The 144,179-nt window shown below is 46.0% G+C and overlaps 1 protein-coding gene across 1 annotated transcript; it reads left to right on the forward strand.

The window, feature by feature from the left end:
• The first annotated feature begins 7,272 nt into the window (after nt 1–7,272).
• LOC122943779 (influenza virus NS1A binding protein) lies at nt 7,273–76,957 on the forward strand. Its single transcript, XM_044301807.1, has 15 exons — nt 7,273–7,430; nt 10,948–11,072; nt 22,228–22,354; nt 25,852–26,021; nt 26,377–26,452; nt 44,583–44,756; nt 55,665–55,790; nt 58,347–58,454; nt 66,385–66,511; nt 72,849–73,073; nt 73,166–73,287; nt 73,567–73,693; nt 73,782–73,913; nt 74,602–74,775; nt 75,949–76,957. The coding sequence occupies exons 3-15, from the start codon at nt 22,244–22,246 to the stop codon at nt 76,200–76,202; spliced, it is 1,926 nt and encodes a 641-aa protein (XP_044157742.1). The 5' UTR covers nt 7,273–7,430; nt 10,948–11,072; nt 22,228–22,243; the 3' UTR covers nt 76,203–76,957.
• The last annotated feature ends 67,222 nt before the right edge of the window (nt 76,958–144,179 follow it).

Genomic DNA, 144,179 nt, shown 5'->3' on the forward strand with positions numbered 1-144,179 from the left:
CACAGCGGGGCGTAGAGTGAAAGGTGCGCCGTTTGGTTTTTGGAAGGCAGATTTTGCTGGACTGGTTTATTTACACCATGTCCCATTTGAAGCCCCCCTGATACACCCCTAGAGTAGAAACAGCTGTGCTGTGGACCCCAGCCACCCTAACTTAGGGTGATGCAATCAAAGCTAAAACTAACTTTCCCTTTTTTTTCCCTGCCTAACCCAAACTTTCCCTAAGAACCTGCTGGATAGATGGGGGTGCTGGGGCACAGATGGGGTGATGCTGGCACCGACGGACGACACGTGCAGGCAGCTCCTCTCTCCTCCGGAACACAAAAGGAAGAGGAGAGGAGCGCCTGCCTCTTTTGAATCTGCCACCGGATCGCCCACAGACCAGTCAGAGGCGATCCTGAAAGGTGATGGGGGGGGGGGGCGCATTTACCCTAGGTGCCTGCTCAATGATCTGAGCAGGCACCGGGTTCCGATCACCGCCCGCCGGTAATCGGAACCATACATGATGTACCGGTACGTCATGTATCCTTAAGAGGTTACGTTAGCCCCTTATGCTTGGTAATTGTACGAACCGGATTCCAAAAAAGTTGGGACACTAAACAAATTGTGACTAAAAACTGAATGCAATGATGTGGAGATGGCAAATGTCAATATTTTATTTGTAATAGAACGTAGATGACAGATCAAACGTTTAATCCGAGTAAATGAATCATTTTAAAGGAAAAATACGTTGATTCCAATTTTCACGGTGTGAACAAATCCCCCAAAAATGTCTGGCGATACGCGTTGAGCTTTTTTGCTGACCACCACGCTTGCCCCCCATCATGCCATTTTTCTGATAAGTATTTGAGCCTTATTCATTGTTGATGGATTACATGCACTTTATAATGTCATATGCTTATGGATGTGGGGGTTTGTCTATGTATTTGTGGTGAGTCAGGATGGTGCTGATACATGGTTCACATGGCCTTGATTTGTTGTATACAACGATTTTAATTCTTTTGTGTTGTGCCTGTTTCAGTATTCTTTTTCTTTTTTCTGTTTCATTATGTATTGCATACCGTGAGCCGGCACTCTTCCTTTTTTATTGTTGGATGTGCCCCCATTCTTTGAACTGTGTGTTCAATAAAGAGTTGCTGTTTTACATTCAACATAGAGCCTCGTCTCATGTGTGTGGGGATTGCTATACGTGTATACTCCCCTGGCTATTACTTCTAGCTCTTGTAAGAGCTGTTCCTGGTTCCTGTGATGGTATCGGTGTCAAGCGAAGTGCTTGGAGTCCTCGGGAGGCACTGGGAGCATCCATCAACGGAGGTGCACAGTCAGGGTGTCAGGAGATCCTTTACACCCACAAAAAGTGACGTTCTATTTTTTGCGGTGCAGAGGCATAGACCAAAATCATGTATGGAAGGGGTTAACAGAGGGAGAGAGCCACCTCCCTTTCCCATCAGGCCGCTGCGATGCTGTGGCAGCATTCCGATGGTTACTATGGCAACCGGACGCCTTCTCAGGCATCCCGGCTTGTCATGGTATTTAAGCCTAAGAAGTTCCTGCTAAAGGCAGGGACCTGATCAGGCTTAGGGCTCGTTCACACGAAAGTTTTTTGCGTTCCGTATACGGACCGTATTTTGATTCTGTATACGGAACCATTCATTTGAATGGGTCCGCAAATGATGCGGACAGCACTCTATGTGCTGTCCGTATCCGTTGCGTGACCCTGCAAACATTTTGATACATGTCCTATTCTTGTCTGTTTTGCGTACAAGAATAGGCATCTCTATAATGGGCCTCCTGTTCTGTTCCGCATATTGTGGAAGGCACAAGGACGGCATCCATTTTTTTCAGACCCGCAACAAAAAATGGCATGTTCGTGTGCATGAGCCCTTAAAGTGACAATGCACTGCAGTGCATTGTAGAGCCAAAAGACCCACTGTATCTTCAGGAACCAAGTAGGTCTGGGTCCAAAAGGTGCTTACAAAAAAAAAGGAAAAAAAGTTAAAACAAATTCAACTTTTTTTTCCTATCTCCACACATTTATAAATGGTTAAAAATGAAAAAAAAAAAAAAAAATACACTAAACACGTTTGGTATCGCCAAGCCCGTACGACCTGATCTATAAAAAGATCATGTTACTTATACCGCACGGTGAACACCATAAAAAAAAGAAAAAAGAAAACTATGATGGAATTGCAATTTTGCCCACCTCAGTTCCCCAAACAATGGTAAAAAAATAAATGATAAAAAAATAAAAATAAAATGATACGTACCCAAAATGAGTACCGATCAAACAGTCACCTCATCCTGCAAAAAATGAGACCTTACATGAGACAATCGCCCAAAAAAGTGTGTAGAACAGAAATTTAATAAAAAAATAAACATATTCGGTATCGCCGCGTCTTTAACAACCTGCTCTATAAAAATATCACATAATCTACCCCCTAAAGTGAATGCCGTAAAAAAAAAAAAAAAAAAAAAAGTGCCTCATGCACACGACCATTGTGTGTTTTGCGGTCTGCAAACCTCGGATCCACATAGCCTGGCTATGAGCTGAGCGCTGCGATTGGCCAGCGCTACAGCATGGGAGAAAGAGACCGCGGCAGGTTCCCCTGGGTGGAGCCTAACTAGGAACATACTGGAGGCTATAACCGGAGAACGGAGCGGCGCCCGGGGATAACAGTAGGTGCAGGGGGATCCCTGGGCGCCGCTCTACACGTCGGTATAGTCAGTTTATATACTTTTTCCTGTTGAAAGGTCCTCTTTAACCGCCTCCGGACCGCCTAAAGCAGATGTGCGGTCCGGAGGCGGCAGCCCTGCGCAGAGTCACGCATATATGCGTCATCTCGCGAGGGCCGGGATTTCCTGTGAACGCGCGCACACAAGCGCGCGCGCTCACAGGAACGGAAGGTAAGCGAGTGGATCTCCAGCCTGCCAGCGGCGATCGCTCGCTGGCAGGCTGGAGATCTGATTTTTTTAACCCCTAACAGGTATATTAGACGCTGTTTTGATAACAGCGTCTAATATACCTGCTACCTGGTCCTCTGGTGGTCCCTTTTGTTAGGATCGACCACCAGAGGACACAGGTAGGTCAGTAAAGTCGCACCAAACACCACACTACTCTACACCCCCCCCGTCACTTATTAACCCCTTATGAACCCCTGATCACCCCCCTGTCAGGCTCCGTTCAGACGTCCGTATGATTTTTACGGATCCATGGATCGGATCCGCAAAACACATGCGGACGTCTGAATGGAGCCTTACAGGGGGGTGAGCAATGACAGGCGGGTGATCACCCATATACACTTCCTGATCACCCCCTGTCATTGATCACCCCCCTGTAAGGCTCCATTCAGACGTCCGCATGTGTTTTGCGGATCCGATCCATGTATCCCTAAAAATCATACGGACGTCTGAATGGAGCCTTACAGGGGGGGTGATCAATGACAGGGGGGTGATCACCCTGATCACCCCCTGTCATTGATCACCCCCCTGTAAGGCTCCATTCAGACGTCCGCATGTGTTTTGCGGATCCGATCCAAGTATCCATGGATCCCTAAAAATCATACGGACGTCTGAATGGAGCCTTACAGGGGGGTGATCAATGACAGGGGGGTGATCACCCGTATACACTCCCTGATCACCCCCTGTCATTGATCACCCCCCTGTAAGGCTCCATTCAGACGTCCGCATGTGTTTTGCGGATCCGATCCATGCATCCATGGATCCGTAAAAATCATACGGACGTCTGAATGGAGCCTTACCAGGGGGGTGATCAATGACAGGGGGGTGATCAGGGAGTCTATATGGGTGATCACCCCCCTGTCATTGATCACCCCCCTGTAAGGCTCCATTCAGACATTTTTTTGGCCCAAGTTAGCGGAAATATATATATTTTTTTGTTTGTTTTTTCTTACAAAGTCTCGTATTCCACTAACTTGTGTCAAAAAATAAAATCTCACATGAACTCACCATACCCCTCACGGAATCCAAATGCATTTTTAGACATTTATATTCCAGACTTCTTCTCACGCTTTAGGGCCCCTAAAAAGACAGGGCAGTATAAACACCCCACATGTGACCCCATTTCGGAAAGAAGACACCCCAAGGTATTCCGTGAGGGGCATATTGAGTCCATGAAAGATTGAAATTTTTGTCCTAAGTTAGCGGAAAGTGAGACTTTGTGAGAAAAAAAACAAAAAAAAAATCAATTTCCGCTAACTTATGCAAAAAAATAAATATTTCTAGGAACTCGCCAGGCCCCTCATTGAATACCTTGGGGTGTCTTCTTTCCAAAGTGGGGTCACATGTGGGGTATTTAAACTGCCCTGGCTTTTTAGGGGCCCGAAAGTGTGAGAAGAAGTCTGGGATCCAAATGTCTAAAAATGCCCTCCTAAAAGGAATTTGGGCACCTTTGCGCATCTAGGCTGCAAAAAAGTGTCACACATCTGGTATCGCCGTACTCAGGAGAAGTTGGGCAATGTGTTTTGGGGTGTCATTTTACATATACCCATGCTGGGTGAGAAAAATATCTTGGTCAAATGCCAACTTTGTATAAAAAAATTGGAAAAGTTGTCTTTTGCCAAGATATTTCTCTCACCCAGCATGGGTATATGTAAAATGACACCCCAAAACACATTCCCCAACTTCTCCTGAGTATGGCGATACCAGATGTGTGACACTTTTTTGCAGCCAAGGTGGGCAAAGGGGCACATATTCCATACACCTTTCGGATTTCGAAGGCCATTTTTTACACATTTTGATTGCAAGGTACTTCTCACACATTTGGGCCCCTAAATTGCCAGGGCAGTATAACTACCCCACAAGTGACCCCATTTTGGAAAGAAGACACCCCAAGGTATTCCGTGAGGGGCATGGCGAGTTCCTAGAATTTTTTCTTTTTTGTCGCAAGTTAGTGGAATATGAGACTTTGTATAAAAATCATCATTTTCCGCTAACTTGTGACAAAAAATAAAAAGTTCTATGAACTCACTATGCCCATCAGCGAATACCTTAGGGTGTCTACTTTCCGAAATGGGGTCATTTGTGGGGTTTTTCTAATGTCTGGGCATTGTAGAACCTCAGGAAACATGACAGGTGCTCAGAAAGTCAGAGCTGCTTCAAAAAGCGGAAATTCACATTTTTGTACCATAGTTTGTAAACGCTATAACTTTTACCCAAACCATTTTTTTTTTTTTGCCCAAACATTTTTTTTTTATCAAAGACATGTAGAACAATAAATTTGGTGAAAAATGTATATATGGATGTCGTTTTTTTGCTAAATTTTACAGCTGAAAGTGAAAAATGTCATTTTTTTGCAAAAAAATCGTTACATTTCGATTAATAACAAAAAAAGTAAAAATGTCAGCAGCAATGAAATACCACCAAATGAAAGCTCTATTAGTGAGAAGAAAAGGAGGTAAAATTCATTTGTATGGTAAGTTGCATGACCGAGCGATAAACGGTGAAAGGAGTGTAGTGCCGAAGTGTAAAAAGTGGCCTGGTCATGAAGGGGGTTTTAGCTAGCGGGGTTGAAGTGGTTAAATAGTCGCAATAGTAAATATGTGTAGAGATCAATTTACATAAGAAAACACGCCCACTTTCAGAAAACTGGCGAGCATAGTGCAGAGCAGAAAAAAGTCGCAAATTTTTGCGCAGTTTAAGCGATTGCGCAAAAATTTGCGACTTTTTCACTCCATTATTCTGACTTGAGCTAATGATAAATCTGTCCCTTTGTTTATAAAATTTTATTTTTGTCTCAATATGGAACTTAAACTTTTGGGGTCTGATCCCTATACAGTACTGCATAGGAACTATCAGAATTAGGAATCATGCACACGGCTGGGTCCGCAATCTGGAGCTGCGATGCGAAACGGAGGCACAGAACTCCACTCTATTTTTTTGCGGTGCGGACGGATCACAGACCCATTCAAGTTGAATGGGTCTCGATCTGTCCCAGCCGCCGCACTGACTTTGCCCATACTTTGGGGACTGCCGGCCGTGTGCATGAGGCCTTACACTGAAAGTTGCCTATAAGGGTCCATTCACACGTCCGCAAAATGGGTCCGCATCCGTTCCGCAATTTTTAGGAACAGGTGCGGACCCATTAATTTTCAACGGGACCGGAATTTTCTGTCCACACAAAAAATAGAACATGTCCTATTCTTGTCCGCAAGACTGTACACTTTGCAAGGTCTGCTGCCGCATCTTTTGAGGCCCCTCTGAAATTAATGGATCCACATCCGTTACACAAAAACTACCGCTTTGATGTGGACTGAACATACAGTTGTGTGCATGAGGTCTTATAGCGACAGAGCCGTGCCCGATCGGGCAAGCTAGTCCCAACTCCCCGTCAGCTGCGCTGTACCTAGTCCAGAAGGGGTTAGAACATAATAGAAACTACATGCACTTGGTATGGTCGTAATCGCACTTTCACACTAGCGCTGTGCGGACCCGGCAGGCAGTATGGTACATGGTACCGGATCCGGCATTAATACATCTCATTAATACGGCAAGTGCGCTAACCCCACAAAGATTTTGTTTCCAGCGTTCCAATACATAAAATTGTTAATTAAATGGTGACGTTAAAAATACTTTTACTGTAAAAAAAAATAAAAAATAATGTGAACGGAAAATATAAAAAGCTATGGTTCTTAGGAAGGGGAGGAGAAAAGGGAAAGTCAGTGGACAGGCGATGTCACCAGAGCTGCCATATGTTATTCATTTGCAAAACAAAAACCTTGAGGCAAACTAGAGCTGAACCGCTCGGTGTGCACTGTGCCTTGCAGGGGTGAAGGCGGAGAGAACATTCCAGACGGAGGTCCGTCACGCGCCAGCCCTTTGTTTCCGTCACTTCACTAGTGATTTTCCATCGGCCGCTAATCCTCCCGACCCTGCTCGGCCAATGGAAGGACGGAGTAGGAGCGCTGCCCGTCCCTTATTGGCGGCGGCGGGAGAGAACAGGTGCGTCATTCTCACAACCAACTACCGCACTAGTCCGAGAACATGCCACAGCGAGCAGCGCGCCGATGACAGTGACGGTACAGGGATGCGAGCGCTAGAGCGAGCCTGTGTCATCACCGTGGACTCCGGGCAAGTTCCACTAGATGCAATGGTTCAGGCATTTTCCCGGAGCACGAATCCCTGTAAACACAGCGAACGTCTCCAGCAAAATGATTCCAGGATTTTCCGCCCCTGACGACGTTAAGGTGATTTGCATCCCATCCTCTGTCTCAAGCTCTCCCTCAGACTCCGCCCCCTTCTTCCAATCAGAGCGGCTGACTGGAGGCGTCATTCGTTGCTGGGCTGTCCTGCTGCTTGGTGTGCGCGGTCGCTGGCGCCATATCTATTAGTCTCACGTCTTAGGCCGGGTTATAATGAAGCAGAGCTGACTTTGTATCTTATTGCCTCCTGGTAACAGCTGGCGGCTCAGGCCGAAGGTAGGTCTTGTGTGGGTTACTGTAAGTGGCGCAGTCACCGTGTGACGATGGAGACCAGTCCGCCGGATCCTTTACTTCTCCATTGGTTGCTGTACGTTTAGTGCCGGACGCGCGGCATCCGTTACGTCGTCCTGTGTGACCGGTGACATACCTGTCAGGGCCGGCATCGTGTGTTAGCATGGCTCGTTAACGGCCCGGTTCCTGCTGTCCTCCATTACAGGCTAGAGGCTCCTCTGCTGTAACCGCCTCCCCTGATGTTTGTGCATTTCGCTTGGTTCCTATGGTCCTTCTCTGGGGGATACAGGGAATCGTATGTGGATATTTCTATGGCCTTGTGCACATGGAGGGGTTTCTGCTACTTGGATGTTGGTGGGGGACTGACAAGCCCCTGGAATCTCTATGGTGGAGAGGCAGAAGGTACCCTCCAAGTGAATGCCAGCATCAGTGGCACAGTGAGCAAAACCTTCTAGTGGCTGCCCATAGCAGCTGATGGGTGGGGGTCCTGGGGGCCATCCACCCGCTGCTCTAAAATTGATTACCTGGCCTGAAGACAGGCCAATAAAGGGCTTCTTTGGGCTTTTACTATTGATGACCTGTCCTCGATATCAGCTGTATAAGGAGACCTGATTGGTCGGACCCCCGCCGATCTGATATTGATGACCTACTGTGAGGTACTGGATAACCCCTTTAAGCAGAAACTGGCCTGCATGTTCAGTGACACCAGGCAATGAAGGTAACATATTTTTGGGAACGTTCTTAAGGCTACATGCACACGACCGTATGTGTTTTGCAGATCCGCAAAAAAAAAAAAAAAAACGGATGCCCCCCATGCTTAACGGACAAGAATAGGACATGTTCTAATTTAATTTTTTTTTTATTTTTTTGCGGGGCTACGGAACGGACGTACTGATGCGGACACCATGGAAGCACTCTGTTCCGCATCTCCGGTGATGCGGGGTGCACACGGCCGGCGGTTGTGGATTGCCGACCCGCTGTTTGTGGGCCGCAATATGGCCACAGCCGCACAACAGCCGTGTGCATGAGGCCTTAGGCCACATTCACACAACTGTGGGATGACCATGCCGCAAAACCGTGGATCTGCTAAACAAGGGCACTGACCATTCTACATCGCTGTGGACACATTGACTACGGTGGGTCTGTGATCCATAAGATAGGACTTGTCCTATCCCATGCAGTGCAGAGGCACGGGCCAGGAATCACACAGAAGCCCCCAAAAAGGCCATGGCTGTCCCACCGTAATGGGAACGTGGTCTAATGTGTATGGCCTCCTGTAGGGAGGGTTCTCACCACAAGCATTGATAGCAGATCAATAGAAAACCTGTTTGGAATATTTACTCTGGGACCCCGGTAATGCCTAGATTCCACCAGATTACCGTGATCTACCAGGTTGAGTTTCTTCTGAAGTTTCTGGTCCTTCCAGTATTGGTTCCAGGACGACCATTGTAAATTGAGTAATCTGTTCCAAATCCCAAAATGTCATCCAAGATGAGATAAAATGAAGTCTTATAGGGAACCCGTCACCTTCAAAACACATATTTAAACCGACATCATTACCTTACAGTGGCCCCCAGTGTGTTCCCAATCATGTTTTTCATTCCTCCGCTGGTTGTTGTATACTTTATAAAAACGCTGTTTTAATCTGTGTTTTCGCTATCCTCAGTCAGCTTGGAGTCAAGGGGGCAGCGGCCTCCTTGCCTCAAGTCAAGCTAAGCCCGCCCCTTACCCGTCCTCCCTTCACTGTGATTGACATCCTGCTGTGAGGCTGGGATTGTGCAAGTCTCGCGCATGCGCAGTGTCGGCATAGTTTTCCTTCCCTGTGTTGGCATCAGCCTCAGGGAAGAAACTGCGCTTGAGCATCGCAAGATCACCGCAATCTAACTTTGTGAACAAGCAGGAGATTCGGAGGACGCAGGCGGTACAGGGCTCCTTCACAGGGGGGCATGGCTGGGCTCCAAGAAGGTTAGTACAGCCCCTTGGGCTCCTCCTTAGGGTCATTTACATATCTATAAAATCATTTTTTAAACACCATAATACCACACACAGATATGGGACAGGTATATTGCGGTAATGCTAGCGGTGATCTAGCCGTGCATGTCCGCAGCTCTAGGCTAAGACGAGGTGACAGAATCCCTTTAACATGATTGACAATGCTCTTTGCCCCTCTGATCGTTTTACTACAAACTCATGGCATGACAACGTCATCTCACCGTGATTATGTAGTAAACATAGAAGCACGGAGCACTGTCAGTCATGTTACTGCTGCGTGTCTCTGCTGTCAGTCACGCTGAGGATGACACGCAGGGCATCCGCTCCTGTGAAACAGGCCTAACATTCAGGAATAGCTGCTAACTGGAAACTAATACAACTGTCACCAGAGAAGGGGCCTTCATTGGTTGGATGTGAGACATTGTTTATTGAGTCTACTTTCTGAACAGACCATTGTATGTTGAAATATTGTATCCTCAAGGGGCACTGTATACAGTGTTGCAGATAAACGGCCGTGTTGGCAGACCAGGTTTGGTATGGGCACAGTCGTAGATTCTGGACTCTGGTTCAGCTTCTCCTGCATGTCGGAGAGGATACCCTGTGGATTCAGGTGCAGACCTGGAAGTCTGAGTTCCCTGAGAGGGCAGGACATGAGTGGTATCTAGGAGCTTCCTAGTAGGTTGTTAGGGCCCTATATAGCGGCATGATTTCATGCCAATTAATGGGAATATGAACGCTCACTCGTTCATTGGCTGATTGACATGAAAGGTGCCTGATTATCAGCAGCACATAGCTGTGTAAATGTTCCTCCCACATTCGGTTTGCATCTGCCTGTTATTTCCATCAGCGCTCACACTGCCGACTATCGGCCAGTGTAATACCACCCTTAAAGGGGTTGTCTCACTTCAGTAAGTGGCATTTATCATGTAGATGCAGTTGGGGTCCATTCACACGTCCGCACCCTTTAAGGCCATGTGTGGTAGCGCACGTCTGCAGTTGGCCTCTGGGGTTTATCACCTTTGCTATTGTGTGTTTTGGCCTTTGCTTAGTTCTCAAGGTCACAAACTGAATACATCTAGTTGTTAATGCCAAGTCGGAGATCTAATCTTCACTGGAGACAGCTAGTCTGCTCTAGGCCATACTCGTAGCTGGTCTGAGCGGCCCCAGCCGACCTGCTCCCTCCTGATGTCACGCTTCTGCTTTATTATGTGTGTACCGAGACTGATGTCAAGAAAAACTGGCTTAGTTTTCCATGGCAACTAATCAGATTCCACCTTTCAGTTTTCGGAGCCCGAATCTGATTGCTATGGGCAACCGAGCCAGTTTTCTGTGGCTGTGTCCAATGTTGGTAGGGCGTTCTGACCCAGGCATGGCGACCTTGCAGAACAGGAAATGCTGCCAGTCGGCCAAGTCATGTATGAGGTTGCCTGTAATTACTGTGTGTGAAATTAACCCTTTATATTAATCTAATTATAACAAGTCCACTGATGTAAAAATTCTTTCCTTCCAGATTCCAACTTTTCTATGACATTTGAGACGTTTTAGAGTGGATAACCTGAAGATGATCAGCTTATAATTTCATGTGCCCAATTTGAATTTAGTTTTTGTCCACTTACTTTCAGCTATACTTTAAAGGTATGTACATGTTAATAAATATATATATATATATATTTTTTTACTTCCTATGGTCTCTCGTTGATGGCCTAGCTTCTATGTGTTCTCATACAAGTAAGGGCCCTTGCACATGGCCATATGTCCCGGAGCTGCAATGATCGGGAGCACACAGCATTGTGACTAATACCGTACCCCGACTGACGTCGGACGTCAAATACGTAGAGCCAGCGAGATGCGGTATGGTCATTGCTTACCAAGGCGTGACGTTACGCCGTCCCTGAGGAGCAGGTAAGGTCAGTTTGATAGTTTATACAGACGCTTCCTGTCCATGCGGGCACAGAGAGGCAACAAGCTGAGATCCTTTTCGCTGCCCCAGTGAAACAGTGCTGTCTCAACCCGGGTATACTGCCACCAGCTTCTCGTTTGCTATAAGCCCGGTCCGCTAATGGGATTATATAGGGTGAGAAACCAACCCGCAGTAGCAGATAACTAGGCCGAAACACAGATGTCGGGATTCATGATCAAGATACCAGAACAGCAGATAAAATATATACAGTGGTCTGAGTGGTAAATACAGATGGCATGGTACAAACAGGGTTAAGCAGAACAATAAGGTCAGTTTACCGGGTATGAGTCCTTTGGGTTGTGATGAGTTCTTAGCTGTATTCACATGAGAAGCTGTGATGTCAGCCGGCTGCAAGTCCCTCTAAACACATGCCATGATGTGATCTCCCTTCAGAGAAAAGAGACGCCCACTTGCTGGCAGAAGCCTTTTAACCTGTAGCAGGCCCCTGGCATCTGGGAGAGGTCCACTCCCTCTCTGCTGGGCCTGGCAGCAAATGAGCCCCAAAACCGATTTAGGGCTCATGGCTCCAGACCAGAATGTTGCAGGGGGCTGGTTCTGGGACTAATGGATCGGCCTGGATTCCGGCTACCAGTAGAGTCCAAGCATGGTACTGTTATTTGGTTTCTGTCGGGAGATATGCATATCACCCCTCCCTGGCATCCCACCACCAAACTATGACATGGGCCTGTTCATCGTGGCCACAGGGACACAAATATGTATATGTTTTATGTCTGTGATGGACGGGTGATTCATAATGCCTTATAATTCGCCGGTTCCATGATATCTGATAATTTTCATTGAACTTCGGTATAACCTAGAGAGACTTGGCTGGGCTTTGAAGCAGCCCCCCCCCCCCCCCCCCCCCGTGGAGTTTACTACCTCTGCTATCTGACAGCAGATGGCTGGTGTGGGAACATGGCTGACATTGAAGCATAATGCATATTCCTCACAAGCATAATAGATTACAATGATGCTTTGCACACTGGGCTGCCCGCGGGACAATAACGCGGCCCAACGTGCACAGCATCACTGTAATCTGATGCTGTGTGCTCCTGTGCTCACGATCAATGCCGCTCTGGGACATATGTTTCATGTGCAAGGGCCCTAGGAGTGAGATCACTCCATATTTATTAAAGTGCAGCTCCAAGACCACCGATGTGCCAGAGATGCAAACAAAAAAGGGGGGGGGGGGGGGGTCAGCAAATCCCAATGCGTAGGGGCACGTCGCTATGGCTGCAAATACATATAGAACAATACATAGTGCAACAGCACTCTACAAACTAAATAAAGTACAAAGGTATATTATGCTATGCTAATAATTTAGAGATGCTTAGCAAATACATTTTGTACAAAATAATTACCCCACTCTGTGGCACCCGCATCGCTCTTGAAGTACACACAGCCACCGCTGCATCTCCCCATCGTGTGGATCAAAACTTCCTGTAACAGGAGGAGCAGCCAATAGCAGACTGTGATGGGAAGAAGCCTGCCTAGCGTCATCCCCGATGCTAGGGAGGCTTGTTCCCATCGCGGCCTGCTATTGGCTTCCACCCACAATCACCCTGTTGCTGGATCTTTTGTTCTGCGTAATAGAGAGATGCAGGGGTCGTGCGGGCATCAGGAGCAACTCAGGTTTTGGGAAGTGGGGTAAGTATAACCTGTATGTGCTGCCTTTGGGTTGCATTATAGGGGTTGGATAACCCCTTTTAATTGCTCTATGGGTCTCATCTCTTCTGTCCCATATAGTGAGTTACCCAATCTCATTTTCTGTGTCTACTAATTATTTGTCCGAATTTTCCCAAATTCTGGTGTAATTTGTACCCCAAAAACTTTGCGTACATGCTTTGCACCAGTTGTGTGTTTTTTTTAGTTTTTTTATTTGTGTGTGTGTGCGTGTGCGTGCGTGCGCGCGCGCGCGCGCGCACTCCAACAAGGTTTTATCACTTGGAAGGAAATGGTATCCTACCAGAATGGGGTGTTGCTTAAAGGGGTTTTACAAGCCTTGTTAACCGGTGTCCTATCCTCTCGATGGTGACCAGTAACTGATTGGTGGGGGTCCTACATCTGGGACCCCTTCCGATCAGCTATTTGAGAAGGCCTCAACTCTTCTTTAAGTGCTGTGGCTACCTCTCAGTATTCAAGTCACAGTGCTGTACATTGTATCGCAGCTCAGCCCTATTAACTTGAATGGGGCTGTGTGACCATTTTGGGGCTGCAGAGCCTCCCTTCTCTGTAACCCCAACCGTGATGAAGGTTACCTGTAGGCATAAGTCTCCACTACAGCTGTTTAGGCTGGGGTCCTTCCCTCTGACCTGCAGTGTATAGTTGCTAGAAAGAAGGCGTTCATAGGGTAAGTATGTAAGACTTCTCAATCCCTAAAGTAGTGTATGCTCACTCACCTGTACTATGGAGGTGAGTGCGTTGGAAATGTAGGATTTGTTGGTAGAGATGATGAGGTTGTTGCAGCCAGTGTGTTTGGATAAAATCCTCTGGACACAGGTCACCACCCAGCCAGAGGAATATCAAGAACAGGAGGGTGAGGTGTACCCAGTGGGTTCCAACCAACTTAACCGCGTCCGGACCACCTAACGCAGGATCGCGTTCCGGAGTCGGCTCACTCAGGCACAGTCACGCATCTATGCGTCCTCTCGCGAGCCTGATTGGTCGCTCACACGTGCGTTCACCCACGCACCCAGTGACAAAAAATTATTTTTTGATCACTGCACAATCACTTTGCAAGCGCTGCAGCGATAAAAAAAATATCAAAACTTTTTTTTTTTTTTTTTTTTTAATCAATCGCAGCGGCCTCCGGTACTTCGCTAGCCTCCCATTTGTAAGATAGGCTTGCTTTTTTTCTTGGGTAGTCTCAGGGAATACCCCCTAAATTTAGTTGACCAAATGGCAAATAAGGGGTATTCTTCTGAAGAGGCCTACAGGATTCTGACCCAGTCGGATGAGGAATGGGAACCCTCATCTGACGAATCCAGCGGGTCAGAATATGAACATGTAGAAAGCAGTGGCAGTCTGACCCAAAGTTCGGACGAGGAGGTTGAGGTCCCTGATGCCACCAGGCGTACCCGGCCCGTGTTGCTAGACCACAGGTTGCACAGGATCCGCTTCAAGGGTAGCAGAGTGGGGCTGGCGCTGTCGGATTACGTGGTGAGGCATACACCAGCAGCGCAGCCCATCCTGGACCTAGTACCAGCACTGCCATAGAACATTGTGAAGTGGCGAGCACCAGAAGGGCAGTTGAAGCTGGTACGGTGGCACGTGCAGTAGTTCCCCGTCGCAGCCACCGCAGCAGACGGGCCCGTAGAGTCCCTGAGGTGCTGGCAAACCCTGATTGGCAGCCTCCAACTTCAGCCGCACCAGTAGTTCCCCCTTTCACCGCCCAGTCTGGAGTTCGGGTTGAGACGGCTCAGATCGGTTCGGCACTGGGATTTTTTGAGCTGTTCTTGACTGCGGAGCTCTTGGACTTAGTCATGGCAGAAACAAATCGGTATGCCACTCAATTTATAGCCGCCAACCCGGGAAGCTATTATGCCCACCAAGTTTCCAAATTAAACATTTTTCTGGGCCTTCTCCTCAACATGGGCCTAACCAAAAAGCATGAATTGCGGTCATATTGGTCCACAAACCCAATTCATCATATGCCCATGTTCTGCTGCCAGGGCACGATTTGAGGCCATCCTGCGTTTCCTGCAATTTAGCGACAACAGCACCTCTCGTCCCAGAGGCCACCCAGCTTTTGACTGGCTCCACAAAATTCGGCCCCTCATAGACCACCTTAGCACCAAATTTGCGTAGACGAGTCCCTTCTACATTTTACCGGGCGCCTTGGCTTCAAACAATACATCCCAAGCAAGCGCGTTCGGTATGGGTTCAAATTGTATAAGCTCTGTGAAAGGGCCACAGTCTATACCCACAAATTTTGGATCTATAAGGGTAAAGATCAGACCCCGGAGCCGGTCGGTTGCCCTGAGTGCCTGGGGAGCAGTGGGAAGACAGTCTGGGACTTGGTGTCACCCTTATTTGGCAAGGGGTACCATCTTTATGTGGACAATTTTTACACAAGTGTGCCCCTCTTCAGGCACTTGTTCCTAGAAAAGATTGGCTGCTGTGGCACCACGCGACCTAGTCGCCGGGGCTTCCCCCAGCGGCTCGTTACCATCCATCTTGCAAGGGGGAGGGCTGCCTTGTGTAACGAAGAACTGCTTGCGGTGAAATGGAGAGACAAGCGTGATGTTTACATGCTCTCATCCATTCACGCAGACACGACAATACAAATAGAATGAGCAACCAGTGTCATTGAAAAGCCCCTTTCTGTACACAACTATAATTCGCTCATGGCAGGGGTGGACTTCAATGACCAGATGTTGGCTCCTTATTTAGTGTCCCGCCGCACCAGACGCTGGTATAAGAAGGTGTCTGTATATTTTGGCTGTATATAATAGTTTTGTTCTCTACAGTAAGGCTGGGAGAACAAGATCCTTCCTCAAATTTCAGGAAGAGATCATCGAGAACCTCCTGTATCCAGGAGGTTCCATGGCCCCATCCACCAGTGTAGTGAGCTGTCTACACGAGCGACATTTCCCCAATGTCGTTGCTGGTACCTCAACCCAAGCGTCACCCCGAAAAAGATGTTGTGTCTGTAGCAGGAGTGGAATAAGGTATGACACCCGCTATTTCTGCCCTGACCACCCTGCCCTATGCTTAGGGGAGTGTTTCTGGAAGTACCACACACAGGTACACTTAGCATAGGGATCGCATCTCACAGGACAGGCACACATGGCTCTTGGGGCCCTTTCACAAACAGCTGCTGCAAACCTCTCCTTTTAAAGTGCATAATGTACTTCGCCACATCTCTGGGCGATTTGCGCTTTGCACATTGTCCCATGGGGAAGGAGAGGTTTGTCCTATTAAAAAAAAAAAAAAGGTTAAAAAATAAAATAAAAAAATCACCGGTAAGCAAAAAAAGTTAATGTTCCGTTCAAATGTTACTATGTTAATAAATGTATTGCGTTGCGCCCTTTTTTTTTTTTTTTTTCTATTTAACCTTCTAGGTGGACCAACCGATCGAGCAGCTGCTGCAGCTGGTCGATCGGTTGGTCCACCTAGAAGGTAAAAAAAACCAGGCGCAACGCAATACATTTATTAACATTATAGTAACTGTAACGGAACGTTTCAGCAGACAAGGGGTTAAAATCCGTTTAGGCGATATGCCCCTTTCCGAGAGACAGGCTACTGCAGAACACCAACCTCCCGAACTGGATACAACATAGCACTCCAAACTGGAACCTCACAAGTAGCTGCCGGCAGACGAACAGGAAAAGCGTATCAGTCAGCTTACACTCCTGGCAATCAGTCTCCAACAGCATACAGGGAATCCCCCCAATAACGAGACAAGGCTCCGTCTTGAGGGTCAGCAGTGATCTGACTGTACTTCAAGTACAGCCTCTTTTATTGATAAAAACCAAACATAGTACTGCCCACAGGGTTTTGAAATCCAACCAATCAGTAATTCACAACACACACAATGTAAATACAGCAACCAATCGTTCCCGCCCCCTAGAGGACCAGAAGGGAGACTGCGACACAGAACAGATACAACATATCCCCACAATGCATCATGGTTTCCTCCTCTCTGCCTGGGAGACGACCGAAGACAATCCAATTATCTCTCAGGACAAAGGGGAGATCACCAATACACATGTGGAGACAACAGGACAGACATCACCATTTAAACACACAATGGGACAATAGAACCACACCCAGCATATTCCTCCCAAGCTGACAAGTTACACTTATTATAAGTTGTTATAACTTTGTGAGGTTACATTGTCCATACATATAACTTACATCAATTTAAACAGTATAACTTGGGGGACAAACCTATCCAAAATTCCCTGGAATAGGTTCAGGGGTTTAAAAGTTACTATGGGCCATAATCCTGAGGCAAGAGGCTTTTAAACAGCCCCCTCCAAAACCCAGTGACGAGGTTGGTTTCGCCACAGTAACATTTGAACGGAACATTAACTTTTTGCTTACCGGTTATTTTTTTTTTTTTTATTATTTTTTTTTTTTAACCTTTTACTGCAGAGGAGAAATCTCGTCTTGCAGCGCCGCATACACCGACTTTTGTGTAATCTGACAGCAGCGCAATGCTTCTGTCAGAATGCACATCAGTGCTGCGCTGATGTGCATTCTGACAGAAGCATTGCGCTGCTGTCAGATTACACAAGTCGGTGTATGCGGCGCTGCAAGACGAGATTTCTCCTCTGCAGTAAAAGGTACGTTTGTCAATGATTTATTCATCCACATCGATTGATGTGAATGGAGAAATCGGGTTTCCCAGGGCATACGAGCTAAGTGGGTTTGGATGTTGGCCGGAGCTCCTATGTCCTGGCAGACCTTTCTTTCTTTCCTTCCTTCTTTCTTTCTTTCTTTCTTTCTTTCCTTCCTTCTTTCCTTCTTCTTCTTTCTTTCTTTCTTTCTTTCTTAAGAAATCTGTGCCGTTCATTTTTTCTTTCAGCCCAGAGGCTGAACGGAAAAAAAAAAATCTCATTACCTGTATGCTCAATATAAGGAGAATAGCAGAAACTCCTAATGCTGGCCATACATGTAATGATTGCGGAGACCCTCAAATGCTAGGGCAGTACAAACACCCCACAAATGACCCCATTTTGGAAAGAAGACACCCCAAGGTATTCGCTGAGGGGCATATTGAGTCCATGAAAGATTGAAATTTTTGTCCCAAGTTAGCGGAAAGGGAGACTTTGTGAGGAAAAAAAAAAATCCATTTCCGCTAACTTGTGCCAAAAAATATAATCTTTTATGAACTCTCCATGCCCCTCACGGAATAACTTGGGGTGTCTTCTTTCCAAAATGGGGTCACATGTGGGGTATTTATACTGCCCTGGCATTTTAGGGGCCCTAAAGCGTGAGAAGAAGTCTGGAATCCAAATGTCTAAAAATGCCCTCCTAAAGGGAATTTGTGCCCCTTTGCCCACCTAGGCTCCAAAAAAGTGTCACACGTGGTATCACCGTACTCAGGAGAAGTTGGGCAATGTGTTTTGGGGTGTATTTTTACATATACCCATCCAGATAAATATCTGTCAAATGCCAACTTTGTATAAAAAAAAAAAAATGAAAAAAGTTGTCTTTTAGAGATATTTTTCTCTCACCCAGCATGGGTATATGTAAAATGACACCCCAAAACACATTGCCCAACTTCTCCTGAGTACGGCGATACCACATGTGACACTTTTTTGCAGCCTAGGTGGGCAAAGGGGCACAAATTCCAAAGAGCACCTTTAGGATTTCACAGGCATTAGGGCCCCTAAAATGCCAGGGCAGTATAACTGCCCCACAAGTGACCCCATTTTGGAAAGACACCCTAAGGTTTTTCGTGATGGGCATAGCGAGTTCATGGAAGTTATTTTTTGTCACAGGTTAGGCTCCTTTCACACTAGCGTTCGCTGGTCCGCTCGTGAGCTCCGTTTGAAGGAGCTCACGAGCGGACCCGAACGCAGCCGTCCAGCCCTGATGCAGTCTGAATGGAGCGGATCCGCTCAGACTGCATCAGTCTGGCGGCGTTCAGCCTCCGCTCCGCTCGCCTCCGCACGGACAGGCGGACAGCTGAACGCTGCTTGCAGCGTTCGGGTGTCCGCCTGGCCGTGCGGATCCGTGCGGATCCGTCCAGACTTACAATGTAAGTCAATGGGGACGGATCCGTTTGAAGATGCCACAATGTGGCTCAATCTTCATGCGGATCCGTCCCCCATTGACTTTACATTGAAAGTCTGGACGGATCCGTCCGAGGCTATTTTCACACTTAGCTTTTTTTTTGCCATTTTAATGCAGACGGATCCGTTCTGAACGGAGCCTCCGTCTGCATTGATATGATCGGATCCGTTCAGAACGGATCCGCCCGAACGCTAGTGTGAAAGTAGCCTTAGTGGAATATGAGACTTTGTAAGAAAATAAATAATCATCATTTTCCGCTAAAGTGACAAAAAATAAAAAGTTTGAACTCACTATGCCCATCTGCGAATACCTTAGGGTGTCTACTTTCCGAAATTGGGTCATTTGTGGGGTTTTTCTACTGTCTGGGCATTGTAGAACCTCAGGAAACAGGTGCTCAGAAAGTCAGAGCCGCTTCAAAATGCGGAAATTCACATTTTTGTTCCATAGTTTGTAAACGCTATAACTTTTACCCACACCATTTTTTTTTTTTATCAAAGACATGTAGAACAATGAATTTAGAGAAACGTTTATATATAAATGTAGTTTTATTTGAAGACTTTTACAACTGAAAGTGTAAGTGTAAAAAGCTCTATTAGTGAGAAGAAAAGGAGGTAAAATTAATTTGGGTGGTAAGTTGTATGACCAAGCAATAAACCGTGAAAGTAGTGTAGTGCAGAATTGTAAAAAGTGGTCTGGTCATTAAGGGGGTTTAAGCTAGGGGATTAACTAGTTGAGGCAGGTGCAGGAAATGACAAGCAAATGGATAAATTGTGCTTTTATTGGTGGCTAATATTCAACAGACAACTTTTTTTTTTTTTTTTTTTTTTTTTTTTCCCCCTCACAGCCAGCATCTGCACTGCCATCCATCATGCCACTGTGCAGCATGTATAGAAGCCCTTACCACCGGCCACCTCGCAATAGGAACAGTGCAAATATTGCTGAGTGCAATACCAGCACCTATCATATCCATCCAAAATACTTAATGAAGGGTCCCCAGAACCCCAAACCACGTCTTCTGTTTTATCCATTAGTTGAGTTGGTTGAAACCCATCCGGTACACCTCCCCATACTCTCCCTCCTGGTCCTCTGGCCTGTAGGCAATTTCTGGGGCCTCTACTTCTCATGCTGCCCACTAAACTAAATGCTGGGTGGAACTTGATTTGGCAATGTGCTTCTTCCTGTTGGAAGAAACCTCTGATTCCGTTAGAGCAATGGGAGTTCCATTGTGACTTGTGGGCCTGTGCTGGGTGTGACTGATTAGAAGTGGGCCTGTGACCATCCATAGGTAAAGAGATTCATTAGGGAGGCAGGCAGGTTAGGACCTTCCCTGATGTTCAGGGCCCCTCCATGGGATTTGAAGTTAATCCTCTCAGGTCTTTCTCAAGCCTCCTTTAACTCTCTGGAATCTATTCCGATTAAATTCCTTTCTTATAAGGCTACTTTCACACTAGCGTTCGGGTTTCCGTTCGTGAGCTCCGTTTGAAGGAGCTCACGAGCGGACCCGAACGCAGCCGTCCAGCCCTGATGCAGTCTGAATGGAGGCGGATCCGCTCAGACTGCATCAGTCTGGCGGCGTTCAGCCTCCGCTCCGCTCGCCTCCGCACGGACAGGCGGACAGCTGAACGCTGCTTGCAGCGTTCGGGTGTCCGCCTGGCCGTGCGGAGGCGTGCGGATCCGTGCGGATCCGTCCAGACTTCCAATGTAAGTCAATGGGGACGGATCCGTTTGAAGATGCCACAATGTGGCTCAATCTTCAAGCGGATCCGTCCCCCATTGACTTTACATTGAAAGTCTGGACGGATCCGTACTAGGCTATTTTCACACTTAGCTTTTTTTTGCTAAAATAATGCAGACGGATCCGTACTGAACGGAGCCTCCGTCTGCATTATTATGATCGGATCCGTTCAGAACGGATCCGATCGAACGCTAGCCGAACGCTAGTGTGAAAGTAGCCTAAAACAGCCTTTTTTGGTGATGGTCACATCAGCTAGCAAAGGCAGGGGAATGTCATTCTTGTCTGCCTTCCCTCCCTATACTTTGGTTCTGGATGATGGGATTATTTTCAAAACTAACCTTGCATTACTGAAAGTGGTTTCATTTCCATAATTCACAAGAAATTGTCCTGCTTTATTTTTGCCAGAACCCAAGGTTACAGAGGAGTTCTCAGCCCATTCCATCCATGTGATTTCTACCTTCTGGGTGGAGGAAACATGCATATTGACCAAATTTCTAGAGCGGTTACCAATAGTTCCTTTTGTACTTTCTATGAGCACTATAGGCTTGATCTGTTTCATTGAAGAGTTATCCTCTTGGTAGGAAGGTTCCTCAGGTACTCTCACAGATGCTGTCATAGGGAATGATGGTAATATTTAGATTACTTTACCAGTAACCTCGTTTATTTCCACCAATTAAAAAAAGGAAAGGGAAAAAGGCAGAGGAATATATATCTCTTCATTTTCCAGGGGAGGGGGGGCCTTTTTTTGTTTTTTGTAAAATTGGATCTTTATTTTTTTTTGTGTATATTGGGCTCATGGAAAACTGATTACCAGCAACGGTTTTCTGAATATTATTTCAGAGAGACGGTTTACAAAAGGAAGTGTAGGAAACGGCTGAATACTCTAGAATAAAGATCTGATGAGTTATGAAGAACTATTCGCCTGTATTATTAATTTATGCAAAGTTGTGTGAAAGCGCAGTGACCATTTACCACCGCAGTGACCATTTTTGTGTGCCAAACAATGCACCAGTGTAATCTGTTTACACTGTTTAAATATATATCTATTAATCTGCCCCATGTGTCCATACTCCAGTGGCAAACATGCAGCTGGTTAGTCCACAATAAACATGCAATAATGTTTTTTGGGGTTTTTTGGCAGCCAAAAAATAAATAAAAAAAAATCTAAATTTTTAGGCTCCTTGCCCCAGGGACCTGTGCTAGGGACCTGTCCAGAGTTCAGCGGTTTCTTGTGTTCTTTTTCGTGTTGACATCTTGTGCCGCGTACAGTGAATTGTGAGGTCTAAACAATATTTGCGTTCACCTTTTTATTTTCTGTACAAAGTAACCGTAAGACATCTATTTTACAGCCTCATACTGAAGACAATGGTTCCAAACGGTTATCTTAGTTTCGAGGACGAGCAGTTTATAGAGTCTTCTGTAGCCAAATTAAATGCCTTGCGGAAAAGTGGCCAGTTCTGCGACGTGAAGCTCCAGGTATTCCTCTATACAATATTATAAGAAGCAGTTGTGTGCTTGTCAATCTGGCATTAGAATAATACTAGCAGAAGGACCCGGCTTCACACGGGTATATTTCATTTAATGTTTGTGTGTGTGTGTGTGTCTTTAAAAGATATCGACAGTATCCCTCATAACGGTGACCTGTCACTCTAAAGGCAGTCTATCACCACTATGTGACAATATACAGGGAGTGCAGAATTATTAGGCAAATGAGTATTTTGACCACATCATCCTCTTTATGCATGTTGTCTTACTCCAAGCTGTATAGGCTCGAAAGCCTACTACCAATTAAGCATATTAGGTGATGTGCATCTCTGTAATGAGAAGGGGTGTGGTCTAATGGCATCAACACCCTATATCAGGTGTGCATAATTATTAGGCAACTTCCTTTCCTTTGGCAAAATGGGTCAAAAGAAGGACTTGACTTAGGCTCAGAAAAGGCAAAAATAGTGATATATCTTGCAGAGGGATGCAGCACTCTTAAAATTGCAAAGCTTCTGAAGCGTGATCATCGAACAATCAAGCGTTTCATTCAAAATAGTCAACAGGGTCGCAAGAAGCGTGTTGAAAAACCAAGGCGCAAAATAATTGCCCATGAACTGAGAAAAGTCAAGCGTGCAGCTGCCAAGATGCCACTTGCCACCAGTTTGGCCATATTTCAGAGCTGCAACATCACTGGAGTGCCCAAAAGCACAAGGTGTGCAATACTCAGAAACATGGCCAAGGTAAGAAAGGCTGAAAGACGACCACCACTGAACAAGACACACAAGCTGAAACGTCAAGACTGGGCCAAGAAATATCTCAAGACTGATTTTTCAAAGGTTTTATGGACTGATAAAATGAGTGAGTCTTGATGGGCCAGATGGATGGGCCCGTGGCTGGATTGGTAAAGGGCAGAGAGCTCCAGTCCGACTCAGACGCCAGCGAGGTGGAGTACTGGTTTGGGCTGGTATCATCAAAGATGAGCTTGTGGGGCCTTTTCGGGTTGAGGATGGAGTTAAGCTCAACTCCCAGTCCTACTGCCAGTTCCTGGAAGACACCTTCTTCAAGCAGTGGTACAGGAAGAAGTCTGCATCCTTCAAGAAAAACATGATTTTCATGCAGGCCAATGCTCCATCACACGCGTCCAAGTACTCCACAGCGTGGCTGGCAAGAAAGGGTATAAAAGAAGAAAATCTAATGACATGGCCTCCTTGTTCACCTGATCTGAACCCCATTGAGAACCTGTGGTCCATCATCAAATGTGAGATTTACAAGGAGGGAAAACAGTACACCTCTCTGAACAGTGTCTGGGAGGCTGTGGTTGCTGCTGCACGCAATGTTGATGGTGAACAGATCAAAACACTGACAGAATCCATGGATGGCAGGCTTTTGAGTGTCCTTGCAAAGAAAGGTGGCTATATTGGTCACTGATTTTGTTTTGTTTTTGAATGTCAGAAATGTATATTTGTGAATGTTGAGATGTTATATTGGTTTCACTGGTAAAAATAATTGAAATGGGTATATATTTGTTTTTTGTTAAGTTGCCTAATAATTATGCACAGTAATAGTCACCACACAGATATCCCCCTAAAATAGCTAAAACTAAAAACTACTTCCAAAAATATTCAGCTTTGATATTAATGAGTTTTTTGGGTTCAGTGAGAACATGGTTGTTGTTCAATAATAAAATTAATCCTCAAAAATACAACTTGCCTAATAATTCTGCACTCCCTGTACAGAGCTTGCATGGCTCTGCAGCACACCTATACATGAATGTAATGGTACCTTTTGTTCTTTTCTTTAGACTTGCAGAAGCAGGAAAAACTAGGTTTACTTCATATGCAAATGAGCACTCGCAAGTTCCCAGGGGCGGCGTGTGTTGGAGCCCAGGCTGCTCTGCCTTTTTTTTTTTTCATTGTTTCCCTGCCCCAGCCTCGGCCTGTCCTCCTATTCCCTTGTGTCATCCTTCGGTCCAGCTGAGATCCCCCGGCACTGCCTCACCAGGCTGGAGCCCATTGTGGGCATGGCATCACTTTAACTACTGTGCATGCGCTGGCAAATGCCACATTACAACTGGTTTTGCACAGTTCGCTCGCGCATGCGCAGTAGTTAAAGCAATGCTGTTCCCATAATGGCTGGCGAGGCAGTGCACAGGCGCAGGATCACGGCCGGACCGAAGGATGACGCAGATGCTGGGGCGGGGAAACAATGGAAAAATAAGTCAGAGCACAGTGAACGCCGCCCCTGGGCACTTGAGTGCTCATTTGCATATGAATTTAACTCTTTTCCAGCTTCTGCAAGTCTAAAGAAAGACAAAGGTACTGTTACATTCATGTATAGGTGTGCTATAGGACAATGTAAGCACTGTATATGGCCATATGGAGGTGACAAGACTCCCTTTAAATGGGACCTCCACAGCAGCCCATCCCCTTCACTTTGACCTTCACAGCACCCTACTCACTTGACAGTGACCTCCACAGTGCCCTGCCCCTTTAATGCTAGGGCTACACGACGACCTGTATCGCGCAACATTTTGTCTTAACAATTTTTATAATGAAGACCACCATCATCCAGTGCAAGTGAATACGGTTTTTGTATCACATGCTGTTGCACAATAAGCAGCCCTGACGATTCGTTCTGCATTTACAAATTCCCATGGGCTTCCAATTAACAAAGTGGGGGAGGTGGAAAAGCCTAAAAAACTAAGCACCCCACATTTTATTATCTTTTTCAAATTGCAGCTTGCTCTGGGTGGTGTATTTTGTGACTGTGTGCTGTCCATCAGCGCTGCCATGCCACAAATGATAGACCATGTCGTATTGTCCCTTTTGTGGACAAGAATGAGTGTTTTTAAAGTGGGGACCGCAAAAGATTTGGGATGCACGCTGCTGACAACAGCCATGTAATTCTAGCCTTTTTATTTTTAACACTCTTGTAGTAAGTATGGTAAACTTTTCAACTTTGCCCAGTTCTTTCTTTGCCAGTGCGAGGAGCTGCTTTGTCAGAACAAGGACAGTGGAGTACATGATGATGGTGCTTGTTACTGTCCCTCATTAATACCCATTTGCAGCACACGCCTACTTTGCCCTCTGCAGCACTTTGCTAGCCATTGAATTGTTTAGTCATCAGTTTTAACCACTTGCTAGTTTAGGCCTCGTGCAAACGACCGTTGTTTTGGTCCATATGTGGACCCATTCACTTCAATGGGGCCTCAAAAGATGCGGACAGCACTCCGTGTGCTGTCCGCATCCATTGCTCCGTTCCGTGGTCTGCAAAACAAAATATAACCTGTCCTAATCTTGTCCGCCTTTTGCGGACAAGAATAGGCAGTTATATTAATGGCTATCCGTGCCGTTCCGCCAATTACGGCACGCACATGGACGCGGACCGCAAAACGCACAACGGTCGTGTTCATGAGGCCTTAGGCTGTAGGCTGATTTAGTATGCTCTGCTTCTGATCATGCTTTATTTTAATTTTCTTTGATTTCCAGGTTTGTGGGCATGAAATGCTGGCACACAGAGCAGTCCTTGCCTGCTGTAGTCCCTTCTTGTTTGAAATCTTCAATAATGATAATGAGACTCATGGAATGTCTCATGTGAAATTTGATGACTTGAACCCAGAGGCGGTTGAGGTCTTGTTAAATTATGCATATACTTCACAGTGAGTATGACGGTAACGATGTCTAAATATAGAATTAAAGCTTAATGGGGTGGTACAGCCGGTACATGTTGATGACCTATTCTGAGGATAGGCTATCAATATCTTATTGGTGGGGTCTGACTCTTGGCACACCCATCGATCAGCTGTTTAAACAGGAGGCGATGCTTGTACAAGATTACACTACCCGTCCCGCTTGCAGCAGTGTTGCAGTGAATGGAACAAGCATATGTAATTGCGCTTCGCTGCAGAGACAACGCACAGTGTATTAAAGAAGTGCTCGCACAATCATAAAACTGATCAGAGAGGTTGTTGGGAGTCTGAGCTTGGAATAACCATTGACTTAATGTTTTTTCAGGCTTAAAGCTGAAACAGAACTGGTGAAAGATGTTTACTCTGCTGCCAAAAAACTTAAGATTGAGCGTGTGAAACAGGTAATGTTTGTGCTGAGGCTTCCGAATCACTTCCAATTTATTGATTCTGCAGTTTTGAATTTCAAAATTGTAATGAACTGTGAAAATAATGAATAATGTTGGTTTCCTTCCACCCTCATGCTTTCAGTATAATCTTTTAAAGGGTTCTCCCAATGTTACTGCAAACTGGACTCATGCTAGACGCTTAGCTCTTACAGCTGGAACTGTTGTGTAGGAGAGTCAATAGTACTGTCTGTATCGCCTGATGTCTGCTAATGCTTGTATTCCCCGTAAAATAACAGTACTGGAGCGTCTTTTCTTATATCTCTATTACGCTGTTCCTGTGTTATTCCTCTTAGGGCAACTGCGCATGATGCATAACAAAAAAATGCATCAAAACCCCGATAAATAGTGCAGATTTATGCGTTTTTGTCTTTCTGGATTCTATGCAGACATTCTGCATACAAATACGCATCGCATTCAGATAGCTTTAGGGTAGACACTGATAGATGTTTTCTGTCTAAAAAAAATCTGCAGTGGTATTGATTTCTCATGCCTTGGATCACATTTTATTATATATTTATTTTCTGGGGGTAAGATAAGCAATGAAAAAATGGCAAATTGGCAATTTTTACCCTTTTATTCCGTTACGCCAATGGCCGTATTGGAAAAATATTAATATTTCTTAATAGTACAGGCATTTTTGGTCGTGGTGATACCCATGATGTTTATATTGTTTGTTATTTGGGTATTTTTTTTTATTACACGGAAAGGGGTGATTTAACCACCTCAGGACCGCCGTACGCAGGATTGCGTCCTGCCGGCGGTCCTGCTCTTCTGGGTGGACGCATATACGCGTCCTCCCGCGAGAGCCGAGATTTCCTGTGAACGCGCGCACACAGGCGCGCGCGCTCACAGGAACGGAAGGTAAGCGAGTGGATCTCCAGCCTGCCAGCGGCGATCGCTCGCTGGCAGGCTGGAGATCCGAATTTTTTAACCCCTAACAGGTATATTAGACGCTGTTTTCATAACAGCGTCTAATATACCTCCTACCTGGTCCTCTGGTGGTCTCTTTTGTTAGGATCGACCACCAGAGGACACAGGTAGGTCAGTAAAGTCGCACCAAACACTACACTACACCCCCCCCCCCCCGTCACTTATTAACCCCTTATAAACCCCTGATCACCCATGATCACCCCATATAAACTCCCTGATCACCCCCCTGTCATTGATCACCCCCCTGTCAGGCTCCGTTCAGACGTCCGTATGATTTTTACAGATCCACGGATACATGGATCGGATCCGCAAAAAGCATACGGACGTCTGAATGGAGCCTTACAGGGGGGTGATCAATGACAGGCGGGTGATCACCCATATACACTCCCTGATCACCCCCTGTCATTGATCACCCCCCTGTCATTGATCACCCCCCTGTAAGGCTCCATTCAGACGTCCGCATGATTTTTACGGATACATGGATCGGATCCGCAAAACACATGCGGACGTCTGAATGGAGCCTTACAGGGGGTGATCAATGACAGGCGGGTGATCACCCATATACACTCCCTGATCACCCCCCTGTCATTGATAACCCCCCTGTAAGGCTCCATTCAGACGTCCGCATGTGTTTTGCGGATCCTATCCATGGATCCGTAAAAATCATGCGGATGTCTGAATGGAGCCTTACAGGGGGGGTGATCATGTCATTGATAACCCCCCTGTAAGGCTCCATTCAGACGTCCGCATGTGTTTTGCGGATCCGATCCATGGATCCGTAAAAATTATACGGACGTCTGAATGGAGCCTTACAGGGGGGTGATCAGGGAGTCTATATGGGTGATCACCCCCTTCCTGGTAAGGCTCCATTCAGACATTTTTTTTGGCACAAGTTAGCGGAAATTTTTTGTTTGTTTTTGTTTTTTCTTACAAAGTCTCATATTCTACTAACTTGCGTCAAAAAATAAAATCTCACATGGACGCACCATACCCCTCACGGAATCCAAATGCGTAAACATTTTTAGACATTTATATTCCAGACTTCTTCTCACGCTTTAGGGCCCCTAAAAAGCCAGGGCAGTATAAATACCCCACATGTGACCCCATTTCGGAAAGAAGACACCCCAAGGTATTCCGTGAGGGGCATATTGAGTCCATGAAAGATTGAAATTTCTCGTGCATGGCATTGGGGGACACAGCACCATGGGTATATGTCCAACTACCACTAGGAGGCACTAGACACAAAAAGTGTTGGCTCCTCCCAGGTGGGCTATACCCTCTCCACAGGCACGAGGCTATTCAGTTTTAGTCTAGTGTCCGTAGGAGGCAGACCTGTCCTGCTTTTTTGCAGGTTCTGCTGTTTTTTATTTTTATTCTTTTCTTTTTTCTCTCTTCCGCAGGTCTCGGTGTTCTCCACCGTTACACCTGCTGCAGGCTGGGGCTCCATCGTGTTCCACTTTAGTTGCCCCCCTGCGGGCGCGTACTTCGGTACCATCGCCGGTCACCCAGTCCCCACGGACTGCATCCGCAGTGGCTTGCCGGCATTCCCACGGTTTCCGTGTTGAGTCTGCCGAAGGGGTGACCCTGCTGCGCCCGAAGACATCGGATGGTGAGTATATCTGATGGTGAGTATACTCCCCTGTGTCCCTGCCCCAGGGTTAGGTTCCCTCCTGTGGCCAGGGGGATGGGATCCACCTTAGCTGGGGGTCCTGGGGAGCCTCCATCTTCCCCCTAGCCAACCCCCCCTTTTTTCTGGGGGGGGTTATATTCTTGTTTCCCCTCCCTTCTCTTCCCCCTTGGTTGGTCTTTTCTCTCCTCCCTGGCCACACAGTCTTCTCCCTGGCTTCTCCGCTACTTTAGTCCCCGGCTTCTGCCGGGACTAGGCCTCATCTTCTGTGGCCCGTTCCCGGCTCCCAGGTGCTCCGTTTGCCCTGATCCACCTGTCCCTAGGTGTCGCTTCTCCCCCCCTACCCTCCTCACCTATTTTTATGATTCGGTGGGCCCTCTGTCGGCCGCGGTTCGCCCCGCCCCCCTCGCTCCATTCCCGGCCGCCTTAATAAATCGAGGCCCCGGCTTTTGGGCCTGCTAGGCCGCAATCTTCCCGGCCCCTCCTCCTTGCTTCCCGGGCTTTTCTGAGCCCCGCCCGGCCCTTGGGAGGGGCTATCTCTTCACCCTTTCCTGGGCTAACGTGTTTTTTCTGCTGAAGGGGGTGGTTAACCCCTTCCCTCCCCTCAATTGCTTTATGTCCCCTGCAGCCCTACTGACCACCTCTTTTGGGGGGACAAGCTGCTGCAGCGCCTCTTTGGGGGAACAGGGCGTCCGGGTCAGGATAGACAGCCTCTGCTGGCTGCTTTTTGAGCATCTCCTCTCCCAGCCTCTCCTCGGTCGCCACGTGTTTTCACGTGCGTCCGCTGTCTGCACCTCTCTGGGTCTAACAATGGCTGCCGTGCGGTCAGCCTGTCCCTGCTGGGTGCAGTACCTCTTCCCAGATCCTTTCCCCGAACAATCCCTTTGTGTCGGTCCCCCATGAATGGGCTCCCTCCGTGTCAATGCCATGGGAACCTTGACCGCCTCTCCCTGGCGGTGTCGCTGGCCGCTACCAATCCAAATTGCGGCCACCTCTGCCCTCCCAGGGTCCTCCCTGCAGATGGGGCACGCTCAGTTAGGGGTACCTGCACCCGGGTTCGGCTAGGGGTAGCTCACGGTACTCCCTCGGGTGGTCTCAACGGGGTACCACCCCTCCTCGGCATCCTCGGATCCCCCCCAGGACAGGCCTGAGGCTGGTGACGAATCCTTCCTGTCACCCCATCCGTTGCCTCTGGGGACACCTCTGCGCCGATTCCCTCGGAACAGAGCATCAGGCGGTCTTCCTCCATACAGAAGCCCTCTGGGAGGTCAAGACGAATGTGGACGGAGGAACCTTTCCTACCCAGGGTTGGTATCCCCTCTAGTGGATTTTCGGATGGTGCTCCCCTGACCACACAGGTATTCAACCGCACAGGTAAGGCAGCCGTCCCCGTGTTTAGCATACTGAGTCACCTACGCGGTGTCTCTGATACGTACGCCTTCTCCTTAACAGGGGGATGCCTGCACCACTGCCATAGGCTGTCCCTGACAAGCCTTCCTGGTTCCCCTATACCAGGGGCTATCCTCTACATATTTGAGAGTGTTTCCACAGGGTCCCCATCCTGGTGGTGGTGTTCGCCACTCTACCTCATTACAGGGGGTTCCTGTTCTGGGCAAGCGGTTAGCTCGGCTATCGCCTCCTGTAGGTTGGGGAGTTAAGAGCAATTGTACAGCTGCCTTGCCCCTTTTCATAGGTAGTGTACCTACACCTACTCCAGATGCTGAAGCCATTACTCCTGGCTGGCTCTGGGGTGTTCCATACAGCACTATTTCTCCCTTCCGGGCGAGATGTACAGGCCGCTTCGATTGCCGTTGCAATTGCACCTGTCTGTTCCCAGCCACTTTGCTCCCGTCATAGGTAGAGTATCTACGCCATCTCCTGATGCTGTAGCCAATTCCCCTGGCTGGCGCTATGGTGTTCCGTGCGGCACTATTTCTCCCTTTCTGGCGAGATTTACAGGCCGCCTTTAATTGCCGTTGAAATTGCACCTGTCTATTCCCAGCCATTTTGCTCCCTTCATAGGTAGAGTACCTACGCCATCTCCGGTGCTGTGGTCGATACCCCTGGCGGGCTCTATTGTCTTCCAGGCGGCAACATTTCTCCCTACGGGCGAGATATAGAGGCCACTTTCTATTGCCATAGAGTTGCCCCTGTCCGGTTCAGTTACACCTGTCTGTTCCCTGCCACCTTGATCCCTTAACAGGTAGAGTACCTGCACCATCTCCGGATGTGGTAGCCGTTCCTCCTGTCCGGCTTTATGGTGTACCATGTGGCATTTTCTCTCCCTTACAGGACGAGATTTTGAGGCCTCCTCCAGTTGCCGTGGCCATTGCACCTACCTCATCATAGTGTGCACCAAACAGCCATCTTACTTCCTTCATAGGTAGAGTTCCTGAACCGTCTTTGATGCTGCAGCCGTTACACCTGTCTGGCTTCTATGGTGTACTATGCGGCCCTGTTTCTGTTGCCATTGCACCTACCTGATTGTAGTGTGCACCTGTCTTGTTCTTTGTGGTACCGTGCGGCCCTATGGGTTCCATTGTTAACGCAGTTGCTGTTGCACCTCTCTGGGTCTGGGGTGCACCATGCGGCCACATTGCTTCGATCTTAAATGAAGTTCCTCTTCACAGCCATATTTCTACTTTACAGGTTGTGTACCTGTACCCTTCGGATGCTGTCGCATCCCCAGATGCTGTGGCTATGTTTCCACTCTCCTTGGTCGGCAACATGCAGCCACTTTACCTTTATTTTAGGCGTGTGTTTGTAGTACCCCAAGTGCTGGGCCCTGTGGTGCGATCTGTGGCCCAGACAGTTTCTTTCTTACTAGGTGTTTTCTGCCCACGGGTTCTAATCTGTGCTGCAGATGTTGGTTCCATCCGTTTGGTTCTTCCGTACGTCTGCCACTCCGTTACTGTCGTCCTCATTGGTCTCCTTGTGCCGCTCAAGGCACTGTCAGCACCAGGTCACCCTTGTTCAGCATGTGCATGGTTACCATATCTGGCAGGGGTGGGTCAGCCCATCCCCCACCTTATCGGTCTAGTGCTGCTTCTGGTAGCTCCAGTATATGACTGATCTGTCTGGTCCGGCGGGTGGTCCTCATTCAACCTCCTACTCCATGGCCAGGTGGTTGTTGGCCTTTGTGCTAGAGTTGCTCTTGCTTTCTCTTTAAGGTCCTACGGTATGCTGTGCTCCGCGTTACCCCATGTTATAGGGGAGTACTCACATTGTTTCCTATTGCTGAGCGGGCCATTCCTGGTGTAGTACAAGGATCTCCACTGGATCTTCTACCTTGTTTGGACATGTAGCTGGTGAGCATCGGCCGCGGCAGTGGTTTTCGGTCATCGCTGGATGTCCGCCTCACGGTATCCTTCTGGGTCCACGGCTTTTATCATTGCTGGACGTCCTCCCTGACGGGTCAAGGACAGGACCTCTGAGCGCCACACACACCTGTCTGAATTTTCAGCTGATTGCTCTGGTATCGGACAGGGCCCCGTAGTTCCTTCTGGGTCCAGGTGTTTTCGGTATTCCCTTGTATTTTCTGCTTAGTTGTGCTACATGGCGAAGGGGCAGTCCTCTTGGACCTTGCTGTCGTCTGCACCTGTCTGGTACTTTCTCCCCCCTGGAAGTTTTCTGTATGCCGGTCGCAGCTGGTTTCTACATTTCTATGTAGGCTACCCCGGTTTTTTCATGGCGACTTCTGCATTCCTTATGCATATCGATGTCTGTCGTTTTGTGGTACCTCCGAGCTGCTGTACTTGCCCTCTCTGGGACAATGTTTACGGTTTGCTGGTCAATGTTTTTGGTGCGGCTAGTTGTCCATGGCCAATGTCCCTTCCCCTATGGCGGTTTCTTTTCGCCTTTCCTGGATATGCTGGCTTGCGTTGTCTTCCGGTGGTTCAGCTCCTGGTTCCTTGTGACCCCATCTGGGTACTCCTTTCTGGAGTCCCTGTCCCTGTTCATTTGAGGTCCTCTTGGGATTTGTCTTTTTTTTTTCCATCCTCCCACGTAAAGTACCTGGTATTGAGTGGTTTGGTGCTACGGTTTGCAATTCCACCGTATGGTCTCCTTCGGGAGGGACCTCCTCCTGTTGTAGACCCCTTCCTCCTTAGGCTGTTTGGAGTGCTCTTCTTCTACTCCCATGTCTGTCAGTCCAGTGTGTTCCTGCCAAGGTTGCCTGGGCCTGTCTCTGGTTCCTTTTTTCCATGATACTTCACATGCCCAGAGTTTCCTCTGGTCTTGCGCTTTACAGTGCTATCTTGTTTTCGGAGGCTTGTGCCTCGTTTCCTGTTTTTGGGGACGCAGGAGCGATCGTTCTTTGTTCCTGGCTTTTACCTACAACCCCCTCCTTCTCCAAGGGTTGGCAGTTTCCTCTAGCAGCCTTGGGTTTTCGCCTTTACATGGGGCGCTTGGCTTCTTCACCTGGCCTTGCGGTGAGGGGAGTCCCTCTCCCTTCACATGTGAGCCTTGCTATGGCTTCCCTCACTCGTTTGGTTTCCAGTGCTTCCCTGTTTCTTTTCTCCCCTGGCCTTTCAGGGGATGGCCACAGGTTTATGGGTCTGAGACAATGTAGGGCGTTGGGTCGATCCAACACGCAGTGCTGTCCTAATTTTTTTCTCCAGCCCTTGGCTGCGCTTGGTGTTCCCTTTTGCCACCTTCTTGCATTTGGGATTTTCTTCCAGACATTTGTCCTGGGGTGCTGGCAGTCTTCCCTGCTTCTTCTGAGGTTTCTTCCTTGTTATGAGACCTCTTGCCCATTCCGTGTTTTTTCCTGTTGGGTCACATGGTCACATTCTCCTGCACCTGTATGCCCAGCCGGTGGCACGTCTCTTCTTTTCCCACCCTCAGGGACTGCTTTGGGACGTCCCATGGTGCTGTGTCCCCCAATGCCATGCACGAGAAAATTGGATTTTTTGTACTCACCGTAAAATCCTTTTCTCGTAGTAGGCATTGGGGGACACAGATCCCACCCTATGTTTTTACTTCCGCTTCTCCGGGCTGGTCTCTTGATCTTTCCCGGTACGGGAGTTGTTGGTTCCTTGCTTTTCTTCTCTCTCCTACTGCTTTTGGTACAAACTGAATAGCCTCGTGCCTGTGGAGAGGGTATAGCCCACCTGGGAGGAGCCAACACTTTTTGTGTCTAGTGCCTCCTAGTGGTAGTTGGACATATACCCATGGTGCTGTGTCCCCCAATGCCTACTACGAGAAAAGGATTTTACGGTGAGTACAAAAAATCCAATTTTTTGTCCTAAGTTAGCGGAAAGTGAGACTTTGTGAGAAAAAAACAAAAAAAAAATCAATATCCGCTAACTTATGCAAAAAAAATAAAAAATTCTAGGAAATCGCCATGCCCCTCATTGAATACCTTGGGGTGTCTTCTTTCCAAAGTGGGGTCACATGTGGGGTATTTATACTGCCCTGGCTTTTTAGGGGCCCGAAACCATGAGAAGAAGTCTGGGATCCAAATGTCTAAAAATGCCCTCCTAAAAGGAATTTGGGCCCCTTTGCGCATCTAGGCTGCAAAAAAGTGTCACACATCTGGTATCGCCGTACTCGGGAGAAGTTGGGGAATGTGTTTTGGGGTGTCATTTTACATATACCCATGCTGGGTGAGAAAAATATCTTGGTCAAATGCCAACTTTGTATAAAAAAATGGGAAAAGTTGTCTTTTGCCAAGATATTTCTCTTACCCAGCATGGGTATATGTAAAATGACACCCCAAAACACATTCCCCAACTTCTCCTGAGTACGGCGATACCAGATGTGACACTTTTTTGATGCCAAGGTGGGCAAAGGGGCACATATTCCAAAGTGCACCTTTCGGATTTTGCAGGGCATTTTTTACACATTTTGATTGCAAAGTTCTTCTCACACATTTGGGCCCCTAAATTGCCAGGGCAGTATAACTACGCCACAAGTGACCCCATTTTGGAAAGAAGACACCCCAAGGTATTCCGTGAGGGGCATGGCGAGTTCCTAGAATTTTTTATTTTTTGTCGCAAGTTAGTGGAATATGAGACTTTGTAAGGAAAAAAGAGAAAAAAAAAAAATCATCATTTTCCGCTAACTTGTGACAAAAGAAAAAATTCTAGGAACTCGCAGTGCCCCTCACAGAACACCTTGGGGTGTCTTCTTTCCAAAATGGGGTCACTTGTGGCGTAGTTATACTGCCCTGGCAATTTAGGGGCCCAAATGTGTGAGAAGTACCTTGCAATCAAAATGTGTAAAAAATGGCCTGCAAAATCTGAAAGGTGCACTTTGGAATATGTGCCCCTTTGCCCACCTTGGCAGCAAAAAAGTGTGACACATCTGGTATCGCCGTACTCAGGAGAAGTTGGGGAATGTGTTTTGGGGTGTCATTTTACATATACCCATGCTGGATGAGAGAAATATCTTGGCAAAAGACAACTTTTCCCATTTTTTTTTTTTTATACAAAGTTGGCATTTGACCAAGATATTTTCTCGCCCAGTTTCCTTGGGGGACACAGAAGACCTTGGGTATAGCTCATCTCCCTAGGAGGCGTGACACTAAGAAAAAACTGTTAAGCCCCTCCTCCACAGCTATACCCTCAGCCTGGAGAGAAAGGCTGCCAGTTTTTGCTTAGTGTCCAAGGAGGCAAGACACTCCCTGCTCTGCAGGGCTGTTTTTCTCCTTGTTTAAATTTTGATTTTTACTTTTTTCTTTTCTTTTTTTGTTCCAGACAATCAGGGACAACAGAGTCGCACTAGACCTCTCTGTTTCTCCCGGGGTCGAGCTGCGCCAGTGCCGGTCATCCGCACTGCTGCCTCCCCCACAGAAGGCAAGGTGGACCAGGGCAGCCCAGCTCCCCTGCATCCCGCCAGCGCAAGGGTCGCCCGCACGCCAAGCCCCTCTTCCAGCGTCCTGCCACTACGGTGCCAGTAGCTGAAGGGGCGACCCTGCTGGAACGGACCGAGGGTGAAGACGGCTATGGTGAGAGAGTGGCTTCTCCAGCCCTACGACCCCCTCCCCCCACCCCGGTCTCCTGCGTGACTGACCCCCATACTGGTAGCCTATCAAGCAGAGTGGCTATTGGGTGGCCCTGCTGGACCTAGGCTGGTCCCTGGGGTGTCGCAAGGCGGCAATCTGCTACAGCACTCACCCATTCCTCCATAGATCATAAGCTGGCTGCAGGATGGAGGTCCGCGCAAAGAGGGGGCGCTTGCCGGTGCGCTGCTCAGGGCGCCGCAAAAAATTTAGTCCTTCGCGGCCCGCTGGGCCGCACCATCCGGTGCTCCTTCCCGGGCACCTGACTCTTCCTGGCCGCGGGGTGGGCTCCCGCGGCCGGCGTTACATGTGCGAGCTATGCTCCAACTAGGCCCGGCCGACCATCGGTCCGGTCGGCCGGACGCCGCAAATTTCGGCCCAGGCATCGCGCCTGCTGGGCCGCACCTCACGCTCCTCTCGGGTCCCTGATTCTTCCGGCCGCGGGGTGGGCTCCCGCGGCCGGCATTGACTAGAGCTGTGCTCCAACAGGCCCCGGCCGGCCGTCGGTGCATTCCGGCCGGCCGGGCGCTGCATAGTTTGTTTAGGCTTCGCGGCCTGCTGGCCGCAATTCCGGCGCTCGGGGTGGGCACCCGCGACCGGTATGGGGGCTCCGGCGGCCGGTATGTGGGCACCCGCGGCTGGCTTAGGCCCGGCCGGTACTTTAAATGCTTGCGGCCCCGGTCGTCCGGGCGCCGCTAAAATTTAGGCCCCGGCTTTACGGCCTACTAGGCCGCAAATTCAGGCCTCTGTGGGGGGGGCGGGAACTCTCCAGGCGCGAATTCTTCCCGCCTGGAGGTTCCCCCGCCCCCAAGAGTTCGCAGCGCGCCCCCCAGCCCAGGTGCCTGTTAACCCTTTGGGTACTGGCCGGCTCCTGATGGGCCTGTACGGCCTGTGCCCCTGTATGGTGGCCCCCCTTTCTGCCTCAGGGAGGCTGTAATATTAATAAAAATAAATTAAATAAATAATAATAATAATAAAAAAAAAAAAAAAAAAAAATGAAAAAATTATAATTTTGTTTTAAATAACTGGGCTTGTGGGCTGCGCAGGATGCGGCAGCCTCATCATTCGGTATGCTGTCTGTAGGCATGCCCCCCTCTCTTAGGCGGTGTGTCGCGCTCCCCGGCTGCGGCGCTGGCCAGGGCATGTTCCCCCTCCCAGGCGTTTTCTTGCCCTCTCCCGGGATACGGCACTGGCCAAGTGCATGCAAAATTTCTGCCCAGAATTCGTCACCCAGTTCTGGTGGCTGCAGGTGCATGGCCCTCCTTCCTAGGCGGAATACTGCACTCTCTCTGGCTGCAGCCTGGCCGTGTGCATGACCCCCCTTTTCTAGGCGGACTGCTGCACTCTCACCGGCTGCGGTGCTGGCCATGTGCACGACCCCCTTCCACAGGCGGGACGTTGCACTCACTGGATTCGCTGCCGGCCATGTGCATGAACCCCTTCATAGGCGGAATACTGCACTCTCACCGGTTACGGTGCTGGCCATGTGCATGAACCCCTTCCATAGGAGGTATACTGCACTCTCCCCGGATACGGTGCCGGCCATGTGCACGTTCCCCTTCCTAGGCGGAACACTGGACTCTCACTGGATTCGCTGCCGGCCATGTGCATGAACCCTTCCATAGGCGGAATACTGCACTCTCACCGGATACGGTGCCGGCCATGTGCGTGTACCCCTCCCATGGGAGGTACACTGCACTCTCCACGGATACGGTGCCGGCCATGTGCACGTTCCCCTTCCATAGGCGGAACACTGAACCTCACTGGATCTGTTGCCGGCCATATGCATGACCCCCCCCCCCTTCCGTGGGCGGTGTGCCGCACTCTCACTGGTTTCGCTGCTGGCCTTGGACATGTCTCCTTTCCTCAGGCGACATACGTACACTCTCACTGACTGTGTTTGTTCTCTCGCCAGTGCGTTGCTGGCCATGTGCATGGCCCCATCCATGGCGGGGTGCTCGCACGCTCACTGGATGCGATGATGGCCATGTGCATGACCCCCATTTCTGGGCGGGATACTGCACTCGCTGGGTGCGTTGCCGCCCTCTACCTTGGGTGGAATGCTTGCACTCCCATTGGAAGCTGTGCTGGTTATGTGTATGGCCGCCCCTTATTCCATGGGCGGCATTTTGCACGCTCACGCGATCCACAGCTGTCCGTGTTTATGCGGTGCTGGACTGGTACACGTCCCCCTTCATTGGCGGAGTGGTGCACTCTCACGAAATTCGGTGTTGGGTGGATTTTTGCACAATCACTTAATGATAGAATAACCCTGTGCATGCCCCCTTTCCCTAAGTGTACCTTCCTGCGTTCTGCTGGACATGTGCGGCCATAGGCATGGCCCCCTTCTGGGCGGAATATGGTATGTCCTACTTTTCCGAAGTAGGTACTGGCCTTGGTATCCCCCCTTTTTGGGGCGGGCTTCTGCACTCTTGCCGACTGCAGTGTTGGCCAGGTACATTCCCCCCTTTTCTGGGCGGACTGCTTGCGTTCCATTGCATGCCGTGCTGGTCTTGTGCATGACTGCCTTTCAGGTTGCACTTTGCACTTCCGTTAGTACGGTTGGACTCTGGCTGACTCTTCGCTGAGTGACTATTTTTTTGCAGTGAGCGGACTTTCTTGTGCGCTCTGTCCGTTGTTTGGGCCGGGTGTGCCTTCTCCTCCCATGGGTGGGTTGGCCTTCTCACTGCTTACGGGGCTACTCGTACGTATGCCTCCCGTTCTCCTGCGACATACTTTTTTTCTCTTGAGATACGATGCTTGCAGCAAGCCTTGCGCTATTTCTCTAAAGAGCTCGTTCTGTCCACCTGTGTGAGCCTAAGGTGGTGTTCAACAAACAGCGAATGACTGCCCAATGTGTTCAAAGGTATATACCTTATGTATAAGTAGACGAGCTCTACTTGTTCGCTACTGCACCGAGCTGGGTGGTACTCATTCCTTTCGTTGGCCCTTCCGCCCGGGGTGTGTTCGTGGTCCCTAGATACGTACCCATTCGTCCTCCCGCGGCATTGTTTCCCTGCGTTAGTGGTCACATGGTCGAGAGTGCTGCACCTTCATCTGCCAAGCGCACATGTAACAGAGCTGCGTCCCTCGAATTCTGCGTTTTCTCTGGCGGGACTACGGTTCCCTCGCCTACTACCATTTCCTCCTCTTCAGATGCGGTGTGGTATGAGTCCTTCCGGCTGGCGCCCTCAGCGCTTCAGTCTGATCTGTTACCAGGTTCGGGCCGCTCTTCTCGGGAAGGTCACCCAACTTCTCTTGGGTGCTCGCGTACCCAGGTCCGGAGGACCTCCATCTTGGGTTCTTCAGGGTATTCGCCTTCTGCGAGGCGGTGAACCGGGCGTCTCGGTGTAGCGGGGTTCTGCTCTCGAGCTGTCCTATGGCTTCCTTGTTGCCCACCCCTCCTTTCGGTTGGAGGGTGTTATGCCGGCCTCTGTCTCGACTGTCTTTTCTCGCCGGCTCTGTTTGGCTCCCGCTCGGTACAGATCACTCCGATGTGGCTTCTGTCCCGGCCACGCTTCGGAGGCTGTTCCTTCACTGCCCTCCCCTCTGGGGAGAGCATGGTTGTTCATGTGGATGGTTCCGGTGTTCCTTTTGGCCTCGTACTGTCTCCCTTGTTCACACTGGCTGTACTAGCTGTGTGCCTATTTACCGGGTCTGCCGCGTTTTGTCCTCCAGCTGGGTGCAGATTACGTTTTTTCCATTCTCGGCAATGGTTCTGCTATGGACTTACCTTCTCGGTAACTTGGGAGGACTACCATTCGGTCAGGATTGCCCTTGGATCTCCCACACCGGGACTGTAGAACGTCTTCGGTTCTGCCCGTGTTACTGGTCTGCGCCTGATCTCGTTGGGTTTTCGCCCGCTTGCCCAGGCGACTCTAGCGGACTCGTTAGTGTTCGCTCCTGGCCGTGTTTCGTCCAGGATCTGTTGTAGGACTTAGGGTTGTTACCTGGGGTTCTATGGGAGGCTGGGCGTTTTCCCCTCTCTGCCTTTCTTTCTCCATGGTTCTGTCTTTCTCCAGTCCAGCCTGGACCTGGGAATGGGACCCTGTTGCTTCGTGTCGGCGCTGTCCCTCCTCTTTCAGCGTTCCACGGCCCTCTGGGTCTGTCAAGACCTTCTTCCATGGAGCGGCTCTTGGGTTCCTTTTTGTACTGCCCTCCGGTACCGCCCTGGGATCTACATACTGGGTTCTTGGCGCTCCTATCTTTCCTTTGGAGCCGTTACAGTAGTTTTCTCTACTCCTTCTGTCCTGTGCGGTTGTGTTTCCGTAGCCATCGGGTCTCTGACGGGTGCCTGAGTGGCGGTCCTTCTCGTTCCGAGCCTTCTGTCTTTCCCTAGGACTGGGCTGTTCTCCATCCCGTCTCTTCCTTCCTTCTGAAGGTGGTGTTTGTCTTTCAGTTCCGCGAGGCATTCGTCCTCCCCTTCCCGCCCCCGGGAACGGACACTTCACCGTTTGGACGTTGTTTGGGCCTTGCGTTTTTACTTGGAGATCTCCGGCTCTTGTCGACGTTTGGCCTCTTGTGTTTCTAGGAGGTCCGTGCAAGGTTTGCGGCCTCCAGGGTGGCTTTCCTCCGCTTTCTCAGAGTGGCTATTGCTGTGGTTACCGCACCAGGTGTCACTGTTCATTTTCCAGAGCGGTTGGTGTCCCCTGGGCTGGAGGCATTGGGCTTCGGCCATGCATTTGTGCAAGGCGGTCACTGGTCTTCCTTGCACACCTTACCGTGTTCTACAGGGTGCATACTCGGGCTTCAGCGGATGCTGTCTTGGGCTGCCTGGTCTGCAGGCGGCGGTTTCTTGATGCCTTCGGGTGCTTCGCCTTGGTGTTGTAGTCCCTCCCCTCTTGGACTGCTATTGAACGTCCCAAGGTCTTCTGTGTCCCCCAAGGAAACTGGGCGAGAAAACGAGATTTTTGTATAACTTACCAGTAAAATCTCTTTCTCGCTCTTTCCTTGGGGGACACAGCACCCACCCATTCTTTGTTTTTTCTCTACACGAGTTTCCGAGTTTGTTTTACCCGTTGGGTAGTTGGCTTGTTGGTTCCACTTCTTGGGCTTTGCCTTTTCTCACTACTTGGACACGCAACTGGCAGCCTTTCTCTCCAGGCTGAGGGTATAGCTGTGGAGGAGGGGCTTAACAGTTTTTTCTTAGTGTCACGCCTCCTAGGGAGATGAGCTATACCCAAGGTCTTCTGTGTCCCCCAAGGAAAGAGCGAGAAAGAGATTTTACTGGTAAGTTATACAAAAATCTCGTTTTTCTCACCCAGCATGGGTATATGTAAAATGACACCCCAAAACACATTCCCCAACTTCTCCTGAGTACGGCGATACCAGATGTCACACTTTTTTGCTGCCAAGGTGGGCAAAGGGGCACATATTCCAAAGTGCACCTTTTGGATTTCACCGGTCATTTTTTACACATTTTGATTGCAAAGTTCTTCTCACACATTAGGGCCCCTAAATTGCCAGGGCAGTATAACTACGCCACAAGTGACCCCATTTTGGAAAGAAGACACCCCAAGGTATTCCGTGAGGGGCATGGCGAGTTCCTAGAATTTTTTATTTTTTGTCGCAAGTTAGTGGAATATGAGACTTTGTAAGGAAAAAAGAGAAAAAAAAAAAATCATCATTTTCCGCTAACTTGTGACAAAAGAAAAAATTCTAGGAACTCGCAGTGCCCCTCACAGAACACCTTGGGGTGTCTTCTTTCCAAAATGGGGTCACTTGTGGCGTAGTTATACTGCCCTGGCAATTTAGGGGCCCAAATGTGTGAGAAGTACCTTGCAATCAAAATGTGTAAAAAATGGCCTGCAAAATCTGAAAGGTGCACTTTGGAATATGTGCCCCTTTGCCCACCTTGGCAGCAAAAAAGTGTGACACATCTGGTATCGCCGTACTCAGGAGAAGTTGGGGAATGTGTTTTGGGGTGTCATTTTACATATACCCATGCTGGATGAGAGAAATATCTTGGCAAAAGACAACTTTTCCCATTTTTTTTTTTATACAAAGTTGGCATTTGACCAAGATATTTTTCTCACCCAGCATGGGTATATGTAAAATGACACCCCAAAACACATTCCCCAACTTCTCCTGAGTACGGCGATACCAGATGTCACACTTTTTTGCTGCCAAGGTGGGCAAAGGGGCACATATTCCAAAGTGCACCTTTTGGATTTCACCGGTCATTTTTTACACATTTTGATTGCAAAGTTCTTCTCACACATTAGGGCCCCTAAATTGCCAGGGCAGTATAACTACGCCACAAGTGACCCCATTTTGGAAAGAAGACACCCCAAGGTATTCCGTGAGGGGCATGGCGAGTTCCTAGAATTTTTTATTTTTTGTCGCAAGTTAGTGGAATATGAGACTTTGTAAGGAAAAAAGAGAAAAAAAAAAAATCATCATTTTCCGCTAACTTGTGACAAAAGAAAAAATTCTAGGAACTCGCAGTGCCCCTCACAGAACACCTTGGGGTGTCTTCTTTCCAAAATGGGGTCACTTGTGGCGTAGTTATACTGCCCTGGCAATTTAGGGGCCCAAATGTGTGAGAAGTACCTTGCAATCAAAATGTGTAAAAAATGGCCTGCAAAATCTGAAAGGTGCACTTTGGAATATGTGCCCCTTTGCCCACCTTGGCAGCAAAAAAGTGTGACACATCTGGTATCGCCGTACTCAGGAGAAGTTGGGGAATGTGTTTTGGGGTGTCATTTTACATATACCCATGCTGGATGAGAGAAATATCTTGGCAAAAGACAACTTTTCCCATTTTTTTTTTTATACAAAGTTGGCATTTGACCAAGATATTTTTCTCACCCAGCATGGGTATATGTAAAATGACACCCCAAAACACATTCCCCAACTTCTCCTGAGTACGGCGATACCAGATGTCACACTTTTTTGCTGCCAAGGTGGGCAAAGGGGCACATATTCCAAAGTGCACCTTTTGGATTTCACCGGTCATTTTTTACACATTTTGATTGCAAAGTTCTTCTCACACATTAGGGCCCCTAAATTGCCAGGGCAGTATAACTACGCCACAAGTGACCCCATTTTGGAAAGAAGACACCCCAAGGTATTCTGTGAGGGGCATGGTGAGTTCCTAGAATTTTTTATTTTTTGTCGCAAGTTAGTGGAATATGAGACTTTGTAAGAAAAAAAAATAAAAAATCATCATCATTTTCCGCTAACTTGTGACAAAAAATAAAAAGTTCTATGAACTCACTCTGCCCATCAGCGAATACCTTAGGGTGTCTACTTTCCGAAATGGGGTCATTTGTGGGGGTTTTCTACTGTTTGGGCATTGTAGAACCTCAGGAAACATGACAGGTGCTCAGAAAGTCAGAGCTGTTTTAAAAAGCGGAAATTCATATTTTTGTACCATAGTTTGTAAACGCTATAACTTTTACCCAAACCATTTTTTTTTTTTTGCCCAAACATTTTTTTTTTTATCAAAGACCTGTAGAACAATAAATTTGGCGAAAAATTTATTTATGGATGTCGTTTTTTTTGCAAAATTTTACAGCTGAAAGTGAAAAATGTCATTTTTTTTGCAAAAAAATCGTTACATTTTGATTAATAACAAAAAAAGTAAAAATGTCAGCAGCAATAAAATACCACCCAATGAAAGCTCCATTAGTGAGAAGAAAAGGAGGTAAAATTCATTTGGGTGGTAAGTTGCATGACCGAGCGATAAACGGTGAAAGGAGTGTAGTGCCGAAGTGTAAAAAGTGCTCTGGTCATGAAGGGGGTTTCACCTAGCGGGGCTGAAGTGGTTAAAATAACTTTTTTTTGGAATGATTTTTGAAGCTCATAGATAAGCCTATAAAATCGTTTATTTTTTATTTTTATGTTGGCCTGCCATCTGGTGGCCAAAATAAGAATTGCTGCATGAATGCTGTGTCTCCCCTCAGCGAGCCTCTGACCATTCAAAGTTAGTGCGAGCCTCTGGGTTTTTGGCACATTAGATGCTGTGATAAAGTGAGATCACGGCATGTAAACCCGTTATTTACCACAATCGGCATTACTGCCGGTAATTAGCCCCGGGTCTCTGCTGTTTGAAACAGCAGACACCTGCTGGCCATGACGCCTGCTGCACGTGCGAGCACCATGTTTACACATTGCTGTACCTGGTGGTGAAAGAGTTAAATGGGTTCTCTGGGTCTGAACTGCTGATAACATAACATATATCTTTAGAGCAGGTTATCAATATCAGATTGGTCAGATTCACAGGACCCTTCTGATTTTGCTCTAGCTCCAGCTTTGTAGTCCCATTGCCTGTTTCTGGTGCAAAAGCTTCTACGAATCGGCCGATTAGCAGGGGGTGTCAGGAGTCTGACCCCTGCCAATCTTATATAGATGACCTATCCTAAGAATAGGTCATTTATACAGTAGTTCAGTCCTGGAGAAGCCCCTCTTGTCCTAGTGGTCTTGTAAAAGGAAATTCTCTCCACAGTTTGTACCTGCTCTGAACATTAGTCACTAAATTCTTAACCACATTACACTTTTATTTTTTATTTTTTTCCCTAAAGGTTTGTGGAGATTATTTATTGTCCAAAATGGATGTGCAAAGCTGTATCTCTCACCGTAATTTTGTGGACTCCATGGGGGACTGGCGCTTATTAAGTATGATTGACGGCTATATTCAGGAGCATCTTCTTGAGATATCTGAACAAGATGATTTCCTCAAACTTCCACGACTTAAGGTGAGTTCAGACTTGCATGTTCATGGATGCTGTATTAAGTTTGAAGAGAAGCCTGCTGAGCTTGTGTCACACTTTTTACGTTCCCAGTCATTTTGAAGCACTGAAAACGCCATAGCTAATGATTATCGCTGGTAGCGTGGCCTACTTGGGAAGGGATTGTCTTCTGCTGCAGACCATTAACACAATTGGCAGTACAGTCACTACTAGTTCCTCTGATCATGAGAATGAAGACAGCATTGGTTTATACAGACGTGGACAAAATTGTTGGTACCCTTTGGTCAATGAAAGAAAAAGTCACAATGGTCACAGAAATAACTTTAATCTGACAAAAGTAATAATAAATTAAAATTCTATAAATGTTAACCAATGAAAGTCAGACATTGTTTTTCAACCATGCTTCAACAGAATTATGTAAAAAAATAAACTCATGAAACAGGCATGGACAAAAATGATGGTACCCCTAACTTAATATTTTGTTGCGCAACCTTTTGAGGCAATCACTGCAATCAAACGCTTCCTGTAACTGTCAATGAGACATCTGCACCTCTCAGCAGGTATTTTGGCCCACTCCTCATGAGCAAACTGCTCCAGTTGTGTCCGGTTTGAAGGGTGCCTTTTCCAGACTGCATGTTTCAGCTCCTTCCAAAGATGCTCAATAGGATTGAGGTCAGGGCTCATAGAAGGCCACTTTAGAATAGTCCAATTTTTTCCTCTTAGCCATTCTTGGGTGTTTTTAGCGGTGTGTTTTGGGTCATTGTCCTGTTGCAAGACCCATGACCTGCGACTGAGACCAAGCTTTCTGACACTGGCTAGTACATTTCTCTCTAGAATTCCTTGATAGTCTTGAGATTTCATTGTACCCTGCACAGATTCAAGACACCCTGTGCCAGACGCAGCAAAGCAGCCCCAGAACATAACAGAGCCTCCTCCATGTTTCACAGTAGGGACAGTGTTCTTTTCTTGATATGCTTCATTTTTTCGTCTGTGAACATACAGCTGATGTGCCTTGGCAAAAACTTCGATTTTTGTCTCATCTGTCCACAGGACATTCTCCCAGAAGCTTTGTGGCTTGTCAACATGTAGTTTGGCATATTCCAGTCTTGCTTTTTTATGATTCGTTTTCAACAATGGTGTCCTCCTTGGTCGTCTCCCATGTAGTCCACTTTGGCTCAAACAACGACGGATGGTGCGATCTGACACTGATGTTCCTTGAGCATGAAGTTCACCTTGAATCTCTTTAGAAGTCTTTCTAGGCTCTTTTGTTACCATTCGGATTATCCGTCTCTTAGATTTGTCATCAATTTTCCTCCTGCGGCCACGTCCAGGGAGGTTGGCTACAGTCCCATGGATCTTAAACTTATGAATAATATGTGCAACTGTACTCACAGGAACATCTAGTTGCTTGGAGATGGTCTTATAGCCTTTACCTTTAACATGCTTGTCTATAATTTTCTTTCTGATCTCTTGAGACAGCTCTTTCCTTTGCTTCCTCTGGTCCATGTCGAGTGTGGTACACACCATATCACCAAACAACACAGTGATTACCTGGAGCCATATATATAGGCCCAATGGCTGATTACAAGGTTGTAGACACCTGTGATGCTAATTAGTGGACACACCTTGAATTAACATGTCCCTTTGGTCACATTATGTTCTGTGTTTTCTAGGGGTACCATCATTTTTGTCCATGCCTGTTTCATGAGTTTATTTTTTTACATAATTCTGTTGAAGCATGGTTGAAAAACAATGTCTGACTTTCATTGGTTAACATTTATAGAATTTTAATTTATTATTACTTTTGTCAGATTAAAGTTATTTCTGTGACCATTGTGACTTTTTCTTTCATTGACCAAAGGGTACCAACAATTTTGTCCACGTCTGTAGCTGCTTCTCCTGCCCTTTCCTGGTGACTGTGGTGCTGCTGTGTTTGTGAAATTTAGAGGGGGACACATGCCATCCTGCACACAATCATACTGCTTATCCGTCAGGGTCCCAGGGATCAGACCAATTACCAATCCTAATGTGCTGTCATATTCTGATGGCCCAATACTTTACACAATGTGGAAACCCCTTTGATGTATAGTGACCCTGTGCTCTACAGTGCAGTGGAGGTGTGTGCTCATTTCTCCTGGTGTTTTGGGCTATCAATAACCATATTCTACATGCAAGTATTTTCCCACTTGGTGCAATCGCCCCTATTGGGGGGGGCTTGGTGGCATGCAACGAAGACGTGCCCTCCTCTTTGTATACATCTGATCCATTGGCTATTTCTAACATCATCATTGATCTGTATATGAGACCAGCAGGGAACACAGATAATACATATAGTAGAAAGAAATAGTAAATTATAAAATAAAACCTACTCTAACAGCCAGAAAAAAACACACACCTTCGCTTTACTAAAGAAAAAATACTAATCTGTATTTGGACACTTTTTGTCTACACACAGAGGCTGTGTCTAAAGCTAAGGGAGAGAGATCCAGATAAAGCTACAATAGGTTTTTGTTTGGCACTACAGTGACGACATACATTACACAAAGTGCACATTTGTGACACAGCTGTGGAAGATTGTCTGGGTAAATATTTATTGACTAAACTACGGTAAAAGGTAGCAAGAAGATATCTACCTAATTTAAGACAATAAAAAGCTCCGTGTTCTTGAAAAAAATTGGATTATGTGGGCTGAGAAACAATAATCCCCTTTAGGGCTCATGCACACGACCTTATGGCTTTTTTTTTTTTACTGTTTTGCAGGCCGTATTTAACGGTTCGTTTTTTGTTTCAGTAGTGTTTCCGGTTGTGTTCCGTTTTTCTGTATGGCATATACAGTAATAGTAATTACATAGAAAAAATTGGACTGAGCATAAAATTTCCAATAGATGGCTTCGCAAAAAAACAGAACTGATACGGAAGACATACGGAGTCCGTTTTTTTTTTGCAGACCAATTGATTTGAATGGAGCCATGCAATGCGATTTGCGGGCAATAGGACATGTTCTATCTTTGGATAGAGACGGAAGGCACACGGAGACACTTAGACTGCAGCTTTTCTGGTCCCAAAACAGATACGTATATATGTGAGGTCCTGTTCTGGCCTTTGCTCCTCTGACAGGATTGCACAGCATTAGGCCTCATGCACACGACCGTGCCGTTTTTGCAAAAAACGGAAGCCGCCCGTGTTGCCTTCTGTAATTAACGGAACGGGTGCCGGCAATATAAATGCCTATTCTTGTCCGCAAAGCGCGGACTAGAATAGGACATGTTATATTTTTTTAGCGGGGCCGCGGAGCAACGGCTGAGGATAGCACACTGAGTTTTTGCGGCCCCATTGAAGTGAATGGGTCCACATCCAAGCCGCCAAAATGGCGGCTCGGATGCGGACCCAAAAAACGGTCATGTGCATGAGGCCTTATACTGATTTATAAGTATGTGTGACCCTGAGAGTTCTGAAATCTACTGAATTAGGGCTCATGCACACAAATGTATTTTCTTTGTGTCCGTTCGTGTTTTTTTTTTTTTTTTTTTTTTTTTTTTTTTTTTTTTTGCAGACTGTATGCGGAACCGTACATTTAATTGGATCTGCAAAAAAAGCTAGTTACTCAGTGTGCATTCCGCTTCCATTTGTCCGTTCCGCAAAAAAATATATAGAACATGTCCTATTCTTATTGTCAGCATTATGGAAAAGGATAGGATTCTTCTTATAGGGACCAGCTGTTCCGTTCTTCAAAATACAGAGTGCACACAGACGTCATCTGTATTTTTTTGCTAATTTGTGTTTTGCGCATCGTAAAATACATACGGTTGTGAGCATGAGCCCTTACAAATATATCATTCTGTCAGTGTGATACCGTAGATTTCAGGACTCTCGTGGTCACACAGCATTGTAAACCAGTATAATGCTGTGCGATCCTGTCAGGAACAGGACCTCGCATTCAGCTCCCTCGTGTGTGTCTGGCCTTAGCGGAACCGGTCACCCAGAATAGCTCCGCTGAATGGAATAGCTTTCACATAGCGATTGCTTCATTCAGCCCTTGTGTAAATGAGCTGCTGCGTGAATAACCAATCTGCCATTTTTGGGTGCTTTTACGTATAGTTTTAAAAATGCAGCATGCTGTAACTCGGCTTTTATTTTTATTCCTTCCGGACTTTTTTTTTTTTTTTTTTTTATGTCTTTCACTTCACATTGCCATCTAGAAAAAAAAAAGCTGCAAAAATGTTTTTGTATAAAAAAAAAAAAAAAGAAAAACTGTGCCAAATTCATGTGTGTAAAGGCCCTTTCACAGTTCTTCCCTTGGCAATCTGTATTGGTCAGTTTTCTTTCTGAGCCATTGGGCAGAGAATGTCTGTTCTACATACACAGGGGATCCTGAAGCAGATCTAAGCCGTTTGGATGTAAACCCAGCAGTAAAACACAATTTCTCGCCCAGTTTCCTTGGGGGACACAGAAGACCTTGGGTATAGCTCATCTCCCTAGGAGGCGTGACACTAAGAAAAAACTGTTAAGCCCCTCCTCCACAGCTATACCCTCAGCCTGGAGAGAAAGGCTGCCAGTTTTAGCTTAGTGTCCAAGGAGGCAAGACACTCCCTGCTACTGCAGGGCTGTTTTCTCCTTGTTTAAATTTTGATTTTTACTTTTTTCTTTTCTTTTGTTCCAGACAATCAGGGACAACAGAGTCGCACTAGACCTCTCTGTTTCTCCCGGGGTCGAGCTGCGCCAGTGCCGGTCATCCGCACTGCTGCCTCCCCCACAGAAGGCAAGGTGGACCAGGGCAGCCCAGCTCCCCTGCATCCCGCCAGCGCAAGGGTCGCCCGCACGCCAAGCCCCTCTTCCAGCGTCCTGCCACTACGGTGCCAGTAGCTGAAGGGGCAACCCTGCTGGAACGGACCGAGGGTGAAGACGGCTATGGTGAGAGATTGGCTTCTCCAGCCCTACGACCCCCTCCCCCCACCCCGGTCTCCTGCGTGACTGACCCCCATACTTTAGCCTATCCAAGCAGAGTGGCTATTGGGTGGCTGGACCTAGGCTGGTCCCTGGGGTGTCGCAAGGCGGACAGCACTCACCCATTCCCTTTCTCCCCTCCATAGATCATAAGGGACGCGGCAGCCTCACTACAGGATGGAGGTCCGCGCAAAGAGGGGGCGCTTGCCGGTGCGTGCTCAGGGCAGCCGCAAAACTTTAGTCCACGGGCTGCGGCCTGGCCTTTTCGCGGCCCGCTGGGCCGCACCATCCGGTGCTCCTTCCCAGGCCCCTGACTCTTCCTGGCCGCGGGGTGGCTCCCGCGGCCGGCGTTACAGTGCGAGCTATGCTCCAACTAGGCCCGGCCGACCTTCGGTCCGGACGCCGCACATTTTGGCCCAGGCGTCGCGGCCTGCTGGGCCGCACCTCACGCTCCTCTCGGGTCCCTGATTCTTCCGGCCGCGGGGTGGGCTCCCGCGGCCGGCGTTGGCTAGAGCTGTGCTCCAACAGGCCCCGGCCGGCCGTCGGTGCATTCCGGCCGGCCGGGCGCTGCATAGTTTGTCAGGCTTCGCGGCCTGCCGACCGCAATTCCGGCACTCGGGGTGGGCTCCCGCGGCCGGTATGTGGGCACCCGCGGCCGGCTTAGGCCGGCCGGTACTTTAAATGCTTGCGGCCCCGGTCTCCGGTAAAATTTAGGCCCCGGCTTCACGGTCTGCTAGGCCGCAAATTCAGGCCTCTGGGGGGGGGGGGGGGGGGGGGGGCGGGAACTCTCCAAGCGCGAATTCTTCCCGCCTGGAGGTTCCTCCGCCCCCAAGAGTTCGCAGCGCCGCCCCCCCCCACACAGGCCAGATGCCTGTTAACCCTTTGGGTACTGGCCGGCTCCTGATGGGCCCGTACGGCCTGTGCCCCTGTATGGTTGCCCCCCTTTCTGCCTCAGGGAGGCTGTAATATTAATAAATAATAATGTAATAATAATATAAAAAAAAAAAATATATAATTTTGTTTTAAATAACTGGTCTTGTGGGGCTGCGCAGGACGCGGCAGCCTCATCATTCGGTATGCTGTCTGTAGGCATGCCCCCCTCTCTTAGGCGGTATGTCGCGCTCCCCGGCTGCGGCGCTGGCCAGGGCATGTTCCCCCTCCCAGGCGTTTTCTTGCCCTCTCCCGGGATACGGCGCTGGCCAAGTGCATGCATAAAAGTTTTCTGGCCAGTATGCGTCACCCAGTTCTGGTGGCTGCAGGTGCATGGCCCTCCTTCCTAGGCGGAATACTGCACTCTTTGGCTGCGGCCTGGCCTTGTGCATGACCCCCCTTTTTTCTAGGCGGACTGCTGCACTCTCACCGGATGCGGTGCTGGCCATGTGCACGACCCCCTTCCACAGGCGGGACGTTGCACTCACTGGATTCGCTGCCGGCCATGTGCATGAACCCCTTCATAGGCGGAATACTGCACTCTCACCGGTTACGGTGCTGGCCATGTGCATGAACCCCTTCCATAGGAGGTATACTGCACTCTCCCCGGATACGGTGCCGGCCATGTGCACGTTCCCCTTCCAATAGGCGGAACACTGGACTCTCACTGGATTCGTTGCCGGCCATGTGCATGAACCCTTCCATAGGCGGAATGCTGCACTCTCACCGGATACGGTGCCGGCCATGTGCGTGTACCCCTCCCATAAGAGGTACACTGCACTCTCCACGGGTACGGTGCCGGCCATGTGCACGTTCCCCTTCCATAGGCGGAACACTGAACCTCACTGGATCCGTTGCCGGCCATGTGCATGGCCCCCCCCCCCCCCCCCCCCCCCTTCCGTGGGCGGTGTGCCGCACTCTCACTGGATTCGCTGCTGGCCTTGGACATGTCTCCTTTCCTCAGGCGACATACGTACACTCTCACTGACTGTGTTTGTTCTCTCGCCAGTGTGTTGCTGGCCATGTGCATGGCCCCATCCATGGCGGGGTGCTCGCACTCTCACTGGATGCGATGCTGGCCATGTGCATGACCCCCATTTCTGGGCATGAGCATGCCCTCTAACTTGGGTGGAATGCTTGCACTCCCATGGAATCTGTGCTGGTCTTGTGCATGGCCACCCCTTATTCCATGGGCGGCATTTTTGCACGCTCACGTGATCCATGGCTGTCCGTGTTTATGCGGTGCTGAACTGGTACACGTCCCCCTTCATTGGCGGAGTGGTGCACTCTCACGAAATTCGGTGTTGGGTGGATTTTTGCACAATCACTTAATGATAGAATAACCCTGTGCATGCCCCCTTTCCCTAAGTGTACCTTCCTGCGTTCTGCTGGACATGTGCGTCCATGGGCATGGCCCCCTTCTGGGCGGAATATGGTATGTCCTACTTTTCCAAAGTAGGTACTGGCCTTGGTATTCCCCCCTTTTGGGGCGGGCTTCTGCACTCTTGCCGACTGCTGTGTTGGCCAGGTACATTTCCCCCCTTTTCTGGGCGGACTGCTTGCGTTCCATTGCATGCCGTGCTGGTCTTGTGCATGACTGCCTTTCAGGTTGCACTTGCACTTCCGTTGGTACGGTTGGACTCTGGCTGATCCTTCGCTGAGTGACTATTTTTTTGCAGTGAGCGGACTTTCTTGTGCGCTCTGTCCGTTGTTTGAGCCAGGTATGCCTTCTCCTCCCATGGGTGGGTTGGTCTTCTCACTGCTTACGGGGCTACTCGTACGTATGCCTCCCTTTCTCCTGCAACATACCTTTTTTTCTCTTGAGATACGATGCTTGCAGCTAGCCTTGCGCTATCTCTCTAAAGAGCTCGTTCTGTCCACCTGTGTGAGCCTACGGTGGTGTTCAACAAACAGGCATTCAAAGGTGTGTGTGTGTGTGTATATGTATATATATATATATATATATATATATATATATATATATATCTTATGTGTAAGTAGACGAGCTCTACTTGTTCGCTACTGCACCGAGCTGGGTGGTACTCATTCCTTTCGTCCCTTCCGCCCGGGGTGTGTTCGTGGTCCCTAGATGCGTACCCGTTCGTCCTCCCGCGGCATTGTTTCCCTGCGTTGGTGGTCACATAGTCGAGAGTGCTGTCTGTGGCGTCCCTCGAATTCTGCGTTTTCTCTGGTGGGACTACGGTTCCCTCGCCTACTACCATTCCTCCTCTTCAGATGCGGTGTGGTGTGAGTCCTTCCGGTTGGTGCCCTCTGCGTTTCAGTCTGATCTGTTACCAGGTCGGGCCGCTCTTCTCGGGAAGGTCACCCAACTTCTCTTGGGTGCTCGCGTACCCAGGTCCGGAGGACCTCCATCTTGGGTTCTTCAGGGTATTCGCCTTCTGCGGGCGGTGAACCGGGCGTCTCGGTGTAGCGGGGTTCTGCTCTTGAGCTGTCCTATGGCTTCCCTGTTGCCCACTCCTCCTTTCGGTTGGAGGGTGTCATGCCGGCCTCTGTCTCGACTGCCTTTTCTCGCCGGCTGTTTGGCTCCCGCTCGGTACAGTTCACTCCGATGTGGCTTCTGTCCCGGCCGTGCTTCAGAGGCTTTCCTTCGCTGCCCTCCCCTCTGGGGAGAGCATGGTTGTTCATGTGGATGGTTCTGGTGTTCCTTTTGGCCTCGTACTGTTTCCCTTGTTCACACTGGCTGTACTAGCTGTGTGCCTATTTACCGGGTCTGCCGCGTTCTGTCCTCCAGCTGGGTGCAGATTGAGTTTTTTTTTTTTTTCCATTCTCTGCAATGGTTCTGCCATGGACTTACCTTCTCGGTAACTTGGGAGGACTACCATTCGGTCAGGGTTGCCCTTGGATCTCCCACACTGGGACTGTAGAACGGCTTCCGTTCTGGCCGTGTTACTGGTCTGCGCATGATCTCGTTGGGTTTTCACCCGCTTGCCCAGGCGACTCTAGCGGGCTCGTTAGTGTTCGCTCCTGGCCGTGTTTCGTCCAGGTTCTGTTGTAGGACTTAGGGTTTTTACCTGGGGTTCTGTGGGAAGCTGGGCGTTTTTCCCCTCTCTGCCTTTCTTTCTCCATGGTTCTGTCTTTCTCCAGTCCGGCCTGGACCTGGGACTGGGACCCTGTTGCTTCAAGTGTCGGCGCTGTCCCTCCTCTTTCAGCGTTCCACGGCCCCTCTGGGCCTGTCAAGACCTTCTTCCATGGAGCGGCTCTTGGGTTCCCTTTGTACTGCCCTCCGGTACCGCCCTGGGATCTACATACTGGGTTCTTGGCGCTCCTATCTTTCCTTTGGAGCCGTTACAGTAGTTCTCTCTACTCCTTCTGTCCTGTGCGGTTGTGTTTCCGTAGCCGTCTGGTCTCTGACGGGTGCCTGAGTGGCGGTCCTTCTTGTTCTGAGCCTTCTGTCTTTCCATAGGACAGGGCTGTTCTCCATCCCGTCTCTTCCTTCCTTCTGAAGGTGGTGTTTGTCTTTCAGTTCCGCGAGGCATTCGTCCTCCCCTTCCCGCCCCCGGGAACGGACACTTCACCGTTTGGACGTTGTTTGGGCCTTGCATTTTTGCTTGGAGATCTCCGGCTCTTGTCGACGTTTGGCCTCTTGTGTTTCTAGGAGGTCCGTGCAAGGGTTGCGGCCTCCAGGGTGGCTTCCTCCGCTTTCTCCGAGTGGCTATTGTTGTGGTTACCGCACCAAGGGCAGGGTTCTGCCTTTGGTGTCACTGTCCATTTCACCAGAGCGGTCGGTGTCCCCTGGGCCGGAGGCATTTGGCTTCGGCCGTGCATTTGTGCAAGGCGGTCACTGGTCTTCCTTGCACACCTTACCGAGTTCTACAGGGTGCATACTCGGGCTTCAGCGGATGCTGTCTTGGGCTGCCTGGTCTGCAGGCGGCGGTTTCTTGATGCCTTCGGGTGCTTCGCCTTGGTGCTGTAGTCCCTCCCCTCTTGGACTGCTATTGAACGTCCCAAGGTCTTCTGTGTCCCCCAAGGAAACTGGGCGAGAAAACGAGATTTTTGTATAACTTACCAGTAAAATCTCTTTCTCGCTCTTTCCTTGGGGGACACAGCACCCACCCATTCTTTGTTTTTATCTACGCGAGTTTCCGAGTTTGTTTTACCCGTTGGGTAGTTGGCTTGTTGGTTCCACTTCTTGGGCTTTGCCTTTTCTCACTACTTGGACACGCAACTGGTAGCCTTTCTCTCCAGGCTGAGGGTATAGCTGTGGAGGAGGGGCTTAACAGTTTTTTCTTAGTGTCACGCCTCCTAGGGAGATGAGCTATACCCAAGGTCTTCTGTGTCCCCCAACGTAAGAGCGAGAAAGAGATTTTACTGGTAAGTTATACAAAAATCTCGTTTTCCTGGTGACATATCCTATAAAAATGGCAGGTGATAAATATATGAGCACAGGGGAGTCCAACTGCTACGATCCCCTTCTCCCCATGGTACGGATGTAGAGAACGAGAGATCCCCAAGTCCCCTCTCTAAAGAGGTTGTGCACTTTTTGGGGAACATCCCCCTCTTTCTCCTGCAAAGGGAAGCATACAGGCTTGCTTTCCAGCGCCGGCTCCCAGCTTCTTGACTACCTGGCCTCAGCTGCTCAGCTTGGCTCCATGGACTGAACTGCTCTACTTGCGTCATGGCAAAGATTCACGTGACACAAGAGGAGCTGGGCAGAGCTGAAGCCAGCAGTCAGGGAGATGGCATTGGGAAGCAGGTAAGTATACATAACCCCTTTATAAATGAAGCTGTAGTGCACATGTCAGTCCACCCCTCTGTTCACTTTTGTGGGACTGACTGGGTATTGTCAACATCAGACCCATAGAAGTACATGGAGCAGTGGACTCTGCATCCCAGGGGCTCCCAGCGGTCAGACTCCCCATGATCCATAATTATCACCTATTCTGTGGGGAAGTCATTTTTGTGGGCTAATCCAAAGGGATGTGACATGACAAACACTACGTGAATCAAGTCAGTGGGGCAGTTCTAAGCTGATGGCAATCTCCTCTTCTAATGTTTTTATTCATCTTTTATTTTTTATAGCTGGAAATAATGATTGAGGAAAATGTTTCTCTTCCAAGCAATGGCAAATTGTACACAAAGGTAATCAACTGGGTCCAGCGCAGCATATGGGAACATGGAGAAAGTTTGGAATCCTTGATGGATGAGGTTAGTCTTACACAAGTGGTTTTGGTCGCATAGCATGGTAGCAAAACTTTTTAAAACTAATTGAAATTGTCCTTTTATGATGATCAGAGCCCAAAATAAAGAGACTCTGTTTTCAGTAGAGAACTGGTAGGTTTAAAGGTGAGAAGAATTCTTTTTTCCCAATATTTTATTTTCTCTTACAGTTTGTGTAAGTGCTGAGGGTTTTTGTTTGTCTTGAATCACTGTAGTCTTCTAATGTTTTCTTACAGGTTTGCTTGAACTTGACCCCATTATGATGAAACCTACTAACAGATTTTCCTCCCCGTTGATTATCTTTCCATAGGTTATTTAACAAAAGTAGGATACCCAAGACTGAAGAACAATGAAGATACATCAAGGTTAATAGAATCGTAATGAAGCACCAGTCTGCCCTAGCCCTTCTAAGAAAATCCGCTGTGGGCAGAGAACCATGATGATGATTTAACAGTGTTTACTCCTTTTACAGGATCAGTGTGCAATGTATCACAGTCCACATTTTTAGATTATAAATGTCTGAACTTCATAAGTAGTTTCTAATCTGACACATTTGGGGAACATCTTAGTTATGTATCGTAATCTTGTGCAACCTTATGTTTCCACACACATCGTAAGAAATACTGACCAAACTTCATTTTCTGGAAGGTCCTAGAAAGATGTTCACATTAGTGGAGTCCATGAGCTTGGCAATGATTTCCAGAAATATAGTGCATACACCTCCCCTACTGCTCAACTGCCATCACCAAGTCTGCACAAATCTCCTCAGGTGTCAGATATTTTCAGAAATAGAAGTCTGAGTGATGCCTAATGGCTTTGAGCTTGATCTTGAAAAATTGAAGGTGCTCAGAGGTGAGCAAATGTCCAATATTTCACGTTTCTGCAAGGAAAATCAGTTCTAATGGAAACTTGAGAAACCCTTTCAGAAAACATTGGTAGGCTGCAGTAGACCTTGGCTGAGGAGGTTGTCTCCAGTGGCCAACACTTTCTGTAAAGCATTGTTCCATCGATGAGCCGGTGGAAACTGCGTGCAGCCACACGTGAAATGAATGGGAGACCAGATCGTAAGGGTACATTTACATGAGGCCAAGAAAATCTGCAATAAATTCACATGCTTTCAGACGCATGTCCGTTTTCCAGTTTGTTGCAAATTTTATCTTTATTTCTTATTTTTTTATTTTTTGCTGTTGAATGGGGTGTGGCCATGATTTAATAAACTTTGTACTACAAATTACATTTATAACCTAGCCACAGGTGACAAATGTCTGATCGCTGGAGGTCCCAATGCAGGATCCCTTACTTGTTACTAAAACGCGAGTTCTGGGCCCTCTGTTCCTTATCAATGCATGATTGAAGTGTGAATAGAGCCGTAGACACGTCCACGCTACCGCTTGTTTCTATGGATTTTAAGGAAATAGCTGTACTCAGCCACAAATGCATTAAAGGGTTTGTCCCCGATTTTCACTATTTATAGCAATATCTGATCAATGAGAGTTGACACCCAGCCCCCTTGCCAATCGGCCTTTACTGCGTAGCTCTGGCACTGGAACTTGACAGCTCCATCCTTTTGTCTAGTGGACGGAGCGGATTACTACAGCGCTTTTCCCATCCACCAGCTCTGTCCATTAACACAGTGGATGGAGTTGTATAGTTTTGCCGTAGGACCTACCCTGGAACAGCTGATCAGCAGAGTGCTGGACCCCTTCCAATCAGATATTCATGGTCTCCCCTAAGGATAGGCCCTTCAAATGGAGCTTTAGTGTTCACTGTTTCTCTTCTGCACGTTAGTAATGAGGAGGAGCCTGAACTAGGGTGCAGGGATCTCCGTAATCAGGTGTTTATCACCTAGGCACAGGATAGGTGATAATGTATTTGTAGCACAAAGTCTTTGCTTGTGCAGTGGCCCCTGGAGTGGGAGCCGTTCTTTGTGCATATGGATGGAGGTTTTTCATAGGTTTTAATTCTTCCACTGCATGAAATGATTGTGCGAAGCCCCTTCTTCTGCCATGTTCCTGCATGCGTACAAATTCCACTTAAACTTGCAAGATTTTACCATAACCTGTAAAAAGACAAGATTGTTTGTATCCACTCGTAATCTGTGCTTTCAGTAGTCCTTCATGTGTGTTTCTTGCCAGTAAGATTTCCTTTTATTTTTACTTTTATTTTTTTTGCAGAGAACTTTGTTTAGCTGTAACTTTTCCTTTATTTGTAGACTTACTGTTATGTACCAAGATACATTATTTTAAGCTCTTTGTATATTGCAATTTTTTTTCCTTCTTCCTCTGTGCCCCATCATATTATCTTGCACAAGAATATACTATTCTGTTATTGTTCCATCTGTGCCCTTTTATTGAGTTTTGGACAACGAAGATATAGAGGTGAAGCTGACGTGAGCCTTTGGGAGAACTTGTGCCATCAGTGTTTTTCCCCCCCAAACTGGAGCCTAAAGACAGTGAAGATGGCAGAAAGTGGAATTTCTGCAGTATAAAACATTTTGCTTATAGGAATGGTATCCATATGGGTATATCTTTTATTGTTTTACAGGTGCAAACATTATATTACTCAGCCGATCACAAGTTGCTTGATGGGAATGTTCTTGGTGGCCATAATGACATATTTTCCCCTGATGAAGATGGTATACAATTGGTTCAGGTACATTTTCCTCAACTTTACAATTTAACATCACCCTACATTATAGAGGATCTATCAACCTTGAAAGGAAGGTTTCTTCAGCAAATGACTTAGTGGGACACTAACATCTTCTCTGCTGGTCTTTATTTCCCCGTCGCCACCAGAGGATGCGTCACATTTATGCGGGGGAGTACAACTCTCAGATCTGGCGCATCCTCCTGCTGGCCGTGCCACAGTCTAAAGAGGCTAGTGTAGGTTTCTTCTTTTATTCATGACAGAAAACTGATGTGAATAAAGTATTAAATAAGGAGAGAAAAGAAAGAAATGGATCGCACATCCACTGCTAATGCTAGGATCTCATCCCTGCATTCCTGCAGGAGACAGCACTAAATAGCGCATGTGTACCACCTCCAAGCTACATGCTAAATGAGGCATTTGTGTACATTTTGATCAAAAGGCAATAAGCCCACTCACCACGCCAAGGTTGCCTCTGAGTGGGTCCTAACCTAAAATTGGCGCGGCGCTACACGGCGACCACCAGCGCTGTGGCGCCAACCCGGCCGGCGGCGGGATCCAGTGGCCAAACAGCACCCCTGCTGCCTGACCATGCCATACCTAGCTCTGGGCCCGACCAACCAGCCAGAAAAACAGCACAGTGGCCCCCGCGCAGCACCGCACCATGTGATGTGAATAAAGTTAAAAGTGGCAGGCCTGATACGCCTCCTCTTTTTCTTTGCACTTCTAAAAACTGTCATGAAGGGGGTAGAGTCACCTATTTTGTACAACAAAGTTTGTCACTTTGACGGCATAAAAGGTGAGGAGACCTTTTTCAGATTTTTTGGTGATTTTTTATTTATTTTATTTTTAATTTTTTTTTCTCCCTAAAATCTGTCGCTGATTCTTTCAAAAATATTTAAGCTGTGCATGCATGACTGTTTGTCCTGTAAAATGACAAACTCCCTGGCAGGGAGTCAGGGGGGTCCATCCAGTGCTGTTAAAGTCCCCATACATAGTGTGTTAATGGCCAATCTAATGTGTATGTGGGCCTCACTACTTTCCCCCAACAGTTGATGTTGGCGAAAAGAGAAGGATCAGGAAATGCAAGCTTTCAAGCTTACCCCAGAAAGTTCTTTCAGGATACCTCTGGATATGTAATTCAATAATCACAAACAGACACTTTAAAGTAATAGCAACTTTAATCAATTATGTAATATAGGCAAGTAAATGATAACAATAGAAAAAGTATAAGTGCCAAATAATAATGAAGTATAACAATGCTAGTTTAAGATCAAACTATACTGTAAAAAACACTGAAAATTTAGTCACTAATAATACTAAGGCTTAGGTAATAATAATGTGTTACTTAGTTGATCTTATGGTTTATCCTTCAGTTTGCTATTACCATACAGAAACATTAAAGGGCTTCTGTCAGCCCACTAAACCGTTTTTTTGTTTACTAATAATCCCTATACTGCGAGCTCCCTATACATAAGTTAATCATTTTGGTTCAGTAGAATTTTATAAAAAGCAATTTTTTAAATATGTAAATTACCTTGCTACCAGCAAGTAGGGCGGCTACTTGCTGGTAGCAGCCGCATCCTCCGATCCTAATGACGCCCCTCCGCATTGTGATTGACAGGGCCAGGGAACGGAATCGTTCTCTGCTGGCCCTGCCTGTTTGCATTAAAAATCCGGCGCCTGCGCCGCGTTCGTACCTATCTTCAATGTGTGCAGGCGCACTGAGGCGGCCGCTCGCTCGGCGCTCCATCCTCAATGCGCCGATGACGTCACATCTACACCAGGCGCATTGAGGATGGAGCGGTCGAGCGAGCGGCCGCCTCTCAGTGCGCCTCCCTGATAGGTACGGCCGCGGCGCAGGCGCCGGATTTTTAATGCAAACAGGCAGGGCCAGCAGAGAACGATTCCGTTCTCTGGCCCTGTCAATCACAATGCGGAGGGGGGCGTCATTAGGATCGGAGGATGCGGCTGCTACCAGCAAGTAGCCGCCCTACTTGCTGGTAGCAAGGTAATTTACATATTTTAAAAATTGCTTTTTATAAAATTCTACTGAACCAAAATGATTATTTAACTTATGTATAGGGAGCTCGCAGTATAGGGATTATTAGTAAACCAAAAAAAAAACTGTTTAGTGGGCTGACAGAAGCCCTTTAATTAAAATTGTTATATATTTTAATCTCTCTCCTCAAAGATGCAGGGCAGATTACTACTTTTCCTGAGACCCAAACTGGAATAGCTCTTTACAAATGTATGTGTGCATATAGGGATACACACTATTATCTCCACATGATTTTAGCTCTTTAACACTGTACACAGCCATATAATATGTTTTAGGCTTCTTTCACACTGGCGTTGGCCTTGTTCGGCATGCTGCTCCAGCAGGGAAACGGTACGCATCCAGCAGGCTAACGTTTGCACACGTGTGCTGCCAGAATTCCCCCCGGCCTCATTCGCTATAATGGGGACGGGACAAGATGCAGCCACAGCACGGCAAACCTTTATAGTTTCTATAAGGATCTATAACAAGCAATCATCAGATTGCTTCTCTCATAGGCTAGAGTCAGTCTGAGAATTGCGCTGTTCCTATGGAGCCCTGTCACAGTTCTCGCCCGTGGTGCTGGATGGGAAGGGGTTGAGCTTAAATCTTTACGGTAAAACCCCAGGCAAAAAAAATGTTAACCTTTTTTCTTACAACTGGTCTTGGAGCTCTAGGTCTGAGTTTTACTACTTAACCCCTTAAAGACTGGGCCTATTTTCATTTTTTTTTTTTTTTTTTTTATTCACAAATACCTTTTTAGATGGCTTATTTTTTTCTGGACAAGATGCTTTTTTATTGCCACTAGTTTACCATGGTTTGTATTGGAAAACAGGAAATATAATTTTTTGGGGTGTAAAATTGAAAAGAAAGAAAAAACTCAATTCAGCTAAGGTTTTGACAGTGAACGGTGTTCACTGAGCTAAAAAAAAAAAAGGCATGGCTCCATTATTCTGCAGCTCAGTACAATTGCAGCAATATCAAAATTGATTCAAATCAAAATAGTTTTTAATTACTTTAAAAAAAAATCGACTTAGAAAAAAAATCTAAATTTTCTTTGCATCACAACCTTTTATATTTTGATCTACAGAGCTGTATGAGGGCCTGTTTGTGCAGAACAAACACTAATTTTGGGATGTATGATGATTTTTTTTTTTTTTTTTATCACGGGTGGAGCAGACAAGGTGACAAAAAAAGCGAATTGCGAGTTTTTCTGGGATTTTAATATTGGTAACCTATCTTTTAGGATAGGTCGTCAGTATCAGATCAGTTGGTTGAAGTGAATGCTGCGCTGTGTGCGAGTGCAGCCTTCCCTTGTTAGTTTACCTGCTCGCCGTTGACCGTGCAGCACCAGCATTGAAGTGAATGGGACAGTTTGTAGTTACACCTGCTCACTGCTGCAGTGTCAACGGGAATGCTATTCTTCCACAGACCGCGGCCTTCCCTTCAACCAGCTGATCGACGTGGGTGCTGTGTGGCGGACCGCCGCCGATTGAGATATTTATGATCTATCTTGAGGATAAGTTATCAGTATTAAACCCTCTCCCCTTCCCAAAAAAAACTTTTAATGGTTCAGACAATTTCAGAAGCTGCAATACCCAATTTATTTTTTATATGTAGAATTTAAACTTCTATTTTTTTTTATTTTTTTTTATACTATTTTATTTAATAACTATTACCCCCCTTAGGGGGCTAGAACCTGCTACCTTTTGATTCCTTGTCATGTTAACAATAGAGTTCTGTTAAGGTGAATTATATTCTTACATTGTCCCTGCTGAGTTGTGCTTCGTACACTAGCAGCATCCAGGCTGCCATGGATGGATGGGTTGAAACCCCCTTCCGTGATTAACGTTGATCTTGGCATCCGAAGGGTTAAATCATGGGGTTCAGCAGGATTGCAGTTCCCAGTCATTGCGGCCTGGTGTCTGCTGTATGATGCAGCCAACACCTACAGTGTATGGCCCGGGCTCACCGCAGCAGCCCACTCCATACAAATGTGGGTGCATAATGCTGCACATGTACAGCATTATGCGTTAAGGGGTTAATATGGTCTTGGTTTCGCTTTCCTCTACTAGGACAGTTAGAACACAGCACTGGAATTATTTACTACAACTGCTATTTCATACACTTATTCAGAGACAGGTGTCATTCCCGTCAAAGTCCTTGAACTTTAAGTGCACCCAAAGTTGAATCCACTTGAATGGTGCCCTTACAGAGTTTCCTGCTGCCCCCTACTAGGCCCAGTGCTGTCCTGAGCCGCCTCCGGGTCAGTACAAGAAATATACAGACAGCATCACATAATGTTAATGATTATTTGCTGCAGGATACTAATAGGACACCAGTGACATGCCCTCAGGCTTATGCATCATCTGGCATTTTCATCTTCTGGGAGAGGCTAAGCTATGACCTGTATGTACTGAGGTAATTGCTATACAGCCGACCCAGTTACTGGTTTTGGAGATTGGCAGGGGTCTATCAGTGGTTCTGCAGTAGCATCGTATCTCTATCCATTGTACAGAGCTGGTTTCTCCAACCATTGCTCCCATTCACTTCTTCGTATAGGCCGCCACTTGTAAAGGAGGGGTATGGGGTATCTTGATGATTGTCAGATTCAGGAGTTATCTGGCTGTGGCTTACTCTCCACACCTGATTTAGAACACATGCATGCTCGGGCAAGAGGGTATGGATAAGAGGGGGGGAGGAGGAATCGCAGCGGTCGTGGGCAGTATACAGGCATAACACTGATGCAGTCAAAAAGGGTTATGTAGGCATGGCAATGCTGGATCTTAGGGAGCCCAGAAAGGTAATATATTTATTTTCTTCTAATGAACTCCCTGCAGTTTAACCCTTTCAGGACCAATCAATTTTTCACATTAACTCCTTAAGGACTCGGCCATATTTCACCTTCTGGACTTGGCCATTTTTTGCATATCTGACTAGTGTCACTTTAAGTGGTGATAACTTTAAAACGCTTTGACTTATCTAGGCCATTCTGAGATTTTTTTTTCGTCACATATTGTACTTCATGACACTGGTAAAATGAAGTAAAAAAAATTCATTTCTATTTATAAAAAAAATAAAAAAATTTTACCAATAATTACTTTACATTCCCCATATGTCTACTTCATGTTTGGATCATTTTGGGAATTATATTTTATTTTTGGGGGGTGTTGCAAGGCTTAGAAGTTTAGAAGTAAATCTTGAAATTTTTTCAGAAATTTTCAAAACCATTTTTAGGGACCAGTTCAGGTCTGAAGTCACTTTGCGAGGCTTACATAATAGAACCCCCCCCCCCCCCCCCCCAAAAAAATGACCCCATTCTATAAACTACACCCCTCAAGGTATTCAAAACTGATTTTACAAACTTTGTTAACCCTTTAGGTGTTCCACAAGAATTAATGGAAAATAGAGATACAATTTCAAAAGTTCACTTTTTTGGCAGATTTTCCTTTTTAATCCATTTTTCCCAGTAACAAAGCAAGGGTTAACAGCCAAACAAAACTCAATATTTATGGCCCTGATTCTGTAGTTTACAGAAACACCCCATATGTGGTCGTAATCAGCTGTTACGGGCACACGGCAGGGCGCAGAAGGAATGCCATACGTCTCTTGGGTTTTTGGAAGGCAGATTTTTTTAAAAAATGTTTTCACCATGTCCCATTTGAAGCCCCCCTGATGCACCCCTAGAGTAGAAACTCCAAAAAAGTGGCCCCATTTTAGAAACTACGGGATAGGGTTGGCAGTATTCTTGGTACTAGTTTAGGGTACATATGATTTTTTGGTTGCTCTATATTACACCTTTTTGAGAAGCAAGATAATAAGAAATAGCTGTTTTGGCACCGTTTTTTATTTTGTTATTTACAACATTCATCTGACAGGTTAGATCATGTGATAGTTTTAAACACCAGGTTGTCACGGACGCGGCCATACCTAATATGTATACTTTTTTTATTTTTATTTATGTAAGTTTTACACAATGATTTCATTTTGAAGCAAAAAAAGTCATGTTTTAGTGTCTCCATATTCTGAGAGCCATAGTTTTTTCAGTTTTTGGGCAATTACCTTAGTTAGGGTCTCATTTTTATTTTATTTTTTTGCAGGATGAGAGGACTGGCACTATTTTGACTTTTTGATCGCTTGCTATTACACTTTTTGTGATGTAAGGTGACAAGAAATGGTTTGTTTAGCACAGCTTTTATTTATTTTTTATGGTGTTCATCTGAGGGGTTAGGTCATGTGATATTTTTATAGAGCCGGTCGATGCGAACATGGCGATACCAAATGTGTACTTTAAAAAAAAAAAAATTATGTAAGTTTTACATAACTGCTTTTTAAAAATTATGATTTAGTGTCTCCATATTCTGAGCCATATTTTTATTTTTTTTGCCAAATTTCAATTTTTCTACTTTTATAAAAATAACTCCTAAAATAGTTTTTACATTCCCCATATGTCTACTTTGTTTGAATCATTTTGTGAATGTCATTTTATTTTTGGGGGACGTTAGAAGTTTAGATGAAAATCTTGACATTTTTCAGGAAATTTCCAAAACCCACTTTTTAAGGACCAGTTCAGGTCTGAAGTATAGTAAGAATAGTAACCACCCAAAAATGACCACATTTTAGAGACTACGCCCCTCAAGGTACCATATTCAAAACCAATTTTACTGTCAGATTTTCCATTTTAATCAATTCTTTTTTGCTAACAAAGCAGCCATGTCACATTTGACGGGGTAAGATGGCAGTTTTGTTGGTACTATTTTAGGATGCATATGATTTTTGGTTGCTCTATAGTACACATTTTGTGAGGCAAGGTAGCAAAAAAAAATTGCTGTTTGGCACTGTTTTTTTTATTTTTTTTACAATGTTCATGGTTAGCTCATGTGGTATTTTTATAAGCAGGTTGTTATGGCCGCAACAATACCAAATATGACACCTTTTTATTTTGTTTTCAGTTTTACATAATAAAGCATTTTTTTAAAAATATTCCATATTCTAAAAGCCTTTTTTTATTTGGCGACTGTCTTATGTAGGGGCTAATTTTTTTTCGGTATGAGATGACTGTTTGGTGCTATTTTAAGGTGCATATGACTTTTTGATCGCTTGGTATTACACTTTTTGTGATGCAAGGTGACAAAAATTGCTTTTTTTACACGGGGTTCACATGAGGGGTTAGGTTTTATAGAGCCAGTCGATATTTTTCCCATTTTCTATTTATTTTTTTTACTTTATTTTTGGAAAAGGATGCTTGTTTTTTGCTTTAACATAACTTCTGGGGGTCTCATCCCCTTTTACAATGCATTATATTACTTCTGTATTGTAATGCATTGGCTGTAAGTGTATTACACACTGTAATACACTTCAGCCAGCTTGCCTGTGAGATCCAGGGGGTTGGATCTCACAGGCTCTCCCGGAAGGCAGCCGCGATTCCCAGTAAAAGGCATCGGGCTGCCTTCCCTGCCATTCGGTCACAGCAGCGCGGGGACCTGATGGACACCCAGCACACGTCTGAAGCCTGCACGTGCCGTGGTCAGCGCTGACTGCAGCAGTGCAAGGGTTAATGCGCCGGCATCTGTGATTTCACCTATGCCACCGCATAGGGCAGGGGCCTGGCTATAAGTGAGTGCCAGACCCCTGCTGCGGATTGAGCGGGCGCAGCTCCTGCACCAGCCCGATCAGCGTGCCGTACATGTAAGGCGCTGGGCGTTAAGGGGTTAACATTGGAAACCCCAATGTGAGCTGCTAGAGCTGAAAGAAGGTAGGGTTTCTTTGTGCTGATAAATGTTACTTGTAATTTATTATATCCATAATTGTACGGGTATTTAGTGGCTTCTAGATTACAGGTAATATGTTTTCCTGTGCAGCTTGGATATTCAATATTTAATTTTTTTTTTTTTATAGAAAAAATCTCTTCGTGAGAGTAACAGGCACCTGAGCAGCAGTAGTTCTGGGACCCTTTCACCATCAGGTTTTCCAGCGCAAAGCCCTAAGCATGAATGGAAGATAATTGCTTCAGAGAAGAAGTCAAGTAAGTGTTAAATCTACCAGTTCACAATCTCCTGTAGTTTTTAAGAAATAGATTTTTACCCCAGGGAGAAGTTATGTAACTTCCCAAAGACTAAAGGGTTTGTGTTGCGTCAAACCGTTGCAGATCATGTGCAGTTTTTCACCAGATTTTTTTTTTTTTCTGGCTTGTAAAAATTCATTTTCTGTAACGATTTAAGAAGTACGCAGCATGTTTATAGTGTGGTGTTTTTTGGTTGTTTTTTTTTTGTGTGGATTTCACGCTTTGAAATGAAATTTGACAACTGCAACAAAAAACAAAGAAAACACATGCAGTTTTTGGTGCAAAATATGCATGAAAATGTGTGTGTAATTTCTGTTTTCAAAGCTGCACACATTGCAGATTACGTGATATATATTTTTTTTCCATGCTGATTTTCATGCAGAAACCATAGCATAATACCGTACCTGCACAGTAAATGAGGCTTGACAAATCACATGTACACTTTTCTTTTTTTTTTTTTTTTTTTTTTCTTTTCATGCAAAAATTTACCTGCTGTGCAGATTTTCAGAACCACAGCATGTCAATGGTCTGTGGTTCCGCACCTTTATGTGGAGTGGTTTTCCCCATAGACTTGAATGGGGTTTACATAAACAGAAAATCCACAACTAAAGTGTGATAGTGTGGATTTATGTACGTTTTCCATTTTATCCACCATGACGGCTACACCTGAGATTGACCTCTATAGGGGCAGGAAGTTTAAAAGGTCACCACCCACTCTCACCTTCAGTGTTTCCAGTTCCTATGGAGCACCTCACAGAGCCCTCCTGATGGGAGGTGGTGATTTTATGGCAATATTAGATTTTTCTTTTTTTTTTTTTTTTTTAGATACCTTTTAAGAAGAGAGGGTTACTTCTTGTCCTCCTTCCCCTCTGCCCTCCTGCGCTTCCTAGTTAGGCTGGGCAGAGGACCTATATACAGGAGTAGGTTCTCGTCCCTGAACAGCAGGGGCCTGTTTTCACTCAGACACACAGTCTCCCTTACCTTCTGTGAGGAAGCAGACCGGAAAAAGAGCACTCTGCACGCCATCCCTCATAAGCGCCGCAGTCTAAGCTTTGTTCCCATCCTTGCCAGAGGGGGGCGGAGCCTGGTATCACTGTGGAGAGAGAGTTATCGTCGGACGCTGCGCTAGCTGAAAGAGGCAGTGAATTCAACCTGCCACTGCCTCCACTGTATTTCCTGCTCCGGCGATATAATGTCAGCCCCTGGTGCCCCTGCAAGCCAGATGGATACCGCAAACACCCCCCCCCCACCCCCCCCCTCCCGGCTACTCCGATCGCAAGTTCCCCTGTGGGTAAAAATATCTGTGACCTTGCATATTTCATGTGTTTTTAAAATATCTGATACCTTCTATCCTCATGGAAGTTAAATCTATGATTTCAAAGTGAAATAAAATCCTCCTTGGCTTCCCTCAAGTCTATCCCTTGTATGCCTCCTGCCAAAAAATCCAAAATGTCGGTTCCATCCTCTGATGCAGAGGACATGGTCGAGGAGGCTTCCTCCTCTAGACAAAATATAGATGTATGAGTGGGAAATCGCACATCCAGCTCCCCACAAGCCCACACACCAGTCTGAACAGATAAAACCGCAGATGAAGGTCCTGCGCGACCGAAACGTCCGGTTTACGAAAACGGATGATACTACTACATGATGTGAATAAATAAATTCCCCTTTTTTTGAAATTGCAAATACCAAAAATTGTGTGCCTCAACTTTACTTTGTGTATACTGGCTGCTTGCAGCCCTTGACCGGCACCAGAACATAATTAGTAGAGTGCGGTTCTCCATCTTCAGATTCAATTACCCAGACTTCATCTCTCCCACAAGAAAAGTTGGAATCTTTCAGGGAGGGAATAAGGAATTTCCAGTCTCAGAAACAGTACTCTATCAGAGGGGCCATGAGCATCCTGTGAATGATGACATCCTGCATTACAGCTGTAGCATGGTGTCAAGCTCACACCAGGTTAACACGGATTCTAGGGAAATGGGACAGAAAACAGTCCTCCCTAGACAAAAAGACAAATGTCCCTTACCACGTAAAGTCAGATTTGAACTGGTGGAAGGAAAGGGGAAATCTGTCAAAAGGCATAGCCTGGCTAACAGTTCCAGAAATTCAAATTATGACCGACCGCAAGTGGCATCAGATTTTTGGCAAAAGTGGCTTCCTCAAGCTGGCAGTGAAAGTGGTCAGATGAAGTAAAGAGCAGATCTTCAAACTACAGAGAGCTGCGAGCAATCTTGGAAACCCTGAAAGTATCTCAAGACATGTTATTCAAAAAGCATCTGAAAATATTTTCCAACAATACAACTGCATATGTAAAACACCAGGGAGGCACAAGATCTCTAAGTTTGAGGTGACTGGCAGAAAAAATATTCTTCTGGGCAGAAAAAAATATCCTTTCAATTGCAGCAATCCATCTCAAAGGTTCAGAAAACATAGAAGCCGATTATCTCAGCAGAAAAACATTAGACCCAGGGGAGGGGTCTCTCTAAGTCAAATTAATTTTTCAGAAGATTTGGGATAAGATGGGGGAGTACCTCAAATAGACCTATTCGCTTCAAAAACAAAAGCTAAAGTAAGGCGGTTTTGTTCCTTAAAGGGTTTCTGTCATGAGAAATAATGTTATGTAGCTGACTGACATTAGCGATGTGCTAATGTCAGCAGTACATAATAGTATGCTTTATACCTCCCTGCCTGCTGCCCTTCTCTTAAAATAAAGACTTGACATATGCTAATGAGCTTCTAGGTGCTATTAGGGCATTGCTTCAGCACCTAGAGGCTCGGTCTATGCCCCCTTTTTTCATGCCCAGGTCCAGTTGATTGACTTTCAAGTTCCCCTCAGTGTCCCGTAAACCCCACGCCTGCGCCGGCCCTTTTAGTATTCTGTGCAGGAGCAGTGAGGAAGCCAGCGGCAGGAGCGCATTCTTCACTCACTGCACCTGCGCCGAATACTAAACGGGACGGCGCAGGCGTGGTGTTTACGGACACTGAGGAGAACTCGAAAGTCAATCAACTGGACCTGGGCATGCCAAAGAGTGGGTAGACTGAGCCTCTAGGTGCTGAAGCAATGCCCTAATAGCACCTAGAGGCTCATTAGCACATTTTAAAAGTCTTTATTTTAAGAGAACTGCGTCAGGCAGGGAGTTATAAAGCATACTGCTATGTACTGCTGACATTAGCACATCGCTAATATCCGTCAGCTACATAACATTATTTCTCATGACAGAAACCCTTTAAATCCCAGAGAAGAACTATGGGCTGTCGACGGTTTGTCAGGTGGACTTGGAACCTCGCAAAAGCCTTTCCTCCCTGGGCCCTAATCCCTCGGGTCTTGCAGAAGATATTAACTGACCTAGTAACAGTGATACTAGTGGTCCCCTAGCTGGTTCTCCATCCCAAAGGAGATGACTGGAAAAACCGTGGAAAATACCATTTCAGAAGGACATTCTATCGCAGGGCCCAATTCTTCATCAGGACCCCAGCCTGTTCAAGCTATCAGTCTGGATCCTGAAAGCGAAATCTTAAAAAAATAAAGGGCTTTTGGAAGAAAGAAGTCATTACTACTTTTGAAATCTAGCAGGTAGAAAGTCACCTCCGGCTATATATCTGAAAAAGATACTGTAGTTGGCTAGGGGAGGTCTCCCCGAATGGGTCGCCCCCATGTATCCAGAAAATGTTAGATTTTCTACAGAGGGGGTTGGATATCGGCCTTAGACCTAGTACGCTAAAGGCCTAGGTCTCCACCTTTTAGGGGGATTTCTATGACATGGACTTGGGCAACCATAGATGGATAAAAAGATTTTATAAGAGCTGCCTCCAAACTAAGGGCCCTTTCACACTTGCGTTGTCCGGATCCGGCATAGAGTTCCGTCGTCGGGGCTCTATGCCGGAAGGATCCTGATCAGGATTATCCTAATGCATTCTGAATGGAGAGAAATCCGTTCAGGATGCATCAGGATGTCTTCAGTTCCGGAACGGAATGTTTTTTGGCCGGAGAAAATACCGCAGCATGCTGCGCTTTTTGCTCCTGCCAAAAATCCTGAAGACTTGCCGCAAGGCCGGATCCGGAATTAATGCCCATTGAAAGGCATTGATCCGGATCCGGCCTTAAGCTAAACGTCGTTTCGGCGCATTGCCGGATCCGACGTTTAGCTTTTTTTAAAGTGGTTACCATGGCTGCCGGGATGCTAAAGTCCTGGCAGCCATGGTACAGTGTAGTGGGGAGCAGCATACTTACCATCCGTGACGTCAGGGCGCCCCAAGCGCATGGATCACATGGAACACGTCATCCATGCGCACGGGGTGCTCTGACGTCATTCTGGAGCGCCCCGGGAGCCGCACGGACTGTAAGTATACCGCTCCCCGCTCCTACTATGGCAACCAGGACATTAATAGCGTCCTGGGTGCCATAGTAACACTGAACGCATTTTGAAGACTGCTCCGTCTTCAAATGCTTTCAGTACACTTGCGTTTTTCCAGATCCAGCGTGTAATTCCGGCAAGTGGAGTACACGCCGGATCCGGACAACGCAAGTGTGAAAGGGCCCTAAGACTATCTCTAACCCCAAGGGTTCCTCAGTAGGATTTAAACTTGGTCTGGAGAGGACTAATGAAGTCTCTATTTACACCTTTATCAGAGATTTCAATTAAACACCTTTCATTCAAAGCAGCATTTTTTAATAGCTATAACATCAGCTAGCCGCCTGGGAGAAACTCAGGCCCTCTCCTGCTGAGAAACCTACCTTTTCAATTTTTACGGACAGAATAGTACTGAGATTAGATCTGGGTTTTCTTCCAAAAGTGGTCTCAAATTTCTTTAGAGATCAGGGAATCATCCTACCTTCCTTTTCTACAGACCCACAAAATTCAACTGAAGTACAGTTCCAGCTCCTTGACGTATTACAATTATCCAGTACCTGACAGCTACTAAAGAATTTAGGAAGGACGACAACCTCCTTATTCAGTTCGCAGAGCCTCCATTGGTCGTTGGGTTAAAACCACGATATCCTGCTGTTGCTCAATGGCGGGTCTTACTAGTACCGCTAACGTTGGAGCCCATTCCACTAGAGCAATGGCGTCTTCTTGGGTGGAAAAAAGCTGGCGTTTCCCTTGACAGGATTTGTAGAGCTGCTACCTGGTCAAGTATAAATACATTCATAAAGCATTGTCGTATATATGTCTCTGCTTCTACAGACCTGACCTTTGGCCAGAAAGTTCTGCAAGCTGTTGCCTGTTGCGCCCCCCCCCCCCCCCCCCATCAAGTAATCTGGTAGTTCTCATGTGTAGCTGTCATGGTGAATGAAATGGAAAACCGTAATTAGATTTACCGGTAATTCTGTTTCCTTGAATCCACTATGACGGCTCGTATATTCCCTCCCTTAGTTGATCAGAAATTGAGTATGAAGAAATACTCCCCCCAAAAAAATATTGGTAATTTGTGAGCCAAAACCAGAGTGGATCCCTCCCTGGACTTAGGGATATATTACACCAACAAATTATCTGACAGATTTCTGACCAATCATTGGTCAAACGATCGTTTAAACAGATATTTTGTTATACACACTATTGGTCTGATTAGATCGATATTGGTCAGATAATCTGTTGGTATAATATAGCCTTTAAGGTATAAGGGAAAGATTTGCACCTGTTTGCCTAGAGCTGAACCTAGTTTTGGCTCTAAATCGCTGATGGAAATCGCTGACCAAACACTGTGAATAAAGCCTCATTCACAAGTCAGTGTTCAGTCAGTGATAGTTTTGGCTAAAAAAAAAAAAAAAAAAAAAGTGAGGCTCTAAACAAACACAGAACAGGTGCAGATCTTACACCCCTTATACCTTTGTCTCTGGAGGCTCCAATCTTGGTTTTGGCTCACCATCACTGATGGGGAAAACACTGAGGTGTGAATGAGGCTTGAGGCATAAAAGTGGAAGTGTATGTATTGAAGCGTGTTGAGCAGCTGATTCAAATAAAAAAAAAAATTATTACTAAATGTTCTAAAATAAGTTGCCTATCTTACCGAATCCCTGTTGGTCTCTTCTTCCTGGCCCCCCCTCATCGCAGGAAATGACTGCTCTGGCAATTGCTTGCCACAGTGCTGACCCACCTCAGTGAATGATTGGCTTAGCAGTCAGTTCCTGCATGTCAAGAGGGACCAGGAAGCAGAGGCTGGTGGGAGAATTGTCGGAATGGGAATAATGGGGTATCTGTTTGTAGAAAATGATCAAGAAAACGTGGCCAGTACTCGGTAACATTGCTCCTGTGTTAACAGCAAGAATGGGACCTAAAAATGTTTCATCTTTCAGAAAAAACCTACTTATGTCTGGCTGTGCTCAATAGCACACTTTGTGTCATCTTTCTGCATGGCCGCAATACTCCATTGAGCTCACCATCAAGTACTCCTCGATTAATGAAGAGTCTAAGTCTTGAAATACCACCAGATGACTCCAATGACAAAGTAATGTCACCTATGCATTGTGCCCGGTCAGGGCTGGGAACCGCTGAATTAAATGGGAAGCTCATAGCAGCAGGTAGGTGATGAGAATTGTGGTGCTGTGTGTTTCTCCCCCCTGTTAATATGGGTTGTACATAGCAATAAAATTCTTATCCCCCTCCCCCATAGGTGGCTATAATCGAGAAGAATGCTTACGTACAGTGGAATGTTATGATCCAGACAATGACACATGGACCTTTTTGTCTCCTATAAAAACACCTAGAGCTCGATTTCAAATGGCAGTTTTGATGGTACGTTCAAATTGAATCTATATATTTTTAATCCATGGCACAAATCCACAAAATATAGGGTAAGCTGTGGTTTTTTATTCAGCATAGGAATGGGGTTTTGCATGTGCCTTGGTGCCAATTCCTCTTAAAATACGTGATGTGTATAGGCCTTAGCCTACAAGAAGGGTTCTGAATTACTTAAGGCATTTGAGCAGGGCAGACAGCAGTTTGATTTGATAAAACCCTGAGATTGATTTCAGCAAAAAGCATGATTTGATACAGTTGTTGTCAACTCTGCAGGGTGATCTGTATGTTGTTGGGGGATCAAATGGTCATTCTGATGATCTAAGCTGTGGAGAAAAGTATGACCCTAAAGCCAACACATGGGCATCTGTTCCAGAGCTCAGAACAAATCGTTGCAATGCAGGTAGTCCATTGTCTTTGGTTTCATAACTGTAAAACCTGTTATCAAGTTCACTAGTAACAAAACTGAAAAACGTTTTATTTGTTTTTAGGAGTTTGTCCCCTCAATGGAAAATTGTATATTGTTGGAGGCTCAGATCCTTATGGTCAGAAGGGCCTCAAAAACTGTGATGTGTTTGATCCTTTAACAAAGTCATGGGCGAGTTGTGCTCCCCTAAATATCCGTAAGTATCTTGGTTGTATGTCTATACAGTTTGGCCATGTCAAGATGATCCCCCTACTGTGTATATGCCTCTGGGGATTCTGCAGCAAAATACATGTGAATGGGATTTTCAGAACTCTCATAAATGGAAGAAAAAATTCCACAGAAAAATGAACTTGCCGTGGAATTTCAGATCTGTTGCAGAAAAATGCAGGTTTTTTTTAATACTAGGTGTGAAGTCGGACAGTGAATGTGTATAACTCGGACAAATCTCAGGGCAGTATTGCTATATTTTCCTATTCCCCTCCCCGAAAGAGTTAATAAAAGTTAATCAGTAAGTTATATGTAACCCAAAATGGCACCATTGAAAACTACAACTTGTCCCGCAAAAAATATTCCCCCATACAGCTACATAGATGGAAAAAATAAAAATGGCTCTTGGAAAGCAACAATGGAAAAAAAATAGCTTTGTCAGTAGTTCCCAAAACGGGCTGGTCATTAAGGGGTTAAATATCTAATATATGCACCAGTAGCCTTCTCACTATGTACAACAAATGTAGACGCCCTAAGAAATCTTAATGGTGTGTCTATGGAGTTTGTTGGGCTTATCAGTGCCCAAATCTCTTTCTTGGTAAGGAAATCCAATTGCCTTCTTTCTGAGGATAGATTTGAAATTTTATTTATTTTTTCTCTTCCTCTCTCCCTTGCAGGAAGACATCAGTCTGCTGTTTGTGAGCTTGACAATCATATGTACATCATTGGAGGAGCTGAATCCTGGAACTGTTTGAATTCAGTAGAGCGCTATAATCCCGAAAATGACACTTGGACGTTAGTTGCGCCTATGAATGTAGCTCGCCGTGGTGCAGGAGTTGCAGTTTTCAATGGTAAGATGTTTACTTTTCTTACAGAAAGATATCTTTAATTAGATCTGTCCACTTGGTGTATTTGTTTTCTAGCTTAGTTCAGTAGTATTTCCATCCAGGACACAAACATGGCCTTATAATGGTGGATCTTTAACAGGGTAGAACACACCTAATCAGTTGTCTTTCACCTTTATGCTAGTAAAATAAAACTGCCTTGTGTACTTGGGTACATCCATGCAGGAACATGGTTCACCTTCTTGTACTAAGGGTTTATCCCAACCAGTAAATCCTTAACTCCTTCGTTACCAGCGCCATACATGTACGGCGCTGTAGTGATGGTCAAACATGGCATCCGCTCGCACGTTCAGCGGGTGTCATGGCCGGCGGGTCTCCTCTGTTTCAAACAGCAGAGACGCGCAGCTAATTACTACGACCGCCAATAATGCCGATCGCGGTCATTAAAGCCTTTTAGATGCCGTGATCAAGTGAGATCACTGCATCTAAAAAGTGAAAAACCCAGAAGCGCTTCTTACCGGCATCCTCTGCAGCCGATGAGGATGCCGGTAATTGAATTCAATGTTCTAGATCTCGCTGAAGCAGCAGGTGGCAGAAAAACATTAAGAAATGAATACCAATAAACAAAAGGCACAATACCGCAAAATAACTACCATTTACAGTCAATTACACGCATGCCTATGGTACAAGATTAAATACAAACGCCTATAAAAGAACTAACAGACTGCATGAAATCAATATTGTATTTTATTTGACAAAATAAACCAGAGGGTGGGGGCACAATGGTACTGATTCATACTGCTCCAACATGAAGTAGAAGAATATATAAAGTGCAAGTGTGATTACAAACAGTGCTACAGATTACAATGCAGAATTAATTACCCATAATCAGAAGCACTGTTTGTAATCAATTTTGCACTTTTCTAGTACAACTTGTCCTGCAAAAAACAAGCTCTCATACAGCTAAGTGAATGGAAAAATAAAAATGTTATGGCTCAAGGAAGATGGGGAAGAAAAATAAAACCACAAAAATGAAAAAACCTCCATTATCCTAAGGGTTAATAAACATTTCTGAAGCCCATAGCCCTCTGGGCGTAGCACGTTTTGAGAATGCATTGCTGTTACAGCCACTTTCTTTTACCTCTATGTACATTGTAATACTTTCTTTTCCCTCAACAGGTAAACTTTATGTAGGGGGTGGGTTTGATGGCTCTCATGCTCTAAGCTGTGTGGAATCCTATGACCCTGCCAAAAATGAGTGGAAAATGGTGGCAAGCATGATGTCTCCAAGAAGCAATGCTGGTGTAGTAGCTGTTGGAAATTATATATTTGCTGCTGGCGGATTTGATGGAAATGAATTTCTGAACACCGTTGAAGTTTATAACGCCACTTTAGATGAATGGAGCCCATATACCAAAATGTGCAGATCATAGAGAACGTAGATGTAGATTTTTAGCTCGCACTTTGTCGTCTTACACCAGCAGTTGGGTAGTGTACATTTTGGATTGTAAATACTTTATTTCGGTTGGAGATTTGTTTCCTCATGTGATTGTCGATGAGGAATTTTAAACAATTTCCAGTCTCCTTGAGGTAGTGTTTTTTGTTTTTGTTTTTTGTATATTTTTCATCTTTCTCTTGCACTGAAATGTAGAGTGAATTTTCTGAACAAAATTTCTAACATTTGATGTTTTTTTTAACTGTATGCAAATAGTTTCCCTCAGTACAGAATGTGCTTAAAGAGCCTTATTAAATCTCATGCAAGACTGCAACCTTTAAAGTGCAGGATGCCAAACAATATTCTCAGATTGCCTTTTTATTAATTTTTGTAAACTTGAAATGAAAAGCAGAAGTAACTTTATGCTGAAGGAGAGAATTTCTTTTTCATTCTATACTTTAGATACTGTGTATTTAATAATGCATCATTTGTTCTGTAGACTTGTGGGGTGGTTTGTCAAGAATATTTCCACTGTTTTAGTAAAATAGGCTATTCTTTGGCAGCTTTTTTGAGATGAAATATTTTCTGGAACACAGCAAGTGTCTTGAAATGTGTAAAATCAAGCAGGTTTATCTGCAAATATTGACTTGTGTCTTAAAAGCCAAACAATTTCTGTATGTTCTGTAATATGAATAACTTTTCTATCGCTGCTTAATGTACATGGTTCTTGAATAAAATGGACAATTGAATCAACAAAATATTTCTTATTTTATAATGGGTAATTATGATGGAATTTGGAAACGTGGGTACAACATTGCTGCAAAACATTCTTAGCGTTGTCTAAGGCTACTTTCACATGTGCGTTATTGCTGTCCGGTTTTCAGATCTGACCTGGGATTTCAAAACCACAGCAAAACGCATCTATTTGAATAATACAACCGACTGCGTCTGTTCAGAATGGATCCAGTTATGTTATATCAAAAATGAACATACCGGATCCAGCACTAAAACCATTGCAAGTCAGTGGGCGATAGATCGTGTTTCCAGACATGAAAAAACGGATCTGCCACCATTGACTTACATGGTTTTTGGTGATGTTCAGGTTCCCATACAACACAACAAACTGGAACAGAATACATTCTGGTGCACTCCGATCTGATCTGTTCCGTTTTTTTTGTCCCCATTGAAAATCTCTGGTTTTGAGATTCTCTGCCGGTTTTCAAAACCGGAAAGGAAGACGCAGATGTGAAAGTAGCCTGAGTTGGACAATTCCTGTTTGCAACAGGGGTTCTCTGGTTTCCTGATGCTAGGATCTACAGTGATCACCTGTGGCCAGATACTTCCACAAGATAACAAGTGGACTGCATGGGAACTGGAACATTGTACAGTGCCTGTCAATCGTTGTGAAAACTCAATACTATTAAGTTATTGGCTAGTACTGGGTGATTTATGATCAAAATCACAAATTTATATTTTTACTAGATTATGGATAATGAACAATTACTATTTATTTTTTATTTATTTTTGCTCTCATAATTTACTGTCAACAGTTGGAGCAGGAGAGGAGGGATCAGACACAGTATAAGTGGGTAGAAGCGCCTGACACAAACATCTAAAAAGCAGGGGAAGGGAGACTCTGAGTAGAGAAGCATTTCCTATAACCAGAATATCTGAATTAATTGACATTTGCAAGATTGTCGGTTTAAATTAGGCTGCATTTTGATCCAAATGTATATGGCACTCTGCTGTTTCTGTGAGTGCCGCTAGAAAATGAATGGTGTTGCAAGATGTCTTCTCTAGCTTCTGCTCCATTGGAGATGATGGAATGCCTGTTCTCAACATCAGTAGGAATCCCAGCAATTGTTTATATTCTGTGGGATAATGCACATTAGCCCCTTAGCAACATGTAATGCCCCTTTTGGATGTCTTAGTAGCAACTGCAGAATCTGAGCAAAGCGTTGATAGAATAACAAACGGCACAATACACTACAATATTTCTAAATAAAAAGTGGTAACTGGCAGCTGGCAAAAGTTTTAAGGGAAAAAAAATCCCACAAATTTAAAATGTTGTTGGCTAAGTGGAGGAGGGACTGGCCACAGAAATCAGTGAAGCTTGGTGCAACAAGTGCAATGGTGATGTTCTTGTTACACCAAGGCCTAAGTTGCATATAAAGAAATGTGTATTATGCTTTGTCTCTGATTAACAACAAAAAAAAAAGCATTTTAATCAAGTGAGCCACAACTATGTGTCTATGCTAACAGTTTGATGGGGAGGTCGCTGCTGATAGATTCCCTGTAACCTCTTCAGGACACATGACGTACAAGTTTCGTGTGTACGAGGGGCGAGATTCCCGTATTCAACCCCCAGAAAGTCCCCCCACTCTGGGTGTTAGCGGGAAACTTGTGTGGGACCTTATGCACCCACTGCTAGATAAGGGTTACCACCTTTACGTGGATAACTTTTGTAATAGTATCCCCTTGTTACAGTCCCTCGTTGCCAGATCCACGTCTGCTTGTGGGACCGTTCGGGAAAAATCAATGCGGCCTCTCTGCCCACCCCCTCCAGGTACTTATCCCCAGGGGTGAGACCCGTGCCCTTACCACTGGAAACCGGTTGCTGGTCAGATATAAGGACAAGAGGGATGTCCTTGTACTGTCCACAATTCATGGTAACGGCATCACACCTGTCCCTGTGCGAGGTACCGCGGCAACGGTCCTGAAGCCCGATTGTATCGGTCGACTACAATCGGTATATGGGAGGAGTTGATCTCTCTGATCAAGTCCTCAAGCCATATAATGCCATGCGCAAAACCCAGGCATGGTACAAAAAAGTTACGGTCTACTTGGTGCAGGTTGCCATGTACAACTCTTTTGTGCTGTCCCAGAGTGCTGGCAACACAGGAACATTCCTTTAGTTCTATGAGGCAGTCCTCAAGGCCCTGATCTTTTCGGACCGGCAAGGAGCAGGCCAGAGTACCTCGGGAACTGGAGGTGCCCGGATCGTCCCTGGCCAACACTTTCCAGGTGTGGTCCCCCAAACTGGAAAGAAGGGACGAACCCCAAAAAGGTGCAGATTGTGTCACAGGAGGGGGATACGGAAGGACACCACTACTCAATGTGACACGTGCCGTGATCATCCGGGCCTCTGCATTATTGGTTGCTTCAGGGAGTACCACACTTCCATGGAGTACTAAATTTATATCCCAATGTAGCCACTGACGATCGGATAAAAAAAACTATGGTTCTCAGACTTGAAACACCCCAAAAAAAATGTAAAAACTAAAATAACTTTAAAAAAAGTATACTTTACAAAAAGTATATCCGCGTTGGTAATAATCTCCTCTATAAAAATACCCCATGACCTAACCCCCCCCAGATTAACTGTCCCAAAAAAAAAAAACAGTGCAAAAAAAGATTTTACCTTGCATAGCAAAGTTTAATAGCAAGCAATTAAAAAGTCATATAGCCCCCAAAATAGTGCCATTAAAACCGTCCCCTCATCCCGCAAAAAATGAGCCCCTACCTAATATAATCGGCAAAAAATAAAATAAAAATGACTTAGACTTTAGAGATACAAAAATATATTAGAGAGCAACCAAAAATCATATTTACCCTAAAAATAGTCCCAACAAAACCGCCACCTTATCCCGTAGTTTCCAAAATGGGGTCACTTTTAGGGAGTTTCTACTCCAGGGGTGCATCAGGGGGGTTGAAACAGGACACAATATAAATAAACCAGTCCATAAAAATTAGCCCCCAAAAAACCACACAAAAAACCAAAAGTTTGGAATACCTTGAGGGGTGTAGTTTATTAGATGGGGTCACTTTTATGGAGTTTCTACTCTAGGGGTGCATCAGGGGGGCTTCAAATGGGACATGGTGTCAAAAAAACAGTCCAGAAAAATCTGCCTTCCAAAAACCATATGGCGCACCTTTCCCTCTACGCCCTACTGTGTGGCCGTACAGTAGTGTACAACCAAATATGGGGTGTTTCTGTAAACGGCAGAGTCAGGGCAATAAAGATGGTCTTGTTTGGTTGTTAACCCTTGCTTTGTTAGTGGAAAAAATGGGTTAAAATGGAAAATTTGCCCAAAAATCTAAATTCTGAAATTCTATCTCCATTTGCCATCAACTCTTGTTGTAGTTTCTAGAATGGGGTCATTTCTGGGTGGTTTCTATTATGTAAGCCTCGCAAAGTGACTTCAGACCTGAACTGGTCCCTAAAAATTGGGTTTTTGAGATTTCTGAAAAATTTCAAGATTTGCTTCTAAACTTCTAAGTCTTGTAACATCCCCAAAAAATAAAATCATTCCCAAAATGATCCAAACATGAAGTAGACATATGGGGAATGTAAAGTAATAACTATTTTTGGAGGTATTACTATGTATTATAGAAGTATAGAAAAACTTGAAAATTTGCAATTTTTTACAAATTTTTGCTAAATTTGGTAATTTTCTATAAATAAATAAATAAATACATTTTTTTACTCCATTTTACCAGTGTCATAAAGTACAATATGTGACGAAAAAACTGTCTCAGAATGGCTTGGATAAGTCAAAGCATTTTAAAGTTATCACCACTTAAAGTGACACTGTTCAGATTAGCAAAAAATGGCCTGGTCCTTAAGGTGAAATAAGGCTGTGTCCCAAAGGGGTTAAAGCAAATTGGAGGTGAAATTTAAAAACTCACTTTATTTTTGCAAGTTTGCCATTCTTATCCATTTTTTCCTGTAAATTGTCAGTTTAAAAGCAAGAAAAAAAAACCCCTCAATATTTATTGAATTCATAAACTGCTGTATGGGGTGACAGCAGGGCTCAGAATGGATGTAGCACCACATGTTTTTTTTTAGGGCAGATTTTGCTGAAATGGTTTTCAGGCATCATGTTGCATTTGAAGAGACCCTGAGGTTACCTGTACAATGGCAACCCCAAAAAATTGACGACATTTTTGAAACTGCACCCCCCCCCAAGGAATTTTTTGTAGGGTGTAATTAGCGCTTTGACTCAACAAGAGTTTCATTAAATTTAGAAACACTTGGCAGTGAAAATAAAAAAATCTGTTTTTGTTTCATAAGGCATGCATAGGATATAGAGGAGGAAAATAATAAAAAAAAAAAAAAATCATCAGACCTCAGATCAGATTCCCAAGCTCCATCAGTCCTCAGATCAGACCCTCATTCCTTCTCAGATCAGAACCTCAACCTCATCCTCCATCAGACAAAAAATAATAATTTACTTGCCTCCCCAGCACCAGACTGCGCTGACACTCACCGCTCTCTGGTCTTCTGCCAATCCAGTGTCAGAGTGTATGGGAAGGGGAGGAACACCAGCAACACAACAGAAGGAAAATGACCAGGAACTAGGCCTCAAGGCTAGGGAAAGGGAAATGGTGACCACCTAAGGCAGGGATGGGCAAACTGTGGCTCTCTAGCTGCTGTAAAACTAGAAATCCAATCATGCCATGCTGATAGCTGTAGGCAGACTGGGAGTTGTAGTTTTACAACAGCTGTAGTGCCTCAGTTTGCCCATCCCTGACCTAAGGAAACTCTAAACCTAGCCCTAACTCCTTTCAGTATAAATAGACCCTGAAGGTGGGAATATTCATACTCCGGAAACCTAGGCCTTAGAAACCCTGAAAATCCCTAGGATAATGACCGGGTCTGAGACTACTGGTTCCTTCCCAGATGATCGAACCAGCGTCTCCCTGCCTAGTAAACAACAAGCAATTGGGAGCAACAAAATACCAAGAGAAGTACACTTATCTTTAATAGAAAATGGATGAGCAGGAACTCTTATGAGGAGCACACATCAGCTCTTCCAACTCCAGGCAGAGAATATCAACCGCATGGTAAGAAGTGTGAGTCCAGACTAAATAGAGGAGCAGTAATGACCACAAGCTACACCTGAAACAAGAGGTGTGGTCATACCAACAACACTGCAAAGTGAAAACCTCATGTGATGCAAGTCTATCAGATCTTCTAACCTCTGTCACAGGAGGGATCGTGATACCCAGTACTGCACTGTGAAGTGACGTTAGACAGCATCAGGTCATATTGCACGCCTATGTGCACTACATCCTGATGCTGTAAGTCAAGATGCCTCCAGTGGGCCTCTGGCATAAGAGCAAGGAGCGGTGAGTACAGCCAGGGCGGCGCTTCACTCACCACTCCCCATGCCTCCTGCATACAGATCACCACTTCCATAATGGAAGCGATCATTAGTATTCACTCCATAAGACACACTGACATTTCCCCCCACTTTTTGGTCTTATGGTGCGAAAATTATTTGTTCTCGAGTGCCAAGTCGCAATTGAACAGACCCTGAGGTACCCCTATAGTAGAAACCCCCAATAAATAAGCCCATTTTGGAAACTACACCCCCTAAGGAATTTTTCAAGGATTGTAGTGAGCACTTTGACCTAACAAGCCTTTTATAGAATTTACAAACAGATGGCTGTGAGAATGAAAAATTACATTTTGTACAAGAAAATGTCCCTTTAGGCCCAATTTTTTCATTTTCACAAGGGGTAAAATTAGTTTTCTCCTTTCATTTTTTTCTCCTGAATATAGCAACACCCCATATGTGGTCATAATGCTGTATTTACTTAGCCCTATTGAGCATGCAATTATTCTGAAGGAAACGTTCTTTCCCAATAAATACTGTTCCTCAGTGTACGTGAAGAGCTGCATTTACATGCGGCAATCACCTCCACTGTATGAGGATGAGTGATCGCTACTGCCATTGCTTGTACTCGTACAGAGTAATTGTTTCTAGGCAACAGGTCACTGTTTACACAGCACAATCTGCTGCTCAGAAACAATGATTGAGTTGTCTGCATGAAAGATTATTTCACTGCATTTCACTTGTTCATCAGGTGATCTGCGGCACCTTACGGCTACTTTCACACTTGCGCTTGATCGGATCCGTTCTGAACGGATCCGATCATATTAATGCAGACGGAGGCTCCGTTCAGTACGGATCCGTCTGCATTAATAACTTAGAAAAATTTCTAAGTGCGCAAGATGCCTGAGCAGATCCGTTCAGACTTTCAATGTAAAGTCAATGGGGGACGGATCCGCTTGAAGATTGAGCCATATGGTGTCATCTTCAAGCGGATCCGTTCCCATTGACTTACATTGTAAGTCTGAACGGATCCGCACGGCCAGGCGGACAGCTGAACGCTGCAAGCAGCGTTCAGCTGTCCGCCTGGCCGTGCGGAGGCGAGCGGAGCGGAGGCTGAACGCCGCCAGACTGATGCAGTCTGAGCGGATCCGCTCCATTCAGACTGCATCAGGGCTGGACGGAGGCGTTCGGGTCCGCTCGTGAGCTCCTTCAAACGGAGCTCACGAGCGGACCGACGAACGCAAGTGTGAAAGTAGCCTTACACAGGCATATTATCGGGAGCATTTGTATGAACATTCATTCCAGACAACCTTCCTGACAAGCAGAGTAAATCCAGCTTAAAGGCTATGTACACCTTTGGGGGCAATTTTATTTTATTATTGCATTGTACTTATTTTGAGCTAAAAATAATCTTTTCAATTGTTCTTTATTAAAAATAAGAAATATTTTTTTGTGTACATACCTGAGATACTGTTGTAACAGCCTGTGGATTTTTTTGTCTTTTCAGTCATTTGGGGACCTAACTGCTCCTTATCTCTGTTCTCTGACATTATAAACATTGATTACAGCTCAGTATTTATTTTACTGATAATGAATGTGGCTTAAAGACATGTTTATGACGTCTTAGTAGTTTAGCGATAAGGTATATTAGATGACTAGCACAAAGTGAAAGTACCAGTCACACAGTTAGAAAAAGTTAACCTTTTGTGACAGAATGGCTCAATATTTTTAATAAAGGCCAATAGAAAATATTTTAGCCTAAAATGCAGTCATAGTGAAAAATTGCACCTGAAGGTGTACATAGCCTTTAAGGGTGCATACAGTTCTTAGCAACCTCTGCCTCTAATGCCACTGTCAGTCACTGGTAACACCTCCCTCGTGAACAAGTCAGAGAGAGCAGAGATTAAATTTATAAATTACAAGTTTTACTGAAGATGTGTGGCGTGCCCCTTTATGACCAAGGCAAAGTCATTTAAGAGCAACAATACCGGCAAAACATACATAGTCAAGGACATCATTAACTGCAGAAGCATGGGATTAGTATACAAAATCACATGTGAATGTGGAAAAGAATATGTCAGTAAGACAGGTAGAGAATTGAGGAGAAGGATAGGAGAGCATGTGAGCGATATAAAAAATGGTAGAGACACATCGGTGGCACGACATGTGAACACCGAACATGACGGTAGGCTGGATTGCCTTTCCTTCGTGGGGATTGAAAAAATCAAGCCAGGAATGAGACGGGCGACTTTGACAAGAGGATCCTTCAATGCGAAGCGAAATGGATCTTCTATCTTAAGACGGTCCACCTGTCCGGCCTGAATGAACAACAGAATTACTGTTGTTTTATATGACTATTGCCCATTTGGAATAAGTTGCAGTAGGATTCCACCATTCAAAAGTGAAACTAGTAGGGGTGCAGCAATCTGGCCAAACCTCCCTTAAACTCGCATTTGCTCATCGGAAGTGATGAGCATGCGAGATTTGATGGTTGATTTGGCCAGTAAAATGAATAGTCAATTGGATGGAATATGGACATTATACCATATATTGAAGTAAATGTATTTGTCTCCATGACCCAGCCGGCAGCTGACATGTTGAGTATCGCGGCGTGGGCTCGGCTGTCCTGCCAATTTAAATCCTGAGTGCGATTGTGCATGCATATAAAAAGTAGGCAAGTTACCATTTGCTTTGTGATCGGGCCGTGGGGATATGAACCTAGAGGTTGCTATGTAACTAGTGACGCTCAGACGCAGGTCCTTACCTCGCTTCCGGTTAGCCCGCACCACTGCAGTAACATGCACCTCTATGGACACGGACAGGTGAGGCAGGTAATCAGGGGGGCGTACACCCACTGGGAGGTGGGGAATATAAGGAGGTTGACAACAATTATTGAGTGCTCACCCAAATCACCGCTGTTTGAGGTGAGACACTGGCTGACATGGGACACTTCCCATGTTACAGCAAGGATAAGAACTATCCACTATCCTGAGTGAAGATACAAGGCCAAAATTACCTTGATCTTTAGTAAGTAATCTGAGTCTGTTAAAAAGTTACTCTATATGCGGCACTCAGAAATATGTGTGACCTGTATTTAGTGAATGTTTGTGATTTTATTTTTAGTTGCCCTTGAATACATGTGTGAAGTCCCCTGATGATGTCTGAAAAGCAAGACAGAAACATGGCATGTAGGGCTTTGTAATTAGGGCTATACAGAATACTAGACCCATACTGAGGGAAAGGTTCGGTGTGGGGTCGCCCCTGTCGGGGCAGGTGCTCCATGTGTGCTAGGCAGGCAATAAGAACAGCCCCTAACCCTCATTGAGGTAGGAAAGCCATAATGGGGTATATTAGGAGCTGTCTAAGTGCCAAGCCCAACACAAGCACCCTGGTCACGCTGGTTCCAGGTATCACCAACTGCCAGGACCTTCCTCCATAGGTTGTGGATCTTGCAAAGACGTGGTAAGACCCACCCTTTTTATCATTTATATGATTTGGTATAGTGGAGGAACATGTTATAGTTGTCTCTCACCCAGTGGTAACCACTATTTTAAATGACTTAGTAAATGTTACGTTTTATGATTTCCAGTTTACATAATAAATCTGCTATATTTGGGTGTAACTAGATACCACTACACACTCACTTAGTGTGGTGGTATAATTAATTGTGTCTTTTCCCACAAAAGCATACATCAATCTGCTGAGCGCCTCCTGCTTTGTAACATAATGCCTACAGATTGCACTGCATTTCCAACTCATGCCTCATGACAGCACCACAGGAGGTTGTTCCCCTTTGACTTTCTTGGGACAGGAAATAGAGAGGTTAAAGGGTTCCTTCCACCTCCACCCTCCAGTGTTCTTCCTGTCCCAACAGAGGATAGATGCAGAGAGGTTCCCTGCTCTAGGGATGAACAGATTTCTACAAGAGACTTTCAGGGCCTAACTTTGGGACAAGGATCAGAAGGTTGTCAGCCTCTCCTTCCAGTTCCTGAATAGCGTTGCTAACAACTTTCTGTGCAGAGGTCCCTGATAGAGATGTGTGAATTTTAGTCTATATTTTGTATCTCTAGGACTGTAATTAGTAAACTTTTTCTCCTTACAAGTGCCTCCCACCCCCTCTTTGTTTCAAGACTGGAGAAGAGAGGGGGGGACAAAGAGCTGTGCTGTGGGCAGTGTCTGTTTTCTCATCTTTGTACAGGTGTCCCAAGGGAGGTGTATAGACAGTGGAGGAATGCATAAGCCAATCATATGGTTTGATGATATATACATATTATTCACTGCCTATAGAGAAGCACCTCCATGAAGTGTCACACAGGACGTATGCAGTGTTATTGTTAGAATAGACGCCATTAGAATATGGCGTCTACTTGATGTTTACATTAGTTCACATTCCAAAGTGGTGCACAATGCGCAGATGTTAGTGTTATCTCTGGGGGTTACATTGATTTGGAGCACCAGAGTGCATCTCAAATGCTTGGGGTTACATTGATTTGGAGCACCAGAGTGCATCTCAAATGCTCTAATTTAGGGCGACTTTAACAGTTGGCACCCCAGATGGGACTCTAAGCGAAGGTAGCATCCAACAGCTGACCAGAGGGGTCCCTGAGCTTGACGAACGGCAGAAGGGAGAGGACTGCAGCCTCAAAAGAAAGGTGAGAAAACGTTTTTATCTTATCTGCCTTTCTGCTATTTACTTCGTCATGCTCAGATAGCTCAGTCTGCTGTGAGGTGGTACCGATGTAAGTATAGTAGTCGGCTGTAATGCTGAAAGCTTGGAGTCTATAGAACCAATAGTCTGAATTTATAGATCACTCTGGTGTATATATGTTTTGTGTGTGTCTGTGATTTATCTTAGGAGTGAGTTGACGGTAAGACCACAGACAAAGGGAAGGGACAGTAACCTCCTGGTTTGGAAGGGGAAGCTGTAGCGCCGAGGTGTGGGACAAGTAAACTTTGGCTGACCTGGCCAAGAAGACGCGTGGAGCCGCCTGACCCTCTAGGGGGAAGACTGCGGAGATATTCTCCACCTGACCTGACCCCAGGAAGACGCATGCGGATCCGCCTGACCCCCAAGGGGGAAGATGTGCGGGGAGTCCCAGCTGACTAGTCAGACGTGATAGTCAGATTTGAGCCAACCAGAGGGGAGGGTGAATCCTTTGTCTGCGGAGGATAGGGTTAAAGGTGCCTGATCACTCCTCTGTTTTGTGTGTCAGTCTGAAATACTGCTGTTGAGATGGGCCAGTCCCACTCACATGAAGGAGAAAGTCAACATGTAAAAAATTATAAGAAGTTAATGAAGATTGCAGAATGTGATATTAATGGAGAATTGAATGCTGAAATATTGAAAAGACTGGTACAGCGATGTCGGGGAAAGCTGAATGATGAAGGATTATTAGGTGCAGCGCAGGCATGGCACGGAGCGGCAAGTCGATTTATGGCAACTGGAGGGACAGAAAGATGGGATGAAAAAACAAAGATGTATATGTATACTGTGGGACCAGATGAGCCACCACCCTATCATGGTGATCACAAACAAAGGAACTCACAGCCCCTGTTGAAAAGTGCCCTCCCCCAACAGAGACCTGAGGGGTGGGTTTGTAATGTATGCAGGCAGAAAAACCCAGACGCACATAACCCTTGCCTGGCATGTGGAGCCCCCAGGCCTTGTAGCACCTCCTCTCTGATAGCAGTAGCTGCAAACCCCTCAGCTCCCCCCCTTGTGGCTCCAGATAATAATGTACCGCCTCTCATCTCCCTTGGGGAAACACAGGAGCCAACTCAGCCCATGCCCCCCCTGCCAGCGCCCATATATCCAGTCATAAATGCTGACGGCACGTACTACGTACCAGAAAAGGGAGTGTCACAAAGAGGGAAACCAATGGTGCCAATCATGAGGTGGGAGTGAAGAGGACAGGAGCTGCAAAATCCAATAGAATGGAGGACCAGAGAACAGACGATGAGGACAAGGAGAGTACAGGTGTAGCAGATGAGGAACCACCTGAATTGGATGATATGTCCAGGGTAGAGAAAGGGAAGGAACTGGATCTGATGGTAGCCAAACTGTCTTGACAAATAGACATCTTAGCACGACAAGCCCTACGACCAGATCTACGGGCTGTCAATGAAGTTACAGTCCTGGAAACACCAGTGGTATCAAACCCATATACTCTTTTGTCATGTGTGCCTCCAGAAGCCACCCATTTCACTGTAATTGATTTGGCAAATGCCTTCTTCTCAGTGCCACCTCATCTAGACAGTCAATATCTGTTTGCTTTCACACATGCTGGATGCCAATATACCTGGACGGTCATGCCCCAAGGAGCACAGAACAATCCTTCTCAGTTCAGTGAAGCCATGTCTTCCATACTGGATGAATGGAGAATGGAGCATGATAGAGTGACACTCCTGCAATATGTGGATGATTTGACACTGCACAAACATGCAGAGAAGCTTCTGTTGCACTACTACTCTTCTTGGCTCAACAAGGATGCAACGTCAATCTTGCGAAAATCCAGTGGTGTCAGGACAAGGTGGTCTTTCTGGGCTATTGTCTCAGCCCTGGGGCTAAACACCTGACTGAAGATAGGAAGACAGCGGTCATGAAGATGACTGAGCCTACAACACCAAAACAACTTCAAGCCTTTCTAGGACTAATCTCATAGTGCCGACCATGGATTCTGGATGCTTCAATCCTCATGCAGCCCTTGTATGATTGTGTTCCTACTCAGCCTTTCTACCTCACCTCTGAGGCCAAACAATGCTTTGAACTATTAAAACAAGCAGTCATATCCTCTCCAGCCTTGGGCCTCCCGAACTATAACTTACCATTCAGACTCTACGTCATGGAACGTCAAGGATATGCCACAGGTGTGCTAACCCAACTACATGGAGGCCGCAGTCGCCCTCTGGGCTACTAGTTGGCCAGACTTGACCCAGTGGCCAGAGGAAATCCATCATGTATACGAGCCATTCATGCATGTCACTTACTAGTGGACAAAACGGCTGATGTTGTCCTAGGTCATTCACTTAAAATTCTGGCCCCTCATGACATATCAGCCATCCTTCAGCAGACTCAGCCAAAACACTTGTCTGCAGCTAGACATCTCAGAATGCAGTGCTCTCTCTTACTTCCGGATACGGTCACTATCGGCAGATGCCATGTCCTCAATCCAGCTTCACTCCTTCCTTTCCCTCAAGGGGGGTCTCCAGAAGGATGACAACATCGATCCCACATACTCAGATGATGAGTTTTATAATGGTGAAGCCCATGACTGCCTACAATTAATTGAACAAGAAACTGAGCCCCTATGGAACATCAAAGAAACTCCTATTCTGGACCCAGACTTAACACTGTTTGTGAATGAATCTAGATACACAGATGAAACAGGGAAATTCCACAGGATATGCAGTTACCTCAATGGAAACAATATTACAGCAACAACCCCTTCCACCAGATAAATCAGCACAGGAGGCTGAATTAATAGCTCTGACTGAGGCTTGCAAGATGGCAGGAGGGAAAACTGCAAACATCTACAGGTCCTTCTAAAAAAATTAGCATATTGTGATAAAGTTCATTATTTTCTGTAATGTACTGATAAACATTAGACTTTCATATATTTTAGATTCATTACACACCAACTGAAGTAGTTCAAGCCTTTTATTGTTTTAATATTGATGATTTTGGCTCATGAAAACCCAAAATTCCTATCTAAAAAAAATAAGCATATCATGAAAAGGTTCTCTAAACAAGCTATTAACCTAATCATCTGAATCAACTAATTAACTCTAAACACCTGCAAAAGATTCCTGAGGCTTTTAAAAACTCCCAGCCTGGTTCATTACTCAAAACCGCAATCATGGGTAAGACTGCCGACCTGACTGCTGTCCAGAAGGCCATCATTGACACCCTCAAGCAAGAGGGTAAGACACAGAAAGAAATTTCTGAACGAATAGGCTGTTCCCAGAGTGCTGTATCAAGGCACCTCAGTGGGAAGTCTGTGGGAAGGAAAAAGTGTGGCAGAAAACGCTGCACATCGAGAAGAGGTGACCGGACCCTGAGGAAGATTGTGGAGAAGGACCGATTCCAGACCTTGGGGGACCTGCGGAAGCAGTGGACTGAGTCTGGAGTAGAAACATCCAGAGCCATGGTGTACAGGCGTGTGCAGGAAATGGGCTACAGGTGCCGCATTCCCCAGGTCAAGCCACTTTTGAACCAGAAACAGCGGCAGAAGCGCCTGACCTGGGCTACAGAGAAGCAGCACTGGACTGTTGCATGTCATTCGGAAATCAAGGTGCCAGAGTCTGGAGGAAGACTGGGGAGAGGGAAATGCCAAAATGCCTGAAGTCCAGTGTCAAGTACCCACAGTCAGTGATGGTCTGGGGTGCCATGTCAGCTGCTGGTGTTGGTCCACTGTGTTTTATCAAGGGCAGGGTCAATGCAGCTAGCTATCAGGAGATTTCGGAGCACTTCATGCTTCCATCTGCTGAAAAGCTTTATGGAGATGAAGATTTCATTTTTCAGCACGACCTGGCACCTGCTCACCGTGCCAAAACCACTGGTAAATGGTTTACTGACCATGGTATTACTGTGCTCAATTGGCCTGCCAACTCTCCTGACCTGAACCCCATAGAGAATCTGTGGGATATTGGGAAGAGAAAGTTGAGAGACGCAAGACCCAACACTCTGGATGAGCTTAAGGCCGCTATCGAAGCATCCTGGGCCTCCATAATACCTCAGCAGTGCCACAGGCTGATTGCCTCCATGCCACGCCGCATTGAAGCAGTCATTTCTGCAAAAGGATTCCCAACCAAGTATTGAGTGCATAACTGAACATAATTATTTGAAGGTTGACTTTTTTTGTATTAAAAACACTTTTCTTTTATTGGTCGGATGAAATATGCAAATTTTTTTATATAGGAAATTTGGGTTTTCATGAGCTGTATGCCAAAATCATCAATATTAAAACAATAAAAGGCTTGAACTACTTCAGTTGGTGTGTAATGAATCTAAAATATATGAAAGTCTAATGTTTATCAGTACATTACAGAAAATAATGAACTTTATCACAATATGCAAATTTTTTTAGAAGGACCTGTATACTGATTCACGTTATGCTTTTGGAGTAGCCCATGACTTTGGACCAATATGGAAAAGCAGGACGTTTCTGACAGCAGGAGGCACACCTGTGAAGAATGCGGAAGCTGTGCAGGCACTGATGGAACCTCTGAGCCTCCCCATACAAGCTGCAATTTTGAAGATCAAAGCCCATTCAAAGGCGGAAACTCCAGAGGCCCAGGGGAATGCTCTGGCAGACAAGGCAGCTAAAGAAGCGGCAGTGAGGGAAATGAAGGATCTCAGCACCATAATGGCTTTCGCTCCAGGTAAAGTGGCCAGGGGAGAAGGTGGAATTCCAAAGGGATTCTTCCTCACTAAGGAGATCTTGGAAGACAGACAACGTGAGGCTACAGATGATGAGTATGATGTGTGGGCTCAGAAAGAGGCTGGCCCAGATGAAGACCGAATATGGAGATTGGGCCACCTGCTGTGCCTACCGAGAAGTTTATATCCAAATGTAGTCTATTGGGCCCATAGATCCACACATATAGGAAAGACAGCCATGAACAATCTCATATCCTCCATATGGTTTGCACCCGCCATCTCCACTTACACCTCTCGATATGTGAACAGCTGCATGGTCTGTGCCAAGTGCAATCTAGGGAAGCTGGAGAAGGTTCCCACAAAGTGCCTAGCAAAACCCTTGTATCCTTTCCAAAGGATCCAAATCGACCACATCCAAATGCCCCCTGCACAGGGGTTTCATTATGCTTTGGTGGTTGTAGACATGTTCTCTGGATGGCCAGAAGCCTACCCCATTAAGAACCAGACAGCGAAAACCACTGTGAAGAAGTTGTTGAACAAAGTGGTTTGCCGGTTCGGGGTACCTGAAGTGATCGAGAGTGATCAAGGGACTGCTTTCAATGCAGACATTGCACAGGAAATATGGACAGCTCTGGGAACGCACTTGGCCTTTCATACACCATACCGACCACAAAGCAGTGAAAAAGTAGAGAGAATGAACGGCACTCTGAAACTAAAGATGCTGAAGATGGCCCAAGAGACTGGCAAACCATGGCGAGAAACCCTTCAAATTGCCCTGGCCAGTGTTCGCCATACCCCCAGGGGAAAAGAGAAACTATCCCCCTTTGAGATCCTATTTGGTAGTGCCCCTAAGTTAGGAGAGTATTTTCCAGAACAGCTTGCATTACAGTATGACTGTCTAGCTGATTATGTGATTGCTCTATGCAAACATTTGACTGATCTACATTTTCAAGTTTTTTCTTCACTTCCAGATCCTGAACAGATTCCTGGAAGTCACAAGTTGCAGCCCGGAGACTGGGTCCTGGTAAAGAAACATGTTAGAAAGATAATGGAACCCAGATTTGAGGGGCCTTACCAAGTACTGCTCACCACAGCTACCTCAGTGAAACTGGAGGCAAAAAAGACTTGGATACACGCATCCCACTGTAAAAGAATTGTGAATCCTGACCCACCTCCTGAACAATGATGATATCCTTTTTCATTCTATTTATCATATGGGGGGTTATGTAAGCTCAGACAAATGTTTCTTCAAAGATGTGTGCCCAAAACCTAAAAGGTATAATAGAACAATTCAGTGGTGGCGCCGGGGGGGGGGCAGAGGGGGCCACGGCCCCCGCTACATCAAGCTGTGCCCCCCCCCCCATGTGCCCTCCTAACTAAAATGTCCCCCATTCATTTTGATACTAGTGTTGGTCTGTGCTGCCTGCTGCGCACTGTGTAGGCACTCCTACTGGACATCTAAGTTCACACATCTCAGTCTGATGATCTGAGTCTTGGTGCCCGGGTGCCATACTGCCGTTGCGGTCTCTCTCACTCTCTTCTAGTCTCACTCTCCACCCACTGCCGCCGCACCATGTCATAAGCCCTGCCCCCGGTACGTCATAAGCCCCGCCCCCAACCCCATACCAGTTGAGTCAGACTCAGTGGCAGTGCTGTTCATCACCTAGTCGAGACTAGCTCAGCTGATCTGAATTCATTCAACTACTGGCAGCAGTGCGGGAGGCGCTCCTGCTCCTCCTCCTAGGCGCGTGACATCACCGTGAGCAGCCCGCCCACTGCCTGTAGTCTATCTTGCTTAAGCCAGCCAGGGCCAGACGAGACTAGAGACTGACTGAGATAGACGAGACAGTGTGTGGCGTGGCGTGGCCTGGTGTGGCCCTACCGATACCGAACAGACAGACAGACTGGACTGAGACTGACCTAGTGGTGACGGTGTGTAGCAAGCAGGACACTCAGGTCAACTTAATAATATAAGGTACTGCAACTTACAAGTAGTGAATGAGTGGACTGACTAAGTCTCTTTCTATTCTAAGGCTACTTTCACACTTGCGGCAGTGTGATCCGGCAGGCAGCTCCGTCATCGGAACTGGCCGCCGGATCCGCCGATCTGCCGCTGACTGAAAGCATTTGTGAGACGGATCCGGATGCAGATCCGTCTCACAAATGCATTGCAAGGACGGATCCGTCTCTCCGCTTGTCACGCAGACAGACGGATCCGTCTTGTACATTTTTTTCACATTTTTACCGGTCTTCGCAGGCCGGAAGGACGGATCCGGTATTTTGAATGCCGGATCCGGCACTAATACATTCCTATGGGAAAAAATGCCGGATCTGGCATTCAGGCAAGTCTTCAGTTTCTTTCGCCGGAGAGAAAACCGTTGCATGCTGCAGTTTTCTCTTTTGCCTGATCAGTCAAAACGACTGAACTGAAGACATCCTGATGCATCCTGAACGGATTACTCTCCATTCAGAATGCATGGGGATAATCCTGATCAGTTCTTTTCCGGTAAGGGCTCTTTCACATTTGCGTTCTTTTCTTCCGGCATAGAGTTCCGTCGTCGGGGCTCTATGCCGGAAGAATCCTGATCAGTTTTATCCTAATGCATTCTGAATGGAGTGAAATCCTGCTGCGCTTTTTGCTCCGGCCAAAAATCCTGAAGACTTGCCGCAAGGCCGGATCCGGAATTAATGACCATTGAAAGGCATTGATCCGGATCCGGCCTTAAGCTAAACGTCGTTTAGCTTTTTTAGAGTGGTTACCATGGCTGCCGGGACGCTAAAGTCCCGGCAGCCATAGTAAAGTGTAGTGGGGAGCGGGGGAGCAGCATACTTACCGTCCGTGCGGCTCCCAGGGCGCTCAAGAGTGACGTCAGGACGCCCCAGGCGCATGGATGGCGTGATCGCATGGCACGTCATCCATGCGCATGGGGCGCGCTGACGTCATTCTGGAGCGCCCCGGGAGCCGCACGGACTGTAAGTATGCCGCTCCCCGCTCCTACTATGGCAACCAGGACTTTAATAGCGTCCTGGCTGCCATAGTAACACTGAAAGCATTTTGAAGACGGATCCGTCTTCAAATGCTTTCAGTACACTTGCGTTTTTCCGGATCCGGCGTGTAATTCCGGCAAGTGGAGTACACGCCGGATCCAGACAACGCAAGTGTGAAAGAGGCCTAACCCCTGTGACGGAACTCTATGCCGGAAAAGAAAAACGCTAGTGTGAAAGTACCCTAACTAGGGAGATTAGATCTGACTGTGACTAAGGCCTCATGCACACGACCGTTTTTTTTAAGGTCCGCAAAAACGGGGTCCGTAGGTCCGTGATCCGTGACCGTTTTTTCGTCCGTGGGTCTTCCTTGTTTTTTGGAGGATCCACGGACATGAAAAATGAAAAAAAAAATCTAAGTCAAGTTTGCCATTGAAATGATAGGAAAAAACGGACACGGATCACGGACACGGACGCGGATGACAATCTTGTGTGCATCCGTGATTTTTCACGGACCCATTGACTTGAATGGGTCCGTGAACCGTTGGCCGTGAAAAAAATAGGACAGGTCATATTTTTTTCAAGGCCAGGAAACACGGATCATGGATGCGGCTGCCAAACGGTGCTTTTTCCGATTTTTCCACGGACCTATTGAAAGTCAATGGGTCAGCGAAAAAAAAAGGAAAATGGCACAACGGCCATGGATGCACACAACGGTCGTGTGCATGAGGCCTAAGACTGAGAGGAGAGCTGGCTGGCGGCTGCCCCTGAATCTTCCTGATTTAAAAGTTAAAGGGGTTCTGCACTTTCATTTAACTAATGATCTATACTCTGGATAGATCATCAGCTTCTGATCGGCGGGGGTCCGACACCCAGGACCCCCGCCGATCAGCTGCTTGAGAAGGCAGCGGCTCTCCAGTAGCGCCGCGGCCTTCTCACTGTTTACCGCCAGCCCAGTGATGTCACGAGTTACGACTAGTATCAACTAGCGTGGGCGCGGCTAAGATCTATTCAAGTGAACAGAGCTTAGCCGCGCTCAGGCTAGTTGATACTAGTCGTGATGTCAGTCAGTGGGCCGGCGGTAAACAGTGAGAAGGCCGCGGTGCTGCTGGAGCACCAGTGCCTTCTCAAATAGCTGATCGGCGGGGGTCCTGGGTGTCGGACCCCCGCCAATCAGATGCTGATGATCTATCCAGAGGATAGATCATCAGTTAAATGAAAGTGCAGAACCCCTTTAAAGTTAATGTCAGTGCAGCCTGGATGATTACAGTGTTTACTACTTTACCGTTTAGAGAAATCATGTTCAAATGTGAGTGGTGGGAGGGTGATCTGTGGATGTCATGAGTCATTACACTGTTATAGGGGGGAAGGATCTGTGGATGATACTCGTATAGTGCTATAGGGAGGGGGATCGGGGGTCTGTGGATGTCATGACACTGTTATGGGGGGGGCGGGGAATCTGTAGATGACACTGTTATAGGGATGAGGATTTGTAGATGACACAATTATTGGGGGGGGGGATCTGTGCCACTCTGTGGATGACACTGTTAGGCTCCATTCAGACATCCATAACAGCGGCAATGTACGGGTCGGCATTTTTTTTCGGGAACGGCATTTTTGTATCCGCCAGCCCGTCGTGCTGCCCTATAGAAATGAATGGGTCCGCAATTCCGTTATGCAAATTTCGGATGTGTGAATGGGGCCTTATAGGGAGAGGGATCCCGGTATGACACTGATATGGGGTGGATCTGTGGATGACACATATAGCATAAGATGCTATAAACGGTATGTCATCCACAGATCCCCCTCCATAAGGGTCATCCGCAGATCCCCCTCCATAAGGGTCATCCGCAGATCCCCCTCCATAAGGGTCATCCGCAGATCCCCCTCCATAAGGGTCATCCACAGATCCCCCTCCATAAGGGTCATCCACAGATCCCCCTCCATAAGGGTCATCCACAGATCCCCCTCCATAAGGGTCATCCACAGATCCCCCTCCATAAGGCTACTTTCACTTGCGTTCGGAGCAGATCCGTCTGGTGTCTACACAGACGGATCCGCTCCTATAATAATACTGAGTACAAGTACTTCAGGTGCTCGCCGATAGCGATACTATCGGTTCATGCCATGTGACAAAGAGAAGGGGACTTGACACAGCTGGTAGATGCTGTAATTGGAGTAATTCCAGCATGCCCAGGCAGCTAGGACATGTTGAAATCTGAGTGATTGGGGTTTTTCTTCCCTATTGCGGTTTTAGGTATTGGGTAAAGTATCGCAGCATTTCTAAGCATACTTGTGTAAATGTATCATTGTTATAGCTGCCCCCCCCTACTTTTGTCCTGGCCCCCAGTGTGCCCCCCCCCAAAATTTGAAAGCTAGAGACGCCACTGGAACAATTGGGTCCCACCAGTACTATGGCATTCCAGAACAGAATGGCTTTGAACATGTTGCTGGCAGAGAAAGGAGGAGTTTGCAAAATGATAGGAGAATCCAGCTGTGCTGTCATACCCGATAATCTAGGGCCCAATGGGCAGGTCATGAATGCTTTAAAGGGATTGACCTCCCTATCTGAAGAATTAAAAAGGAATTCAGGAATAGATAATTCATGGGCAGAAGGGCTAGAGAACTGGTTAAAAAATTGGAAACAGATGTTGTTGCAAATTGGTATCATCATCATCATCGTTGTTTTGATTTTGCTTGTTCTAATTATCTGCTGTATTATTCCCTGTGGAAAAAAAATGTTCAACATGGCAGTTGATTACATTAGTTCACATTCCAAAGTGGTGCACAATGCGCAGATGTTAGAGTGTTATCTCTGTTTCTCTTATCTCTTTTTCCCCTTTGACCAATCAAACAATGTTTAAGCCTCAGAGATGACTGCCCTCTTCTGAAGATTTACATAACGTTTACTCTTTGTAATAAAGGTAGAGATTGCTTTGACCAGCGTCTGTGTTAGTGTCCAGTCTCTCAACCACGGGTGGATATTAACCACTTGGGGTTACATTGATTTGGAGCACCAGAGTGCATCTCAAATGCTCTAATTTATGGCGACTTTAACATCCCTTACCAGCCCGGGACTCATCTGGCAATGTCAGAGCCCAGCGGCTGGTTCTCTGTCGGCCTGGGGGGCGTCTTCATCCTCTTCCTTCCTACCACTTGGGGGGGTGGTCCCCTGGTTCGCTCCTAACCCTGATGAAGTGGGTAATGCAGCTATTGATGACTATGGGTTCATGGAGATAGATCCACTGTTCCTTGGAAGGAGTTCAGCAGGATCGCACCTCAATGCGCCTGAAACAGTTAGCAGCTGGAACGCTCTGTATGCAAGGGTTGGCAGAAGCTTTGAGCCTATGACAGTACCCCTGAAGAGACCTCCTCCACCTCCTCAGGACAGGAAACAGGAACCATAACCGCCTTTTTAAAAGGAGGGATAATCCCCTCTAGCTCCAGTCCTTTCTTCAAGAACTAAGAATAAACATCTTAACAACATATCCTAATATTTCTATTATTTTGTATATATATATATATATATATATATATATATATATCATTTCATTTATTTATTTTTTAATATTATTATTATTATATTTTTTTCCAAAAATATACACAAATACCTCAAACCGATTACCAGTAAGTGTAATCATATCATTCTTTCTTGCCTATGACAGCACCCGTGGAGAGTAGGCAAGAATTTGTCTATGGTGGGACCACAGCCTGGAGTACTTTACGACCAAATGAAAGACCTTCATTAGAAGGTAACTGAAGTCTATAGTGCCTGAAAAATGTATGCTGAGAGCTCCAGGTAGCTGCCTTACAGATCTGCTCTATAGAGGTTGAAGCTCTCTCTGTCCATGATGTGGAGACTGATTTCGTAGACTAACTCCTTTAGAAAAGTAGGCTAAGGAAATGGCCTGTCTAATCCACCTAGCAATAGACTGAGAGTAGGCTGACGATCCTTTCCTTGCTCCCTGAAACAAAATTAACAAACGTGAGGAGGACCTCCAAGGCTGAGTGACCTGTAGATATTGCAGGATACACCGCCTAACATCCAAACAGTGGTATTCAGACTCCTCCTTATTTTTTGGGGAAGCACAGAAGGAAAGTAACAGTATCTCCTGAGAACGATGAAAACGTGAAAAGACCTTTGGTAAAAAAGAAGGATCAGGCAAAATCACTACCCGATCCTCCAGAATCACCAAATAGGGAGGGTCAACCAAGAGGGCAGCAATCTCACTGACCCTTCTAGCTGAGGTAATGGCCAGAAGGAAGGCAAGCTTAAGGGTGAGCAACTTCAGGGAGATCTTATCTATAGACTTGAAAGGGTCAGAAGTGAGAGCAGAGAGGACCATGTTTAAATCCCAGGGGGTACTCTATTTTTACATATCGGAGATAATTTAGACACTGCTGTTATAAATCTTTTAATCCAAGGGCGAACTTCTAACTTAAATTCAAACAAGGCGCTTAAAGGGGTATTCCCATCTTGCTAAATCAGCCTGAGCTGCAGTTACAGCAGAATTCACTTCCTGGTTTTCTGCTGCTAAGGCTGGGCGGGCTTAGGCAGCTAGAGTGAAGGCCTCCTTACATCACATTATGCTTATAGCAATGCGCCGCAAGGACCTGTGAATTACAAGAAGAAGGAGCAACCGGGCGGCCACAGCCAGGGTTTCAGTTGTGTCCTGGCTGCCATGGTAACCGATCGGAGCCCCAGCATTATAATGAACTGCCACTGCCACCAATGATGGGGTGGCAGGGGGTCCACTGCCCACCAATGATTGTTAATACTGGGAAGGGCGGGGGGGGGGTGGCAAACTGCCCACCAATGAATACCGAGGGGGGGGGGGGGGCGGCGCACTGCCCACCAATTATTTTAAATACTGGGAAGGTCAGGGAGAGGGCACACTGCCCACCAATGATGACTGCAGTGTATTTTCTATTACATTTAGATCAGGCTTAGATATACCATGGCAAGCCGTATGCCTGTGAAGGCGGCCGGTTTCCATGGTAACCATTGGGGCTGACACAGCAGCACAGCGCCTGATGGGGGAGGGAGCTCCCTCCCTGCCCCTTCCATACAGTGGTCCCTACGGACCGTGGGATGGAAGGGGTTAACTGACATCAGTGCCAGCATGGTGCATGGGGTTCCGCTCGTCCTGAAATTGAAAGGGGAGGGGTGCCGGCACAGTTGTACACAGCAGCGCAGCCCCGATCTCCTCACCACTCACTGAGGAGATCAGGGCTGTGCTGTGAATTGATCACAAAGCACGGACAGCTCCTCCTACCTTGTTTTTACACCATTCTCTTCCACTACGGCCGTGCTGCATACAGAGCATGCGCGGCTCTGTATCAGACGGCTGTGAAGAAAGATGAAACGCGCATGCGCGGCTCTGTAGCAGACGTGCGCGCTCTCATGGGAATGACCGGCTGCCTGGGTGAAAAGTGCGGTCTGCGCAAGCGCGGCCCATAGATGTGGCTGTGGAGCGGTGGCCGTATCTATGAGTTGCCAAGTGTAAACAATGGGGTAGGAGGGAAGGCAATTTATCTAAATGGGTGCATTATAATTAATAGAAGCAATTTAGAAAAATGAAGTATGGCACCAGTGTAAACATTTGAAACATGATCATGAAGATGGGAATCCCCCTTTAAGGCTGAAACCTGGACCTTCAAAGTGCTAGGCCTAAGTCCTTTCTTCCACCCTTCTTGTAGGAAATCTAACACAAGCGGGATGTTGGGCGTCTCTAGAACATCCACAGGCTTTTTTGGCGAATCTGAAAAAGGTCTTCCAAATCTTTTATGGTTCGAAACAAGCCATTTGGTTTTTTGACCAGAAAAAGAGTCGAATAAAATCCTTTTTTCCATTCCTGCTCTAGGACACTTACTAGCACTTTCTTCTCTATTAGGGAAAAAATTTCTGAAACTATGGCCGAATGTTTTACAGGATCTGACCGTAAATCTGTAACTGCAAATGTTCCCTCTGGAATTTTAGTTTTAGGCCCTCCCCTATTACAGACTTTATCCTGGGGCTGTTGGAGATCCTCTGCTAATGGTGTACAAAGAGGGACAGACGACACCCAACGAGAGCCCAGTCGTCATTGGGACTGCTTATTTGAGGCATCTGACCTGAAAAAAAGAAAATCCCTATTCTTTTTGTTTGGACCTGCAAACTGTCTAGCTCTTTCTTTCCCTTTAAAGAACCTTTTGTTAAATTTGGGACGGAAAGATCTTTTGGGTGGCTGACTATCAGACCTTCTTGTCTGAGGCCTTTTCCAATAAATCATCAAGAACAGGCCCAAACAAGAATTCTCCCTGACAAGGGATAGCGCACAGTTTTGGAACTGGCATCTCCTTTCCAGCCCTTTAACCAAATAGCCTGCCGGGCAGAGTTGGATAAGGCAGAGGCCCTAGTGAAAAATCCCAAGGTATCCGCAGAAGCGTCAGCTAAGAAATCCAAGGTGTTGTTTATAACAGGAAAAGAAGAAAGCAATTGCTCCCGAAAAATTTCCTATCCGGTCTTTTCCATTCGCTGGCAATCAGCTCCTAAATGTTCTTATGCACATCAAATATCTTCCTCTTATTGGGGCCTAACCCTTCAAACATTGAATCCTGAACTGAATGCTGTGACTTCTGATCCTCCAACCCTATCGTAGCCCTAACCACCTTTACTAGGGTGCTAGTATTCTCCACATGAAAAAGTGGTCTCCCTGCAGCCTCGTTTTCATAAGAATCGTCTGATGACCCCCATTCTCCTTCTTCCTCCAGACCCGAAAGTATCTCACTGTCACTGGAGGGGGAGTCCTTACCAGCAGCAGAAAAAGTACCAGGACAGTGCTTTATCAAACCGCTAACTGACTCTCTGACTTCTTCACATATCATTTATTTAATGCTGCCATTAACTTGATGATACAAGCGTAACATATAGGTTTTGCCCAGGCAGAAGGGAGCTTCTTCTTACATACACCACATCCCCGCTCCTTTACTCTGGAGTTCTTCATGGAAGACTCCTTTGATACCTAAACAATAAAAATAACCCCATGAGCATATAAATAAATAATATTCATGCTGGGGTCCAACCCCTCTTACCCCACCCTGGTACCGAAGCATTATTGGTGGTCTCAGTGGGTTCTGCGTGCTGAATCTGCTCCATATCTCACACAGCAAACGGCCCAAATGGAGGTACTGTACGCGCTCTTCACACCCAGCGTGTCAGTGAGCTTGCTGGGCTTTTCTCCCTGGCGCGCGCAGCTGGCATCCCTCCCCTTCCGGTCCAAAGAATAGAATTCTCCCACCGCCGCAACCCAGAAGTAAACGCGCAGGCCGGCGGCCTAACATGCAAACACGGCCGCATAGGTTTGCAGGAGCCAAAGAAGGTGAAAACCGTCCCAGGACCAGGAAGGAGGGCCGAAGGGGTAAGGAAAGAGAAGGGAGCCGAGACTTTTGCAGCGGCTCCCGGAGGAGTACTTACGCCATACGGGGTAACCCTCCACACACTATTTCAAGAGTCGGGGTCCTCCCAGCTCTCGTTATTAATCTTTCTTTTCGGCGGATCCGACTCCCTCCTGCCCCTTAGGACAGAAAACAGAACTGGAGCTAAAGGCAATGATCCTTCCATTTAAAAAAAGTGGTTCTGGTTCCTGTTTCCTGTCCTGAGGAGGTGGAGGCGGTCTCTCCAGGAGTGCTGTCATAGGCGAGAAAGAAAATATTAGTACTTGCTTTAGCAGCACATATTCTAAAATTGGTAAGTAAGCCATGTAGACTATTTGTCGGGTAATGTGTTTAACTAGCCCGATTGACTCAACAGTTCTAATTGTATTAATTTATAATCTGTGTGTGGATCTAATTTGGTGCCTCAGACAATACCTGTTCACCTGTTCTTTTTTGAGGTTTGGCTGTGGATTTAAAATTTAGGCTGCATCTGAGTGACAGAGTTGCAAACCTAAATCTTTCAGGTCTAGCAGCTAGTGTTAAACGAATCAAAGTTGACAAAGTGGAATTAGTTCCAAATTTCAGGAAAAATTTGATTAGGCTACTTTCACACTTGTTTCGCCGTGCAGCCGGACCGCCACTCCGTCCCCATTGACTATAATGGGGACGGGGCGGCACTCCGGCGCAGTACGGCAGTTCGCGGTCAGAGGCCGCCAGACTAAAAAGTCGGACATGCAGAATTTTTAGTCCGGCGGCCTTTCGTCGTGCATTGCCGTACTGCGCCAGAGCGCCGCCCTAGTCACCATTATAGTCAATAGGGACGGATCGGCGGCACAGTGAAACAGCGGAAAGACGGATCCGACAGGGTGAACAGCCTGCCGGATCCGTCCTGCCGCAAGTGTGAAAGTACCCTTAGTCATGTAGCCGAATTTCCTTGCTCTTCGTGGTAACGAATAGGATTTTTTTTAAAATGGCTGCTGCACATGTTAGAAAGAGAAAGTAAGAAGCCCGGCAATGAGGGATCACCCATAATGCCATGCAGACAGCCAATCCGCACATAACCAGCCCCTGTGATGTCACAGCCCTATAAAAAGTCTCCTCCTGCCTCGTCTCCGCCATTTTACAGTAAACTTAGTGTAGGGAGAGACTTGACAGGCAGTAGGGACAGTGTTTAGAAAATACTTTATTCACAAAAAATAAATAAATATTGAGCAGTTCAGGGAAAGATTATTCATAGTGTAGGGAAAGGATAGGGGGGTATTATCCACACTGTAGGGAGACAACAGGGACCAATAAGAGAGTGTAAAGCCTGGGTAATAGGAGCTATTGTATTACAAATTGCTGCACTAATTGGGGTTAAAAGTGTTCTAATACTACTGATTAGGTTGTTTGCCTTCAAGTAAATCTGTGAAGCTTTAATTGTGTAAATTCCGGCTTGATACTACAGATTTTGGGGTGTTCACGTTCTTTTGTACATAAGTAATCAAGCACAGAAATAAAAATTCTTTTTCTGTGCTTCTAACACCCCTAACCATGCATACATACGCCCTGATACATGTTTTTCATTTCTGAGATTTCCTTCCCCCCTGGAATGCATCAGACTATCCTGGTAGATCTGTTGACTTTCTCCCCTTCTTGTCTTGTTGAATACATAACTTTATTGATACACAAGCCTGGCTGCACTGCACAGTCATGAGTCACAGGCTGGCCACGCCACCCACACTGCTCTGTCTGCAGCAGTTACACCCACTACAACTCCTGTGTCCATCTTTCTACACCCACACATGAATCTACTTCTCACTCAATGTCTAAGTCCCATCACTGACAGTCCTCAGTGACATCCACAGTGCGCCCATAACAGTGACATCCACAGCACCCCCATAACCATGACATCCACAGTGTCCCCATAAAAATGACTTCCACAGTACCCCTAGTGCCATGCAGTGCCCCCTATTTACCTTCCAGTTCCCTCATTGTGCCATCCACAGTGTCCCATATGTGCCATTCAGTACCATTTTGCCATCCACCGTGCCCCTTTCGTCATCCACAGTGCCCCTTGTATGCCATCCAGTGTTCCCTTTGACATCCACAGCATCCCTTGCGTGCCATCTAGTGCCCCCTTACTCATCCACAGGGCCCCATTGTGCCATCCAGTGCCCCCTTTGTCATCCACATTGAACCTTGTGTGTCACCCAGTACCCTATTGCGATCCACAGTGCCCTGTGTGCCATCCAGTGCCCCCATTGTCATCCAGTGTCGCCTTTGTCACCCACAGTCCCCCTGTGTGTGATCCAGGTTCCCTATGGCATACACAGTGCCCCTCTTGTGCCTTTTCCGCCCGGCAGTGTGTTCGGTGACGTCACCGGCTCTGATGGGCTGGCTTTAGCGCTGCCCTAGCCGTTTTACTGGCTAGAGCAGCGCTAAATCCCGCCCATCAGTGTCGGTGACGTCAACGGGGTTCCTGGTAGCCCCATGGAGAGCCTTGGTACGTCACCAGATCTCCAAAAAATGCCTTTGCCCTGCGCAATTTAGCACAGGGCAAAGGAGAGCATTGGAGCATGAACTGCTCAGATGCTCAAGTCAGAGGGTCTGCCGGGGGCGGAAAATGGAGGGATGTCCAGGTTCAGCTCTGTACCCGGACAACCCCTTTAAATGTGGTTCCTGCACAGCCACACCAGCAACTCGGCCAAGTGACGGCACTGCCTCCTAAGCATTCTCAAGCTGTGAGTCCTGCGACAATGTCCTTCTCTTCCTCCTCATCCTCAGCCTCCACTGCAGGCACAATTCGGAGTGCTCCTCCAGCATACTACATGTGCAGAGCACGGTTGTGTCACACTGTTTGTTCTGCACCTAGTTTGCCTGGGTGAATGGAGTGACACCGGGGAGGAACTGCTCCACGTCCTTCAAGAGGAAATTGAATCCTGGCCAAGTGAAGATCGGAACTATGGTCACCGATAGCGCAGACACAATGTTTTTTTCGTTATGTCAAGGAGGGCTGACCCATGTGCCCTGCATAGCGCATGTCTTCAATCTGGTTGTGAAGCAGTTTCTGAAGTTTTCCACCCATCTGCAAGACATCCAAAAAATGGCCAGGAAACTGTGCATGCACTTCAGCCGCTCTTACCCTGCAAAACACGCACTCCTTGACCTACAAAGGCAGAACACCATTCCCCAACATTGTCTCATTTGCAACATTTCCACCCTCTGCATGGTGGGCCAACTATATGAGCAGAGGAAGGCCATGAACAATTTATTCGACGTTACACAGCAGCATTTTTCCTATGTAACTTCAATGTCAGCCAGTGGCAGCTCATGTGTGACAGCTGCCATTTGCTCCAACCCTTTGAGGAGGCCACTTTATTTGTCAGTCTGTTGTCCACTGCCTATGTGCGCCATCGCCCATCCTCACGATGGTCTAACCGGGAGTACCTCTGCGCTCAGTCTTCACTGCCATGACTGCTGGAGGGGGCTGGGGGGGGGGGGGGGCAGGAGCAGCACCAGCTCCATCAGCAGTCTCTAATGAACACTTTTCTCCACCAGCCTACTGAAGAAACTACCCAGCAACAACAGCAGCAGAACCTGAAACAGCAGGTGGTGGGATACTTGGACTACACCGCGCCACCCCGCATCCAAGATCCCCTGGACTACTGGGCAGCCAAACATGATTTGTGGCTGCAACTGTCTGAGTTTGCCTTGGACAAGCTTTCCTGCTTGGCTAGTAGCGTGGGAGGGGCCAGGGCCGGCAAACTGGGCAATTGCCCAGGGCCCTGATCCTCTAAGGAGCCTCCTGCTTCAGCCCTACCCCACCCAGCAAATTGCAGATGGTTGAACAGTCAGTAGGACTCCAGAGCGGGGAATTTCTCAGCTAAGGGTCCCTGCTCTGACTCCATATATGCATATGTCCATATATGCAGTCAGTGTTATGAACATGAAAGGGGTATTCCAAAGCATTGTTATTATGCTTAGGGACACCCTGTGTGTGCAAATGCTGAAAAACCTCATAGAAGTTTCTCTTGCATAATACAAGAAAAACTTCTATGCTGTTTTTAACAGAAGAGAAACTTCTATGATGTTTTTCAGTACTAACTCAGTATTGAGCTCTATTGCCCAGTGGTTAAGGTTCTTGTCCTTAATGTAGAAGTTTGTGAGTTCAAATCCCTACAGAAACTTTTTAAAAAATAGAGGCTAAATAAAACTTAAATACATAGGGTGTTCCCAATAGTGAAAAATTTGATTTTATTGAGAAAAAAATTGAGCCGAATGTAAAATATGATCAAATAACACCCGTATTAGCCTACACCAACCTTTTTAACTTGCGTTACGAGTATTTTTAAAATGTTTCTGTGGGGATTCGAACTAAAAACCTTCTACATTACAGGAAAGAGAAGCCCTAACCACTGGGCTATAGAGCTCAATGCTAAGCTACTGCTGAAAAACTTCATAGAAGTTTCTCTTATATAATATAGGAAAAAATTCTATGAGGTTTTTCATAAAAAAAATAAAGCATGGTGTTCTACAGCCCAGTGGTTAAGGTATTTGCCTTTAATATAGAAAGTTGTGAGTTTGAATCCCCACAGAAACATTTTAAAAATAGAGGCTAAATGAAATTTAAATACACAGGGTGTCCCCAACAGTGAAAAGTTAGATTTCATTGAGGGAAAAAAAATTGAGCAAAACGTAAAATATGATCAGATAACATCCATATTAACCCACACCAACCTTTTTAACTTGTGTAACCAGTATTTTATGTTGGGAAAGGTGGCAACTAGAGATGTCCCGAACTATTTGCCAGCGAACATCGCTTGTTCGCGTTCGCCGTGGCGGGCGAACATATGCGATGTTCGGTCCGCCCCCTATTTGTCATCATTGAGTAAACTTTGACCCTGTACCTCACAGTCAGAAGACACATTCCAGCCAATCAGCAGCATACCCTCCGTCCCAGACCCTCCCACCTCCTAGCAAAAAGCAAGGACAGTATCCATCTTAGATTCATTCGGAAGCTGCAGTGTTAGTGACAGGAGGGACAGTGCAGCTGCTGCTGATTTATTAGGGAAATCGATAGCTAGGCCAGTGTATTCAGTGTCCACTCCAGTCCTCTAAAACTCATCTGATCTGCTGTAAGGACAGCGTCCTGACAGCACCCCAAAAAGCCCTTTTTAGGGCTAGTACATAAGTCTTTTTTTTTTTTGTTTCTCTGTAATCTTATTGCAGTTGCCTGCCAGAGTGTATGTCAGGCCCACAGCGTATACTGTGCCCACTACTGCCAGTGCCCAGTGCCACCACTCATATCTGGTGTCACAGTAGCTTGCATAAAAAAAATTTTTTGTAAATAAACTTTTTTCACTGTAATTTAATTGCAGTTGCCTGCAAGCGTGTGTGTCAGGCCTACAGCGTGTACTGTGCCAACTACTGCCAGTGCCCAGTGCCAACACTCATATCTGGTGTCACAGTAGATTACATAAACAAAATATATATATTTTTTTGCTATAATATAATTGCAGTTGCCTGCAAGCGTGTGTGTCAGGCCTACAGCGTGTACTGTGCCAACTACTGCCAGTGCCCAGTGCCACCACTCATATCTGGTGTCACAGTAGCTTGCATTTAGAAAAAAACTACTTTTTTCACTGTAATATAATTGCCGTTGCCTGCAAGCGTGTGTGTCAGGCCTACACCGTGTACTGTGCCAACTACTGCCAGTGGCCAGTGCCACCACTCATATCTGGTGTCACAGTAGATTACATTTAAAAAAAATATACAGTCATGTGAAAAAATTAGGACACCCTTTGAAAGCATGTGGTTTTTTGTAACATTTTTAATAAAAGGTTATTTCATCTCCGTTTCAACAATACAGAGAGATTAAAGTAATCCAACTAAACAAAGAAAACTGAAGAAAAGTCTTTTCAAGATCTTCTGTAAATGTCACTCTACAAAAATGCCTATTCTAACTGAGGAAAAAGATAGGACACCCTTGCCCCTAATAGCGAGTGTTACCTCCTTTGGCTGAAATAACTGCAGTGAGACGGTTCTTGTAGCCATCTACCAGTCTTCGACATCGGTCTGAGGAAATTTTACCCCACTCCTCAATGCAGAACTTTTTCAGCTGTGAGATGTTTGAGGGGTTTCTTGCACGTACAGCCCTTTTCAAGTCACCCCACAGCATCTCAATGGGATTCAAATCTGGACTTTGACTTGGCCATTCCAGGACTCTCCATTTCTTCTTTTTCAGCCAATCTTTGGTTGATTTACTAGTATGTTTTGGGTCATTGTCATGTTGCATGGTCCAGTTCCGCTTCAGCTTTAATTTTCTAACTGATGGTCTCACATGTTCTTCAAGCACCTTCTGATACACAGTAGAATTCATCGTGGATTCTATGATGGTGAGCTGACCAGGTCCTGCTGCAGCAAAGCAGCCCCAAACCATGACACTTCCACCTCATGCTTCACAGTTGGTATGAGGTTCTTTTCTTGGAATGCTGTGTTTGGTTTACGCCAAACATGTCCTCTGCTGTTGTGTCCAAATAATTCAATTTTGGACTCATCTGTCCAAAGAACATTATTCCAGAAGTCCTGGTCTTTGTCAACTTTATCTCTGGCAAATGTCAGTCTGGCCTCGATGTTTCTCTTGGAAAGCAAAGGTTTCCTCCTTGCACACCTCCCATGCAAGTTAAACTTGTACAGTCTCTTTCTGATTGTAGAGGCATGTACTTCTACATCAACAGTAGCCAGAGCCTGCTGTAGTTCTCGAGATGACACTTTAGGGTTTTTGGAGACCTCTTTTAGCATCTTGCGGTCTGCTCTTGGGGTGAACTTGCTGGGGCGACCAGTCCTGGGCATGTTGGCAGTTGTTTTGAAAGCCCTCCACTTGTAGACTATCTTCCGGACAGTGGAATGGCTGATTTCAAAATCTTTTGAGATCTTTTTAAATCCCTTCCCAGACTCATAGGCTGCTACAATCTTTTTTCTGAAGTCCTCTGACAGCTCTTTTGCTCTCACCATGGTGCTCACTCTCACTTCAACAGTCAGGAGCACACCAAACTAAATGTCTGAGGTTTAAATAGGGCAAGCCTCATTCAACATGCAGAGTAACGATCTACTAATTATGTGCACCTGGTGTGATATACCTGTGTGAGATCTGAGCCAATTTAAGAGGGAATACATGTGAGGGTGTCCTATCTTTTTCCTCAGTTAGAATAGGCATTTTTGTAGAATGACATTTACAGAAGATCTTGAAAAGACTTTTCTTCAGTTTTCTTTGTTTAGTTGGATTACTTTAATCTCTCTGTATTGTTGAAACGGAGATGAAATAACCTTTTATTAAAAATGTTACAAAAAACCACATGCTTTCAAAGGGTGTCCTAATTTTTTCACATGACTGTATACTTTGACTGTAATATAATTGCAGTTGCCTGGAAGCGTGTGTGTCAGGCCTACAGCGTGTACTGTGCCAACTACTGACAGTGCCCAGTGCCAACACTCATATCTGGTGTCACAGTAGATTACATTAAAAAAAAAAAACTTTTTTCACTGTAATATAATTGCAGTTGCCTGCAAGCGTGTGTGTGTCAGGCCTACAGCGTGTACTGTGCCAACTACTGCCAGTGCCCAGTGCAACCACTCATATCTGGTGTCACAGTAGATTACATAAAAAAAAAAAAAAACTTTTTCACTGTAATATAATTGTAATTTCCTACAAGCGTGTGTGTCAGGCCTACAGCATGTACTGTGCCCACTACTGCCAGTGCCCAGTTGCACCACTCATATCTAGTGTCACAGTAGCTTGCACGCATAGTACAACTAATCGAAAAAAAAATTACAGGCAGAGGCAGGCCACCCCGCAGGGGCAGTCGTGGTCGTGGTGCTGTGATTTCCTTTGGCCCTAGAATAATGCCCAGTGTTCAGAGGCCACGTACCCTAAACTAAGTTCTGAGGACATAGTTGACTAGCTAACATAGGACACCCAATCTTCTACAGCTGCCGCTCGAAACCTTGACACACCATCCTCCTCCAGCTCAGCTTCGGGCACCTCTCAAGTTACCACTTGCCCGTCTGCCTCCACCACCAACACTAGCACCACAGCTGCTTCACTTGATCTGTCAGAGGAGTTATTTACACATCAGTTGGAAGAAATGAGTGATGCGCAACCATTATTGCCAGAGGATGTAGATAACAGGGATATGTCTCAGTCAGGCAGCATTACACACATGGACGTACATGTGATGATGATGATGTTGTACCCGCTGCTGCTTCCTTTGCTGAGTTGTCAGATACAAGTGAAGTGGTTGATGGTGACGATGTGTCCATGGATGTCACGTGGGTGCCCACGCGAAGAGAAGAACAGGGGGAAAGTTCAGATGGGGAGACAGAGAGGAGGAGGAGACGAGTTGGAAGCAGGGGGAGGTCGTCACAAGAAGCTAGTGGCACAGTCAGACAGCATGTATTGGCACCCGGGGTCAGCCAAACAGCAGGCCAATCAACGCATGCTGTTGCCACCACCAGAATGGCGTCATTGCAAAGCTCAGCAGTGTGGCATTTTTTGTGTGTGTCTGCCTCTGATAACAGCGATGCCATTTGCAACCTGTGCCAAAAGAAACTGAGTCGTGGGAAGTCCAACACCCACCTAGGTACAACTGCATTGCGAAGGCACATGATCTCACATCACAAACGCCTATGGGATCAACACATGATGACGAGTACAAGCAGCACACAAACTCAAAGCCACCATCCTCCTCCTGGTCCAGCATCTTCAGCCACGTCAACCACTGCTGTCCCCCTTGCTCGGCATCTGACAGCTGGCTTGTCGGAACGCTTAGCCCGCCAGCTTTTACCATACAAGCTGGTGGAGTTTGAGGCCTTCAAAAAATTTGTAGCTATTGGGACACCGCAGTGGAAGGTACCCGGTCCGAAATTTCCTTTCCCAAAAGGCAATCCCCAACCTCTACTCTATTGTGGAAAAGGAAGTCATGGCATGTCTGGCACACAGTGTTGGGGCAAGGGTCCATCTGACCACTGATACCTGGTCTGCAAAGCATGGTCAGGGCAGGTATATCACGTACACTGCGCATTGGGTAAACCTGCTGACAGCTGCCATGCATGGAATGCGTGGCTCTGCAGAGGAGTTGGTGACACCGCCACGACTTGCAGGCAGGCCTGCTGCCACCTCCTCTACTCCTCCTACTCCATCCTCTTCGCTAACCTCCTCAGCTGAGTCCTCTTCTGCTGCTGCGTCTTGCTCCACATCAACTGCACTCCCCAGCTCCCCAGGGGCTATTCCACATCCCGGATATGACAGTGTCACGCCGTCTTGGGGTTGACTTGCCTGAAAGCAGAGAGTCACACCGGACCAGCACTCCTGTCCGCCCTGAACGCACAGGTGGATCAGAGGCTGACTCCGCACCAACTAGAGATCGGCAAAATGGTGTGTGACAACGGAAGCAATTTGTTGGCGGCATTGAATTTGGGCAAGTTGACACATGTGCCGTGCATGGCACATTTGTTGAATCTGATCGTACAACGCTTTGTGCATAAGTACCCAGGCTTACAGGAGGTCCTCAAGCAGGCCAGGAAGGTGTGTGGCCATTTCAGGCGTTCCTAAACGGCCATGGCGCACTTTTCAGATATTCAGCGGCGAAACAACTTGCCAGTGAGGCGCTTGATTTGCGACAGCCCGACACGTTGGAATTCAACACTCCTAATGTTCGACTGCCTGATTTAAACAAGAAAAAGCTTTCAACGAGTATTTGTATGACCTGGGGTGCTAGGATAGCCTCTGCGGAGCTGGGTATTCTTTTGCCACATTACTGGACGCTCATGCGCAATGCCTGTAGGCTCATGCGTCCTTTTGAGGAGGTGACAAACCTAGTCAGTTGCACCGAAGGCACCATCAGCGACATCATCCCATTTGTTTTCTTCCTGGAGCGTGCCCTGCGAAGAGTGCTGGATCAGGCTGTAGATGAGCGTGAAGGGGAAGAGTTGTGGTCACCATCACCACCAGAAACAGCCTTATCAGCATCGCTTGCTGGACCTCCGGCAACGCTGGAAGAGGAGTCTGAGGAAGAGGAGTCAGAGGAGGAATGTGGCTTTGAGGAGGAGGAAGTCTGACCACAGCAGGCATCCCAGGGTGCTTGTTGTCACCTATCTGGTACCCGTGGTGTTGTACGTGGCTGGGGGAAGAACAGACCTTCAGTGAGATCAGTGAGGACGAGGAACGGGACATGAGGAGCTTGGCATCCAACCTTGTGCAAATGGGGTCTTTCATGCTGCCGTCCCTGTTGAGGGACCCTCGTATAAAAAGGTTGAAGGTGAACGACCTGTACTGGGAGGCCACTCTACTAGACCCCCGGTATAAGCAGAAAGTGCCTGAAATGTTACTGAATTACCGGAAGTCGGAAAGGATGCAGCAGTTCCAAAACAAGTTAAAAAGTATGCTTTACACAGCGTATAAGGGCGATGTCACAGGACAACGGGAATCTAACAGGGGATGAGGTGAAAGTAATCCTCCTCCTACCATGGCCACGCCGGCAAGGACAGGATGCTTTACAGACGTGTTGTTGATGGAGGACATGCAGAGCTTTTTAAGTCCTACGCATCGCCACAACCCTTCGGGGTCCACCCTCAGAGAACGGCTCGACATCTCCCGGTTCCTAAAATCTATTCCATACACGTCCCCTAATAGGGGACGTAACAGGGATTAAACTAATAAGAATAGTACTACTTAACACACCACTCATATAGGGTGGCAAAGTACATTGAACGGCACACGCGCAGTGCCCCAAATTGAAAGTTGCCGCAGGTCCAGCAATCGACAACGACAAGGCTGCTTCTGGTGGTGACCACAGCTCTTCCTCTTAATGCTCATCTATGGCCTGATCCAGCACTCTTCGCAGGGCACGCTCCAGAAAAAACGCATATTGGATGAGGTCGATGATGCTGCCTTGGGTTTGACTGACCAGGTTTGTCACCTCCGCAAAAGGACGCATGAGCCTACAGCCATTGTGCATGAGCGTTCAGTAACGCGCCCCAAAAATACCCAGAGGCTGTCCTCTTTTAAATCTGTTCTTACCAGTTTAATCTCTGTTTTGTCCCCTATCAGGGGCCGGTGTATGGAATAGATTTTAGGAACCGGGAGATGGAAAAAGATGCTTGGTCGGTCCTCTTACTTCTAATTTGGGGCACTGCGCGTGCGCCGTGCAATGTACTGTGCAATCCCAATATGAGTGGTATGTTAAGTAGTACTATTCCTATCAGTTTAATCCCTGTTACGTCCTCTATCAATAGATTTTAGGAACCGGGAGATGGAAAAAGATGAGGAGTCAGAGGAGGAAGGTGGCTTTGAGGAGGTGGAAGACTAACCACAGCAGGTGTCCCAGGGGGCTTGTTTTCACCTTTCGGGACCCTTGGTGTTATACGTGGCTGGGTGGAGGAAGAGACCTTCAATTACGTCAGTGAGGACAAGGAACGGTTGTGCAAATGGACTGTTTGCGGTTGTTTGGGGTGCGTTAAACGGGGAGTTTGGTCAGTCATAGTTTGGTCTGTGACTGTGAAGTAGGCGTAACCCTTACACTACCTGATCGATACAACATCATACCTGATGTTTTAAAGCACGTTATTCCAAACTATTTAGGAATGTTAGGTGATTTATGCCCTTTATGGATTAAAACCAGACTCAGCGTCAACTACGCAATTTTCCATGGGAGTTTTGCCATGGATCCCCCTCCGGCATGCCACAGTCCAGGTGTTAGTCCCCTTGAAACAACTTTTCATTCACTATTGTGGCCAGAAAGAATCCCTGTGGGTTTTAAAATTCACCTGCCTATTAAAGTCAATGGCGGTTCGCCCGTTCGCGAACATTTGCGGAAATTCGCATTCGTCGTTCGCTAATGGAAAATTTTATGTTCGCAACAGCTCTAGTGCCAACCCTAACAGCCCCCCCACTCAGGACCTCTATAGGCCCACTCACTGCAGCAAGCTAAGCCTCATCAGGACTCACTTTGTAAAAAAACATTTATTTTCCTTGCAATACTTTTTTATAGTTATGTCCATGAAGATGTGTGGGGGCTCGTTTTTTTGCGGGATGATCTGTCATTTTTGACAATACCATTTGGGTTGTGCATCAATTTTATTGGGAGATAAAGTGAGGAAACAAACTTGAAACGGCTTTAAAAAAAAAAAAAATCTGTTACGCCATTCACCATATGGGCTAACTTTTTTTTATATTTTAATAGTATGGGCGCTTTTGCATGCGGCAATGCCCATAATTCAAATTTTTTTGTTTCTTTTTATTTTGGGGAATGGGGTGATTTTAATATTTATGCTTTTCAAATTATATTTTTATGCTTTTAATTTTTTTTTTCATTTTTGTTAAGTCCCTCACAACCACAACTTACAATCATCAGATGTAAATTACTCCATTAGGGTACTTTCACACTTGCGGCAGAGGATTCCGGCAGGCAGTTCCTTTCTGACAAATGCATTGCAATACCGGATCCGTTTTTTAGGTTGTCATCTGGAAAAACTGATCCAGTATTTATCTTTTTCACATTTTTAAAGGTTTACGCATGCGCAGACCACAAAACCGGATCCGTTTTTCTGGGGCCGGATCCGGCATGTGTTCAGGATTTTTGACCGGAGAGAAAACTGCAGCATGCTGCGGTATTTTCTACGGCCAAAAAAACATAAAAGGGACTGAACTGATGCATCCTGAACGGAATGCTCTCCATTCAGAATGCATTAGGATAAAACTGATTAGTATTGATCCCCTGTGACAGAACTCAATACCGGAAAACAAAAACGCTAGTGTGAAAGTACCCTTATTCTGTATAGAAATCACTTTATTACAGTTCAGTGCTGCCATCTAGTGGCCTGAACTGGGGTATCCTAACAATGAGCCTAGAAGCCTAGTACAGGCTGCCACTCATTTTTAGAACAGGGTGCTTTCCCTGATTTCCTCTGGAGGAAAGCACGCCTGAAGAGGAAGCCCATGCTTCTGGTTTTTAGCACACTCAGATGCCGTGAGTAAGAGGAACTCATTGCTGTGAGAGGAGAGGGTATGTGGCATACTCACAAATTCCATCCAGGATTTACAAACCCTGATGGAGCAGCGTCGTGACCCCCCCCCCCCCCCAGTAGCCGGGCCAGATAGTGTCACAGCACCTTCGGCTGTGGTGGCAGGTACCACGCCTACTTTACAGCTAACCTGTCTCAGGGTGGGGGGGGGGGGGGTACCTTCAGTTGCGCCAGTTTATTTTGTTAGGCCTAGTATCAAGAGTAATATTTTGGAGGGCAAGGATGTCAACCTGGCATCCTTGTTAATAGCATCCCATGACGTGGCGGAAAATAAATCTTTTGGCTGTAGCGAGGTGTCGGTGGTGCTCAAAACCAAGGACCCCAGGCTTAGTCGCAAACTGTCACTGGCTGAATTTGTCCTGGCCTTCAGTCTGTTCAGAGACATGTTGTGTTCCGCCAGCCCCCACAGAAGAGAAGAGCTGGACACTTACCTTTACAGGGTGGTGGATCTGGCACATAAGTACAGGGGTTCAGCATTCTATGACACAGGTCCTTCTCGGCCAAAGCGGCAGCCATTTGGGCCCAGTTTCAGGTAGACACAAACTGGAGTAACATTGACATGGAGCTGTTTTGCAGGCACTTTGCCAGTCTGCAATCCCCGGTGTGCGCCACATGTCAGTCTCCTGCCCATACTACCACTTGTGCACTGGTGCACATTGGCTGACCTTACAGCTATTCCCAGTACCTCCAGAGGAGTAACTAACCCGGGTCCTAGTCAGCAGTCAGCTCAGCATGATAGACTAGGGAGACCAATTCATTTCTTAGGGAAAGCCCAGCTGTGTAACAATTTCAATTATGCCATTTGCAACTACAGTCAGTGTAGGTTACTGCACGTATGTGCCACGTGTTTCAGGGCACATCCGGTCACGGTCTGCACCTTGAAGTCGGCATGACTGAGCAGGGTGGACGTGGAGCTGTTAGACCAGCTACTGTGGCTTCACCTGGTCCAGCCGTTCAGTTCATTCCTGGTGGAAGGGTTTTCACGGGGGTTCCACACTGGGCTCATCACCTTGCCACAGCAGACTTTTGAATGCCCTAATCTTCAGTCTGCTTTCAAACATGCTGGTCTGGTGGACGAACTGTTAAGGAGTGAGCTGGATAAGGGCTTTGTCATAGGTCCTTTCCAGTGAGTCCCCTCCTTTTCACACATAGAGGGTGAGCCCGGTGGGGGTGGTGCAGGGAAAGTATTCAAATAAATTTAGATTGATTTATGATTTGTCTGCTCCTCATTCTTCACACGTCCCAAGTCTCGATTCATTGATTCCGTCAAAGGAATTTTCCTTGAAATATACTTCTGTGGACCAGGCTATCCAGGTCATTCTTCAGACAGGTAAGGGTGCTTGGCTGTCCAAAGCAGATATCTCTGATGCGTTCAAATTGCTGCCCATTAGCCCATCTCTCTGGCAGTGGCATGGTATCAAGTGGAGAGATGTATATTATTTCCCTACCAAATTGACGTTCGGTTCCAAAAGCAGCCCCAGTCTTTTTGACAAGTTAGCGTAGGCGCTGGAGTGGATTTTGTTGGAAGTACGGGGTTGCCAGAACATCATTTATTACCTTGACGATTTTCTGTTGATTGAAAGCCCATCACAGGTGACCACAAGACAGAAGGGCCTGCGCAAGCCATCACTTTTCTAGGGATCTCCTTAGATTCACGCGAGATGTCCGCTAGTCTGCCCCAAGAGAAACTCGACAGGATTAAGTCAGGTGTCCGTTCCTTGGTCATTTCTCAGGTTTGCACCAAGAGAGAGTTACAGTCACCGTTGGGCATGTTAAACTTTGCCATGAGGATCATTCCTCAGGGTAGATCGTTTATTTCAAGATTGTTAGTTTTACTGCAAGAAACCAGTGATTTGGACGCATCAGTTCATCTTAATTCCAACGCCCGGGCAGATCTGTTCATGTGGGACAGATTTCTCAGTGGGTGGAATGGCATTTCCATGTTTGTTCCAAGGGCCACCAGCAATTCCCCACATGTATTTTCTGATGTGGCAGCCTCGGTAGGTTTCGCTGCCATATTTGGTTCACATTGGTTGGCCGGCTCATGGCCCACGGAGGTACTACAGATGCCGGGTTTTTCTCAGACGTTGGCATTGTTTGAGATCTATCATATCGTAGCAGCTGCTATAGTTTGGGGGCACAGGTGGTCGGGTCACACGGTGAATTTCCACACTGACAACATGGAGACTGCAGAGATCATAAACAAAGGTAGATCCAAATCTTTACTCATTATGTCTTTCATGTGCAGATTGACCTGGATAGCTCTGGAGCAGGGGTTTATTTTCATGCCATGTTTTTGGAGGGGGTGAGCAATGTTGCAGCCGATACTTTGTCTCGTTTTGATTTTTCACGCTTTTTCTTACAGAATCCAGAAGTGGACTCAGTGGGCACCCCGATACCGGACTGGTGGCTGCAGGTATTGGATTAGAATCTCTGATGTGGTCGCCAGTTCACTCATTACGAAATCGTTGTCGGGCAATACGTTGAGGGCGTACCACCGAGCGTGGGTGGTTTTCTCTAATTTTCAGTTGACATGTCCTAGGGGTGACACTGGTCAGGTCAAGTATATGGTGGCCTTTGTGTCCTACTGTCACTCAGTTCTGGCCCTATCCCACAATACCATAAGGCTATATTTGGCAGGGGTGCAGCATTTTTTGGCACATCAAGAGCCGGACAGACCTTCCATATTTGCGGCTCATCCAATCAAGGCCGTCCTCAGGGGTATACAGAAGAGTCAGGTCACGGTCAAGTCGATCCATCGGCCTATCACAGGGGACATCTTTCACAGACTGTCGGAAGTTCTTTCACTGTCACCGTTCGGAGTTCTTCCCAGTCTAGTGATCAAATCAACTATGTATTTAGCATTCTATGGGTTTTTGAGACCAGGGGAGGTAACACAGGCTAGACAGGGGGCGGTGGCTCTCTGCAAGGGTGATCTAGTCAAGGTGGGTAGTAGCTATCAGTTGCAGTTGCCGCACGATAAAACCAGGCAGGTGGGTCCCGGCCACTTAGTCAAGTTCTTCCAGACCACGAACGCATGGTGTCCAGTGACAGTCTTGGACAATCTCTTTTTGGCTCTTAGTCTCCACATCTCCACTGACCCCTTTCAAGGGGTGTTTTCTTCAAGATGACAATCCCAAGCTGATTCAAGAAGATCATCACTCTGTCAGCCCATACCATCTTTTTATCCCATCTAAAATTGGACAGGCATGGTTCAATCATTTACTTAGTGTCATCACTTTATAACTAATAGGACCTCACCTAGTGATTACAAAATGTAAGCCTTAATTTTATCCTAACACAAGGTGGCACGAAGGCTCCATATAAAAGTCTTGGCAATTATAGCCATTTTCTGTGTATTTTGTTATTAATTGGAACAAGGGATACACTTTAACTAAGGTTTCAGACAGAACCTTGAAGAGACCTGAAAGAAACAATGAAGTTTATATTTTGTCAAACATCTAGTCTCTTACTAAACCTAAACCTAATTCATTCCAAACACACACTACAACACTCGTGGTCATTGTTTGGTAAAAAGAAATCTGTTCTCTGGGAGACATTCTGAAATTACATATGAATTTCTACCTCAATTCTAACCTTAAAATGAATATATCTATAATTACTACACTCTTAGTTATATAAAACACACATATTTAAATCGATATAAAAATCTAAATCCACTCATACATTGATTAATATAAAAACCCCATAGAAAATTAGAGTCTCTTTCTATCCATTTCAACTAACCTAAAACTCACACTAACTGGTCAGGTGTGCATGTCCACGCCTCCAATATATACTACAAAGAAAAAAATGTGGGGGGTTCAGTCAGCACAAACCTATGCAGGTGCACATTGCTATGGCGAAATACAGATACAAACGCAAAAACACAAATGCAATCGCAATCTGCAACCAGCACTCTGCCCTGCCTCTATGCTGGATGTTGAATAAGGCATTAGTGTACATTTTTGCCAAAGCGTAATAAGCCACTCACCACGTCAAGGTCGCCTCCATGAGTGGTCCCTAACACTAGTTCCTACCTGCACTCCCTGGACTTTGTGTGGCTGTCATGGCCCATAACAGGTAGGAACTAGTGTTAGGGACCACTCATGGAGGCGACCTTGACGTGGTGAGTGGCTTATTACGCTTTGGCCAAAATGTACACTAATGCCTCATTCAACATCCAGCATAGAGTGCTGGTTGCAGAGTGCGATTGCATTTGTGTTTTTGCTTTTGTATCTGAATCGCGCGCCTGTCTTGATTCGGCGCAGGCGCTCTGAGAGAAGGAGGCTCGCCTCCTCAGCACTCCCTCAGTGCGCTGATGACGTCTTCTCTTTCGGTGACGTCATCGGCGCAGGCGCACTGAGGGAGTGCTGAGGAGGCAAGCCTCCTTCTCTCAGAGCACCTGCGCCGAATCAAGATAGGCGCGCGATTTTTGAAATGCAGACAGGGCCAGCCGGGAGGAGGAGATCGCTGCTGGCCCTGTCAATCAACAAGAGGAGGGGGCATATTTTTGCAGCTGCTACAAGCAAGTAGACGCCCTACTTGCTGGTAGACAGGTAATTAACATATTATAAAAGTACGTTTTTTGCCTTATCTACAGAACGAAAATGATTAATAACATAATGTATAGATATATCGCAGGATAGGGATTATAAGTACCCCCCCAAAAAAATAAGAGTTTGGTGGGGTGACAGAAGCCCTTTAACCGCCTCCGGACCGCCTAACGCAGATGTGCGGTCCGGAGGCGGCAGCGCTGCGCACAACGACGCATATACGCGTCATCTCGCGAGACGCGAGATGACGCGCTATGCTGCCCGCGCATGCGCAGTTCGGGCCGGCATTTCGAAGAGGACCATTTCGTCATCAGCTTGCCAGCCAATGATCGCGGCTGGCAAGCTGATGATTTTCAAAAAGCGCCAGATAACAGATCATATTTGTAAATATGATCTGTTATATGGCTGCCTGCTCCTCTGCTGGCTCTTTTCGTCGGTTGGATCCAGCAGAGGAGCAGGCTTCACAGTGAGTACACCAAACACTACACTTTAGCCCCAGATCACCCCCCTGAACCCCAATTAACCCTTTGATCACCCCTTTGTCAATCACTAGTGAAAGGAAAAAAGTGATCAGTGTAAACTGTCACTTTTTTTTTTCACTGGTATTGACCGTTAGGTTTTAGGTATAGTTTAGGCCCCTTGGTTAGGTAGTCAGCGATCAGTTAGCGCCCAGCCCACCGCACCGCAGTCCGTTATTCGCTGATTAGCGTATCGCTAATCAGCATTTGTACTTTTATAGTATCTGGAAGTGATCAAAACTGATCACGGTCAGATCTATAATAGTACTAGTGTCACTTTAGTTCGCCCTCCACCCAAAACGCAGTGTTTGCCCAATCAGGCCTGATCGGTCGCCCACACGTGCGTTCGCCCACACCCGCCCCACCGCAGTGACAAAAATTTTTTTTTTTTTTATCACTGCACAATCACTTTACACGCACTGCGGCGATAAAAAAATCAGTTTTGATATTTTTTATCAACCGCAGCGGCCTCCGGTACTTCGCTAGCCTCCCCTTTGTAAGACAGGCTTGCTTTTTTTTTCTTGGGTAGTCTCAGGGAATACCCCTAAATTTAGTTGCCCACATGTCTAACAGGGGGTATTCCTCTGAAGAGGCCTACAGGCTTCTGACCCAGTCGGATGAGGAGTGGGAACCCTCATCTGATGAATCCAGCGGGTCAGAATACGAACCTGTAGAAAGCAGTGGCTCTCTGACCCAAAGTTCGGACGAGGAGGCTGAGGTCCCTGATACCACCAGGCGTACCCGGCCCCGTGTCGCTAGACCACAGGTTGCGCAGGATCCGCTTCAAGAGCAGCAGAGTGGGGCTGGTGCTGTCGGATTACGTGGTGAGGCATACACCAGCAGCCCAGCCCTCCCTGGACCTAGTACCAGCACTGCCGTACAACCTGGTGAAGTAGCGAGCACCAGAAGGGCAGTTGAAGCTGGTACGGTGGCACGTGCAGTAGTGACCCCGTCGCAGCCACCGCAAAGACGTGCCCGTAGAGCCCCTAGAATCCCAGAGGTGCTGGCAAACCCTGATTGGCAGTCCCCAACTTCAGCCGCACCTGTAGTTTTCCCTTTCACTGCCCAGTCTGGAGTTCGGGTTGAGACAGCTCAGATCGGTTCGGCCCTGGGATTTTTTGAGCTGTTCTTGACTGCAGAGCTTTTAGACATAGTTGTGGCCGAAACAAACAGGTATGCCACACAATTTATCACCGCTAATCCGGGAAGCTTTTATGCCCAGCCTTTCCGGTGGAAACCAGTCCAAGTTTCCGAAATTAAAACTTTTCTGGGCCTCCTCCTCAACATGGGCCTGACAAAAAAGCATGAATTGCGGTCATATTGGTCCACGAACCCGATTCATCACATGCCCATGTTCTCTGCTGCTATGTCCAGGGCACGTTTTGAGGCCATCCTGCGTTTCCTGCACTTTAGTGACAACACCGCCTCCCGTCCCAGGGGCCACCCTGCTTTTGACCGGCTCCACAAAATTCGGCCCCTCATAGACCATTTCAACCAGAAATTTGCAGATTTGTATACCCCAGAGCAAAACATCTGCGTAGACGAGTCCCTGATACATTTTACCGGGCGCCTTGGCTTCAAACAATACATCCCAAGCAAGCGCGCCCGGTATGGGGTCAAATTGTATAAGCTCTGTGAAAGGGCCACAGGCTATACCCACAAATTTCGGATCTATGAGGGAAAAGATCAGACCCTGGAGCCGGTCGGTTGCCCTGACTACCTGGGGAGCAGTGGGAAGACAGTTTGGTACTTGGTGTCACCCTTATACGGCAAGGGGTACCATCTTTATGTGGACAATTTTTACACAAGTGTGGCCCTCTTTAGGCATTTGTTTCTAGAACGGATTGGCACCTGTGGTACCGCGCGAACTAGTCACGCGGGCTTCCCCAACGGCTTGTTACCACCCGTCTTGCAAGGGGGCAGAGGGCTGCACTGTGTAACGAAGAACTGCTCGCGGTGAAATGGAGAGACAAGCGTGACGTTTACATGCTCTCCTCCATTCACGCAGACACGACAATACAAATTGAGCGAGCAACCCGTGTCATTGAAAAGCCCCTCTCAGTCCACGACTATAACCTTCACATGGGAGGGGTGGACTTCAATGACCAGATGTTGTCTCCGTATTTAGTTTCCCGCAGAACCAGACGCTGGTATAAGAAGGTGTCTGTATATTTAATTCAATTGGCTCTGTACAATAGTTTTGTTCTCTACAGTAAGGCTGGGAGAACTGGATCCTTCCTCAAATTTCAGGAAGAGATCATCGAGAACCTCCTGTACCCAGGAGGTTCCGTGGCCCCATCCACCAGTGTAGTTAGCCGTCTACACGAGCGACATTTCCCCAATGTCATTCCTGGTACCTCAACCCAACCGTCACCCCGAAAAAGATGTCGTGTCTGTAGCAGGAGTGGAATAAGGCGTGACACCCGCTATTTCTGTCCTGACTGTCCTGACCACCCTGCCCTATGCTTTGGAGAGTGTTTCCGGAAGTACCACTCACAGGTACACTATTAGCATAGGGATCATCTCACCAGGACAGGCACACAGGGCTATTAGGGCCCATTCACTCACTGCTGCTGCAAACGTCTCCTTTCACATGGGACAAAGTGCATAACGCACTTCGCCACATCTTTGGGCGATTTGCGCTTTGCACATTGACCCATGGGGAAGGAGAGGTTTGTTCTATAACGGTAAAAAAAATAAAAAAAATACCAGTAAGCAAAAAGGTTAATGTTCAGTTAAAAAAGTTAAAGTTTATATATTCTGTTGCAAAGTTAATAACCTTCCAGGTGGACCAACCGATCGACCAGCTGCAGCACCGATGTGCATTCTGACAGAAGCATTGCGCTGCTGTCAGATTACACGCAAGTCGGTGTATGCGGCGCTGCAAGACGGGATTTTCTCCTCTGCAGTAACAGATATGTTTGCCAAGGCATACGAGCTGAGGAGGAGGCGGCGTTCCTATGCTTTGGCAAACACTTTGTATATATATAAAAAAAAAAAAAAAAAATCCCGGCAATGATTTATTCATCCACATCGATTGATGTGAATGGAGAAATCTGGTTTGCCAGGGTATACGAGCTAAGTGGGTATGGATGTAGGGCGGAGCTCCTATGTCCTGGCAGACGCCTTTCCCCTCCATTTTTTTTTTTTGGCAGAGATTTTTTCATCCACATTGATCGATGCGAATGAAGAAATCTGTGCCGTTCATTTTTTTCTTTCAGCCCAGAGGCTGAACGGAAAAAAAAATCTCATTACCTGTATGCTCAATATAAGGAGAATAGCAGAAACTCCTAATGCTGGCCATACATGTAATGATTGCGGAGACCCTCAAATGCCAGGGCAGTACAAACACCCCACAACTGACCCCATTTTGGAAAGAAGACACCCCAAGGTATTTGCTGAGGGGCATATTGAGTCCATGAAAGATTTAAATTTTTGTCCTAAGTTAGCGGAAAGTGAGACTTTGTGAGAAAAAAAAAAAAAAAAAAAATCAATTTCCGCTAACTTATGCGAAAAATTTTTTTTCGATGAACTTGCCAGGCCCCTCATTGGATACCTTGGGGTGTCTTCTTTCCAAAGTGGGGTATTTATACTGCCCTGGCTTTTTAGGGGCCCTAAAGCGTGAGAAGAAGCCTGGGATCCAAATGTCTAAAAATGCCCTCCTAAAAGGAATTTGGGCACCTTTGCGCATCTAGGCTGCAAAAAAGTGTCACACATCTGGTATCGCCGTACTCAGGAGAAGTTGGGGAATGTGTTTTGGGGTGTCATTTTACATATACCCATGCTGGGTGATATAAACATCTTGATCAAATGCCAACTTTGTATAAAAAAATTGGAAAAGTTGTCTTTTGCCAGGATATTTCTCTCACCCAGCATGGGTATATGTAAAATGACACCCCAAAACACATTCCCCAACTTCTCCTGAGTACGGCGATACCAGATGTGTGACACTTTTTTGATGCCAAGGTGGGCAAAGGGGCACATATTCCAAAGTGCACCTTTCAGATTTCACCGGTCATTTTTTACAGATTTTGATTGCAAAGTACTTCTCACACATATGGGCCCCTAAATTGCCAGGGCAGTATAACTACTCCACAAGTGACCCCATTTTGGAAAGAAGACACCCCAAGGTATTCCATGAGGGGCATGGCGAGTTCCTAGAATTTTTTATTTTTTGTCGCAAGTTAGTGGAATATGAGACTTTGTAAGGAAAAAAGAGAAAAAAAAAAATCATCATTTTCCGCTAACTTGTGACAAAAATAAATAAATTCTAGGAACTCGCAGTGCCCCTCACGGAATACCTTGGGGTGTCTTCTTTCCAAAATGGGGTCACTTGTGGCGTAGTTATACTGCCCTGGCAATTTAGGGGCCCAAATGTGTGAGAAGTACCTTGCAATTAAAATGTGTAAAAAATGGCCTGCAAAATCCGAAAGGTGCACTTTGGAATATGTGCCCCTTTGCCCACCTTGGCAGCAAAAAGGTGTGACACATCTGGTATCGCCGTACTCAGGAGAAGTTGGGGAATGTGTTTTGGGGTGTCATTTTACATATACCCATGCTGGGTGAGAGAAATATCCTGGCAAAAGACAACTTTTCCAATTTTTTTATACAAAGTTGGCATTTGATCAAGATGTTTATATCACCCAGCATGGGTATATGTAAAATGACACCCCAAAACACATTCCCCAACTTCTCCTGAGTACGGCGATACCAGATGTGTGACACTTTTTTGATGCCAAGGTGGGCAAAGGGGCACATATTCCAAAGTGCACCTTTCGGATTTTGCAGGCCATTTTTTACACATTTTAATTGCAAGGTACTTCTCACACATTTGGGCCCCTAAATTGCCAGGGCAGTATAACTACGCCACAAGTGACCCCATTTTGGAAAGAAGACACCCCAAGGTATTCCATGAGGGGCATGGCGAGTTCCTAGAATTTTTTATTTTTTGTCGCAAGTTAGTGGAATATGAGACTTTGTAAGGAAAAAAGAGAAAAAAAAAAATCATCATTTTCCGCTAACTTGTGACAAAAATAAATAAATTCTAGGAACTCGCAGTGCCCCTCACGGAATACCTTGGGGTGTCTTCTTTCCAAAATGGGGTCACTTGTGGCGTAGTTATACTGCCCTGGCAATTTAGGGGCCCAAATGTGTGAGAAGTACCTTGCAATTAAAATGTGTAAAAAATGGCCTGCAAAATCCGAAAGGTGCACTTTGGAATATGTGCCCCTTTGCCCACCTTGGCAGCAAAAAGGTGTGACACATCTGGTATCGCCGTACTCAGGAGAAGTTGGGGAATGTGTTTTGGGGTGTCATTTTACATATACCCATGCTGGGTGAGAAAAATATCTTGGTCAAATGCCAACTTTGTATAAAAAAATGGGAAAGGTTGTCTTTTGCCAAGATATTTCTCTCACCCAGCATGGGTATATGTAAAATGACACCCCAAAACACATTCCCCAACTTCTCCTGAGTACGGCGATACCAGATGTTTGACACTTTTTTGATGCCAAGGTGGGCAAAGGGGCACATATTCCAAAGTGCACCTTTCGGATTTCACCGGTCATTTTTTACAGATTTTGATTGCAAAGTACTTCTCACACATATGGGCCCCTAAATTGCCAGGGCAGTATAACTACGCCACAAGTGACCCCATTTTGGAAAGAAGACACCCCAAGGTATTCTGTGAGGGGCATGGTGAGTTCCTAGAATTTTTTATTTTTTGTCGCAAGTTAGTGGAATATGAGACTTTGTAAGAAAAAAATAAAATAAAAAAATCATCATCATTTTCCGCTAACTTGTGACAAAAAATAAAAAGTTCTATGAACTCACTATGCCCATCAGCGAATACCTTAGGGTGTCTACTTTCCAAAATGGGGTCATTTGTGGGGTTTTTCTACTGTTTGGGCATTGTAGAACCTCAGGAATCATGACAGGTGCTCAGAAAATCAGAGCTGTTTCAAAAAGCGGAAATTCACATTTTTGTACCATAGTTTGTAAATGCTATAACTTTTACCCAAACCATTTTTTTTTTTGCCCAAACATTTTTTTTTATCAAAGACATGTAGAACAATAAATTTGGCGAAAAATTTATATATGGATGTCGTTTTTTTTGCAAAATTTTACAGCTGAAAGTGAAAAATTTCATTTTTTTGCAAAAAAAATCGTTACATTTTGATTAATAACAAAAAAAGTAAAAATGTCAGCAGCAATAAAATACCACCAAATGAAAGCTCCATTAGTGAGAAGAAAAGGAGGTAAAATTCATTTGGGTGGTAAGTTGCATGACCGAGCGATAAACGGTGAAAGGAGTGTAGTGCCGAAGTGTAAAAAGTGCTCTGGTCATGAAGGGGGTTTCAGCTAGCGGGGCTGAATGGTTAAAGAGGACCTTTCATGGGTCCAAAGAATATGAACTAAGTAGCATGCTACGGTAATTTCTCAACATTCGGTGCAAGTAAGAGGAGACGCCAGTGTCTCCTTCTCCCTGACAGCAGCGCTGTCCAATCGCAGCTCAGAGCCAGGGAGAAAATAAACCTCCCTGGTTCTGAGCTCTGCGCTGCTGTCAGGGACCAGAGAGAAGGAGAGACACTGGCGTCTCCTCCTACTTGCACCAAATGTTGAGAAATTACCGGGGGCCACAGCGGGTGAACGGAGCGGCGCCCAGGAATAATAGTAAGTGCACTTAGATCCCTGGGCGCCGCTCTATGTAGCCTGCTACTAAGTTCATATTCTTTGGACCCATGAAAAGTCCTCTTTAATTCCATAAGGACACAGCCCTATTTCACCTTAAAGTATAACTGTCATCTTTATTTTTTTTTGGGAGTATTGGATTGTGGTGAATAATATCTCCTTGGTGGCCCTATTTCAACTTTTCACTGTGTATTCAATTACCCCTTAATTCCACAGTTTTGTTCCCTCTACTGCCTTCTTTTACCTGTGCTTAAAATCAGGTTGCTATGCAGGATCCGCAGCCGGCAAGGTCAGATTACAGACAGCCAGGGACTCTAAGTAAATTATTAAAGCCAGGTCCTCACCAGCAGCTGATAAGTGCCTGGGCTGTGTGCACTTCTCCCTGTCCCTGCTCTTGGCAGATGCTCCCTCACTCAGCAGACTGGGACAATGCAGAGCTGAATCAGCGCAGACCAGGGAAGGGAGATCTGCCGTCTGCTCAGTGTATAAATGAAAGCAACATGTGGTAAGAGGACCCCTTTGTGCTGCAGGAGATTAACCCTTTAGGGGGAGGGCTCTGGTTAATGAAACTTTTGGGGGGCTATTGTTACTGGATACTGGATAGTGAGGGCAGGCGGGATTAGCCTCAGGGTGAGGGCATTGGCGGCTATCTTAACTGAATAGTGAGATTGCAGTTTTATGCAGACTGCTTGCTAAGGGCTGAATCTTATTAAATATGGGGTAAGTCAGTCTAATAGTAACTGATTCTGGAATATCATGTTATTAGTATATATGGAAATTGAAATTAGGGTCTAAGTGTGACAGTTATCCTTTAAGGACCAGGCCATTTTTTGCAAATCTGACCAGTGTCACTTTAAGTGCTGTCACATATTGTACTTAATGACACTGCTAAAATTGAGTCAAAAAAGTTAATTTTTTTTGCATAAAAAATACCAAATTTACCAAAAATTGGGAAAAATGAGCAAATTTCAAAGTTTCAGTTTCTCTACTTCTGTAATACAAAGTAATACCCCCCATAATTGTGATGATTTTACATTCCCCATATGTCTACTTCATGTTTGTATCATTTTGGGAATGATATTTTATTTTTTGGGGATGTTACATAGCTTAGAAGTTTAGAAGCAAATTTTTAAATTTTTCAGAAATTTTCCAAATCCCACTTTTTATGTACCAGTTCAGGTCTGAAGTCACTTTGTGAGGCTTACGCAATAGAAACCATCCAAAAATGGGACCCCATTTTAGAAACTACACCCCTCAAGGTATTCAAAACAGTTTTTACAAACTTTGTTAACCCTTTAGGTCTTCCACAAGACTTCATGGCAAATGGACATAAAATTTTTGAATTTCGATTTTTGGGACAATTTTCCAATATAATGAATTTTTTTCAGGAATAAAGCAAGGGTTAACTGCCAAACAAAACTCAATATGGGTTGCCCTGATTCTGTAGTTTGCAGAAACACCCCATATGTTGTCCTAAACTACTGTTTGGCCAAACGGGAGGACATAGAAGGAGGGGAACGCCATATGGGTTTTGGAAGACAGATTTTGCAAGACTGGTTTTGTTTATACCATGTCCCATTTCAAGCCCCCTGTTGCACCCCTAGAATAGAAATTCCAAAAAAGTGACTCCATCTAAGAAAGTACACCCCTCAAGGTATTCAAAACTGGGTTTACAAACTTTGCTAACCCTTTAGGTGTTCCACAAGAATTAATGGCAGATGGAGAAACAATTTTGGAATTTCTATTTTTGGGAAAATTTTCCATTTTAACCCTTACTTTATTACTGGAAAAAATGGGTTAACAGCCAAACAAAACTCAATATGGGTTGCCCCGATTCTGTAGTTTGCAGAAAAACCCCATATGTGGTCGTAAACTACTATTTGGCTAAACGGCAGGACATAGAAGAAGGGGAACGCCATATGGTTTTTGGAAGGCAGATTTTGCTGGACTGGTTAATTTACACCATGTACCCTTTCAAGCCCCCCTGATGCAACCCTAGAGTAGAAACTCCATAAACGTGACCCCATCTAGGAAACAACAGGATAAGGTGGTTGTTGTTTTGGGACTATTTTAGGGTAAATATAATTTTTGGTTGCTCTATATTACACTTTTTTGAGGCAAGATAACAAAGAATTTAAATTCTAAAATTGTTTCTACATTCGCTATTTAGTTTTGTGGAACACCTAAAGGGTTAACAAAGTTTGTAAAGTAACTTTTGAATACCTTGAGGGGTGTAGTTTCTTAGATGGGGTCACTTTTTTGGAGTTTCTAGTCTAGGCTACATCAGGGGGGCTTCTAATGGGACATGGTGTAAATAAACCAGTCCATCAAAATCTGCCTTCCAGAAACCATATGGCATTCCCTTTGTTCTATGCCCTGCCCTGCCGTGTAGCTATATAGCCATTTACGACCACATATGGGGTGTTTCTACAAACTACAGAAACTATGGGCATATAAATTAGTTTGGGCCACTATAAAATTTCACTGAAAAAAAATCAATTTCTGTGAAGCCCATGCAGTCAATTTGGATTCCAGAGTTTCCCACAAACTGGAATTTGGGGCTGATAATCATCAGGGGGTGGGGTCCATATGGGCTCACTCTGGGGGGCTGCCTCAGCTGTTGTTCTGGGGCGTCTCATAGAGGGTCCCTCATCATCGGAGGATGACGATGATGAGGGGGTTAGAGGAAAGTGGCGTCCTCTTCTCCCTCGCTGGCAGATTCAGTATCGGAGGCAAGGATGGTGTATGTCTCTTCAGCAGTGATGGCCAGTTCGCCGTTTTCGCCCGCGAACACATGCAGGCTGCTATCTTAAATCGCAAGTCCGGCGTTGCACAGGTAAGTCCTTACCTGTGCATGCGCCGCGAGCCGGTCTGAAACAAATGCGGTCACCGGGAGCAGGCAGTTCCGAGAACAGCCGCCCGGGGTCTTCTCTGAAGGAGCGCAGGCACAGGTAAGGACTTACCTGTGCATCGCCGGACTTGTGATTTAAGATGGCCAACTACCGGCATGTGAGCACGCATCTCAGCTCAGCTCCGATTCCCCGATTTAATCCTGTCTAATCCTGGCAACCTGCCGACTCCTACCTTAGAGTAGACAGTGTGCAAGCGCAAGAGGAAACCCAGCACACCGAAAATGGGTCCAAACAAAGCGCAGACGGCAGCTGAAAAGCTTAAAGAGTACGCCAGACAAGAAGCCCAACATGGCGCCGCCGCGCCTTCACCATCGCGCGCGGCGGTCACTCGCGGTCAGGCAGCGTAGCAAATGGAAGCAGAGAGCCCAGAGGAACCGGAGTTCACCTTGAAAACAGCCCTACATTCAGCTCATGTCAGCGATATCCTCCTGTCAAACATCGCTTACCGGCAAGATTGAGGAGGTGAGGGGGGACCTGGGCCTGCTTCTGCATGATGTCCAGCTGCTTAGAGATCGCGTTAAGAATACTAAAGACAGGGTATCTTCACTTGAAGACTTGACCAGACCCTTGGTGGGGAAAGTACAAAATCTTGAGCACTCTGTGAATCAGTGGCAGCAGAAGTGTGACGACCTGGAGAATAGAGCCAGACGGAACAACGTCCGAATCCTGGGCCTTCCGGAAAAGGCAGAGGGTCGGGACCATGCCACTTTTCTCAAGCTTTGGTTCAAAGCATTATTTCCAGAGGTGCCATTTTCCAACGCTTACGCCGTAGAAAGGGCGCACAGGGTTCCCGCCAAATCCCCTCCTTCCGGGGCCCCGCCAAGGCCCCTCCTTGCTAGATTATTGAATTGGAAGGACAGAGATCTCACCCTTAGCCAAGCTTGGATCAAGCAAGTAATCAAACATGAAAACGTGACAGTCTCTTTATTCCCGGATTTCTCAGCTGATCTACAAAAGAAGAGAGCCACATTTGTTTCGGTCAAGCGGCGTCTGTGAGACCTGAATTTGCAGTATTCTATGGCGTACCCAGCGCGTAGTGTATGGGGAGAAAACCATATTCTTCGCCGACCCCAAAGAAGCAGAAGATTGGGTCTCCAGGAAATCGGGATGTTCAGGACTGCACTGACCTGCTGGTTGCATCCATTGCGCAAGTATTGCTACTGCCTGGTGACTTTCTGTTCGCTTTCTCATTCACCTATTGTAGTGTTTGCGGATGTGGATCATACTGCTCCATTAACCGCTAATCTCATCCGTGTGGGAGTTATGTTATAATTTAAGTCATCTTATTGTGCATGCCTTGCCACCAAATGTGGTTGCTCATAATAATGCGAGATGGGGGCACTACCTGCATAGGTATTCCATCTAATTGCACTATGCAGGTCCCTGAAATATGGGCCCATATACTGGTTGGACTAGACTCCAACGTCCATATACTCGCCTTGTTACTTCAATGTTTTAAGTTATGTTTTTTAGGATTTGTTTTTCTTCAGGTATGGATTTCTACTCTAGCAGGGTTAGACAGTGGAATGACAAGTCAGTGGTGTACAGTACTGAATCGCTTCTCTATAGTGGGAAAAGCAGTAAGATATCCTATAAGATTTAGGTCGTACCTGAAATGGCCTCCATGAAAATCCTGTCCTGGAATGTGAGGTGATTAGGAGATCCAAAGAAAAGGATAGCGGTATTCTCACACATTCGCTCCACATTCGAGACCGGGAGTAGGCTTAAAAAACCCTGGGTTTAATATTTAGTCAATGCATTTGGAAGTTCGCATTCTAGGGGGGTTGCTATAATGGTCCATAGTAGTCTTAGATGGGAGGTGCATCAGGTGGTTACTGATCCAGAGGGCCAATATATCTTTTTATACAGTACAGACCAAAAGTTTGGACACACCTTCTCATTCAAAGAGTTTTCTTTATTTTCATGACTATGAAAATTGTAGATTCACACTGAAGGCATCAAAACTATGAATTAACACATGTGGAATTATATACATAACAAAAAAGTGTGAAACAACTGAAAATATGTCATATTCTAGGTTCTTCAAAGTAGTCACCTTTTGCTTTGATTACTGCTTTGCACACTCTTGGCATTCTCTTGATGAGATTTAAGAGGTAGTCACCTGATATGGTCTTCCAACAGTCTTGAAGGAGTTCCCAGAGATGCTTAGCACTTGTTGGCCCTTTTGCCTTCACTCTGCCAGCTCACCCCAAACCATCTCATTTAGGTTCAGGTCCGGTGACTGTGGAGGCCAGGTCATCTGGCGCAGCACCCCATAACTCTCCTTCATGGTCAAATAGCCGTCACACAGCCTTGAGGTGTGTTTGGAGTCATTGTCCTGTTGAAAAATAAATGATGGTCCAACTAAACGCAAACCGGATGGAATAGCATGCCGCTGCAAGATGCTGTGGTAGCCATGCTGGTTCAGTATGCCTTCAATTTTGAATAAATCCCCAACAGTGTCACCAGCAAAGCACCACCACACCATCACACCTCCTCCTCCATGCTTCACGGTGGGAACCAGGCATGTAGAGTCCATCTGTTCACCTTTTCTGAGTCGCTGTAAGGTACCTGTAAAAGGTAGTGTCCGAAGTGGAAATAGTGTGCTTGAGAACCAGGCAAAGCGTCGTCAGGCGAATAGTTCAGAATCAAAATCCGGAGAAGAGTCAGGCAGGCTAAGGTCATTCACGATCTGGCGGCAAGGTACAAAATCAGCAGGCTGTAGAATAGTCGGGATATCAGGCAGGAGTTCAATACAAGGAAGATCACTGAAGTCAAAACACCCAGGGAAGAAATCCAAATAAACGGGCACTGAGTGATGACCTCACTTCCTATTTAAAGGCTGTCCAGATTGAGAATTGTCCACAGCTGGCAGCAGGTGGAGCTAGAGAGTATGATGTAGTGTTGAACACAGTAAGGACATTCCCAAAGTCTAGATCTCTTCTGTAGCACAACAGGTAAGGCTATGGTTTAAGAGACCAGGAAGATCCCGGTTCGAATACAACCCGGGTCATGACAGGGCCCCCTCCCCAATGGACCCCTCCGGGGGCCTAGCAGGGCTTAGTGGGAAACGAGGTATGGAAGTCTCGTATAAGAGAAGGTGCATGCAGATCTTTGGCTGGAACCCAGGAGCGGTCTGTGACAGGATACCCCTTCCAATGAACCAGATACCGAAGGTCACGGCCCTGTCTTCTGGAATCAAGAATCTTGGAGACTTCAAACTCATTTTGTCCATCAACAAGAACAGGAGGAGGTAGTTGTTGTGATCTGGAGTAGCGGTTGAAAATAGCTTTTTTGAGGAGTGAAACGTGGAAGACGGGATGTATCCGGAGAGAAGAAGGTAATCTTAAGCGATAGGAAACTGGTCCAACTCGAGCAATGATCCTGTAAGGACCGATGAATCGAGGGCCCAATTTGGTAGAAGGTTGTTTCAGTCTCACATACTTAGTTGATAGCCAAACTCTGTCCCCCACCACATATGGAGGTATATGGCGTCTTAGTCTGTTGGAAAAAAACCTGTACTTGCCTGCTAACTTCCGTAGTAATAAACGAATCTTCTTCCAATGTAGTAGAATATTTTTCACCCGCTGATCTGCTGCTGGTACACCAGAAGAAGGCTGGAGTAGGGGAAAAGTCTGAGGGTGATAGCCTAGGGCTGCGTAGAATGGTGTGGTATGAAGAGCACTGTGCCAACGGGAATTTAGGGCGAACTCAGCTAAAGGCAAATACTCAGACCAGTTGGAGTGTAAGGCATTGACATAATGTCGAAGGTAGGTTTCTAGGGTCTGGTTCATGCGTTCGGTTTGACCATCAGTTTGAGGGTGATGTGAGGTAGAGAGTGAGAGCGTTACTCCCAGTTTCTTGCAGAACGCTCTCCAGAATCGGGAAACGAACTGGGATCCGCGGTCTGAGATGATATTGGTAGGTATGCCATGATGTCTTACAATATGGGAAAGGAAAAGAGTGGACAGTGCTTTCGCTGTAGGTAATCCCGGAATCGGCACAAAATGAGACATTTTGGAAAAGCGATCCACTGTGACCCATATAGCAGTCATGCCCTCGGACTTGGGTAAGTCTACAATGAAGTCCAAGGTCAAATGGGTCCAAGGCTGGCGAGGTGCCGGAAGTGGATGTAACAGTCCAGCAGGTAATGTGCGGGGTACTTTATTAGCAGCACAAGTTGGGCAGGCAGCCACATAGTCAGTAACATCCTTTTTCATACGAGGCCACCAGACATGACGCTGCAAGGTCTTAAGAGTGATGGTGACACCAGGATGACCGGATAACACGCCATCATGTGCCCAGAGGAGTATAGATTTTCTGAGACTAGGGGCTACGTACAGGCGACCTGGTGGTATCTTCAAGCCCTGGGGAACACGATTCTGGGTTTCTTGTAGTTGTTGGGAAAGGGCCGTAGAGATCTGTGCGACAATTTTGTGAGGTGGGATTATATACTGCTCGGCTGGTTGATCTTCTTCAGAGGAAGCAAACTGTCTGGAAAGAGCATCGGCTTTTTTGTTTCTATGTCCTGGAACGTAAGAAAGGACAAAATTAAAACAGGAGAAAAACAGAGTCCATCGAGCCTGACGTGAGTTCAGACGTCTAGCAGTCTGAAGATACAGTAGGTTTTTATGGTCAGTGAGGATAGTAAAAGGTTTGGAAGCCCCTTCCAGAAGATGTCGCCATTCAGACAATGCCAATTTGATGGCCAGTAGTTCTCGATTCCCAACATCATAATTCATCTCTGCCGGAGAAAACTTTCTAGAGAAAAAAGCTACTGGATGGATTCTACCAGACTTTGGCTGTCTCTGGGAGAGTACGGCACCTGCTCCAACCTCAGAGGCATCAACCTCAACAGTGTACTGGAGGTCAGGATTTGGATGCAGAAGAATTGGAGCTTTACTGAACATGTCCTTTAATCGCTGGAAAGCTGATTTTGCTTCTGAAGACCACGCCTTGCAATTTGTACCCTTCTTAGTCATGGCAGTAAGGGGTGCCGCAATGGAGGCAAAACTCTTAATGAAGCGTCTGTAGTAATTTGCAAATCCTAAAAAGCTTTGGAGTCCTCTTAAAGTGGTCGGTTGGGGCCATTGCAAGACAGCGGAAAGTTTTTGAGGGTCCATTTGGAAACCGTCAGCACTTATGATGTACCCAAGGAAAGGAATACAGCTTTGATGGAAACTGCACTTCTCGATTTTTGCATAAAGATGGTTTTCTCTAAGCCGTTGTAATACCTGTTTCACATGCGAGATGTGCTCTAGAAGAGTCTTGGAAAAGATTAAAATGTCGTCCAAGTAGATGATCACAAAACGGTTGCTGAAATCATGAAAAATTTCATTCATGAAACGTTGAAAGACAGCAGGTGCGTTACACAAGCCAAATGGCATGACCAAATATTCAAAGTGTCCATTACGAGTGTTGAATGCTGTCTTCCACTCGTCCCCCTCATTAATTCGAATCAGGTTATAAGCCCCTCGTAGGTCTAGCTTGGAGAATATAACAGCCCCCTTAAGTAGATCAAATAGTTCAAGAATGAGTGGCAAAGGGTAGGAGTCCTTTACGGTGATTTGATTTAACCCCCTTACAGTCTATGCGTTTCATACTTCAGGCTGTAATTGACTGCAAAGGATTTGCAACCAAGTATCAAAAAGTGGAAATTTGATTTATGATTATTATTCGGCCCGTTTATTATGTAAGGTACCTGTAAAAGGTAGTGTCCGAAGTGGAAATAGTGTGCTTGAGAACCAGGCAAAGCGTCGTCAGGCGAATAGTTCAGAATCAAAATCCGGAGAAGAGTCAGGCAGGCTAAGGTCATTCACGATCTGGCGGCAAGGTACAAAATCAGCAGGCTGTAGAATAGTCGGGATATCAGGCAGGAGTTCAATACAAGGAAGATCACTGAAGTCAAAACACCCAGGGAAGAAATCCAAATAAACGGGCACTGAGTGATGACCTCACTTCCTATTTAAAGGCTGTCCAGATTGAGAATTGTCCACAGCTGGCAGCAGGTGGAGCTAGAGAGTATGATGTAGTGTTGAACACAGTAAGGACATTCCCAAAGTCTAGATCTCTTCTGTAGCACAACAGGTAAGGCTATGGTTTAAGAGACCAGGAAGATCCTGGTTCGAATACAACCCGGGTCATGACAGTCGCACAAAGACACGGTGGTTGGAACCAAAGATCTCAAATTTGGACTCATCAGACCAAAGCACAGATTTCCACTGGTCTAATGTCCATTCCTTGTGTTCTTTAGCCCAAACAAGTCTCTTCTGCTTGTTGCCTGTCCTTAGCAGTGGTTTCCTAGCAGGTATTCTACCATGAAGGCCAGTCTCCTCTTAACAGTTGTTCTAGAGATGTGTCTGCTGCTAGAACTCTGTGTGGCATTGACCTGGTCACTAATCTGAGCTGCTGTTAACCTGCGATTTCTGAGGCTGGTGACTCGGATGAACTTATCCTCCGCAGCAGAGGTGACTCTTGGTCTTCCTTTCCTGGGGCGGTCCGCATGTGAGGCAGTTTCTTTGTAGCGCTTGATGGTTTTTGTGACTGCACTTGGGGACACTTTCAAAGTTTCTTAATGTAATGATGGCCACTCGTTTTTCTTTACTTAGCTGCTTTTTTCTTGCCATAATACAAAGTCTAACAGTCTATTCAGTAGGACTATCAGCTATGTATCCACCTGACTTCTCCACAACACAACTGATGGTCCCAACCCCATTTATAAGGCAAGAAATCCCACTTATTAAACCTGACAGGGCACACCTGTGAAGTGAAAACCATTTCAGGTGACTACCTCTTGAAGCTCATCAAGAGAATGCCAAGAGTGTGCAAAGCAGTAATCAAAGCAAAAGGTGGCTACTCTGAAGAACCTAGAATATGACATATTTTCAGTTGTTTCACACTTTTTGTTATGTATATAATTCCACATGTGTTAATTCATAGTTTTGATGCCTTCAGTGTAAATCTGCAATTTTCATAGTCATGAAAATAAAGAATGTGATAGGTGGGATTAAGGCGGCTCGACTGTTCAGTAGAATGGCTGAGGTGCTGAACTGCTGGTTTTGACTCACCCAGTCAAAAAGAGAAGATTTAGAATAAAAAGGTAGCAGGCACACTCATAAATGGGATAAATATAATGGTCTTTATTTAGTTAAAATACTAAAATTGGGTAAATGTGTTGGGAAAAGAGGTGAGTGTGGTGGTCTGGACACTTGGTACAGGTGTCAGATGGGGGGTGGCTGATATTAGGTGATCTAGGGATGAATCCGTGGGGAACAAGAGGTAGAGCCTTTTGTGGCTGGCTCAAATAAGTGGGATAGCTTTCCCAGTGTTTGTGAAAAAATATAGTGGTGTGAGATAAAAGGATAATAATAAAAAATAAAAATAAAAAATGAAAAATAAAAATAAAAATGAAAAAATGGGATAAAATGGAAGAAATGTGTAGTCTTATATGGTGTAGTTCGTCGTCAGATGGTCCCAAAGTAGCGCTAGAGATAAAAATTTAAAATGATGGAAAGGTACTATACATTAGGTATATATCATAATGTCCCATAAGTAGCGCTTAAAACAAAGTTGCAGTAATATATTGTGGGGTCTTGTATTCCTGGAAAAAATATGTATGGTTCCTGTGGGGGAATTGGTGCTCTGGACCTCGGTGCGGCGTCCCGCACTGTCTTGGGTACAGAGATCACTTACCCGCCACGTGGAGATGTCTTCCTTCAGTGCTCCGACCAATTGTTGCTTGCAGTTGGCTTCCTCGGCTGTCGGCGTCCCTCGTGGTCTCTAGGCGCGCGCGCCCTTTTACTTAGGTATATGTTGTCAGCGTGACCTGGTGTTGGTCACGTGATCGGGATCTGCCGGGCCGGTTTAGAAAATAGTAAGCGCAGCAAGGAGCACGGAGGATTTTTGCCAACGGAGCTGTGGTAACAGACACCAACAATAGCGCTCCCCTTGCTGCGCTTACTATTTTCTAAACCGGCCCGGCAGATCCCGATCACGTGACCAACACCAGGTCACGCTGACAACATATACCTAAGTAAAAGGGCGCGCGCGCCTAGAGACCACGAGGGACGCCGACAGCCGAGGAAGCCAACTGCAAGCAACAATTGGTCGGAGCACTGAAGGAAGACATCTCCACGTGGCGGGTAAGTGATCTCTGTACCCAAGACAGTGCGGGACGCCGCACCGAGGTCCAGAGCACCAATTCCCCCACAGGAACCATACATATTTTTTCCAGGAATACAAGACCCCACAATATATTACTGCAACTTTGTTTTAAGCGCTACTTATGGGACATTATGATATATACAGTCATGTGAAAAAATTAGGACACCCTTTGAAAGCATGTGGTTTTTTGTAACATTTTTAATAAAAGGTTATTTCATCTCCGTTTCAACAATACAGAGAGATTAAAGTAATCCAACTAAACAAAGAAAACTGAAGAAAAGTCTTTTCAAGATCTTCTGTAAATGTCATTCTACAAAAATGCCTATTCTAACTGAGGAAAAAGATAGGACACCCTCACATGTATTCCCTCTTAAATTGGCTCAGATCTCACACAGGTATATCACACCAGGTGCACATAATTAGTAGATCGTTACTCTGCATGTTGAATGAGGCTTGCCCTATTTAAACCTCAGACATTTAGTTTGGTGTGCTCCTGACTGTTGAAGTGAGAGTGAGCACCATGGTGAGAGCAAAAGAGCTGTCAGAGGACTTCAGAAAAAAGATTGTAGCAGCCTATGAGTCTGGGAAGGGATTTAAAAAGATCTCAAAAGATTTTGAAATCAGCCATTCCACTGTCCGGAAGATAGTCTACAAGTGGAGGGCTTTCAAAACAACTGCCAACATGCCCAGGACTGGTCGCCCCAGCAAGTTCACCCCAAGAGCAGACCGCAAGATGCTAAAAGAGGTCTCCAAAAACCCTAAAGTGTCATCTCGAGAACTACAGCAGGCTCTGGCTACTGTTGATGTAGAAGTACATGCCTCTACAATCAGAAAGAGACTGTACAAGTTTAACTTGCATGGGAGGTGTGCAAGGAGGAAACCTTTGCTTTCCAAGAGAAACATCGAGGCCAGACTGACATTTGCCAGAGATAAAGTTGACAAAGACCAGGACTTCTGGAATAATGTTCTTTGGACAGATGAGTCCAAAATTGAATTATTTGGACACAACAGCAGAGGACATGTTTGGCGTAAACCAAACACAGCATTCCAAGAAAAGAACCTCATACCAACTGTGAAGCATGGAGGTGGAAGTGTCATGGTTTGGGGCTGCTTTGCTGCAGCAGGACCTGGTCAGCTCACCATCATAGAATCCACGATGAATTCTACTGTGTATCAGAAGGTGCTTGAAGAACATGTGAGACCATCAGTTAGAAAATTAAAGCTGAAGCGGAACTGGACCATGCAACATGACAATGACCCAAAACATACTAGTAAATCAACCAAAGATTGGCTGAAAAAGAAGAAATGGAGAGTCCTGGAATGGCCAAGTCAAAGTCCAGATTTGAATCCCATTGAGATGCTGTGGGGTGACTTGAAAAGGGCTGTACGTGCAAGAAACCCCTCAAACATCTCACAGCTGAAAAAGTTCTGCATTGAGGAGTGGGGTAAAATTTCCTCAGACCGATGTCGAAGACTGGTAGATGGCTACAAGAACCGTCTCACTGCAGTTATTTCAGCCAAAGGAGGTAACACTCGCTATTAGGGGCAAGGGTGTCCTATCTTTTTCCTCAGTTAGAATAGGCATTTTTGTAGAATGACATTTACAGAAGATCTTGAAAAGACTTTTCTTCAGTTTTCTTTGTTTAGTCGGATTACTTTAATCTCTCTGTATTGTTGAAACGGAGATGAAATAACCTTTTATTAAAAATGTTACAAAAAACCACATGCTTTCAAAGGGTGTCCTAATTTTTTCACATGACTGTACCTAATGTATAGTACCTTTCCATCATTTTAAATTTTTATCTCTAGCGCTACTTTGGGACCATCTGACGACGAACTACACCATATAAGACTACACATTTCTTCCATTTTATCCCATTTTTTTATTTTTATTTTTATTTTTCATTTTTTATTTTTATTTTTTATTATTATCCTTTTATCTCACACCACTATATTTTTTCACAAACACTGGGAAAGCTATCCCACTTATTTGAGCCAGCCACAAAAGGCTCTACCTCTTGTTCCCCACGGATTCATCCCTAGATCACCTAATATCAGCCACCACCCATCTGACACCTGTACCAAGTGTCCAGACCACCACACTCACCTCTTTTCCCAACACATTTACCCAATTTTAGTATTTTAACTAAATAAAGACCATTATATTTATCCCATTTATGAGTGTGCCTGCTACCTTTTTATTCATGAAAATAAAGAAAACTCTTTGAATGAGAAGGTGTGTCCAAACTTTTGGTCTGTACTGTAAATATATATATATATATACACATATTTATATATATATATATATATATATATATATATATAAAAAATACAGTGCCCTCCATTCACACTTGCATTTTGCGGAACGGAATTGCGGACCAATTCTATGTAATTTCCGATGTGCTGCCCGGACACGGAATTGCAGACCCGCACTTCCAATCCGCAAAAAAATAGAACATTGCAATTGCGTTCAAGAAAAGGCATATTTTATTAGTGCCGACAATGTGAGGTCCACAATGATTTTTCTCTCTATACATCATCCTAATTTAAAACCACCCCATTGTGGACAGGTCTACATTTATCTTTTAGAAACTTTACAACTTTAGCGTGTTTATCTGTATTAGACGGTCTTTACTTCTTTTTATGGGGGAGTGGCGCTACCTCTCGGTGTCACGGATGGTGTTACAGAAAACTAGAGGACACAAATGAAGATCCGACTGACTTGATCCAAAACTAAGGAACAGGAGGGTGAGCCCTGTAAGAGCCCTAGCTCTCTCCCTTACTGCTCAGCCTATGCAAAAATCTCAATGGTAGAAAATTGCATATCCTCGTTCCTCGACTGTATGCACCTGAACACCCTATAATAGTGAGGGGACACGACCACCGGCTCCCTACACTAAATACGGAGGGAGTCAGGGTCACCTAGGATCAAGCCCACAGGCAAACAGAAATAAAGAAAACAGATATATATTGTGGATGCAGTAGTAACAGCTTCTAACATCAGCACACTCCAGGAAGTTGTATAAACCGCAAAGTGATGCAGTATGGGAGGGGATTTAAAGGGATGCAATCAGTGCAACTACATGACAGCTGAGAGAGGCTAACGAGATGAGAAAACGAAAGCAAAACAAAAGGAACCTCAAGCAGGAGGTTCTGAAGAACATCTGTCAGAGCTTCTCAGATGTCTGGTCGTGACACTCGGCACCTGCTGATTCCTGCATATCAGAAACAAATAGCAGTCTGAGTGACTTGGCGGAACATTTCACCTCTCACCACCACCATATTCTTTTTGTGCCTACTAACTTCTTGGTAAACCCATGCTGGTTAACACTTATGATATTATTAACAGTCACATACTCCTGTATATAGTCCCTTAAGAGTTAAACATATTTTCCACAACAGAAGTTAAGCTTACTGGTCTATAATTACCTGAGGAAGACCTAGAGACCTTTTTGAATATAGGCACCACATTTGCCTTGCGCCAGTCACTTGGCACTATACTAGTCCATAGAGAATCTCCAAAAAATGCTGAACAGGGGCACAGCAATAACTGAACTGAGTTATTTAAGAATTCTTGAGAGTAATCCCTCTGAATCTGGAGCCTTGTTCACATTTACCTTATTTAAACTTAGCTTAGACTATATTTACAGTTAGTCAATTGAGAATATTACTGGATGTACATACAGCCCTGGTACCACCAATATTAGCTCCTTTCTCTTATTTCGTATACACAGCTATACATTTAGTAACTCTACCTTTTCCTTATCTTCAGTGGCTCACCTTTACTATTACTGTACTGTATTTAGGAGTTCTACCTATTTTGGGTTTTGTCTTGCTCTCTTTGGTCAGAATTTATATCCTTTTTTTAAAATAGATTTTATTAAAGGGTTATTCTAACCTTTGTGAGTTTTTTATGTCCCCACTGTTGTATAATTAAATTTTTTAATTAACAGTAATTACGGTAAACATTTCCTACCAGGCCAGCGATCTGGTTCCCGGTCACTTGGTGCGCTCCACGGGTTCCTCCTTGCGTTATGAGAATGTGCCATTCATTGTGTACATGATCCTGACTGCCTTGTACGCGGGAGAAGAGGGTATTATAATGTGAAGGGGACACTAAGGGGGCTTTTTAGTATGAAGGAGGCACTATGGGTGCTATCTAATGTGAAGAAGGCACTATGGGCGCTTATCTAACGTGAAGGAGGCACTATGGGAGCTTATCTAATGTGAAGGAGGCACTATGGGAGCTTATCTAATGTGAAGGAGGCACTATGGGAGCTTATCTAATGTGAAGGAGGCACTATAGGAGCTTATCTAATGTGAAGGAGGCACTATGGGCGCTTATCTAATGTGAAGGAGGCACTATGGGAGCTTATCTAATGTGAAGGAGGCACTATGGGAGCTTATCTAATGTGAAGGAGGCACTATGGGTGCTATCTAATGTGAAGGAGGCACTATGGGGGCTATCTAATGTGAAGGAGGCACTATGGGGGCTATCTAATGTGAAGGAGGCACCATGGGGGCTATCTAATGTGAAGGAGGCACCATGGGGGCTATCTAATGTGAAGGAGGCACTATAGGGGCTATGTAATGTGAAGAAGGCACTACGGGGGCTATCTAATGTGAAGGAGGCACTATGGGGCTATCTAATGTGAAGGAGGCACTATGGGGCTATCTAATGTGAAGGAGGCACTATGGGGCTATCTAATGTGAAGGAGGCACTATGGGGGCTATCTAATGTGAAGGAAGCACTATGGCGGCTATCTAATGTGAAGGGTCATTCTAATATGAAGGGGCACTATGGGTGCTATCTAATGTGAAGGGCACACTAAGTGAACAAAACTACAATGATAGGAGCACTCTACTGTGAAGGGGACACTAAGGAGATAAAACAATTGTGGAGGGGACATTTTGCTATTAAGATGGCACTCAACTATGCAAGGGGCAAACTACTGTGGATGGTGTACTGTACTATAAAAGGATAAAAGGGGCACAAGGCAGATGAAACTACTCTGAAGAGAGGCATTAAGGGGGCATTCTACTATAAAGGGGGCACTAAGGGGCATTCTACTATAGGGGTAGCACAAAGGGGGAAAAACTACTGTGAAAGGGGCAGTTTATTATAAAAATGTAAATAAATTAGACAGTGTTTGTATTTTTTTTATACTTTATCTCCTTTATGTGTCCGCTGGCATACAAATAAGATTAGTTTCAAGCAAACCCTGACTGGTGGAATACACAAATATACTGTGTGTGAATGAGCGCTGTATCAGATGTATGTATATTGGCTGATAATACATTGCTGAAGCTCTGCTGTATCAAAACATGCAACAAGACGCTCATTTATCTTTAGTCTATTATATAATAAGCAACCACAGTGATTTTTTCTTTTCATAGACTCGGAAAACCCCTTTGTAAATTACCTAATAAAAGGGAAGCAGTCCCCTCCTCTCACTAGGGATGGATAACTTCTTTTCTCACTTTTCCATATCATTTTTGATAAAGGCATGAAGGTTTTCATGTATTGGAAACACCACCTTCTTCCTAACCTTGAGACCTATGAACATTTCATCCAGGATGGAACTCTGTTCTCTAGTCTCTTCTATATCCGTCAGGGGCGCATCCAGGGGGGGAAACGGGGCAATTGCCCCCCCGAGCTGGCGGCGGGGCACAGGGAGATGAGCGTTTCCATTGTGGAAGCGCTCATCTTCAGTCATCTGTATCGCCGTCCTCAGTACAGCGATACAGATGTCTATGCTGCGGCAGGGGAGAGGCGTGTCCCTTTCCCTTCCTCTGATAGGCTGCAGGCACTAGGTCGGCAGCCTATCAGAGGCCGGCGCAGGTGGCACGATGATGTCATTGCGCCACCTGAGCCATACAGTGCGGGACACAGGCCGGAAGAGGCCTGCATCGCTGACATGGTGGTAAGTATGTTATTTTTTCCTTTAATATATACAATACTTTTACTGGCACAGGGGGGGCTGTTATTACTGGCACAGGGGGGGCTGTTATTGCTGGCACAGGGGGGGCTGTTATTGCTGGCACAGGGGGGGCTGTTATTGCTGGCACAGGGGGGGCTGTTATTGCTGGCACAGGGGGGGCTGTTATTGCTGGCACAGGGGGGGCTGTTATTGCTGGCACAGGGGGGGCTCTTATTGCTGGCACAGGGGGG

The sequence above is a fragment of the Bufo gargarizans genome, chromosome 7, assembly GCF_014858855.1.
Source record: "Bufo gargarizans isolate SCDJY-AF-19 chromosome 7, ASM1485885v1, whole genome shotgun sequence".
NCBI classification, from domain to species: domain Eukaryota; kingdom Metazoa; phylum Chordata; class Amphibia; order Anura; family Bufonidae; genus Bufo; species Bufo gargarizans.

What these genes read in the sequence shown, in the direction of transcription:
- LOC122943779 (XM_044301807.1), top strand. Translation starts at nt 22,244, where the DNA reads ATGGTTCCAAACGGTTATCTTAGTTTCGAGGACGAGCAGTTTATAGAG. An exon ending in AATTATGCATATACTTCACA is followed by an intron (nt 26,022 to 26,376) that starts GTGAGTATGACG and finishes ATGTTTTTTCAG; the next exon opens with GCTTAAAGCTGAAACAGAAC. An exon ending in TGCTTCAGAGAAGAAGTCAA is followed by an intron (nt 66,512 to 72,848) that starts GTAAGTGTTAAA and finishes TTCATCTTTCAG; the next exon opens with AAAAAACCTACTTATGTCTG.